Genomic DNA, 117,720 nt, shown 5'->3' on the forward strand with positions numbered 1-117,720 from the left:
TGGGTTCCCGCAGCTTCTCATTATTTCCACATGTCACAACCTCTGTGGGTTTGGTAAAAATCCCAGCCCAGACGAACGTTCTTCCCACAGTCTAAGTCTGCACAGGGCAATTACTTGCGCATCCGCACTAATAATAGGTCTTATGATTATAGTTTATTTGCTGCGATTTTAGTTAATAGACCGGATGGAATATTTGCATGTGGAAAGTTCCCCTGCTATTTCGGAGAGCTCCTAAATTCACCGCTCATGGGAGAAAAGGCTCTTGGTGCAGAAAGAGCCTCAAGTGCACGCAGGAGGCCTGGAGGCAAGCCCTTTACCTCCCTCAGTCTCCAGTTCTTCATCTGTAAAGTGGGGTGATAACACCTACCTCTCCAGGAAGGAGTCCATGAGCCAATCTCAACCCTCTGCCACCATGAACACTGTGCCCTTTGCACCAGTATCCATGTAATGGCTCACTTTAAGGTGATTTTTTTTTAACTTGGATGTTTTTGGTTGTTTGTTTTAATTTTTTTAACGTTTGTTTATTTTTGAGACAGAGAAAGACAGAGCATGAACAGGGGAGGGGCAGAGAGAGAGGGAGACACAGAGTAGCTCTCGCTACTCAGCACCTCCATATGCCACCCTGGTCCCGGCCTCCCTCTGAGCTCCGGATGACCGTAAGCCTCCCTGTTCCCCGGGTTGGCTCTCAATAGCCTATCTACAGAGAGCAGCCAGATTGTATTCTTGGGCTAAAAGTAAGCAAGGCACGTTGACTGCTCTGCTCAGCACCCTCCAGGGCTCCTGGCCCTTTCAAGGTAAAAGCTGAAGTCCTTGCAATGACCCACAAGGCCCTGAGTGATCCCCCTGACCTGTCTCCCACCCCTCTCCCCCTCATTCACTCTGCCCCAAGCGTAGGGTCTCTTCTTCCCTCCAGCCTGCCCAGCCCTCTCCTGCCCCAGAGCTTTTGCATGTGCTGTGGACTTTGCCCAGGGGAATATTAAAACAAGGGCACTGACCCTGAGCACTCAGAAACACCTCCTGCTCTGCTAAGTACTAACTCCTTTGTTGCAAGTCCTGGGGATGTGTGAAGGGGCCAATAGTGGGGCTGGACAGCACAGCAGCAGCATGGGGACGTTCTAGGGGCTCAGGCATGGTCTTCAACTCACTGGCATGAAAGTATTTTAATATTTTAACAAAGGTATGTACCTGCTGAACATCAGCCCTGCCTTGGCCTGGCCGCTCCTCTCCCAACTACCTGCTTGTATCTTTGTCTCCTTTGGGCCTTTGCTCAGGGCCCCATCCTCAGTGAGGCCCTGCTGTATGCCCTCCCCAGTCCACACTGCCAGACCCCATCCTTGCCTTTTCTCCTTAGCGCTTATCATCATCAAAACTCTCCCTAGCCCCAAAGTGGAAACAACTCAAACATCCATCAACAGGTGAATGGATAAAGAAACATGGCCTGTCCATGCGATGGAATATTATGTGGCCATAAAAAATGAAGGGCTGACATGTTACAATGTGGATGAACCTTGAAAACATTGTGCTTAGTGAAAGAAGTCACAGAAGACCATGTATACTTCTACTTATATGAAAGGTCTAGAATAAGTAAATCCATAGGGACAGAGTAGGTCAGTGACTGCCAGGAGCTTGGGGCCTGGGGAGGGTGAGGAGTGAGTTCATGGGTACAGGGTTTCTGTTTGGGGTGATGAGGATGTTCTAAAATTGATTGTGGTGATGGTCGTGCAACTCAGTGATTATGGTATAAACCATTGAGGGGCCCCTGGGTGGCTCAGTCAGTTGAGTGTCTGACTTCAGCTCAGGTCTGATCTCACTGTTCGTGAGTTCGAGCTCCACATCAGGCTCTGTGCTGTCAGCTCAGAGCCTGGAGCCTACTTCGGATTCTCTGTCTCCCTCTCGCTCTGCCCTTCCTCTGCTCACACTCTTTCTCTCTCTGTCTCTCTCTCAAAAATGAATAAACATTAAAAAAAAAATTTAAACCACTTAATTGTACACCTTAACAAAATTCATGTATTTTTAGTTATGGATTCTAGTGTCTGGCCTGTCCCCTCCTCCCATTACTGTGTCAACTCCACGCAGATAAGGTTTCTATCTGTTTTGTTGACTGCTATATTCCCAGTGGTCGCGACACAGTAGATGCTCAACAAAACACTGAATGAGCGAGTGGATGAAATTTGAGCTCACGGCACAGCTCCATGGTGGTCCCACCATTCAGGCACATCCCCCACATTGTCCCCCACATTGTCCTGCTCTGTGTCGGCATCTGCCTCCCCTGCTGGCTGTGAGCTCTCTCTGCAGGACACGCCCATGAGGCGAGGAGGGTGAGGCCACAGGCCTCTCGCAGGGTAGGTCCTGGCCCAGACCACAGGTCCTCCTCTGACCCACACCTCCTCCCCATACCACTGCAAGAGGCACCTTTGCTCAACACGCATCTCCTGGGCACCTGCTGGGAATTTGGCGATACAGGGCAGGACCTCACACCCAGAGACCAGGAGAGTCTCAATGGAGAGCTCGGATCTGGAACCCTGGGCCCACGAGGTTCACCTCCCCCCCCTCCCCATGCCACGCTTGCTTGGTTGATGACCCCCGGGGCAGAAGGGCTGGGACTATACCCACCATCCCCCTGGCTGCCTTGACCAAGAAGCCAGGCTGCAAGGGCAGCACGTGGACGATACTGTCCTTCCCCTTCTCACAGCCCAGGTTTCTATCTCCTGGGCCTGACGCCTACTGCCTTCCTCCCAGGTGGTTTTTATATAAGATTTAACTGAGGGGGTGTGGCAGGACAATGATCTGAATCAAGGGAGTTCCCTCCTGGCTGAGTGAATGACCCAGACGAGGACAACCTGGCGGGGACGGGGTGGGGGACCGCGGTCACCCACACCAGCCAGGAACCAACTGCGTTTCTGGAATCAAGCTTCAGCTATCACTTCCAGGGACTGCTGAGGGCTGGTCTGGATGACTTGGTGCAGTTTGCTCATGTTAGCTCTTTTCTTATTCTTTTTTTTTTTTTTTGTTAAAAAGGTTTTTTTTAACATTTATGTGTTTTTGAGAGCGAGCGAGCACAAGTGGGGGAGGGGCAGAGAGAGGGACACAGAGGATCCAAAGCAGGCTCAGCACTGTGAGCGCAGAGCCCAACATGGGGCTCGAACTCACGAACCAGGAGATCATGACCTGAGCCGAAACTGAGAGTCAGCCACTGGACCGACTGAGCCACCCAGGTGCCCCACATTTGCTCTCTAAAACTGCACTTGCATAGTGTATTTGCAGGATTCAAAACCACAAGATATGAAAGGTTTATACTGAAAAGTCTGGTCCCCACCTCTCCTCCTCCCTTCTCAGCTCTGTGACTCCTATTCATAAAAGCAACCACTTCTATTAAGTTTTCTGCAGGCTTCCTGTGCAGGAAGTCATTTTGTTTTCACAAACAAGCAAATACGGGGCAAAGACTCTGAACGGACATTTCTCCAAAGAGAGGTCCGAACGGCCAAGAGGCACACAAAAAGGTGCTCGGCTTCAGCCCTCGTTAGAAAAACGCAAATCTAAGCCACAATGAGAAGCTAGTTCACACCCACCAGGACAGCTCAAAGGAAAACTGGATGGCAACAAGTGTTGACGAGGAGGTGGAGAAGCAGGAGCCCTTGCACACTGCTGGTGGGAACGTGCACGGTGCAGCCACTGTGGCAGGCGGTCTGGCAGTTCCTCAAATTATGAAACATGGAGCTGTCACCGGACCCGTGACTCCACCCCTAGTGCGCACAAGAACCGGAGACGTGTGGACGGAGAAACCTGTGCACGGATGCTTGCAGCAACGTTACCCAGAATCGCCCAAAAGTGGGAAAGACCCAAATGTCCACCGACTGATGAGTGTATCAACAAACTGTGTCACATACATCCAATGGCACGTGACTTTGCCGCAAAAAGGAGTGAGAGGCTGACACATGTTACAAGGTGGACGAGCCTTGAAGACATGACGTTCAGCGAAAAGAAGCCGGTCACAGAAGGCCACAGATTGTAAGATGCCGTTTATGTGAAATGTCCAGAAGAGGCCAATCCATAGAGACCGAGAGTAGATCGGTGGTTGCCGGGGGCTGAGGGGAGAGCGGGGTGAGGGAGACGGCTAGCGGATATGGGGTTTCTTTTTTAAAATAAATTTATTGTTGGGGTGCTCAGTTGGTTAAACGTCCGACTTCGGCTCAGGTCATGATCTCACGATTCATGGGTTCGAGCCCTGCTTCAGCCTCTGTGCCGACAGCTCGGAGCCTGGAGCCTGCTTCGGATTCTGTGTCTCCCTCTCTCTCTGCCCCTTCCCTATTCACGCTCTTTCGCTCTCCAAAGTAAAGAAACATTAAAATTTTTTTTTAAAAATTATTATTGAAGTATAGTTGAGGTGCAATGTTCTGTTTGTTTCAGGTGTGCAACACAGTGATTTGACACTTCTATGCATTACACGATGCTCGCCATGATAAATGTAGTGACCATCTGTCGCCATACAACGTTAATTCAAGACTCGGACCATATCCCCAATGCCGCACTTTTCATCCCTGTGACTTATTCTATAACCGGAAGTCTGTACCTCTTAATGTCCTATTTCACACCCCCCACCTCCTCCCCTCTGGCCACCACCAGTTTGTTCTTCGTACTTAACATTTTCTCTTCTCCAGCTTACTTTATTGCAAGAATACAGTATAAAGTCCATATAACATACAAGATGTGTTAAATGCCTGTTTATGTTACCAGTAAGGCTTCTGGTCAACAGGAGGTGATTAGTAGTTAAGTGCTTGGGGAGTCAAGAGTTACATGTGGATTTCTGACGACACAGGGAGCCCTGGCCCTCAAGCTGTTCAAGGATCGACTGTGTACTTAGTACATTGCCCTGGATTTTCACCAGGCCCGTTCTTCTCAGCATGTAGGTGTCTTCTCACAGGGGCTTTTCCTGCCCACCTGTCCCCTGACATCATCCACCCCATCCCCCTCAAGCCACTATCTTTGGAGCACTTACCACTTTCTGAAAGCATCTCTTTGTTTGCTGACTGTTTCCCTCATTCAGGTATAGACTCCGTAAAGGGGAGGGGATTCTGCTTGTTTTACTCACTGGTATAGACTCAAGCCTCGGGACCGCGCCTGGCACATAGTAGGCACGCCTCACAGGTAGTGTGGGTTTGGCTCCAGGCCATGACGATAAAGCTGGTGTCGCAATAAAATCAAACGAATATTTTGGTTTGTGCGTATAACAGTGCATCTAAAAGTTACGTTTACATGCCATGGTTGACTCTCGAACAAGGTGGGCGTTAGGGGCTCTGACCCCCATGCAGTTCAAAATCTGCACCTACATTTTGACTCCCCCTAAACTTAACTGCTAATAGCCTACTGCGGACCAGAGCCTTACCGGTAACATAAACAGTCGGTTAACCCATACGTTGTGTGTTGTATCTATTATGTACTATATTCTTACAGCTATAGCTGTAGGCAGGCTATAGAAAAAAAAAACTTTATTAAGAAAATGATAAAGAAGGAACTAAATTAAAGCAAGCTATAGAAAAAACCTTTATTAAGAAAATGATAAAGAAGGGAAAATACACTTATAGTACTGTAAAAACTCCACACATACGTGGACCCACACAGTTCGAACACGTGTAGTTCAAGGATCAGTCACACTGTTGTCTATCGAGTGTGCAATTGCATTGTGTCCAAAAAAGCAATATATATACCTTAGCTTAAAAATACTTTGGGGGTGCCTGGGTGGCTCAGTTGGTTAAGCGTCCAACTTCGGCTCAGGTCATGATCTCGCGGTCCGTGAGTTTGAGCCCCGCATCAGGCTCTGTGCTGACAGCTCAGAGCCTGGAGCCTGCTTCGGATTCTGTTGTCTCCCTCTCTCTCTCTCTCTCTGCCCCTCCCCTGCTCACTCTCTCTCTCTCTCTCAAAAATAAAACATTAAGAAGAAATTTTTTAAAAAGTAGACAATAATGCATTGATTGAAGCTTCCTTTCACAAGCCATTTCTCTGTAGCCTGCAATGCTGTTCAAGAACATTTCACCCACAGGAGAACTTCGTTCAAAATTGAAATCAATCCTTGCAAACCCGGCCGCTGCTTTATCAATTAAGTTTATGTAATATTCTAAACCCTCGGTTGTCATTTCAACAATCTTCACGGCATCTCCACTAGGAGCTCATTCCATCTCAGGAAACCACTTTCTTGGCTCATCAGTCGGAAGCAACTTCTCATCTGTTCAAGATTGATCATGAGATTCCGGTAATTCAGTCCCATCTTCAGGCTCCACTTCTAATTCTGGTTCTCTTGCTCTTTCCACCCCAGCTGCAGCGACATCCTCCCCTCGAGTCCTGAACCCTTAAAGTCCTCTGTGAGGGTTGGACTCAACTTCTTCCAAATTCCTGTGAAGGTTGATATTTTTGCCCCTTCCCACGAATCATGAATGTTCTTAATGGCACCTAGAATGGGGGCGAATCCTTTCCAGAAGCTTTTCCATTTACTTTGCCCAGCGCCATCAAAGGAATCAGGACCTATGGCAGCTATAGCCTTATGAAATGTATTTCTTAAACAATAAGACTTGAAAGTTGAGGGGCACCTGGGTGGCTGAGTTGGTTGAGTGTCCCAACTCTTGATTTTGGCTCAGGTCACAATCTCGCGGTTCATGAGATCGAGCCCCACGTCAGGCTCTACACTGACAGAGCAGAGACTACTTGGGATTCTCTCTCTTTCTCTCTCTCTGCCCCTCCCCAACTAGTGCGTGTGCTGTCTCTCTCTCACAGTAAATAAATTAATTTAAAAAATTTGTAAATGTTTATTTATCTTTGAGAGAGGGAGGGAGAGAGAGAGAGAGAGCGTGAGCAAGTGGGGGAGGGGCAGAGAGGGAGAACCAGAATCCGAAGCAGGCTCCAGGCTCTGAGCGGTCAGCACAGAGCCCGACGTGGGGCTCGAACCCACAAACCGTGAGATCATGACCTGAGCTGAAGTTGGATGTTTAACCAACTGAGTCACCGAGGCACCCCAATAAATAAATTAATTAACACATATACACATATGTAGGGGCACCTGGGTGGCTTGGTCAGTTGGGCATCCAACTTCAGCTCAGGTCATGATCTCACGGTTTGTGGGTTCGAGCCCCGCGTTGGGCTCTGTGCTGACCGCTCAGAGTCTGGAGCCTGCTTCGGATTCTGGTTCTCTCTCTCTCTCTGCCCTTCCCTGCTCACGTTCTACCACACTCTCTCTCAAAAATCAATAAACATTACAAAAATACTTAAAAATATATAAAAGGAATCTTTTTGTCTGAGCAGCAGGTCTCAACAGTGGGCTTAAAATATTCGGTAATCCACGTTGTACACGGATGTGCTGTCATTCAGGCCTTGTTGTTGCACGTAGAGAGCATTGGCAGGGCAGATGAAGCGTAATTGTCAAGGGCCCCGGGATTTTCTGCATGGTAAGTGAGCACTGGCTTCAACTTAAAGTCACCAGCTGCATTAGCCCCTAACAAGAGAGGCAGCCTGTCCTTTGAAGCTTTGAAGCCAGGCATTGACTTTTCTTCTCTCGTTATGAAAATCCTAGACAGCACCTTCTTCCACCAGAAGGCTGTTTCATCTACACTGGAAATCTGGTTAGTGACTCCACCTTCATTCGTGATCTCAGCCTGACCTTCTGGATAACTCGCTGCGGGTTCTACATCAGCACTTGCTGCTTCACCTTGTACTCGTATGTTGGGGAGACAGCTTCTCTCCTTAAACCTCATGAACCAATCTCCGCTAGCTTCAGACCTTTCTTATGTGGCTTTCTCACCTCTCTCAGCCTTCACAGAATTGAAGAGAGTCAGGGCCTTGCTCTGGACTAGGCTTTGGCTTAAGAGAATGTTGCGGCTGGTTTGATCTCTTATCCAGACCACTAAAACCTTCTCCATATCTGCGTTCAGGCTGCGTGACTTTCTTACCGTTTTTGTGTTCACTGGCGGAGCACTTTGGATTTCCTTCCAGAACTTTTCCTTCGCATTCGCATCACAGCCACGTTCCTTGGCTATTTGTTGCACAAGGACTGGCTTGGGGCCTTTCTCAGTTTTTGACACCCTTGCATCGCTAAGCGGAATCACTTCTACCTTTTCACGTAAAGTGAGAGACGTGGGAGTCCTCATTTCACTCGAACGCGTAGAGGCCACTGTAGGCCTCTTCACTGGCCTGATTTCAATATTATTGTGTCTCGGGGAACAGGGAGGCCCGAGGAGAGGAAGGGGGGAAGGGGAGGGGCTAGTCGCTGGACACACACATCTTTCGATTAAATTCCCCATCTTTTATGGACGCGGTTCACGGCACCTCGAATCAGTTACAGCAGCAACATTCAACAATCTCTGATCACGGATCGCCAGAACAAATAGATTAACAACGAAAAAATTTGAAATACTGCGAGAATTACCAAGATGTGACACAGGGACGTGAAGCGAGCAAATGCTGCAGAAGAAAGGGTGCCGACCGACTTGCTTAAAGCAGGGTCACCACGAACCTTCGATTGGTAAAAAAAAAAAAAAAAAAAAAAAAAAAAAAAAAAAAAAAAATGCAGTATCTGCAAAGCGCAATAAGGTAAGGTGTGCTTGTACTCAAAAAATATTTGAGGAACGAGCAAATGAACGAGTCTGCTTACATGATGACGGATAAAGTCGCTGGGCTTTTTACTCAAGTGATCGGTCCTCTTCCTTCCACCACCAAGCCTGCCAACTTCCCCCTCCCCTCTCCTTTCTCCTTGGCCTCCCTGAGAATACCCTGAACTTGGGCGTGGAAGGTCCTGAGAGCCCCCTGTGGGGCCTGCCCATGATGCTCCAGAGAAGTCCCAGCTCCCGGCTGTGCTGCGGCCTCACCCTGGCTGGCCTCTCTGAGCCGGCCACTCACCCCTTTGTCCATATCCAGCCATTCCTCAACTCCTGGCCCATTGTCAGCCTCCCTTTGGATCCAGGGACACTGAGCATCTCTGGCATAGAAACAAAGACACAGGCACGTCTGGGAGATCTGCAGGGATTTTCCTGAGAAATCCTTACCCTCCAGGGGAGGGGGGGTGGTGCTCAGCTGTTTGGAGCTCCTGCCAGGTCTCTTTGGTCTGGAGCTCCCACATGGAAGATGAACAGGCATAAAGCAGCTTGTGTAGGGCTAGGGTGGGCAGGGCCTGGAGGAACTGGACAGCCCGGTCTGGACCAGAGCAGCCTGGTGGAGGGCAGCGTAGCACCCCCAGGCTCTACAGGCAGTCCTGAAACCCAGAGAGCAGAGATGACACCAGGAGGGAGCCAACTGCAACGCCTTCTGGGCCAAGCTGATCCACGCTGTGCAGGGTTGAAGCTGACTGCAAAAAGGAGTGAGCTCCCCGTCTCCGTGACTAAGAAAGCAAGGGTCTATCAGGGGCAGAAGAAGGCCTTGGGAGCCTCTGCAAGCCCTGAGGACTCTGGACCCCAGGGATGTCCCCATGAAGTTCTCAGGGAAGCCCTGGTGTTGCCCCAAGCCCAATGTCATGGGGTGTAATACTACGATGTCCCAGCAGAGGGCAGAATGTGGCTGCCACACAGTCCTGGAAAGAGTTGCTGGCAAAACCCCAAACCTCTGGGATTCAAGGAGGTCCAGAGAGGCCCAACAGACCTGGCTCCCTCCCAGGCCTGCCCATGAGACCACTCACCACCTCCACACCCACGCCAGTCTCTAGCATCTTGTTTCTAGATTCGATCCTTTTGGCAACATCTCTGTGCGTGGGATTGTTTTAGCCCCACCCAGGTCCAAAGTCACCCCTCAGTGGCCTCACCCATGCACTAAGTCAGACTTGAAGGTCCCACTCAGATACTGTCACTTCTCAGTGACCCACCCAGGTCCTAAGTCACACGGTGTCCCTCGGCAGTCTGCTCTGAGAGCCCAGGGAGGTGGGCCACGCTGTGCCTGGTCAGCTGCCATATCCTACCTTGAGGACACTAATTTCGCATTTATCAATTTCCACTGTCCGGTTTTCTTATGTATTTTAATCCAAGGCATTTTGAGTCCTGCCTCCCACAGCCCTGTGAGGAGCTTATAGGCCTGGCCCTGCCCTGCCTGTGCTCAGGAAGATCCTCACCCCGGCTCTGATACCAGGTTCAGGGTGAACACAGCCTGCACGCGGTCTCCCAGGAGGCCACGAGCCTCTAAAAGCAGCTTCCAGAGGAGGAGCGATGTCTCAGGGAAGGGACTGCACTGTGTGACCCTGAGGACTGCCTCACCCTGACCCTCAGGCTCCTCGTCTCTCAGGTTTGCCATAAGGAGGTGGTGGCAGAGAAGCAGCCACGTCCACTGATGGGGGGTTGAGCATGAGTGGTCACAGCAGCCTCTTTCTTCTCCTCAGGCCCATAGTGCAGAAGTAGAAACTGAGGACAGTGAAGCTCGGGGTCTGTCTCTCGCCACACGGCTGAGCAGAGGGGCCCAGGAGCCAAATCCAGGCCAACTGATTCCAGCAACCATGTGTTCGAGAGGGCCTTCTCTCAGTGAGTCCTGCACTTGCTAAGCTGTGTGACCTGGGGTAGAGTGCATGCCCTCTCTGGGCTTCTACTGGAAATTCAGGGAGGGTGGGAGTTCAGTTCAATCATTACCTCCCCAGAAAGCAGAGGGGCACATTCAGATTATTCACGGACAAAGACTTCACTGATGTCAAATCAGACCCTAAGCGAGGTAGGTGTTCTGTACTTGGTGCACGGTAGGGGTTCAGAGGGGCCACTGCTGCTGTTTCACCATGGTAGTGACCATGGTCATCAGTGAGCTGGCACCAGTCAGATCTTGCTCTCTGAGCACCCTCCCTCTTCCTCACCTTGCTCTAGGCTTACTGCACAGGTGAATGAGCCAGAGACTGCCACCATCCCTGTCCCTGGGTTCCCCTGGGCTGCGTGTGACCCGGTCCAGATGGTCACTGCCTTCCCCAGAGGCGAGCCCAGCTGGGCAGGGTCTCGCCCTTCCTGAAGCCTCCTCATGGTTCCCCTAACCAAAGCATCAAATGTCCACCCCAGGCTTCTTGAACCAGAACCCCGGGGCAGGTCCAGCCCTCGGGGTGTTAACAGCCTTCCCGCCGACATCCTTGCAGCCCTATTAGGGAGACACTACCCCTCAAGAGGCAGGAACACAGGCTTTGGCGGCCGATGGAGCAAAGGATATTGTAATGCATGCCCTGTACTTCCCAGAGGCCAAGCTCCCTTCCTGCTCCATCACCCCTCCCTCCCCAGCCATCTGGGGCTTTTTCTGCCACTCCAAGGCTCCAGGTAGGCCCCAATGGGGATGCTGAGGACACAATCACCAGCCTTTTAGGAACGCGTGTTTGTGAGTGAAGCCTGGACGTCTTCTTGCAGAGAATTCTGAGTGAGCCTTTTGGGGCTGGCAATTTGCAGAGCAGTCCAGATGTGGCAGGACAATGGGGGTCTGATTGGCAGGGGAGCAGGAAGGGCCAGCAGCGGCAGAGCAAGGAAAGGTAGGGTGAAGGAGGGGGGTGGCATGCAGGAAAATCTGAAGGGAGGTAGGAGTCCTGCGAAGGGATGGGGCGGGCCAGGTCTCATTCTACAGCCCCAAATAAAAGCGCTGACCCGGCTGTACCGGTGAAAGGCCTGGGCAGGAGGCAGAGGGACTGGCGTGAGAGAGGAAGGAGGCAGCAGACTTCTCCTGAGAACTATGGAATTCATTGATTTATCTGTGTACTCATTAAGTCACTCATGCGTGCATGAACGCCTTTGGAAGGCATCATCATGAAACGGCAACAGCTCTCAAGGGTCATTCAGACCCTGTGGTTTAAATTCTGGCTCCTGCACATATCTGGGTCCTTCTGCCGCAGTACCCACATCTGCACTATGAGCTTGGTATGACGCTAAGAAAGGGGTCATACAGGTAAAAACGCTCAGCACCACCCTTGCCTCTTAGTAGGTGCTCACTAAGCATGGGCTCAGCTTTCCCGTCTCCCCTTTTCCCTCTCGGTCATTCTGACACCTTTTGAGTAGCTAGTATGTATCAAGAACGGACCTGGCCAGTGGGAGACAGACAAAGCCAAGACCCCTAAACCAGGCTCTGGCTCTTGAGAAGTTCACAGTCATGGAGGCAAAGGATGGCGAGGGACAGGCCTCTAAGTGACATCAGGGAAGGGGTAAATGGCCATTCATTTATTTACTCATCCCTTTAGTTATTCATCCAATTAAAGGTATTATGTCACTGCCTATGAGGCGGCACAAAACAAGGCCCTTCCCACAAGGGATTCACAATCTAGCAAGAATCCAGTATGTTTGGAACACAGAAGTCAAGCAACTGACAGTACTGGCAAGGCAGCACAGAGGGGTTGCTGTATGAGCTAGGTTTTGAAGGATGTGTAAGAGTTCCCTAGGGGAAGGAGACAAGAAAGCACACTCCCAGAAAAGAAACAGGACAAGCAAAAACATAGCAGGCTTCTCGTACTTGGAAAGACTGTCCTAGCAGAGGGCAAACCTGCTTGGCTCTAGACTCAAAATACATCCTCATGCCCTCCGGAGACACAGAAGAAACACCAGCTGTGGTCTGTGACCAGTTCTGGGCCTTCAGAGATAGTTCTCACTTACTGAGCATCTATTCTCTGCCTAGTCTCCCAGGCCTTCGTATACGTGGCCTCCTTCCATGCTTGCAAACCTTTGAGAGTGGTCTGGTTTTCTCCTGGCTCAGGAGGAAGTTGAGGCTCCAAGACAGAAAGCGACTTACCCGCTAATACCACTGGTGGGGAGAAGAGCTGGGATTTGAATCCAGATCTGCCTAACTCCAAAGCAATGGTCTTCTCCTGCCCTGCACTTGGACCTAGATCCACTGCCTCTGGTCACTAAGTCCTCCACATGGGATCTTCGTTCTGTCTGCTGGCACCTTATGCAAGCTCCCCCCCCCGCTCCCCCCGCCCCCCCCCACCGCTCCTGGGCCTGGGGGCTCGAGCCTCTGGCCATGCTTCTGGGCTGGCATGAACCCTTCTGGATTTCACACCATCGCCCTTCACCTTTGAGGATCTGGCCTCAGCCCCTCCCTCTGTGAAATGGGGCCTGGCCCCTCAGCTCTGCCATTCCTGACACCCCTCTCCCCACCCTTTGCCTCCGCATCTGCAAAACCCTGATAAACCATCTCTGGGCCTTTAAGGGCTCCTTATTTCTCCAGTCACGCTTTTCTCTACATTTTAATAAGCTGCCTGCAAAATTGGTGATTGACGAGTAAGAATGAGGAGGATGCGGGGCTGAACATTTTTTTCCTCGGAATCGCTTCTGGCTGTGCACTCGACTTTAAATTGATTAATAACGTGCGGGTCCAACATTAATTATCAGCCATTTGTCACCGGGGAAGGCTGAGGCCTGAACCCTGCTTGCAGACCTTGTCCTCATGGCCAGCTCCATGGCACTGTGGGAGATGCCCAGCTGCCCTTCGTGGGCACCGAAGGCCCCGGACACTTAAGGCCCTTGCTGAGCTCGGCCCCTAGAACCCTGAGCACTGTGGCGGCATCTAGAGGCCGAAACTGAGCATCCCAGGGTGATAGAGCTCCTGATGCGTGCCTGCCCCCAGGTGGCTCATGGCCTCACCAGACCCGAGGCTGGCTCTGAATAAGGTTAAAAGGATCCTGGAAGACCCTGGAATTTCTTCATTCAACCAACACAGAGCAGCTATTACATGCAGCCATTTTCGGGGGGCACTGAGCAGTGAGACAAGGTCCCTGACTTTTGGGGAGGCTGATAACAGAATCTTAGGGAAGTGCAGCAATGTCGGGGAGGGGGGGGAAGCTAAGATCTCTGAAGAAAAGCAAAGCTGGTAAGGTTGGAAGGGCCAGGAAGAGGGCGAGAATTACCCATTTAAATAGGGGTTGGGGAAGCCCTTGCTGAGGAGGGGAGTGAAGGAAGGAGCCGCAGGGGTATCTGAGGAAGAACATTCACGGCAAAGGGAGCAGCAGTGCAAAGGCCCTGAGGTAGGGGGAAATGGATGATTAGAAATAACACTTTGCTCCATGAACGAAGTCGGTCACAAAAGACCACAGAGCGCATGGTCCCCCTTATAGGAATATCCAGGACAGGCGAGTCCACAGAGACAGGAAATGGGTAAGTGGTTGCCAGGGGCTTGGAAGATGGGAGTAATAACGGGGAATGACTATTAATGGGTATAGGTTTATGGGTGATGCAAACATCACAAAATTAGACAGTGGTGATGGTTGCACAACTCTGAATATGCTAAAACCGTTGCCTTGCATGCTTTAAGAGGGTGAGCTTTCTAGTATGTAAATTACCTACCGACGAAGCTGTTGCATAATGACTATGTCACATGTCAGGTAGCCAACAGTGCCCTGAAGGAGAAGGAACTGGGATAAGATGGGGAGAGGGGTTAGGAGGGGACACTTGAGCAGAGACCTGAGTGGAGTTTCAGGTCCAGGAATGGGTGCAGCTGGACTAGGCTGCCTGTGTCTGCCACCTGGGGAAGTTGATGCCAGAGTTGGGCACATGGGCGTGTCAGACTCCGGCCTGGGGGTGCTGGCAAGTACTCGGTGGGGTGGGAGGGGATGCCACTTCAGGTGTGCTGGATGGCATTTCATGAGAATCTGATGCTTTAAAACCACTAAGACTTGCATCCTCTCAGAGCTAGTGGGACAAATGCTTTTCAGGCTCAGGTCCCTCGGGTGGTCATGGAGGTCACTACTGTCCTCTGTTCAGAAAGAGCGGAGGCGGCACCAGGCAGGGCTTACGGGTAGTGGCCATTCTGTGCCTGAGTGCTGGTCCAGGCATCCGTAGCCCTTAGAGGCCCTGCTTAAGTCACGTCACTGGCAGAGCTCGATCTTTTGGGAAGCCAAAGTCAGTACTTACAGGAATGAAGCAGGCCAAGGTAAATGGGACTTCTCCCAGATCACCCTGGGGCTCCAGCTCTGGGAGGGCTTCTTGGCCCTAAGTTTTAGGAAAATAGCCATCAGTGTTCCCCAAAAGGTCTCCCTTGGGGCAGCTTTAGATACCAGGAAAGTCCCCTCAACCTCAACGTGCTCCCTGTTCGTGCCCAGCTCACCTTGTCTCCCTATAAAAGCAGAACCAGCAATGAAGGAGGTGGTTCTGGGCTGAGGGCTCAGCACGTGCAAAGGCCCTGAGTGAGGTAGGAGTGTGCCTGGTGTGTTCCAGGATCAGCGAGGAGGCCGCTGTGCTGGTGCAGAGGGAGTGATGGGGACAGTTGAGGAGGGGTGGTCAGAGGACTGGCTGGTGCAGGCTTTGGATGGCCTTGGCCTTTAAGGTGGGAGCCTTGGGAGGGCCCCTCTGGCTTTGTGCTGAGAACAGATAGCAGGGTGGCAAGGGCAGGAACAGGGAGGGCAGGGAGGAGGCTGGTACAAGGGGCTATGGGAGAAGACTTCCCCATGACCTTGAGGGAAGCTCCACCGACTCCTCCTTAGCATAGAGTGGTGGGGGAGATCCAATGAGGCAGATGGAGACCATAGTCCTCCTTCCAAAATGAGGTTTGGCTGGCTCTTTCCTCTTCTGTCTTAATACCAGGCTCTTCCTACATCCAGGCCTTTGCACACACTGTTCCCTCTGCCCAGGACACTCTTCCCTCTCTCCTCATCTGCCTGGTGAAACTTCATCCTCAGGTCCTAACCCCTTGGGTGCTGGGGTGGTTTCCTCTGCTGGGGTTGGCAGCCCAGGGTGAGGCATTTCCCCTCAACACACACAGAGGGCTTGGACTTTCCGTGCAGACCGGCCTCCAGGACATCCCCTTGAGGCCCGCCTTCCGAGCAGGGACAGAGCCAGGGGCTGAGGACACCACAGGGTTACCTATCCTCAGGTCAGCGGTTTGGGACCGGTGGAGGGGGTGGCGGGCAGACCCAGCACAATGCCACCAAGTGCGGGTAAATCCAGCAAAGCCCAGAATTCCGGGCCAAGTCAGGTTGTGCCTCTGGCTGAATTTTTGCAGAACCTCACACTCTGTTCATTGATTAATTGTACAAATGCTTACCGAACCCCGGCCTAGGCCCTGGGGATTGGGCGGTAAGTAGGAAAGACAGCTCCTGCTACCATGGGGGTAGGGATAGATGGGAAGCTTGTGCACAGGTGCACACTCAATACTTGGAGAGGGCATTACGCACTGCGAAGGTGTGTGGGGATGGTCCGGGAGTGTTTCCCAAGGAGGTGACCTGTGAGCTGACACTTGAAGAGTGTCTGAAGGGGAGTGCCCCTTCAGAGGAGGTAGAGGGGGAGGCAGGGCAGGTGTGATGGGGAGTCTAGATTTTGGGCAAAGTGCGAAGCATCGGGTGTTCCAAACCAGCAACATGATGTGGTTTGTGCTTATAAAAGCTCCCCCTGCTGAGACAGTAGAAAGGAAATGAGACCCAGGAGGCCCTTGGGTGGATGGGCAGTGTGATGCCTGAAGGGCCACTGGTGCTAAAAAGCCTGGAATTGGGGGGGGGGGAGGCGGTGGAGATATAGGCTGGAGAGATAAATTTAGAGGCCATCTTTCAGTTTTATTGTTTCAGAGATAAACCCTTATAAAGTCCAGCGATCAATAAGCAGACTAAAGCAGACTAACACTGGCCATCTTCCCCACCCAAATCCTGAGAGAGCACTTCACAAGTAAGTGCTTTCAAAATGACTCTGGTCTAGGGAGGGAAGGAGGGTAGCGGTGAGACAGGAGCCCAGGCACCAGCCAGAGCTTGATAAAGTCTGCCCACGCCTCAATGGCATCCACTCACCAGGGGCAGTGTGAACAGTCACCTGCCTACATTCTAGAGCAGCGCAGCCCAAGATGGGCCGGGGCTGGTGAGCCAGGCCCTGGGCCCAGCCCTGCTGTGATAGTGCGGGGACACCAAAGGAATACAGCCACGCCCGCTCCGTGAGCTGTGGCAAAGCACTGCACTGGAGGCTCGGTTTCCTAGCTGTGTGGTCTTCAGCCCTGGCCAAGCGTCTCTGAGCTTTACTTTGTTTATCTGTGTAATGCGCATAAAATTACGTGTATGCTGCAGGGACTCCGTGAAAAGGAAACGAGCAGATCCACATCACTGGTTCTCTGCAATGGTGCCGCAGTCCCCTGGAGGTGCGGGGATCTGAAATTTGGGGGGTATTTGTGGATTGCTACGGTGATGTCTATTCACATCACAGGCTACTGTGGCCAACTGCAGGCCACCGGGTCCTCCCCCCACAAGGCCTTTGCACAGGCAGTTCTCCCTGAAACTGCATCTGCTCCTTGTGTGTCACACCCACTAGAGTGTGAGCTCCAGGAGGGGCTGAGACGTGGGCCAGGGTATTTACTACCGTGTACCCAGCACTGAGGCTGGTATTTGTCACAACCCACTTAACCTGACAATAATACCAGGGGTCAGGAGTTTCCAGATGAGGAAACTGACGCAGGATAGGAGCTCCTCTCATGAGGACCCCAAGCAGAAATGCAGCGGGCTCCCCAGCTCTGAGCCAGAGTCAGTACCCCAGGGCCCCACTGGGAGGCTCTGGGCAACTCCTCGGCCCCTCCCCGACCAATGTTCCCAGTGCACCTGGGGCCGATGAGCTCAGGGAAGGGGCCACATCGATTCCTGCCACCTGCCTGAGCCGGAGCTGTCTGCACGCTTAGATACCATCGGCTTCCCATTAGGCAGATCGATAGCTTCCACTGGTTTCCAATTTGTGTTTCCAGAAATTCATCTCCCAGCCACCTTTTTAATTAACCCCCCTCCACCACACCTGGGGCACAGATAGATCACCCGCCCTGGGCCGCCTCTGCAGACCGCAGACCACGAGGCTCCATGAGCCACAGGGGAGCTGCAGGTGTGTTTAAAGCTGACCAGCTGCTTCCCGGTCACCGCAGGAGCTGACCCTGCTGGCTGGATGCCATCCACTCTGTCCCCTGCTCCTCGCTGAACCCCCGTGGAAGGGGCTGGGTCCTCCCTCACAGAAAGAAAGCAGGCGATGAGAGGCCAAGGCAGTGTCCTGAGGTCCCCCAGCTGGCAAGAGCTAGGACAAGTGCACCTTTGAGGCAGGCAATTGGCAAAGCGCTCCCCAGATGCCACAGGACAATGGGGTCTGGCTGGCAGGTGAGCAGGAGGGGCCAGCAGCTGTAGGTTCAGGGCAGGGAAAGGTGGAGGGAGTGTGTGCCCCAGGAGCCTCTGCTTTCCCACACCTGGGGTCTCCTGGGTATTCCGCACTGCTCACCTATCTACCCCTCCGGGGCGTACTGCTGCATCCCTGGTGCCTGGCACATAGTAGGTGCTCAGTAATGGCCGCTAAATGAGCAGTAAATACTTGCCGCACTTTGCCCTGGGCAGTGTTCCCAGAGCTTCTCTAAATGACCTTATTTCAATTTCACAACTGTCCTCGAGGCGGGCATCACTAGTGTATGCATTTTATAGGTGGGAAGACTGAGGCCCCAAGAGGTTAAGTGACTTCCCCAAGGTCACACGGTGAGTAAGTGGTAGAGCTGCGATCTGAACCTGACTCTGGAACTGCACTCCACGCTCCCTTACCTATTCCCGGTGGCCTCAGCTCTGAAGGGCAGGAACTGGGTCCTGTGCCCCATGGAACCTCCACCATATATACCATCATGTAAACGTGTTTGTTGAGTGAATAAATGAGTGAATTATGTACTCCTTGTCCTTTAAAACACAGTACAGTCAACCAGTCTGCTGGCACAAATCTGGAGTGTTTCTGGTCAGGGATGAAGGGGAGAGAGGAGTGAATCTCCTGGGGGACCCAGAGGTGACAAGCCTCTCAGTAGTTACAACTCGGGGGCCATTACTAGGGACCCTCTGATCTCACCCCACCTCCTTCCTCACCAATCTGTTATATTGGGGTTCTCTGTCATCTATACAGAGGGCACAGAGCCATGATTTGGTTTTATGTGGTGTCATAAGACTTTCCAGTGAGATAAGTGGATTACTGTTGACCCAACATCTGGGCAAAAAGGGCCTGCTATGCGTGGTCATCCAAGTCACCTTCTGGAGGTGGCCAAAGTGAGACATGAAGGGAAGGGGGCCATGATGGACCCTGCACCTGTGGCCAGTGAGAGCGGGTGAGTCTGGAGCCAGGGCAGAAGGGAGGATGGGGGGAGGGTGGGGTAGGGAGAGCTGGGGCATCCACTGGCTGAGGTCTGGTCCCCAGTGGCTGCACAGGAAAGAGAGGGTGATATCCAGAGTGTTTCCACCCAGCTCATTCCGTCCCCACCAGGTGGGCAGTCCCTGGAAGGGGACCTGGGGCTCCCACTGCCCACACCCCATTGTGACCCACCCCCGGGGCTCCCGCTGCCCATACCCCATTGTGACCCACCCCCCAGGGACCCCGCTGCCCAGACCCCATTGTGACCCACCCCCCAGGCTCCTGCTGCCCATACCCCATTGTGACCCACCCAGGGCTCCCGCTGCCCACACCCCATTGTGACCCACCCCTGGGGCTCCCGCTGCACACACCCCATTGTGACCCACCCAGGGCTCCCGCTGCCCACACCCCATTGTGACCCACCCCCGGGGCTCCCGCTGCACACACCCCATTGTGACCCACCCCCCGGGCTCCTGCTGCCCATACCCCATTGTGACCCACCCCCGGGGCTCCCACTGCCCACACCCCATTGTGACCCACCCCCCGGGCTCCCGTTGCCCACATGCCATTATGACAAATAATGACCAATCTACTTCATCTCAACCCCCGCAACATATATGCTGGCAATCATCCTCCATGCTTATGGCCTGCCCAGATCCATCTAAAGGGTCTCATGGCTGAGGTTTCATTAAACAGCAAGAAATGGTGTTTTCCTGGCAACAGCTAGCCCCTCAAGGTCCTGGAACCTTGAGTCCTAGAGTAAATCTCCAAGGAATTCTGTCTCTCCCCCTAACCCCCTCCCAACCTGAGGGTATATAATGAGCTACCCGTCACGACACCAGTGCAGCTCTCCCTGCCCATGGACCTGTCCCCGTGCTTTAATAACATCACCTTTTTGCACCAAAGACTTCTTCACGAATTCTTCCTTGGCCATCGGCTCCAGACCCACGAACCCCCCATCACTCCAAAACTTCACCACCTCCACCTTGTGCTTCCTACAACTCCAAATCCAGCAGGTCACTATCCCACCGACACTCCTCCAGCCTGTGAAGCTGTTCTGGATCTGGTCCCACCCGTCGCCCTGGCCAATCTCCTGTGCCATGTCCCCGGGCTTCCTGGAGCTCAGCATCGTTCCCTGCACTTAAAACGCAGGGACGGGGCTCCTGGGTGGGCCTCAGTGGCCCAAACGTCCCACTCTTGGTCTTGCTCAGGTCGCCATCTCAGTTTTGTGAACTGGAGCCTCGCGTCGGGCTCCGAGCTGATAGCACAGAGTAGACTTGGGATTCTCTCTCTGTCCCTCCCCCACTCGCACTGTCCCTTCTCTTTCAAAACAAACATTTAAGTTCCTTTAAAGTTAAAAAACAAAATAAAATAAAGGCACGGACACGTGGCTCGCTTATGGCTCTCATTTATTTGCATTTTTTTGGGGTTGTATTTTATTATTATTTTTAAATACATTTTTTAATTTATCAAGATGTTTGAGAACCTGATTTTTTGGCTCTAGGGACATCCTCCCTGGCTGCCTGTATTCACTGCTGGTGTCGGAGTTTGTGGCTGGCGAGTTGCATCTGGGCCCGCTAATCGTGGTCACTATGCGGGTCCCTTCGGGGGTCAGACTACTCCGCTTTGAGGACAGGCCTGTGCTGGAACAGGTTGCGATGGAGCTCCAGGAGCGGACTGTGCTTGGTGTGCTGATTGTGGGCTGGATAGTTGTCAACGTGTACCACATGTTTTCACTCTCCAGGGACATGAAAACCAAAGCACTGTGTTCCCTGTTTTCGATATTTCGTTCCGTGTCCCAGAAGACATCTCCCTCAAACGGCTCCAACCCGGTGGCCAAGCAGTACCAAACCACCCCCAGGCTCCAAGCTTTTGCAGAAGGGGTGTCCTCCCTTTGCTGCAGGAAGAGTCGTGGGGCAGAATAAGGGGGGCTGTCCCAGAAAGTGTTGAGTTTGTAGCCAGCAAACTGGATGCTCAGTCCAACACCCGTGCGTTTTACATTCAGCTCCTTGTCAAAAAGCAGTGTCTCTAGCTTCTGATACCTGCCGAGAATACCTTGTTGGTGGCAGTACTCCACAACTGATAACAGCCAGCAGAATTTGTCTGGAACCTCCTCCGTCACTTGGCCACGGTACGTAAAATCGTCACACAGGTTGTCTCTGCTTACATATTTTGAAAGGAGGACTAACATTTCCTTGGTGTTGATCACCTCGAGTGACTTGACAATATTTGGGTGACTTGAGGTCTTCATATTCTGGGCTTCACGACAAAGTCCCTGGAGGCCAGTGGGGTCCTTCTGGGTTTTCCTGATGAACTTCACATCAGACTGCTTCCTGGTTAGGATGTGCGGGGCCAGCTTCATCGTGGGGACGCTGCCCTCACTGGTGGTCTCAGGGATCTCATAAATACAGATGTCTTCCTCACCAGCGGTAATGGCCTTACGCCCCTGAAGCATGGTGACCTACTAACTATACTAACGCTAAATAATGCTAACTACACGGACTATGCTAACCAACAATACCAACCTACAAAATTTGCCACTACTAACAATACTATGCTTATGAACTATACTAACAATATGAACTACACTAACAATATGAACTGTATTAACAATATGAACTATACTAACAATATGAACTATACTAACTGTACTAAAACGCTAACACAAAAGAAACAAATGAAAAATACACACACGTGCACACACACACACACAAAGAAAATGAAGGGAGGAAATGGAAGAAAAATTGAGAAAAAGAAAAACTAAAAAAGGAGAAAAAAAGAAAAAAGTAAAAACAGAAAAAGGCAAAAAAAATTGGGAGAGAAAAGGAGTAGAGAAAAAAGAAAAATGAAAATAAAAAAATAAATAAACAAAATGAAAAAAAGAGAAGTCGAAAACAAACTAGCTAGGGTCAAAGGCCGACAGGTCACCAAAGCTTCCTGGGCTGTAACGACCAAACATCCAGCTGAGCCAGGGTCTTATATAGACAGGTCTTGCCATGACTTCACAATGGGGCTTTGTGAGGGCACAGCAAGAAATGGGCCAATTATGCAATCATGGCTGGGGATGTCTGAGACCACAGTGGTTTCCTCACTTTTTATTCCCAAAACCCCTTTACTCAATTAAAAAAAAAAAAAGACCCCCAATGGGCTTTTTGTTTGTTTGTGTGGGCTTTTCAAGATTGATATTTACTTTGTTAGAAATCAAAATCTATAAGATGGTTCAGTGGCCTTTTCACTTCAAGTTTAGAAAACTGTAATTTCGGCTTGTATAGCCCTCGTAATGTCTACACTTAAAATACTCAGTTCCTGGTCTCAAAATGGTGCTACAACGTATAAGGAAATGTTGTGTTGTGTAAAATACGATAAGGCTCATTATTAACATCTATAAAGCTCAGAGGAAGATTGCTTTTCATCATATTTTCACTGATAAGGTTGTGAGGAGATTTCCCATCAGAAACCTTGGAGGCTAGAAGGCATGGGTTGATGTGTTTAAAGCATTGAAGGAAAAAAGCTGTCAACCAAGAATCCTACATTTGGGAAAACTGTCCTTCAAAAATGAGGAAGAAATGAAGACATTCCCAGATCAACCAAAGCTGAAAGCCTTGCCCTGATGACTAGACTGGCCCTGCAGTGAAGGGGGCCCTTCAGGTTGAAATGAAAGGGCACTGAACAAGTAACTTGAAGCCTTCTGAAGAAATAGTCTCTGGTAAAAGTAAATAGACAATTATGAACGCTAGTACTGTTATGACTTTGGTCTGTAGCTCTACTTTTTGTTCTCTATGTTAAGAGACTGATATATTTAAAAATCTAATTATTCATCTATGCTTTTGGACACAAGATGCATAAAGATGTAATTTTGTGACATTAACAACTGAAAGAAGGTGGGGTCAGGGCTGTAAAGTAGCTGAGTTTTCATGTGTTATTGAGGTTAAGCTGGTATAAATTGACATTACAATGATGTAACTTTAGGATGTTAAAAGCAATCCCATGGTAACCACACACAACCACACACACACACACACACACACACACACGCCACAGAACATACACAAAAGGAAATGAGAAGGGAATTAAAATGTTTCACTACAAAAAAATCAACTAAATGCAAAAGAAGATAGTCATGCAGAAAATTTGAGACAGAAAGCAATTAAGGCATATAGAAAACAAAGAGCAAACCACAGAAGGAATTCCTTCCTTATCAGTAATGACTTTAAATGTAAGCAGATTAAACAGATTAGTGAAATGGATAAAAACATAGGATCCAACTATCTGTTACCTACAAGGGACTCAGATCCAAAGACACAAAAAAGTTGAACATGAAAGGAAGGAAAAAGATAATCCATGCAAATAGTAACCAAAAGAAAGGGTGGAGTGGCTGTAATAATACCAGACAAAACAGACGTTAAATCAGAAAATGTTACAAGAGACAAAGAAGGACATTTTATATGAATTAAGAGGTTCAGTACAGCAAGAAGAAAAAATGATAAACATTTACACACATAATGAGAGGCCATTATTGACAGAACTGAACGGAAAAATAGTTCTATAATAATCGTTGTAGCCTTCAATATCCCACTGTCAATAATGGACAGAACAACCAGACAGAAGGTAAGTAAGGACACAGATGATTTGAAGAACACGATAACCCAACCAGATCTAACAGACGGGCATGGGACCCCACCCAACAATAACGGCACGCGGGACCTTCTCTGAGACAGTCTTTGCATTAGGTCACGAGTTAAGTCTCAGTAGATTTTACAAGATAGATATCATACAAAGTATCTTTTCCAATCACAAGAAGATGAAGTCAGAAATCGGTAACAGAAGGAAGAGTAGAAAATTTAAAAATCTGTGAAAACTGAAAACACACTCTCAAAGAACCAATGTGTTGAAGAAGAAATCACAGTGGAATGCGAAAATACGTAGAGGTGAAGGGAAATGAAACAATACACATCAAAACTCCTGGAAAACAACAAAGCAGTGGTGAGGGGGAAATTTATAGCTGTAAACGCTCACAGTAAACATCAAGACAGATCTTAAATCAACACCATAGACGTGCAACTTAAGAAACTAGAAAAAGCCAAAGGTAGCAAAGGGAAGGAAATAATAAAGATTAGAGCAGAGATAAATGGAACAGAGGCTAGAAAAACGAAAGAGAAAATCAGTGGACCCAAGAGCTGGTCCTTTGAAAACACCAAACTGCTAGCCAGATTGCCGGTGGAGGCAGAGAAGACTCAATGACTGCATTGCCACTGACTCCTTACAGACGTAGAAAGGGTTAGAGTGCTATCAACAAATGTATTCCAACTAATTGGAGAATCCAGATACAATGGACAAATTTCTAGACCTAGAAAACCTACCAAGACTAAATCACAAAGAAAGAGAAAATCGGAAGAGATTCGTACACAACTAGGGAAGAGATTGAGGCTGTAATCAAAGACCACTTGACAAAAATAAGCCCCGGATCTGACAGCCTCACTGGTGAATTCTACCAAACATTGGAAGAATTGACACCAATCTTCTCAAACTCTTCCAAAAAATTCAGAAGAAAGGACACTTCCTAACTAATTCTATCAGGCTGGCATTGCTTTGATGCACCCTAAATATCTCTGGGCCACCTTCCAGACAGTCACCAGAGGAGTTTTCTAAAATATCCAGCCAGATTAGTTATTTTCTCAGTGACAAAAGAGACCTTTCTCTTGTCTGTGGAAAGAGAGGACCAGTAGTGTCTCCAGAATCAGGCTGAACATCTATGGACCTCTTCTGAGAGCCTCCGTCCACAACGGATGGGCCACACTGCAGACTGGACACAGCTGAAGCGGGGCAGGGGGTGGGGTGGGGAGGGGAAAATTCACGGAGGTAACCTGGGCTTCAATTGGTCTGTCAGCTGCTTTGACTGCTTTGGGCATCTTTGAATACAACAAGCCATGTCCTCGTTGGACACTGGGCAAGGACAATCTATCTGCACATCCAGCCCTATGGGCTGGAGTCTCCCAAACGAGGCCATCTTTTTTTTTTTTTTGTCAACTCTGCTCCACCACAATATTCATCAGACTCCTGAGAAAGACAACCGATGAAGGGATCCATAAATGGTAAGACCATCTTGCACTTAGCTGTGTTTTGTAAAAGGGAGATATTAGGAAACTGGGCCCTTAAGGTTTTGCTTGCACCCTGTTTGTGTAATGGTATGTGTGTCTATGTATGTTGTAAATGTGAGATAGTTTCTCTACCTCTGGGTGGTGTTTGTGAAAATTAATTTGTAAAAGTGCTCTACTTAGCTGGTTTGAAGGCAAGTGCTTGTAAGAACTGGGTGTTCTAGGGGCGCCTGGGTGGCTCAGTTGGTTAAGCGTCTGACTTCAGCTCAGGTCATGCTCTTGTGGTCTGTGGGTTCGTGCCCCACATAGGGCTCTGTGCTGAGGCCTCAGAGCCTGGAGCCTGCTTGAGATTCTGTGTCTCCCTCTCTCTGTAATCCTCCCTCATTCATGCTCTCTCTCTGTCTCTCTGTCTCTCTCTCAAAAGTAAATAAACATTAAAAAATTTAAAAGAAAAAAAAAGAACTGGGAATTCTAAAACTCAGAAAGATAGAAACTAACCCCAGTTGTCTTTCAAGTTCAAGTGATCTTGGAAAATATTTGGTATGAAAGCTAATGTAACGTTGTTTGTTTAGTTAAAATGGACATAAGTCTTTAGAATTGCCAACATTAAATATGGTAGTTTCACTCTGCTTGTGTTTACTATAAGTCAAACCAGCTGTTGGCGTTGTGACTGTCACAAAATGTGATGGAAAAGAAAACGACGTTAGAGCCCTGTCCAATGGCTTCTGAAGCTTTATGGGCAAGCGAAGGACAGACAGACAGATGTAAATAATTTTAATAAATGTAATTAAGGCTACTTGAAAAAATAAGGGAAAAATTCTGTATTTAATGAAAGTGTGACCGGTTATTCAAAGAGGGAAAACTTGGGGTACCTGGGTGGCTCAGTCTGTTGAGCATCCCACTCCTGACCTCTGCGCAAGTCATAATCCCAGAGTTGTGGGATTGAGCCCCGTGTCAGGCTCCAAGTGGAGCCTGCTTGAGATTCTCTCTCTGTGTGTCTCTCTCTATCCCCCTCTCCCACTTGTGCTCTCTCTCTCTCAAACAAAATTAAAAAAAAAATAAAGAGGGGAAAACGTAGGACAAAATCTGAAGGAATGCAAAAGGGAAAATTGCAGAAGGTTTGCGAGAAGGGAATCTTTCAAAAGAAATGCTATGCATGGTCAGGAACAAGATTCTGGAGTTTTGCATGTAAGAAACAAGTTTATGAGGGCAGGGATTGACCCCCGGGGAAGAGAAGGGGGAGGCAGAGAAAGATGCCAGGCAGAAGTTGAGCAGTGACACTTCAACAGAAGCCTTAGCTGACTCTCTGAGCAGTCCCGAAAGTTGGACTGCCCTTTGGAAGCATCCAAACTTAGGTGAAAGGGGCTGGCTTTTCGTAAGTGTCTTTGGATGTGACCACCTGGACAGTGGGCAATTCCTTGGCAAGGCCGCTGTCTACAGTCAAGGCGATCCCTGATGATGTCTGAGCGTTGAAGGCTGTAGGCAGCATTGCTATGGCTGGGAGACCTTGGTTCCTGCCGGAGATTCTGGTCAGCACATCCCAACACCCGTCACAAGAACTCAGACCCATGCAGCGTCCTGGATGTCCTTGTCCAAATAAGTATGTATGTATCAACGTGGGAGGTGACACGAAGGAAGAAAGAAGGGACTGCATATCTTTTTAAAAATTCATCTTGTTGCAACGAATGAGTTTTAATATCCAAAGTATAGTGCTATAAGACTGGAATTTGGGTTTTCTCACTGTTAATGTGACAGAGGCTTCTTAGATGATGGGTCTAAATTACCAACAGAGGTTTTTCTTTACCTTTAATCTGCCTAGAAAAACAAAGTTTCTATGTCTTGTCTTTGTTAGGTCTTTGCTTATTTAAGAAAGTTGAATCTGCTCAGTGTTAAGAGAGCTAAGGTTTGCTCACAGCTCCATTTACCTTGCTGTCTGCATTTACCTTGAGGATCTCTTCTTGCCATCCTGGCTAAATAAGTATCCTGTTTTGTAATGATCTGTAATCCTATTTAGGCACCTGTTTTGAAACCTGCTGGTATTTCACCAACTTCCAAAAACCCAGCTTGTGAATGGAAGTCTTTTTGACGAATTAGGCTTATTCCCTGGTGTGTCAAATGACATGGGAGGCATCATCAAATAAGTGATGAGGAACCTTCTTAGGCTTTGTTGTATGGGTGATTGCTCTAAGTGTCCTAGAGATTTTATAAGATTCCTAAGGTTTTGATATGTCCTGGTATAATGTCATCGCTTGTAATACTAACTACTGAAGTATCATGTGTCACAGAATCTCCTTGCCAGCTGCACTGCATTGACAAATACAGCTCTCTGATCCCTTCAGGATCATAAAGCTAAGCTTAGTAAGAATTCCCAGAACTAATGGGGAAACTGCTTTCAAACAGACACTTGTGTAAACATTGCTGGTCCTCTAATGTTTGCTCTTCTGAATTTAAGTCTGCCTATGACATTTGGTAGACGTTTGGTAAATAATTTCTTCATAAACAGATAGGAAACATTTATCCCTTTCTCCCTACCTGGTACCACCAGAATTCAAAACTCTCAGGGAGTATTCTTGTATTTTCACGGCAGTGTATTTATTTGCAGAAGTTCAATACGAATCCGTTCTCCTTGCAACAGGACGCCACTGGAAACATTGGTCATGTTGCCAAGGCTTTGACTGGAATGTCATAGTTGAGGGAGATATGCCTAGACTCAGCTACAATCAGAGAGCTTTAAGGAACTAATTAAGGTTGGCTTTGCCGAGCCAATGAAGCCCCTTGGAAAACTTGCCTGGTACCTTGCTTACAAAGTTCCCAGCAGCCTTACCAGGTGAATAAGGAGGGTTGTCACTTCCTGGCAGGTGCAGGAACCTCAGGGTATTTGGGGGATCTCGAGAAGAGAGGGAGCCACCCAAATCTATAGGTATGGCAGGCAAAGGCTGATGGCCAGTATTTGGCTTGGCTTCTTTAGCTTGACAAGGCTGTTAAAAGTTCAATCTGACATTCCTTACGAAAAGTTCCAGCAAAGCAGATTGAAAGAAACAAACAACTATATGACCAATCACCATTGTGATGGCACTTGTGTAAACAGGCCCAGCTTCAACTGGACAATTTTACAAACAAATGTGTCCTAATTTGGCTATCTTTGGTGGAAATGAGGGTGGTTTCAGAGAGGGAGATTTTTCCAGTAACACACCTGTGAAAATGTAAGATCATAGTTCCGATGAACCGTCTTTGAGTGTTCGTTGGTTGTCTATACACCTGGGCTGGGTCCTGAATTCTTCTGGTCTCCTTGAATGTCTGACCCTGACTCTCCAAACTAAGGTTTCCAGTTTTCTCCCACTGTGTTGACTGGAAGCACTGAGAACGAAAACTGCTTTTCCCTGAAGCCCCGCAAACCGAAGCCAGGCCACCCGAGGTACACGTGAGAGAAAAGTGGCCCGGTGATCTAAGGGCCACTCAGAAAGATCACCAGAGACACATGGATAGCTGAACAAGCTGATCACAGCTTTCCCGACTGGACAAGCTGCCATCGGAGCATCCAGACGTGGACGTGTTCACGGATGGGGACAGTTTCACGGGTCAAAGACAAGGAAGAGCTGGGTGCAGTGGTGACCCATCAGCTATCGTCCACTGCGGAAGACACCACAAAGTGGACCGACTGCCCAAGGGAACCATGCTGGCAGCCCGTCGAAGACTCCAAGACCCTCTGGAAGAGCTTTAGTGCCAAAGATAGACTTAACTACATATCAACCCCAACGTCCCTTGGAGGACCAAAGAGGAGTTAAGTAAGGAGTGGGGGTTTGGACACCGTGCTGGCATTGACATCGGCTGGAAATAGAATGAATCCTTACCCTAGAGCATCTGATGAAAGAAATAATTAGCCACATTCTTCGAAGCACCCTTTATGGGAAAGATGCCACTCTCCAGTGGATCCAGAAGTATACTGTGGGCTCCGATTTTCAGCGAAATGCTACAAAAGGCAACGCTTGTGCTACAAACAATCCTAAGACTGGGTGCCCACAAGTTCTCAAGGGTATACAACTGAGAGGCCCCAAACCTGGGGAAGACCGGCAGGCAGCCTTTCCCGGAATGCAAAGAACAATGGGTAATTCTCGGGGTTTGCTTGTATCTGTAGACACCTTTATCAACAGGGTTGAGGTTCCTCCCTGCTGTTCAGAGAAGGCCTCAGGAGTTGTCAAAATGCTTTTAAGCGAGATCATTTCTAGGTTTTGACTGCCACTAATAATTCAGAGTGACAATGGAGTGACAAGCACAGCGTCCAAGGCCTTGGGCATTCAGTGGAAATCACATGCTTCCTGGAGACACCGAGAGAGTGGGAAAAGGGAAAAAAATGAACTTTGGCAAAGCTCTGCCAAGAAACCCACTTCACTTGGGAACAACCCGTGCCATCTGCCCTGCTTTGGGAAAGAGTGGTCCCTAGAAGAGGGCTTGGTTTAAGCCCCTGTGGAATGTTATATGCAAGACTTTCTATGTTCTTTTCATGACCTAGGAGTTGCTGGTGGGGCTCCCACCAGCGATTTGGATAGTATCAGGTACATCCAGGGCCTGAATTTGCTTCCGGCAGGCTGATGTACCTCACAGATGTGTCTTCACGCTGCCTGAATCCCTTAGTGACATCAAAAGGTGTCACTAAAGATATCACTAAAGACCTGAAGAGCGGGAGCCCAGAGGACCAGCTCCAGCCTCACTGGACAGGTCAGACCCTGTGCGGTGCTGTTGACCCCCCACTCCTCCAAAACTACAGGGAATTGAGCCGTGGATTCACACTTGAATGACAAGAATCCATAGGTTCCCTACACCCTGTCAACAGGGAAGAGGTCGAAAGGGACCTGGCTCAGACCAGTGAGCCTCTGCCGGGCCTGAACCTCCGACTCGGGGGAACTGGTCCAAGGGAATCAAGCCATGAGTACAACATGCTACCTGTTGTTCTCTAGTACCCCTAAAACCCTAGACACAACATGGTACAGGAACTATTGACCAAAGTACAAAAATCCCGGTAATGCAGAACATTCCTTTCCACCCCAAAGTTTCCACTTGTCTAACCCCAGTCTTCACCCCACCTCAGCAGGAAGTAACGGCCGCGGCCGGTCGTGGTCCCAATACCCACAAGAATGAGGACGGATCAAAAGACCCTGGGGACTGAAAAGGGTAACCAAAGGGTTAGCAGCCACAACTTTGTACCCAGACCTTTTTCCTTTGCTGCTAAGTACCCCTGGCTCTCCTCCTCTAGGGAGGTGGATGTGAGGCTCGCGCTCCTGCCTCTGGAATAAACTTTTGCTTTGCTTTATACTCCATGTCTCAGTGATGGTCTTTATGCGCATAAGGCAGATGAACTTGGGTTCACTACATATGGCAGGCACTCAGTAAAGACCGCTGAACCCACGTGGACTCTGACGCTTGGAGAGTTAAGTGTCTTGTCCGTGGTGACACAGGGTAGGACGAGGAGAAGGGTTTGATTTCAGAACTGTAGTGCCTCTACTCCCATCCACAGTGCTAAGAAGTTTCTGCTCTCCTCCCAAGGCCACCTGCTCAGCCCTCGCTCGGCACAGCACCTCCGTGGCCCCAGCCCCCATCCCTGCTTTGGAGCCAGCTCCCCATTCCGACCTGGAGGTGACAGCTCAGCCCTGTTTACCCAGCTCCACCAACATCCCAGCCTCATCTGCCAACTTTGGCAATTTTCATACCACCTCGCACACAAAACAAATTGCATGCTCCCATTTTGGGTTTGGGGGGAGAAAAGGCCCAGTCAGTTAATTACAAAGGCTGCCTCGCCTTGGCGCGGAGTGGTGGGAGATGTTCACAGGAAAACGGATTAATTTGGACTCATTGCTTTCACTTCCACGTCCTTGTGCCAATTAAGACAACACTTGTAACCAAGCCCACCTTCTCCAGAAGCAGTCCCCACGCTCCCCAAACAAGCAGTCCTCAGGTTTCACTGGCTGGCTGCTCAGCGTCCCGAGAAGCTTGCTGGGACCTTTGGAAAATGCCAGTCAGGGTTTTAGGATTCTTCTGCCAGGGGTGGGGGGTGGGGGGACCTACGGGAACTGCTTGTTCGGTGTTTCTGAGCTCACACCGGTGAGCTGGGCACAGCCCAATACTGGACACCGGCCTGCTTGGACAGAGGCTAGGTGTCCAGGCTGCCTGCTGGGATCACGCGGGAAGGGGGCAAAATTCAGAGTCTCGGGCCCTGCCCCCCGACCCTACTGAGTCATACATGTCAAGGACAGGGCTTGGAAGTCTGTACCTTCCACAGGCACGAAGGACAGGACCTGGAAAGGCTTTGGGTGGGAAGTCTCAGATCTGCATTTGAAAGCCGTGGGGCGCACCATAACCCTCTTGAAAGGGTGGGGTTGGTTGCACAGGTGCGGTGAGGCCCCGACCCATGGCGAACACTCATCACGTGGCACTGATTCCTATCAGTGAACATGACTGAGTTCGTGTCAAGGGGTCGATGAGAAGCAAAAGGTGATGCTTTGGTGCTGCGGAAAGTCCTTGTGCCTTAACTACAGCATCAGCACTGGCCCCGGGCCCTCCATGCAGCTAATCATTCCTTCAGACTCCACACTCTGCATCACTCTTATTGTCCCACCTCCCCCCGCCACCCCCACCCCGAACCCCCTGAAACCAGTAAATCTATATCATTAGAAGGTTGAAAGTTGGGAGCCTCCACAGGCTCCTTCGGATTGGAGTGAAAACCAGACACACGCCCCCCGGGAACAAGGGAGCCAAGTCCTAGGTCCGCAACATGGTCAAAACCGAGTTGTTTCGTTTGTGGAAAATGAATACATCTGAGTTTGCACCTGTCTCGCCCGGGGGAAAAGTAGCGCGCGCCATCGCAAACGGGCGTCTCCCGGCAAAACCCGTCCCCTGCTGCTCCGGGAGGCTCAGACTGCCAGAAAGGCTGCGGCCTTCAAAACCTGTTTCATGCGGTTTGTCCATTTGTGGGGTGTTTCAGCTGTCCCATTCCGTTGGAAGCCTGGGTTTGAACATCAAATGGGTTTTGTTTCTCCAGCAAATTTCAAGGAACGCCAGGGGATCCTGGAACTGGATCCCACATTACAAGCAGATGCTCCCTTCACACCTGAATCTCCTCCCCATGACCCCAGAAAGTGTGGGTCACCCCTCTGCTTTCTGAATACAAAAACGGGGAGGGGGTTGGAGCTCTTTTTAGAGATAAGAAAATGACACGTGTTTCTCTTGATGTCAACATTGCCGTGGCCAATGAACTTGCAGTGCAGGGATAACACTTGGAATGTCTAACCAGATGGGCCCTTTAGCACCTGTTGTGACCAGAGGGCTGTGGCAATGGAGCAAAGGCTGGAAGAGCCATCCTAGCTGGCCAGCAGCCTTGCAACGGCCTCCCACTCTGTCCAGGCTGTTGCAAGCATGGATTCAGAACATGTACCCAGATGATGGAGCTGGAATTTGCAGGAAGCTAACTTCCTGTCAGTGTGAAATGTCTCAGGCAGCGATGAGCCCCCATCCCTGGGAAGGTGCAAGCAGGAGCTGATCCTCTAGCAGGGATGTAACAGGAGATGCTGAACTACACGGTGCGCTCTGCCTCTTCCATGTGGTACAGATCTCACGACCACGTGCTGGGAGTGAGAATCCCACTTCATGGACTCACAGACCCTTCTCCCTTCTGGAGTGCATTTCCACAGAAATGCCATGCCCAGACCGGCAGCACCTCCCTGCATTGTCCCCGTGGTCCTGGGTGGCTACCATCCACACCAGGCCTGGCACACACTGCTTCACTGAGGGGACTGGGCCATGCCTCACGCAGTCAGTTACATAACTGGCCGCTTCTGAGAAGGCGCTGTACCGAGTCACAAGGGTTAGCAAACTAGTTCAAGGTAATTTATGACTCTGGGATGCTCGGGTTTCTAAATACAACAGACCACTACAAACTGCAAAAGCTTGAAGCTCTCTCCCCAAGGGAGACTGCCCGGCCCAGCCCGGGGCAATGGTGCTGATGCCAGGTGGGCAGGACAAGCTGGCACACCAGCAGGCCTGGCTGGCTTAACTCATTATGAGCCCCAGGGAGGCACTCCTGGAGGCCTCGTGAAGACCGCCCCCCAACCAGCCTCCATTCTTCCCTCCCTTGTCTCTGGTATGCATGAGAAGGTGATGAAGATTTTTCTCCTGCACTGTGATGGCACCGAAACCACAGTGCATTCGGGGTTGCTACATCCTAGTTGGCTTGTTTCTCTTTTTCAATGCTAATAATATTGATTTTGGGTACAGTGGATCTCAGGGAAGGGAAACTCCAGTAAACAAAAGCTGACCATAGCCAAACGTGGCTGATGTTTCTTTTTTCCTCAGGATTGGCAGGCCCTGCCTGCCTTTCCATCTGCCCAGTGCTGGCCTTGAACACCCGGAGTGGCTTCTCTGCATGCTCTCCTGTGGGATGCCTTCCTGCTTTGGTGCTGGCGCCCAGAGCTTGAGACCCATTTCTGTCTGCAAGAGGACGGTGGTCTCTGCCCTTGCTCCGCTGAGCTCTGGCTGCCGCCTGCATCCAGCATCCATTCCCAGCACCCCCCGTCCCGGCTCCAGGCCAAGCTCATCTGGGGCCTGCTACCAGGTACAGTGACCCTCCCCTTCCCTTGCAGACATCAACTGTGAGTCAGCACTGAATGCATGTCCCCAGCATACCCATACCTTGCCAGCCTCATCCTCAGTGCACACTCCCAGCTAGGAGTAGGGATTCGGGGTGAGTGAGACACAGCCCCATCCTCAGGCCTTGGCTTTTCTGAATCAGGAGGCTGACACACGTGCACCAATGAGGGACACAAGTACACTGTCTTCTGTGACAGGGGTGGGGGGGGGTGAGCCTGGGAGAGCCCAGAAGAAGCCTGGAGGGTTTTCTGGAAGAGCTGGTGCCAAAGGTGTGTGATGTTCCATATGATCTGTGCAGTCCTTGGGTGTAAGCATCCCAGGGAAAGACACCTCCATGCGGACTGTTGAGTCTATCGCTACTGGCTAGGTGGCATTTGGTGACAAAGTAACAAATGGTCCGAGCTTCCTCTGCCTAGTCCTGGATTGTTGGGGGTCTGGTTTCTTCAGGGTGACAGAGACACAGCCATGACTGACTATTCTGGGGCCCTGGCTCCTGCCTTGCTCCTCTCTCAAGAAGATGGGACACTGCGGTTGACCCCTAAACAGCTCTGTTCCTCCACCCCCCTGTCTCCGTACCCTTTGCACTATGATGGGGCAGCTCTTCCCATCAGAGGTGGGGTCTAGATCCCCCTGCTTTGAATCTGCACTGGCTCCGTGACTTGCTCTGGCCGACAGAATGTGGTGGAAATGATGCCGTGCCAATTTCAGGCATAGGCCTCAAAGAGCCTCATGGCCTTGCGTGCCCACCCTCTCGGGACCCTGGCACCACCATGTGCAGAAGCCCAGACGGCTTCCTGGAAGAATGGGACACATGTAGCCCACTCACCACCACCCCTAGTCGCCCCGGCCAACAGCCAGCCAGCAATGAACCGATCCCTGCCATTGACCACACATGCTTGAGGGAGCCCAGAAGACCTGCCCGACCAGCTAGCTGCTCAGCTAAGTCAACAGTTGGTGCAAGCTGCTACATTTCGGGGTGGTTAATCTGCAGCAGAAACTAACTGATCCAGGCATCCCAGCATTCTGGGCAGGATGCACAAGCTGCAGGATTTATAGGCAGGGGCCTGGCTGCAGACAGATGGACTGGCTGGCCTCAGGACCTTCACCTGGCCCTCATGTTTGCTGTTACCTGGGCTCTGCTCTACAGCTAGGACCTACAGTCAGAACGGTCAGTACAGTCAGTACAGTCAGTTACGACCAAGGTATAGTTGGCCCGGTAGTGGCTGCGCCTAAGCCATCGGGCCTCCTCTATGGTTTCCTGGACCTACCCAGGGCCTTCCAGCAGCTTTCCATGACACTCCAGGTGAAACCCAAATGCCTCACCATCCCACACGATGCTCCCTACTCCCACCCTGCTCCCAGCTTTGCGCCTCTCACTGCACTCCAGACACACCTGCCTCCAACCCCTAAGACCCAACCTGACCTCCGGGCCTTTGCATGTGCAGCTCTCCTGACTAGCATGCTATTCCCGGATACCCGCATGGCTCCCCCCCATTTCCTTCAGGCTCTGACCCAGTAGGCTTTGTTAAACAAACCGGAGATCACAGATCATTCTTACCAAATGGCCTGTGTCACTCCCTGCACACTCCTCCTGCTTTATTTCTTTTCAGAGCAATTAGCATGACTGGGTGCAAAAGTGTCCACATTGTGAGACATCCAGCGGGAGCCAGCAAAGGTTAGGAAGGGAGGGTGGGATGCTGAGAAAGATGTCGGTGTTGGGACCTTCATAGCACACAGCCACTGACTGGGAGCTGATGTGTTCTGAAGCACCCTGGCACCCCCCCACTGCCAGACAAACCATCAGAGACACTGTTGGCAGTGCTTCAGCCACATGTAGGAGCCGGTATCACACTCAGCAGCACAAGCCCAGATTTATGGCCATGGCGTAACTGCTTACAAGTGTCATGCAGGTGACACATGTTTGTCAAAAACACCTCGTCTTGAGGTGGCCACAGAGAGCAGTTCCCTGGAACACAAGAGGCTTCACAAAGCAAGGCGTCCCTGGGGCTCCTGCCTTCTGGAACCCCTTAATTGAGGGCCCACCATTTAGGGCCCTTCTCAGAGTTTCTAGAGCTTACAAAAGAGAGAAGTCTATAACTGGAGCTGGGACTCCCCGGCCACAAACAGGAGCAACACCAGCTGGCCTGGCTCAGCCTTGGAAGCTGGGGAGGGCACCCTCCAGGGCCAAGGAGGCCCAGGGCAGGCCCAGACCCACCATGGATCCAGGGTTCAGTGACAAAGCTCTTCTGCACTCCGTGAGGGGCCCCATGGCAGACCCATCCCCGGGTCCTGGACCAGTCACCAGGAGGGAGAGCTAGGGCCTGGTCGGGGTCCAAAGGGACCATGCAGTCTCTTAGAAAAGAGCGTGGAGTCTAGAGCCAGACCGTCTGGGATCAAATCGCAGCTCACTCCATCACTGACCTGCTGAGTGACCCCAGGCAAGCCTCATAAGGGCTCTGAGGCTCCGCTTCCGCATCTATAAGATGAGTGTAAAAACAGTGTCTCCTCACAGGGTGGCGAGGACCCCACGGAATGCTCAGACCGGGCCCCGGCACATCACAAATGCTGCAGAAGTGAGTTGTCATCCACATCATCAGAGGTCATGACTGCATCACTCAGAGCAAGGGTGGAGTCTTCCCGGCAAGGATTCGACTCTGTTCCAGTTTGAGGGTGCTGGGGTACTGCTCCCAGGGCTCTCCCTCCCCTTACCGGGCAAGGAGCCGGTGGGGAGTGAGAGGCAAGAGTTAAACCTCAGCTGCTTCATCATCAAAAGGACAGCAGGAGGGATGAGGCAGGGGTGAGAAGCAGAGGTGGCAGGAGGTTTTCAGGCCCCCAGGAACAATGTGCCCAAATGGCTTTCACACCAGCTCAGGGGAGCCCATGGGATGGAAACGGAAAGGCAGGCTGTGATATCTGATCCCTCCACTGACAGCCCCAGGGTCCTGGGTCCCAACCCACCAGCCCTACTGTGCACAGCCAGACCAAGAGGAAGGAACACAGAACCCACCTTCAGAGAATCGGAGACAGACTCCACGTTGGGGTCACCCAACACGGTCGTTGTGTGGCCGTTACAAACTCAACCCTCCTCTGTGCTCCTGTTTCCTCATCCTCACAAAAACATCCATGGATGGGGCGCCTGGGTGACTCCATCGGTTAAGCGTCTGACTCTTGCTGTCAGCCCAGGTCACGATCTCACAGTCAGGGGACCGAGCCCCACATTGGGCTCTGCACTGACAGCATGGAGCCTGCTTAGGATTTTCTCTGTCTCTGCCCCTTCCCCACTCTCTCTCTCTCTCTCCTTCTCAAAAAATGATAAAGAAAGAAACATAGAAAAAAGAATCCATAGATGGCTACACAGGGCCTCCTGGGGCACCTGCACGTACCAGGGATTGCAATGGTAAAAAGAGGGAGAGGGGAGAACACGCGGATAGCAGCATGAATGACTGCAGGTGTGCTAGAAATGATCAGAGATCTGAAGAGCTCAATACTTAGGAGTTTTAAAAAGGCTTCTAGACATGTGACTGGAGAAAGGCGGCCCAGTTAGTAAACGGTGCTGAGATATCGGAACCAATTCCAGACACATTAAAAATCTATATTTGAAAGAGAGAAGTTGAAGAGGGGGATATTCTGGGGGAATATCTTTCCAAACTTGGCGTTGGGAACAATTTATTTAACAAGGTGTTAAAAGCTCAGTAAGCATAAAAAAAAAAACCGATAGGTTTGACTGCAGTAAAATGTAAATTTCCTTTCACCAAATGACGGGTGAAAAGACAAATCACTAAAAGCAGAAGGCCTCTGGCATATGTACAACTAGCAAAGGATCAGTACGCAGAATACATAAAGAAGTCCTAGAAATCCACAGGAAGAAGAGAGGCAATGAGAAAAAAGACCACAGCAGGCATGTCGTAGAGGAGGAAACGGAGTGCACAGATGAACACGGGAAAAGCCGCCCGATGTCACGAGGATGCAGGGAAGTGCAAGGTAAGGTCCCCGTGAGAGATTTCACATCCATCAGGCTCACAGTGAGGAAGACATGTGACATCTGACAGCACCGAGGGTCTGAGAGGATGTAGATCAGCTGGCACCCACGGTTGATGAGTGTGAAACCTGGTCTGGCCACACTGAAAACCACTTTGGCCTTTTCTTGTTAGGTTGACCAGTCCCATACCTTAGAACCCTGCAAATCCACTCCCAGGAGTCACAAAAGGCACACCCAAGAAGAGTTCGTCGCAGCAGTGTTAGCAAGAGGAGGGGAAGAAAGGAAATGACCCAGATACTCATTGACAGAGCAATGCAAAAATAAATTGTAGCACAGTCACACAATTTCTTTCCACACTGGTGACAGCAAACTCCAGCTACACAGCAGCACAGCTCAAGCTGAGAGAGAGGGAAGTGTTGAGAACAAAAATGCAAATTTTAGAGATCTACATACAGAGAGCAAGTTTTTAGAGCTTCAGAACAAAGAAGCAATCTAATGTTTAGGCTTATTCAGTCGGCCTGTGAGCAAGAGAATGGCAAACAAACAAACACCAAATTGCAGAGAGGGGTGACCTCCAGGCAAGGAGAAGATGGAAGTGACTGGGAATGTTCTAGTTCTGGAGTTGAGCTGCGGGCCCACGGATGTTCATTGTCCCACCATCCTTCATAATGCACGAAACACATGAAGTATTAAAACAGAACAGAGGCAAAGGAGAAAAACAAGAAGAGAAACATGGTGTGGGTCCAGACACATCCAGTATGATTTCCTTGTCACAACACATAGTTCACTGTTTTCACGTGGTGTCACGGGGGGGTACCAAGAGTCCCGTCGAGAGGCCAGACCGGGAAGTGAAAGGACAGAAAATTGGACGAGGGCATTCTTCCCTCTGGGCCTCAGTTTCTCCATATGCAAAATAAGGGGGTGTACCAGCAGTGGCAAATGGCTGGCGTGCATACCCCAGGTCTCCCCTTCCTCACCCGCTGCGGACACTACTCATGGATTGCAGCACTGTTTCACATGGAGCACAGACACACAGCGTTGGGCTCCACAGCTGGGCCCTGCAGGCTGCCAGGGATGCCAGTCTGAGAGGGCACACTAAGTGATACCTACGTGCTGATCCGGAGAGAGTCCCTCCAGCTGTGGCCTCGAAGGTTCTGAAGCCTCACCAGCAGGCTTTAGCTAGTCTGAGAGGCAGGGGCCCTAGGGAGGAGCCGACTGGCTTTGGAACTGACCCTAGCCGGACCCTGGCAGTGTGCAGCCTCAGCATCTACACTGCTCACGCCTGTGGCCTCCAGTCCACCGCGGGGGAGCCCCTGCCCCCCCATCATCTGACCAGAGCCCGTGCTCCCATCCGTCGGGTGGGCAGGCTCATGTCTACGCTCTGCGGGTGAGCTCTGCTGGACCTGAAAACGGCAAGACTGGCAGAGGGCCAGGCAGGAGCTCAGCATCACCCTCTAGCCCAGAGAGCCCTGGAAGCGGCCCCGTTGTGCCAGATTCAACCAGCTCTCTGAGGCAGGAGGATGGCATTCTTTGCACCACCGCCTAGGCCTGCCTGGGCCTGCAGGCCTTTGCTCCTCTGCTCCCCTCCCTACCTGCCCCCCCTGCCCCCGCCTGTCCCCTCTTCCTCCCCTTATGGTCCCAGCTCACAAGACTCTTCCTTGGTTGTGCTATTCCATCTACCTCCCACCCCCCACCCCCTCAGTAAGTGCTGACGTCCCTTCCTCTAGACAACCAGCACATAGAGGTCAGCTTTTCCGAGGAGAGCTTGTGTGCTGGGTCTGGTCCAGTTTCTGTGGGTGTCTGTCCCCTCCAGTATGGGGAGCCCAGCAGGGTCCACCTCACAACCGGCATGAAAATAATACCATCAAACAGCCACAATTCCTTGGAATCAATTGGCTTCTTCGAGAACTGTCAACCTACTGCCTAAGCCACACAGCCAGTGACGTTGGCAGTTGGGGAATGGTACCTCCCTCCCTATTCCAACAGCGAGAAACTCAAGGGCCACAGAGGGGGGTGACTTTTCCAGCATCACTACCCACCCTCCAACCTTCTGGGAGGCTGAGAAGCTTTTCTGTCATGTCCCATCAGGGCCCTCAAACCCCAGGAAACACCTCATTTCCCCACAGCAGGGGCCTACTGAGTGACCACAGCCCCTAATCATGGAGCATCTGGTTTCATCCTGGTCCCTGCGGATTCTTTTAATAACAAGATCATGTGGAGAGACATCATACCCAGGGACGTGATGCTTCGGCGATTCGTCTCTCTTTCATTTTGTTCACCTGATACACGTTTTAAATGACTACTGGGATGTGTACACAGGAAGCCTTGATTCACTAGAAAGAACCGTGGTGGGTTTTCTTAGAAGACAAAGTCATGAATTTAAGGCATCCAGACTTGTCCAATGAACAGAGTCGAGACAAAGATGTCTCTCCGGCTGTTGTGTCTGGGAACACAGCTGCCCACACATGCCCACCACACCCTCGGATCAGAGTCTGCCACTGATATCCACGGTGTGAAAGGGCTTGGAACCCACTGTCATCTTTATCACCATCCCTCGACCCCAAGAAGCAAACACCATGAGCTTGCAATGGCACTCCAACAGGAATGCTCACTTGTGTTCCCAGGAATACACACAGACGCCAGATATTTACTTCTGGTTCCAACTTCTCCTGGGTTCATCCTCTTTCAAGTCCTGGAAACTCTGGGCACCACTTCTTGCTCTGCAATCCCTCCATCAGATCCCCCCATCGCCCACTCTCCCAGGAAGCTCCCCCCACCTGGACACCTCCAAATCCTCCTCCAAGCCATCTCTGACTCCCCCTCTTCCAGGCAGTCTCCTTGCCTTCACGCTGGCCTCTTGACACGAATTTCCTGCTAGAACAATCATAATGGGTTCAAATGCTGCTACTTGCACACCTATCTCCCCCGTCATGGGGCAGGTTGTGGGAGCAGGGCACAGGGCTGATGTACCCCCGTTACCTCCAGCCCCTCAGCATGGGCCTGGGCACATTGGTGGGGGGTGGAGTAGGGCCTCAAAGAAGCATGATCTAAATCCCTGGGCTCCGTTTTCCTCAAACTTAGAGTGTAGTGAAAGAGCTCTAATGACAAAGAAGGTAAATTCTAGGTATTCTGAACAGAGACCAGGCAATCCTTTCCTGAGTACTTCACAGCGAAGCCAAGACCTCATTGGTGAGTAACTGTCAACTGCCCAACAGTGGGAGTGAAGAACTTTCCCAGGAGAGAGAGAGTCACAGACAAATGTTGTAAGGTGGGAGGGAGCAACTTGAGTAAGGACCGAAAGGCCAGTGCCTCAGCAAAGCAATGGGGCGATGGGCAAGAGTTCATGGATTATGCGTATCTGTTAGGTTAGGATGGGTTACGCTGCATAACACACAATTCTCTAAATCTCAGTGGCCTACAATAAAGTTTATTTATGTCTCAGACTATATGCACATGTGACTCCCCTTCGTCTTCTCTCCCTTCTGGGCTCAGGTTGACAGAGCAGTCTGTCTCTATCTGGAATATTGCCATTGTCATGGAAAAAGGAAAAGAAAAGTGGTAAATTACTCACTGGTTCTTAACGCGTGTGCTCACATCTGTTTTCACTGTTCACCAGCCCCTCTGCCGTGCCTGAGGACACGTATAATCCTCCAACCGAGCAGGGCACTTCGATACAGGGCACCGAATGTGGGGGAGTGGTAATCCAGTTCCACACCTTGCTTATGATTTTGACGTCTTTCCTAGGATCAGTGAAATCTGTTGAATAAACTGTTCATTTCTAAAAATCCCTCTGGCTGTAGTGAGAGACACAGATTGGAAATGGGCAAGGGTGGGATTCGGGAGAAAATTCAGGAGGCTGCCTCAGTTTCCCAGGCACAAAAAAAAGAATAGTACTTTACACTAGGGTCATGGCAGTGGAAATGGAGAGAAGCCAAGAGATTTAAAAGATGGAAGGGTCTAGTGATGTACAAAGAGGAGCAGAGGTGAGTGAATGTGTGACCCCAGAATGGCGAAAAGATACAGCAGGCTTGGCTTCTCATGTCTTAAAGAGTTGCTGGCTCCCATCTTTGGAGAGGACCAGCTACTCTATTCTCTGCTTGTCCTTGGGCTCTCTATGTTCTCCTAAGAAATCTCCCTTCTTGCTTGAAAAAAAAGGCTGAGCTAAATAAAGATGGGAACACATGGATGTGGTGAGCAGCCGAGTGAGCTGACAAATGAGTGACCAGTGACCAGGGGAATTAATTCATGTCTCCAAGTGTTCAAAGAGTGAAGAGAAACTAGATTCAACCGGAAGAAAAAGAAAGTCCTCCCACTGGGCATGCCTCAAAAGGATCCCTCGCCTCCCTAGTGACACATCAGGCATCTTTCTTCTTCCACGGGGCTATAACCAATTTCGGCTGTAACAGAGAAAGGGGAGTGGGTGACAGAAGAAGAAAGGAGGAACAGGGAGGCAGAGGAAGGATGGGCTCCATGGACATATAGCAACCTCTATAGAATCCTCTCCTCTCCTCCTTGTGGCCTCCCTCCCTATGCTTCCTTTTCAGAGTTCCAGACCTGACTTTCAGTGGTGGGAGGGCTTGGGATTCACAAACACCTCAAAAGAGAATTTCTGTAGCAGCAGCATTAGGCCACCTTACAGGAATTTAGAGCCTTGGGGTCCACACAGGCACAGAAAGCCGTGGTGTTTCCTCTACCCTGGGTGTTCTCATTAGCCAAGAAGTGGAAGGTTCAGACACAGAACTGCATGGTTGTGGACTCAGTTCAGCGCACCCACAGGGACAGCAACCACGATGCTGCCCGTGGCAGTAGAGGGGGTGTTGTGGTCACTGCCCATGTTGCTTACAGGCTGACTCAGCTGGAGAGGCTTGTTCCAAGACCCAGCCACACAGGATGTCAGAGCTGAGAGGGCTCCAGGATTTCAACTTTCCCAGTGCCTCATTTTGCAGATAAGAAAGCACAAGTCCAGAGAGGGGAAAGACTTCCTTCAGGGCCACACAGTGGGTGGCACCGAGGGACTGGAAGCTAGCCTCTAGATGCTTGCTCGACAAAACTAATTTCCTTGGAAGGCTCCTGGGATTTTCCCCCAGAAACCCAGAATAATTAGACCCTGAAAACTCACGGGAGCACATAGTAGGTACTCAGTGGACACTGGTTGACTGAATAAACGATTATACCGGCACGCAAAAAAACAAATCTTGAAGCTGGGCTTGGGCCCCGGATCCTAAATTCAAACAGGAAGTCGTGTTCCTTTTTGGTACGGGTGAAATGGTATGGAAGAAAGCAGTGGGGGAAGGGAAGAAGTGCTGCCGCGAAGACAGTGGGGTGGCGGGAAGAGGATAAGAGCAGGTGCAACCCAGGATATTAAGCACAGAGGAGGGCAGCAACTGGACACTAACCTCTGTTCTCTCAGGTTCACTCCCACCCTGGAAATCAGGTTGAACGGCTGAGGAGTTTCCTTAGGGAGGGTGGTCACACGACCTCAATCTGGCCATCCTCCCTGGCCACAATGATTGGCTCAGCACTGGGTATGTGCCAGTCAGGTCCCAGTGGGTCCAGACCTTAGGGCTGGAATCATAGGGAATGAGGGGTTCTTTTTCTGTTGGGAGGCTGAAGGTGACTGTTGGGGGCCATCTTGCTTTCCTAACAGAAAAGCCCAGCTGAGAGTGACACCAGCACAGAGGAAAGTAAGCAAGGCCAAGAGGTTGGGAAAGATGATTGCTACTGATGTCATCAAGCACCCAGGTACGGCCTTGCCTAAAACTGTCTGCCCTTAGCCTTCTTAGGTACGTAAATCATTCTCTCCTGCCTCGTTTGATTGCTTGTTTAGGCCGCTTTGGTTTTTCTGTCACTCAGTGGTTATCAAACAACAACAACAACAACAACAACAACAACTCCAATTGCTCCTTGAAGTTGTCTACATGGAGCATCCTGGAATTGTGACAGTATGGATTTAGGCTAGGTTCAAGTGGTACTTTGAGATAACAGTGAAAAACTCCACAGTCTAACCTGGAGATCCAAATGGATTCAAACCGTATCTGTTGGCGGCCTGCCATAGGCTGAGCCAGTCACATTACCCAAATTAATCCTCATAGGACCGACCTTATTAAGGTAGCAACGGATGACCCCATTTTAGAGGACGTGGTGGAGGCTCAGAGAAAGGAGGTGACAGGGCTATAGCTTAGAAGTGTGGAGCCCAGATTGCACACCCGGATTCTGCTGTGTGCAGCCTGAGAAGCCTCATGGTATGGCCTGTCCGTGTGTCAGGGCACCCGGCCCCACGCCTGGGATTCTGTGGGTGCTGAGACTTGGTAACTGTCACGTGCCTGTTACAAGACTCAAAAAAGCAATGTGCACTGAAGGCAGGCAGGGACCTCCTTTCCCCAGCACTAACACACCTTCCCAGTTCCCCGAGGACCAGAATCCCTCTCTTTCCCTTGCTTTCCTTGGCAGAGTCCTGCTCATGTGACCACAGGGCAGTCCCCCATTCACAGCTGGCATTGGGAGCTGCTACAAGGGAGGCCAAGAGCCTTCACCCTTCCACCATGCCTGGGGACATCTCTTTCCTTGGAGCCTTGGGGAACCTGACGCCCGACTTGCACACCCGAGGTCTTTTCCAGAACATGCAAGAGTCTCACTCGGTTTGGAATGGGATGTATCCATCACTGCACTTTCCATGTCTCACTCGTGCACTCCTTTCTGTGAACTGTGGCCTCCCGTGCCTGCCACAGGAGAGGCCGAGCTGACAAGAAATCAACAGCTTAGCACTTGAAGGGACACACGAGGCAAGAGCTGACAGCTGGAAAGCTCTATTTAGAAAAGACCTCACGCTTTACACTGAAGAGGCTGTCGAAGCCCTTGGGGTCTGGAAGCAGTGCTTGGGCCAAAGTGAACTGGAAGGCTTCATGATGGCTGGAGGCTCTGGCCATGATGGGAGAGGAGAGGGTGTGGTGAGGTCCTTGAGGTGACCCAAAGGCCCACTGTGTGCAGGCTCAGGTTGGCCAGAGAGGAAAAGGCAGAGGCTTGTCCCAGAGGTGTTCACAGACCAAACGTGAATGGGCCAACCAGACAGACAGCACTGTAGCTCATGGGTGTAGAGTACAGGGACAGGGGCAGAGATCCAAGTCTGTTGGGGAACTAGTTAAGAACAGAGAAATTTTAACTGACACTAGAAGGCTGTATCAGTTGGATGTGTTTGGCTGAAGTGACAGAAAACCCTACCAAGAGTGGCTTAAACTACGAAGGCATCTAACATTGAATGTTTAATGACGATGTGAGAGATGGGAGGTCCAGAGGTGGTCTGGTGGCCCACAAGGTCATCAGTGACCCAGGTGCCTCCTGCCTCTCCGTTCTACCCTTAACAGAATATTGGTGTCACTGGTTAATGGTTGCAGTGTGGCTGCCTCCACTCTGGCCGTCACATCTGCACAGTTAGCACTCAAGTCGGAAGCAAGGGGGCACCTTCTTGAACCTTGTCCACCTCTTCTCAGGAAGGAGAATCTCTCACAGAAGCCCCCAAAGACTTCCTCTAATACCTCATTGGCCAGAACTGAGTCCCGAACCCCTTCCCCAGCCAGTCACCAGCTGCAGGAAAAGTGGTTGCCGTGACTGGCTTGGACCAACCCTGATTCCTCCAAGTGGAACATCCACAGGAAGAAGGCAGGGCGGGCTGGACAAAGGCTACTATGTGAGCATCTGACACCATCCAGCTCTAAGGGACAAGTGGATAAGGGAGCTGAGGGCTCAAAGCACAGGGGATGGAGAGCAGAAGGAATGGCACAGAGGTGCAGAGGTGTGGGGACAGCTTGGGTGCTCGGGATTACTGCTGGTTCATTACCGTGGGAACACTGCACAGGTGGGAAAGGTGGGCAGGCCCTCATTTTCCAGTTTAGGCCTGGAGCGGGGCAGGCCTTAGGCTATGGGGAGCTCCTAGGAGACGCTGAGCATGAGAGTGAGTGCGGGAGCAGAGGGGAAATTGCAGTTTTGTACAGGAAATTTAGGAACAGAGTAGAGCCATTCTGTGACAGCCAATAATGTCACTAATAAAACTCTGGTGGCCTCTATTCAAACGGATGATTATAATTGACAAGAGAGAGCAAAAATGACCTTAACTCGTGCATTTGGTAGTGGCAGCTACCTGTTTCTGGATATTAGAACGCACACCCTCAGCCTGGTCCTTTAGACAGCTACTGTGTCACATCTGTGACCCTGTGGCCCCCACCGGTCCCACCTGCCCTCAGCCTGGCTTCCAGCCGGAGGCCCCAGGGGGCCTGAAATGACTCGGTGCCTGGTGTTGTCATGTACACGGGATGCCCCCAGCTTGAGGGTGGGGCTGACTGTGTCCCACTCTCCAGAAAAGACAGCAGAGGCTGCAAGTGAGTGGGGGCTTGCTGTGAGGTGTGGGGTAGGGTGTGACCCCAGAGCCTCTGCCTTTCCCCATCCACCGTGCTATGTATGACTTCAGGACTTCAGGAAGTTTGCTTATTGGCTAAACAAACCCAAGGGGGGCTCAGAACTCCTGCTGACTCCAGCGCTCCACCAGGGGGGTGCAGAGGATGGGAAGGGAGAGGACATGGGGAGGGGAGGGAGGAGGGCTCTACTCTGTGCCATGCTCACCCATGCAGAGGGGCACACATGTGACCCCATAAACGTGTCATCCATCCATTATGCCCTGGGGCCCTCTGAGCCGAGTGTGAAGAATGCCCTGCTCTTGCAGGGACCACACGGTCTGGGGGTGCCCAGGTGGGCAGGTGCACCGTGGGGGAGGCCCTCACGGTCCAGCCCGTGTCTGAGAGGGCAGCAGCCCTAATGAAGACCCTCTGTTCCAGAAAATCACATCCTGGGATGGACAGGTGCCCGGGTTGCCAGGTCAGCCAATTCTGGCCTTAAAGGGCAAGCTGATTTCTTCTGGGGCCACAGCTTCTGAGCTTCAAGTTGAGTCCCATTATGCACATCAATTCTGTTCCCTTCCTGTGTTGACTTTAGTGTTAAGAGGTCACCCCAATAAACTCCCCCTCGCACACAGGCCAGCAGGCCTCTTTTCATGCAGTTCTGTAAAACGTTGAGCTGAGGGTTTAGAATCACTAGGCTGGGAGGGGCCTGTCTGACCAAGCAGGGCGGGTGGGCCAGCGCTGAGGATTCACCCAGAAAACCTCAGCCAGGAAAGTGTCAGGCCGCCAGGAGAGCTGCCGCCAGGGATTGAGTGGATTTAGAGGAAATCGATTAAGTGGATTCATCCAGCTGCCTCCGGGACAGCAGGCCCTGGAGGGTGGATGTATGTGTGAAAGATGGAGTGTCCCAGCCGCCTGGACCCGCCCCTTCTCCAAACCAGGTGGCGAGACATGGCTTTGAAATAGGAACACCGGCATTCAAAGCTGGCTCCATCACTTAGTCATCAAAAGGAAAATGAGCCTCAGTTTTCCTATCTGTAAACTGGGACTCTTGAAAGCCCTCCCTCTTAGGGTGGGGTGGGGGGGATTAAGCGAGGTAACACCGGGTTAGCTCGGAAGCTGGTTGGGGCTGAGTGTGCTCCCAGACACGCTATCATTGCTGTCATGATCCCTGTCTTCCAGGGCAGGGTCGGAATGCTTTCTCCATAAAGCATTTTACTCCGCCTTTGTGTCTGCCACAACTCCTCGGCTCTGCTGTTCTGATGCAAAACAAACCTTAGCCATAGGTAGTCCGCACTCTCCAGCTCTGCTTTCTGGGTGACGGGGGTTCAGGCACCTGGGACCTGCCATGTGTCACAGTTGCATTTTCAGCAGTGGGCAGGGCTGTTTTCCCAACAAGTTTCACTTGGCCTTGGATTGCTAACCTTGTTCTAGGAGGCATGAGTCCCCTGGAGTCCCCTAAAGTCCTTGGTCAGAGGCTCATGTGCCCTGGAATCCATACCTCCCGGCCCCCAAGCAGTGGGGCAATTAGTAAATCGTGCCCCTGGGGGCCTTGCAGCTAAGACCCGAGTGAGTGGCGCTCTGTCCCTTATTCAAACGACCAGGAAACCCAGTCATGGGAGACGGGGGATTCGCCCAGGTCACACAAACTCAGTTCAGACTTCCTGGGGCACTGTGACCTGCTCTTCATCACTGTCAGTGACAAGGGAAAGGCCTCAGGTGGGAGGGGTGTGTGGACAGGAGGACCTGTTGGGTCACGCTAGCCTCGCCTGTCAAGGAGCAGCTCTGAGTGACACATGGCCCACGTGTGTCACCTTTCAGCTCGTAAGAGAAGGTCCCTTTGGAAGCACTGGCTTCTGTCCTTCAATGGAGAGCCAACTGCATGCCAAGCACAGCAACCCTATGAGTCAGGTTGGGAAAGCAGGGCACAGAGAGGTCAGGGCAGTTTCCAGGTCACACAGCAGGTAGGGGCAGAGCTGGGGTCTGATGCAGACCTGATGCCCAGGCCCACACTCTCTACTTCCCCAGGAGCCATCATGACAAATGCCAGTGTCCCTCGGAGAGGTACCAGCTATCAGCCCCGGGAGCCATCCCTGCCCAACAACCAGGCAGTCATAAAAGGGAGGAAGGACAGGGATGTTTCCAGGGTGCCAGGCTGGGTTTGAATCCTGGCTCTGTCTCCAGGTGAGTCACCAAGTCCTCCTGTCCCCATGGTGCTGAAATCAGCAACTAATTTTTTAAAAAAATTTCTAATTAACGTTTTTTATTTAGTTTTGAGAGAGAGAGAGAGACACAGAGCATGAGCGAGGGAATGGCCAGAGAGAGAGGGAGACATGGAATCCGAAGCCAGCTCCAGGCAGTGAGGCGGCTCTGCCAGTGAGGCAGAGACCTAGCGGCCTGCAGGCCACTGCACCCTGCCCAGGAGGCTGGTTTTGGGGTGGTGGTGGTGAAGGGGTGCCCCTGCATGTCCACAAGGAGGCCACCAGGTGGGGGCACAGGGGCTGCACATATCCTGAATCTGGACCCTGTCTCGGGGCTCCTGGCCCTCAGCCCATCTCTAGTCAAGCGACTTTAACCAAGGGCCAGGAACTAGGCCTCAGGGGCCAAATCCAGACTTTGAAAGAATTAATTTTCACATTCAACATTGGGAGAGTTCAGATGGAAACCCAGGTGTGGCGATTTTAGCGGTGGCTGTGTGATCTGACATGAGAAGATCTAGCTGGGTAAGAGCCAACATGGAGGGAGAGCGTGCAAGTTGTTTTTGCATCTTGCATCCACGAAATACAGACAGATCAACTCGAAACCATCCTGCACACCTAGAAAACTGATTTGAGTATTAACACAACAACATGCATAACCTGAACCACAGAACTCAGCAGGTACACAACACGGAGAGGTGAACTGGGGGAGAGAGAAGCCGCGGAGGGCAGGGAGCTGTTTTTGCATGTAGAGAGAGGATGGAGACGTGGGCGGGGGGGTGAGGTACGGGAAAAACACTCCCCCCCCAAAAGCATTTGGAGAGAAAGTGAAAAAGTGGAAACAGCCACAGTGACTGAACTAAAAAGGGAGAAAGGAGAAAGGAGAGGGCTTAAATTCCATTAAGATGCTATAAACAGGTGGAACACAGAGCCTGGAAGTCCGCAGCTCAATACCTGGCAGTGCTCTGGTGGGAAGGGCAAATCCCCAGGAGCAGAGTGAAGTCCAGTGGGTCTTCGAGCCACAGGGGAGAGGCGGTTCCCCTGCTGGGAGGACATCTGGTAGAGGCGGTGCGGCCCCCACAGAGGCACAGGTACCAGCAGACCCCGGAGAACAACCATATTCGCCGGTGCTGGAACAAGGTTGTCAAGGGTGAAGCCTGGCGCCAGAATTGTGTTGTGATTTTGCATAATCCCTGAAATGCTGCCGTTATATGATTGCGTGAACTTTTTCTGGGGCGGGCTGTCACCCGGTCGCAGTCTCTGCGCAGCAGCAGCAGCACGGTCCTGTGAACGTTCCTGCGTGTGGTTGGCACCTGGCCATTGCTCAGTGAGACTCTCCCATGGAAAGTCTCAGCGGGTCAAAGCCACAGACCCTCAGAAGTGAGGGGTCGGGAAACACCGCTGCATCTGAGATAAAACTCAGGAGGGAGGTGCCGCCTGGCAACCTGACGGCTTGGTCACGGACAGTGTAAAAGCAGGCAGTGAATGGAAGCTGGAGACAAAGGACAGGTGTGTGACTGCTGGTTGGGGAGAGCAGAGTTCCCATACTAGAGACTGGGTAGCCGGGAGTCACCATTTTCACCCCTCCTGCGCATGAGCATACATACCTATAAGCGCCACAACAATCCACCCCAGTAAGCTAAGCAGTGCCATCTAGTGGAGAATGGAGCTGTTACACTAAGCCCCACCCAACTGGGCCAACCTCGCTCTTCAGGAACACCACAAGTCTCTCTGCTTGCTTAGTTTATGGACTATAAAGTGCTTCATAGTTTGACTTCTAGGGAAAAAGGATGTAATTTCAACCATATTTCAGGCTGTTGGCTGGTCCATCTATTCCATTTTCTTTTTCTTTTTTGTTTCTTTTCTTTTTCTTGACTACAGGAAGAGAAAAAAATTATTTTTATTTTCAATTTTTATTAAAAATATTTTTCTTTAATTTTTATTTCTACTATACTTTTTACTTTTTTGTAAGTTTCCAAATTCTATTTTACTTCCATCATTTCATTTTATTCTATATTCATTTTTCATTCTATATTCATCTTTTTCAAATTTTCAAATGTTTTCCTTCTCCCCCCCTTTTTTCCCTCCAATCTATCAATCTCATTTCAAGAACCAGAACAAAACACACCTAGGATCTAGCATCATTTATTTGATTTTTGTGTGTGTGTGTTTAATTTTTAATTTTGTATTTTTTACATGATTAATTCTTCTTCTTCCTTGAAAATGACAAGACGAAGTTATTCACCCCAAAAGAAAGAGCAGGAAGAAACGACAGCCAGGGACTTTAACCAACACAGACCCAATCAAGATGTCTGAATCAGAATTTAGAAGCACGATAATAAGAATACTACCTGGAGTCGAAAATAGATTAGAACCCCTTTCTGCACAGATAACAGAAGTTAAATCTAGTGAGGATGAAATAAAAAATGCTATACTGAGCTGCAATCTTGAAAGGATGCCATGGTGGCAAGGATGGATGAGTCAGAGAAGTAATTCAGAGATACAGAGGACAAACTTATGGAGAATAATGAAGCAGAAAAATAGAGGGAAACCAAGGCAAAAGAGCACGATTTAAGAATTAGAGAAATCAGTGACTCATTAAAAAGGAACAACATCAGAATCATAGGGGTCTCAGGAGATGAAGGGGGGGGGGTTGAAGGTTTAAGTGAGCAAATCACAGAAGAAAAGTGTCCTAATCTGGAGAAAGACACAGACATCAAAATCCAGGAGTTACAGAGGACTCCCATTAGATTCAACAAAAACTGACCATCAACAAGGCATCTCATAGTCAAATTCACAAAATACTCAGGCGAGGAAAGAATCATGAAAGCAGCAAGGGAAACAAGTCCTTAACCTACAAGGGAAGACAGGTCAGGTTTTCAGCAGACCTATCACCAGAAACTTGGCAGGTCAGAAAGGAGTGGCAGAATATATTCAGTGTGCTGAATTGGAAAAATATGCAGCCAAAAATTCTTTATCCAGCAAGGCTGTCGTTCAAAATAGAAGGAGAGATTAAACGTTTCTTAGACAAACAAAAATTAAAGGAGTTTGTGACCACTAAACCAGTCCTGCAAGGAAGTTTAAGGGGGACTCTCTGAGGGGGGAAAGGATGAAAAAGAGAGAGAGAGAGAGAGACCAAAAGCAACAAAGACTAGAAAGGACAAGAGAACACCACCAGAAACTCCAACTCCACAAGAAACATAATGGCAATAAATTTATATCTTTCAGTACTCACTCTAAATGTCAATGGACTAAATGCTCCAACCAAAAGACATAGGGTAACAGAACGGATAAGAAGACAAGATCCATGTATATGCTGTTTACAAGAGATCCACTTTAGAACTAAAGATATCTTCAGATTGACAGTAAGGGGATGGAGTACCATCTATCATGCTAATGGCTGACAAAAGAAAGCCAGAGTAGCCATACTTATATCAGACCATCTAGACTTTAAAATAAAGACTGTAACAAGAGATGAAGAAGAGCATTATATCATAATGAAGGGTCTATCCACCAAGAAGACCTAACACTTGTAAATATTTATGCTCCAAATGTAGGAGGACCCAAATATATAAGTCAATTTATCACAAACAGAAAGAAACTCATTGATAATAATACCATCATAGTAGGGGACTTCAACACCCCACTTACAATGGACAGATCATCTAAACAGAAAATCAAGAAGTAAACAATGGCTTTGAATGACACACTGGACCAGATGGACTTAACAGATATATTCAGAAAATTAAATCCTAAAGCAACATGGGGTGCCTGGGTGGCTCAGTCAGTTATGCGTCTGACTTCGGCTCAGGTCATGATCTCGTTGTCCGTGAGTTCGAGCCCCACATCGGGATCTGTGCTGACACCTCAGAGCCTGGAGCCTGCTTCAGATTCTGTGTCTCCCTCTCTCTCTAATCCTCCCCCATTCATGCTCTGTCCCTCTCTGTCTCAAAAATAAAGAAACGTTAAAAAAATTTAATCCTAAAGCAACAGAATATACATTCTTCTCCAGTGTGCTCAGAATTTGCTCCAGAATAGATCATGTACTGGGACACAAATAAATCCTCAACAAACACAAAAAGATCGAGATCATAACATGGATAGTTTCAGACCACAATGCTGGGAAACTCAAAATCAACCACAAGAAAAAAAAATGTGGAAAGATAACAAATACTTGGAGACTAAAGAACATCCTACTAAAGAATGATTGGGCTAACCAAGAAGTTGAAGAGTAAATTTAAAAGTACATAGAAGCCAATGAAAATAACACCACAGCCCAAAACCTCTGGGACACAGCAAAGGCGGTCATAAGAGGGAAGGATATAGCAATCCAGGCCTTCTGACAGAAGGAGGAAAGGTCTCAGATACACAACCTAACCTTACACCTTAAAGAGCTGGAAAAAGGACAGAGAGGAAAACCCAACACCAGCAGAAGACAGGAAATAATAAAGATTAGAGCAGAAATCAATGCTATCGAAACCAAAAAACAAAACAGAACAAAACAAAAACCCAGTAGAACAGATCAATGAAACCAGAAGCTGGTTCTTTGAAAGCATTAACACAATTGATAAACCACTAGCCAGTTTGACCAAAAAGAAAAAGGAAAGGACCCAAATAAATAAAATCAGGAATGAAACGGGAGAGATCACAACCAACACAGCAGAAATAAAAACAAGAAGAGATTATTATGAACAATTATACGCCAATAAAATGGGCACTCTTGAAGAAACGGACAAATTCCCAGAAACATATAAATACCAAATCTGAAACAGGAAGAAATAGAAAATTTGAACAGACCCACAACCAGGAAAGAAATCTAAATATTAATCAAAAATCTCCCCCAAAACAAGAGTCCAGGGCCAGATGGCTTTCCAGAGGAATTCTACCAAACATTTAAGGAAGAGTTAACACTTATTCTCTTGAAGCTGTTCCAAAAAAATAGAGGAGTGGAAGGAAAACTTCCAAACCCTTTCTATGAGGCCAGCATTACCTGGATTCCAAAACCAGACAGAGACCCCACTAAAAAGGAGAACTATAGACCAATTTCCCTGCTGAACATGGGTGCAAAAGTCCTCAACAAGGTATTACCAACAGGACCCAACAATACGTTAAAAAAATTATTCGCCATGACCAAGTCGGATTTATATCTGGGATGCAGGGCTGGTTCAATATCTGCAAACAATAGATAGGATTCATCACCTCAATAAAAGAAAGGACAAGAACCACATGAACCTCTCAATAGATGCAGAGAAAGCATTTGACAGCATCCTTTCTTGATAAAAACCGTCAAGAGAGTAGGGATAGAAGGATCACACCTTGAGATCATAAAAGCCATATATGAAAGACCCAATGCTAATATCATCCTCAATGGGGAAAAACTGAGAGCTTTCCCCCTAAGGTCAGGAACACAGCAGGGATGTGCACTCTCACCATTGTTATTCAACATAGTATTGAGAGTCTTAGTCTCAGCAATCAGACCACACAATGAAATAAAATGTATCCAAATCAGCCAGGAGGAGGTCAAACTTTCACTCTTTGCAGGTGACATGATACTCTATATGGAAAACCCAAAAGATTCCATCAAAAAACTGCTAGAACTGACCCATGAGTTCAGCAAAGTCACAGGATATAAAATGAATGCACAGAAATCAGTTGCATTCCTATACACCAACAATGAAGCAACAGAAAGAGAAATCAAGGAATCGATCCCGTTTACAACTGCACCAAAAACCATGAAACACCTAGGGATAAATCTAACCAAGGAGGTGAAAAATCTATACACTGAAAACTATAGAAAGCTTGTGAAAGAATCTGAAGAAGACACAAAGAAATGGAAAAATATTCCATGGTCCTGGATAGGAAGAACAAATATTGCTAAAATGTCAATGCTATCCAAAGCAATCTACATAGTCAATGCAATCCCTATCAAAATAACACCAGCATTCTTCCTAGAGCTAGAACAAAGAATCTTAAAATTTGTATGGAACCACGAAAGACCCCGAAGAGCCAAAGCAATCTTGAAAAAGAAAACCAAAGCGGGAGGCATCACAATCCCAGACTTCAAACTTTATTACAAAGCTGTAATCATCAAGACAGTAGGTACTGGCACAAAAACAAACCCTCAGATCAATGGAACACAATAGAGAACCCAGAAATGGAGCCACAAATGTATGGTCAACTAATCTTTGACAAAGCAGGAACGAATACCCAATGGAATAAAGACGGTCCCTTCAGCAATTGGTGCTGTGAAAACTGGACAGCAACATGCAGAAAAATGAACCTGGCCCACATTCTTACACCATACACAAAACTAAACTCAAAGTGGATGAAAGACCTAAACATAAGACAGGAAGCCATCAAAATCCTCCAGGAGCAAGCAGGCAAAAATCTCTTTGATCTTGGCAACAGCAACTTTGTACTCAGCACGTCTCTGGAGGCAAGGAAACAAAAAGCAAAAATGAACTACTGGGGTCTCATCAAAAGGAAAATTCTGCACAGCGAAGGAAACAATCGGCAAGACTTAAAGGCAACCAACAGAATGGGAGAAGATATTTGCAAATGACATATCAGATAAGGGTTAGTATCCAAAAGCTATAAAGAACTTATCCAACTCAACACCCAAAAATCAAACAATCCAGTGAAGAAATGGGCAAAAGAGATGAATAGACACTTCTCCAAAGAAGACATCCAGATGGCCAACCGAAACATGATAAAATGCTCAACGTCACTCATCATCAGGGGAATACCAATCAAAACCACAATGAGAGAACACCTCATACCTGTCAGAATGGCTAACCTTAACAACTCAGGCAACAACAGATGTTGGGGAGGATGCAGAGAAAGAGGATCTCTTTTGCATTGTTGGTGGCAATGCAAGTTGCTGCAGCCACTCTGGAAAACAGTATGGAGGTTCCTCAAAAAAATAAAAATAGAACTACCCTACGACCCAGCCATTGCACTACTAGATATTTATCCAAGGGATACAGGTATGCTGTTCTGAAGGGACACATGCACGCCAATGTTTACAGCAGCACTGTCGCCATTAGCCAAAGTATGGAAAGAGCCCAAATGTCCATCTCTGGATGAATGGATAAAGATGTGGTATATACATACAATGCAGTACTACTCGGCAATCAAAAAGAATGAAATCTTGCCATTTGCAACTACGTGGATGGAACTAGAAGGTATCATGCTAAGTGAAGTTAGTCAGTCAGAGAAAGACAAATTCCTATAACTTCACTCCTATGAGGACTTTCAGATACAAAACAGAGGGAAGGGAAGCAAAATTAATATAAATACAGGGAGAGAGACAAAACATAAGAGACTCTTACACCTGGAGAACAAACAGAGGGTTACTGGAGGGGTTGTGGGAGGTGGGATGGGCTAAATGTGTAAGGGGCATTAAGGAATTTATATTGTTGCACTATATGCTAACTAACTTGCATATAAAGTCAAAAAAATTAATATAAACAGAAAAAGAAGATCCAGACGCTGGGGGGACATTCCCTCCAGGCCGCTCTCTTCTGGGGCTCAGATGGAGCCATCCTGTGGACAGAGCTTGTGTCCCCAGACCTCCACAGTCCCCACTGCTCCCTAAGCTCCCCCTGCCTCTCCATACTCGGCCCCTGGAGTCATCTGAGTTTGCTGTCCTCCCTGCTGCCTCATGGAGCTTCACTTCCTCATCTGGGCATGAGCCACAGCCATGTCAGCCTGCCCCAGTCCCTGGCCAGGGGTCTCAATGGGCTGAGAAGGTAGCCCTCAAGGCCGGCCCTGCAGAGGCAGCTGAGAAGGGGAGGAGGTGGGCCAGGAGTTGGGAACAAGGGCTCTGGGAAGTGTCCCCAAGGTATGCCAAGGCTTCTGACTTCCCAAGATCCACCCTAACAGTCCCTCATATGGCCCTCCATCAGGCATTTGCAGACCCCAGCCAGCGGGTGTCTGTGGTCCCAAGGTCAACACTGAGGGCACACAGCAGCAGACGCCCAGCCCAGTGCTCCAGTTCTGGCATGTATAGCTCATATATGGCACATGTGCTCATGTATAGCACAGCATCCTGTGAGGTGGCTGTGGCCAGGCCTACTTGCAGTGAGACAAGGGGCTTGCCCGAGGTCATGCACACTAATAGGGGTTAGAACCTCAGTCTGCCATTCTATAAAGCTGCCCCTCAAAAAGCAGACCATGTCCCCAGGAGACTGGTCATCAGGCAGTTACAATCAGGTGATTTGAGTATGGATGGGGTGAGTGTGTCAGGGTGGGGGGTGGGCAGTGGCCAGACAGGGTCAGAAGAGCAGAGTCCTGAAGGGGGAGGGGCTTTGCTAGGTGCTGAGGACCCAGCTTGTGCAAAGGCCCAGGGGTGGGATGCAATGGGGGCGACAGGGCTCGCATGCTAAGGCAGGAGCAGCAGGGTGGGACAGAAGGTGACGCTGGGCGCACTCGCCCCCATGTGTGGAAGCCCCCAGATTCCCCCCTCCTCCAGGCTCCACCCACGTCCTGGAAGCCCTGTCTCCACGTCTCCATCTGTCTCCTGCCCCGAGGCCCGGCACCCTAGCCGTCTCCTCAGCGTCCTGAGCTTCCACACTGTCCTGTCTTGGCTCAGACACAACAGATGGATTCCCGCCCTTGAAGTGATAATTAGTTTCTCATTACTGAGAGGTACCATCCTGACATGTCCTCAAAGTTTAAAATAAATTAAAATTGGAAAAAAAAATCCAGACTGTTAATGGTGTAAATGAGCACAGGAGTAAGAGAAGGTCCCTCGGCTCCTATTAATGATGGAGCCCTTCTGGTCCTAGAGAGAGGGAGGAGGTGGGCTTGACCCACAGGTGGCCTGTGTCTATTCAGTATTCTATCTATCATCACATTTTTCTCAGCCCGTTTCTGCATCTGGCCCAGAGCCCTTAGAGAGCTCACGGACTAGAGAGGAACCAGGGTGATCATAGCCCTGCACCGGAGGGGGTCTCGGTGAGGCCAGAGGGGGCTGTGGAAGGCAGTGGGAATCAAGAAGGGCTTCGAGCAGGAGGGTCTCCCAGGATGAGCCATCATCTGGCCACAGGGAAGCAATGGGAATACCTGATGAATGAGTAAGTGAATGAACGAATGAACGAATGAACAAATGGGTGCCCATCCAACAGAGAGCAAGGAGGAGCAGCCAGACCAGGCCTGGGTGGAAATGCGAGGCACCCTGAGTGGGAGGGCTGTAGTGTGATAACTGCCACACACCTGTCCTTATGGCCCTCTCGCTGCCGCACCTAACCTGAGCCGGCTGCATGGGAGCCCTGCTCTGTCCTCTGCTCCAGGACACTGCTCATCATTCCTAGCAATATCCCCCAGGGTGTCCTCAGTATCCCCACATGTACTTGTACCTGCCCCCTGGGGGTTGGCTGAGTTCAACAGATTGATAACGCAGACTCGGGTTAATTAGAAAGGTGAAACCAAGGAGTACCGAATGCACAAAATACAGACTCGAGGCAAAGCTAAGATTCCACACTAATAATTAAGACACGGGCATCCCACTGCAGCCTCAGGGCCTTTGCACTTATTCTTCTCGCAACCTGGAACTCTGCCTAGTGTATCACTTGTTCCCAAAACACCTTTAAGAACTGTGTCCAACATCCTTCCTGATTTTATTTTTCTCCACTCTGTACACCGCCACCTGACTTTGTGTACACGTCACTTCTTTTTTTTTCCGTCTCTCCCACTAGACCTTTGGCTACATCAGAATGGAGACCCCTGCTGGCTTGAGCCACCGCTGTGCCCTGGTGTCTGGAATCAGCCCAGCATGCGAGGGCCTCAGTGAACGTGCCCCGGGTGAGTGAATGTTGTAGACCACAAACCAGAATGTCCTGGGTAGTGCTGAGGGCTGTTTATTCACCCTTTATTGACCCCCTACGTGTGCCTGGCACCGACCTAGGCATAGAGGCAGCAATGAATGAGGCAAAACAAACAAACAAACAAACAAACAACAACTCCCAGATACCTCTGTGCCCTGCTCCTGAGGCAAAGACACTGTGGAGGGTAGACAGTGAGCACACTGTGTTAGAAGAGGCATGCACGGCAGAGGAAAGGCAGGAGTCAGGAGGCTCAGAAGTGCCAGGGTGGGGCTGGAAGAGGCTGGGGGCCAACCACGGCTGGGGCGTGGGGGAATAATCATGGGAGAAGAGATTGCATAGGACCTGGTGCCCTTGTGTATGAGGACTCTTCCTCCAGATGGGGGAGCCGTGCCTGGGTGCTCGAGCAGGGGTGGAGCCCTGAATGCCCCGAAGGGATGAAGTTGGTAATGGCAAGGGAGACTAGGGGTGGGGGACGCTGTGACTGGGGGTTGGGTAGGCGGGGATGGTTCCTCGGAGAAGGTGACACGTAAGATGAGGCCGGTGTGCATGCATCTGTCTGCCTGACAGGTCGCATGCTGAGTCACTTTGACTTGACCTCTCTGGCTTGTCACCACCCCCTCCCGCCCCCAGGAAGAATCCTCCTTCTAGGGGCCCACTCGCCAAATAGAAATGACCAACGCAGAGCCCACACCCCCCCCCACTTCCTTTCAGGCTGCCAGACTCTCCGACTCCGGGCCACTGTCTACCTGGGGTAATCACCCCTGGGCCAGGTACCAGATCATTCGGGACAGCCCCCACCCAGGCCCCACGGTCCTGAAATTATCCACACTAGCCAATCCTAAGTGTGTCACCTGCCTTGCTTGTTCCCTCCTGCAGAAACCACAAGTAAGGCGCCTGTCACAATTGTCCCTCCTCCTGGGGTTTCTTCACGTGGCCCTGCATGGTGTGGCGTGCCCCTTCCTCCTGGGAACCGTGAGGAACAAACTCTTCTCAAAGGCATCGACTCCTGATCTGTAGGCCTTACTGAACCTCAGATTTTCTCTAGATACACTTTATTTTAAAGCAGCACTACCAGACCCTTTGTAGACAATTAAGAGTAACAAACAAAGGGACTGTATACGTTGTCATGACATCTTCAGCAAAGTTAATGTTATTAGAAGTCCTTCCCCCCCATAAAATGGCAGGTTCCGTAAGAGCAGAGGGCGTATAGGAAATGACCCTGAGCAGACCAGGCACCTGCGAAGTCCTTGGTATCTGTCTATCCAGACTGAGAGCTCAGGCCCAGTCGTCCCCAAGTCCCAGGCTCCACCTTCCTACCGTGCTTGCTGTTTGGTCGGTTTGTCAAATTCAGCTTTTAAGCTTGTCAGCTTTGCAGGGAACTTGTCAGCTCCAAACTCATCTTTCGAGCAATAATCAAGTTACACCGTGCGCGATACGGCCTATTCCCAGAGTTATTTAATTAGAATCCGCAGCTATTAGCAGGGCGAGAGTCAGCACAGCCTATTTCAAAGCCAGCTACCTCTCTGGTGGAGGGTGGGAATGCACGGTGTTGGAGGGAAGAGGATGAAGTCCCTGAAGATACGAGGTGGACTCCTTACGTTGGGAGCATGGAGCCTCTTGCATTTCCAGGGAAGCCCCTGGAGAGGGGAGGACTAGAGCCGAACTTGGCTGTTCACCCCATGGAAGGAAGGGCTGAGAATTTCGGAGGGCTGTGGTTCTGGGAGCAGCCTGGCCCAAAGGAAGCACACGGAAAAGTCTGCCCCAAGACTGCTGTCCTGGTTACGACAAGGTTCAGCTGCTGTCACGGAGGTGCCCCGCAAGAGTTTGCATCTCTCTCTGGCTCAATCTACAGGCAGACGGTCCAGGGCTGGCCTGGCAGGGCGGCCCCAGGAAGCTCCTCTCCCCAAAGCCCTGTCATCCCAGAGGAGCCACCCTGGGGCCAGGGTGGGAGTTTGCGTTCCCAGCAGCAGGACAGGGAGAGAAACACAAAGGGCCTGGTTCTCTGCTAGGAGACATCCCAGAAGGACAAATCACTTCCCGTCCCATCCAGGGGGGAGAGTCTGGTCACTCAACCGGCCCTGCCGCAGAGGATGCCAGGAACCCTAGGGTCTTGGGCGGCCACACGGGCAGTTCAAAGTCCGGTGTCTGGTTACTCTGAGTAGTGGATAATGCCACCAGGAGCCACATGGACACGTCTGCCACATCTCCTTTAATGTCCTCTCTCGGCACTGACCACTCTCTACCCTGAGTTCATGTTTTACGTGAGACTGTTCATCACACAAGCTGCATGAAGTAATTTCATAATTCAGGAAGCAGGTGAGAACCCACCAGGGGTGTCAAATCGCTGAGGGACGCGATGACTGTCTCTGAAGCTCCCCACCCAGAGCCCACTGTGCACCTGCAGCCAAAGGTGTCTTGAGTCGTGGAAGTCGTCACGTTGGTCCCCACTCTTTAGAAAATGAAGACTGTCCCCGAGAACCCGCTTGGACTAAGGAGACCAGAGGCAGCCAGGGGCCCTGAGCTCACAGGAGAAAGTGTAATTGGTGGAGCATCCCATGCTCCCAGCAGACTGCTTCCCAGGCCCTGAGCTAGGGGACATTCAAGTTTGGGGATGCAGAGCAAAATGCACTAGTGGGCGTGGTCCTGGAAATAAAGGGTGCTGCTCCAAATGCCCACCCCTGCCTGCCTCCCCACCTCTGTCCTGTATGTGCACAGCTTCCTTTGGTGTGAAAACGCTCCAGGTTCCTGTGGTGGGGGGGGATCCCTCCCCATGCGGGACATGGAAAAGCTAGACTCCTGCATTACAGTGGAGACTCAGCTGCAACGTTTGGGACCCCTAAGCTACTTTGGGGGCCAACCCCCTCGCCATTTCCACTCCCACACAAGCTGGTTCTCAGGACTTTGTTACCCTGTTGTGAACTCTTGGTCATAAGCAACACAGGCCACAGGACCTAAATGTTCCCCTTGGCCCTTCTGAAAAAGTGGGGCAATGTTAGTGTAGGAAGGTAGGATACAATCTCTAATTGCTTTCTTTTTTTTTTTTTATTTTTTAATGTTTATTTTTGAGAGACAGAGAGAGACAGAGCATGAGCATGGGAGGGACAGAGAGAGGGGGAGAGACAGAATCCGAAGCAGGCTCCAGGGTCCGAGCTGTCAGCACAGACCCCGACACGGGGCTCGAACCCACAAACTGCAAAGTCACGACCTGAGCTAAATTGGGACACTTAAACAACTGAGCCACCCAGGTGCCCCACAATCTCTACATTTCTGTAAAAAAAATATTTGTTATAACATTTCTTTATTTTTGAGAGAGACAGAGACAGAGTGAGAGCTGGGGAGGGGCAGAGAGAGAGGGAGACACAGTATCTGAAGCAGGCTCCGGGCTCCGAGCCGTCAGTGCAGGGCCCGATGAGGAACTCGGACCCAGGAACTGCAAGATCATGACCTGAGCCGAAGTCGGCCACTCACCGACTGAGCCACCCAGGCGCCTCCACAGTCTGCATTTCTGCCCTGCAATACTCCCACGACAAGTCCCTTAGGTGATTTTTCTATTTAGTTGTTCTGGTGAATTCCCTAGGACTACATCACTCCACACTCCTCCGACCGGGACATGCACGGCCCCAATTCTGTGTGGCGAGGATGCAAACAGAGTATCTGTGATACACCTTTCTGCGGCATCGACTTCATTACAAGATTTGGAATAACGGCCTCCCTCCACCCCATACAAAAAACACAAGAGCAGGGGAGGAGAGAGATGCCTCAGGAAAAGCAGCCCAGTCTCTAAAGCTTCACCCAGCTGGGGACAGGACAGACCCGCAGCTAGGGTGGCCTCTCCTCTTGTAGGCCGCGGACATGAGATACCCTCTTGTTGGGAATCCACTGCAGAGAACTCTGAGGGGTGTGCACATTCCCGTTGTCCACGGGACCATATCTGCTTGCCCAGGCCACCATGTCCACACGGTGCACCCATGTTGCATCACACACACCTGCGTGGGTTTGGGTCCGATTCCTGGCCAGTGTCCTGCACCTGTCCCGGGGCTTCCTGGAGCTCAGCATCTTTCGCTGCACTTAAAATGCAGGGATGGGGAACCTGGGTGGGCCTCAGTCCCTCGGCATCCCACACGTGGTTTTGCTCAGGTCGTGATCTCACAGTTTTGTGAGTTGGAGCCCCATATCGGGCTCTGAGCTGATAGCACAGAGGCTGCTTGGGTTCTCTCTCTGCGCCTCCAGCACTTGCACTGTCCCTCTCTTTCAAAACAAGTATTTATTGAAGTTGCTTTAAACTTCGAAAATGAAACAAAACAAAACAAAATAAAATGGAGGCATGGAGCCGTGGCTCTCTCATTTGGGTTTTATTTTATTGTTTTGAAAAATCTTTTTTTTTCAATCTGTATGCAGTTTCTACACAGTGGTTTTCTGGCTCTAGGGACGTGCTCCCTGGCTCCAGCGTTCGCTGTGCGTGTCTGAGTCTGTGGTGAATGGGTCACACCTGGCCCTGCTAATGGTTCTCATGATGCTGGTTCCTACAGAAGTCAAAAGGCTCTGCTTTGAGAATATGCTGGAGCTGCAGAAGGCTGGAATGAGGCTCCAGGAGAGGGCTGGGCTCTAGGCTCGGTGGGAGACTGCCTGGACATTTTTCCTTCTGCTCTGTCATTACCTGAGGCAGCTGGGGGGTCCTCGGTGTCATGGCCTGGCTCCACATAAGGACTGAGTCCTTCCTCCTGCCCTATATTTTCCCATCGGTCCTTCATAATGGCTTTGAACTCTGCTCTCTTGCTTGGGTGGACGCTCATCAATTTCCTCCAAAGGTTTTCTCATTTGAGGGTCGCAAATACTAGAACATAGTTGCATTCCCCACTCGGTATTTGTCCTGGCGCCTCCCAGAAGACCCCCCTGCCCCAGATGGCTGGAACTTGGATTGGGGAAGGGCTGTGGCTCATGGAGTCATCAAAAAGGAAGGGCCTCACCATGATGGTGTGGCCCTCCACCTTGTGCTTCCTACAACTCCAAATCCAGCAGGTCACTATCCCACCGACACTCCTCCAGCCTGTGAAGCTGTTCTGGATCTGGTCCCACCCGTCGCCCTGGCCAATCTTCTGTGCCATGTCCCCAGGCTTCCTGGAGCTCAGCATCTTTCCCTCCACTTAAAACGCAGGCACGGGGCTCCTGGGTGGCCTCAGTGGCTCAAGCGTCCCACTCTTGGTCTTGCTCAGGTCTCTATCTCACAGTTTTGTGAGCTGGAGCCCCGCGTCGATCTCCGAGCTGATAGCACAGAGTAGACTTGGGATTCTCCCTCTGTCCCTCCCCCACTCGCACTGTCCCTCTCTAAGTAATTATTCATTTAAGTTTTTTGAAACGGTATCCCTTCCCACGTGCTATGTGTTCAGGGGTGTATATTTCTTCTCTTGACGTGGGCACTCGCCCAATGGGACAGGATCCCGTCCTTGGTGTTATCTCTGGGGCTCTTTTTTAGGAGTTGGGGGGAGAGGGGAGACCCAGGAAATAGGAATTGACCTAAGCAGGGGCTGGCATGGCTGGCTGCCCAGGCTTCTACCCAGATCCATTCCTGGCATTAGAACTTCTGTTCCCTCCTCTGCCCCGCCCCTGGGCCCCACTGTGCGACGCTGTGTCTGTATATTGTATACAAACGTACTTGTCTTTTCACTTTGTAAACTACAATGGGCATGGATTAAACCAATATAAACAGATAAAAAGAATAATCACATACAATAAAACCCAGGTAAAGTGAAAGAACAAAATAAAGACACGGACTGTGGCTCAGCTGCTTCCTTCGGTGCAGCTTCCTGTCTTCCTTCAGTGTAGGTTTCAAATGGTGTTATTTGATGATATTTATTAAGGTCAAAGGGGTATGATTTTATTCCCTTTTTTAGGTGTCACATAGCAAAACGCTGTTACTAAGAATCTGAATAACCTTCGTACCGGTCCCTTTTGGCTCGTGTTGCCAAATCGGGATCCTGGGGTCATTGTCCATGGCTCCCAGTATTCACTACTGGCGGTGGACCTTGTTCCCCATGACAGAGGCTGGGCCCCATTGGTTCCCTCTGGGGCTCAGCTTAGTGCTGGGGGTGTTGCTGCCGGATGATGTGCTCGAGCTCCAGTGGGGGGGGGGGGCGGGGCTGAACTGGAGCTCGAGGAGAAGGCTCCAGGGCTCCGCTAGGGGGCTGGGCTCCCTTTGGGGATCCTGGACTCTAGGCTGGCTGGGAGACTGTCTGGCATTTTTTCCTTGTGCTCTGTCTCCTGGTGCCCTTCGGGCCTCAGTTTCTCTTTGAAGAGTTCGGCAGGTATAGCGGGCTCACTGGCAGTCTTTTGTCCTGCCACTGACCTGTTGTACCTCCTGGTTTGGGGAAGGACTGTGGCTGTGGGAGTCGGCAAAACAGGAGGGCCTTACCATGATGGTGTGCCCTGTGATGAGGGAGCATAAGGTAGGCTGAGGGCAAAATACAGGCCGGTACTGCACCCCTCCTGCCCCCCTGGTTGGAATATGTTTGATAACCCCAGACAGTCCTGGCTACCCAAGAAGAAAGGAAAGGGGTTTAAGTGCTTGCCATGGTGATGTGTGGAAAGTAAGGCCAGTGGAAAATAAATCCCTTTACTGCCTACATCCCATTGACAAGTCCTTGAAACAGGCAGAGTGGCCTCCCTGTGGGAGCTCAGATGCCCCAAGGATGACATTTTGGTGGGGGACAAAAGAGAACCTTAGCTGTACATGATCCCAACCTCGAGGATCCTCGAGGATCCTTCCCTTGAGGAAGTCTGCTTCCTTTATCTCAAGTCCCCTAAGATAGAAGCTGGCAATCATCCTGCAAGCTTCTACTTTTCTCTTTTCCTCCTTTACTCTCATTTCAGGTGCTTTTTGGGGAGTGTGGTCTTACTGGAACACTCTCCTGTCGATTGAGCAGGCTGCTACCCTCTAGCCCCGGCCACTCTGTGGGGAGGAGAGCGCCTGCCCTTTGGCTGCAAGTTGGTACCCTGGCCGGGATGGTAATGAGATCCAGAAACTTGATGTCCTGTCTTCACTCCTGTCCTTAGACAACGTTGTTTGTGTAGGGCACGGGACAGCCACCTAAGCCACGAAGCCTAAGACTCCCAAGTGAGGTTTCCTCTTCAGGGGTCTAATGCGATCCCCTCCACAACTCTGGACTAGCCACCTCTGGCCGCAACCGCTTCACTGGGAGACAGCAGGAACCAGTACCTGAGTGAATTAAAACCCAACTGGGGACCATTCCCTAGGGGAGTTGCTTGTGAAGACTCTATGGGTGGGACTGTCACTTGGACCATGATGGATTTCCACCTGTGCTGCTTTCTGTCAATGTCCTCTACTAACTACTACTGAAATTACAAAACTGGGCAATTGATTCCCCCTTGTGAAACTTTTCTAGTGTTTTCCGTGGGTTACAAACGGCAGGTTCTTCAAGAACCTGGAGCCTGGCCTCTGTGGCATGCTCTTCAAAGACCAGGGAATCAGGACATGACCATCAGGGCCCTTTTCAGGCATGGCCTTCGGGGTAAGGTATTTCAGTCCATTCACCAGGCACCTGTCTGCAGTCTAGAATGCAATGGGGAAGTGGGGGGACGCTAGCATCCCTCCTTCAGGAGCCCTTAGTCGGCCAGTTGGTGGTCATGGAGATTTTATTCGAGGGACGCCTTGGGGCACGTTGACACCAGGAAGCTCTGACATACTGTGTGCATGGGGTGCCACCCAGGAGTCGGGGGCATGGTCAGCGGCAACGGAGCCTCTCTCTCTTTTCTTTCGACTTTTCTCTCTGGGAGGAGCATGGGGGCTTCTCCTCAGTCTCCAAAGATTCTCCCTTGGGATGCCTTTGTAACCCACTGGCAACAACTGGGCTTGCAAAATGCAGAAAGGACTGATCCTGTAACACTGTGTGGCCTTAGTAAACGGACAGAGGTACCCACCTCCAGGCCTTCATGGTTACCCGGACCCTGGGTCCCCTTGGGGAACGTGCTCAGGAACCAGGTCAGGAAACTCCCTCCTGATATATCGGATGATAATTGTCTCAACAGGCCTCCTTCCTCCTAAGAGAACCCAGGTTAAGGGAGGAAACACAGGCCATCCCTGACAAAGGGGATGCGGACTCTTTCTCTCTGTTCCTCCTCCTACTAGATGTGAGGGCTTCTCCCTCATTTATTTCCCGGCTTCACAGCTATGATTAGAGCCACGTGTGCTTAGTCTTCCTTGGGACGGGGACTTGAAGGAATATTCCCGAGCAGCTGCTAAAACTCCATTTGTTTCCCCTCTTCTCTGGCCTGACCCAGATCGCCCATTTCCACTTTGGGGGAACAGAAAACGGCATCTGTGCCTCTGACAGAGCTGATGAGGTTGGAACCAGGAAATTGTCCTTGTCTGCCTTCTGCTGGCACCTCACCTCTTCTGCCTTCCCCTCCCCCTCCTCCTGTTTCTGCACCACCTTGGGTGTGGCCTGAGTACCTGGTTCCTATCCCATCCTCAGTGCCTCGGGCACTGCTGGCTCCTTCTCCTACCCTCCAGGTCAAGGAGCCCAGAGCACCCCTGGGACCACCCGCCCCAGATCCCCACCCCCCCCCCCCACACTGGCATCCCAGGGGAACAAACGGATTTTCTTTTTTTAAGTGGATGCAGGTGAAACAATTCAGTGTTGAAACTCACCTAAGTTTGGCGGACCTGTCTTTAGACTTATCAGCATTAAATAGAAAACGTTTTTTCTACCAAGGTTTACCAAAGGTCAGAGAAGCTCATTTTATCTCGGTTGCAATTTGTTAGCACAAAGATGACTTAAAATAATGGTTAGTTGTGCCTGGTTCAAAGTTGTCACAGATTAAGATAGCTTTGAAAGTCTTTGGTAACATGAAACTTTAAGGTTTCGTTGTTGCTGTGTTTTTTTTTTTTAACATTTATGCATTTTTGAAAGAGAGCAAACGGGGGAGGGCTAGAGAGAGAGGGAGACACAGAATCCGAAGCAGGCTCCGGGCTCCGAGCTGTCAGCACAGAGCCTGACGTGAGGCTCGAACTCACGGACCAGGAGGTCATGCCCTGAGCCGAAGTCTGATGCTCAACCCACTGAGCCACCCAGGCGCCTCAGTAACCTGAAACTTTAAAGTTTTCTTTCAAGTCTACATGACAAAGGAGATGAAGTTCATTGGACATCTAGGTTTGTTGTTTTTTTTTTTTTTTTTCCAAATAGGACCGAGTGCTCAAGCATTGATTCCTAAACATAAGGTTTGTCTGCTTTGGAAACAAGGTTCTTTTTCTCAGTTGTCTGCCAGGAGAACCAAAGCTTTCTAAAGCTTTCTAAAGCTTTCTAAAGCTTTCTAAAGATCAGGTCTTTGATGACCTCAAGTGAAAACGTGTCCTTGGTAAAGGAGCTAGGCTTTGCTAACAGCTCTATGATGCTACACGTTTGCCTGTAGGATCTCTCATTGCCACCTTCAACCTTGGTTGAATAAATAAAGTTGTAAGGTTTGTAATGACCTGCAATCCTATTTGGGACAGGCTTCATAACCTTCTAAGGTTTTAGCAGACTTTCCCAAGATTTCAATTGTAAATGAAGTCTTTCTGACCAGGTAGGCCTTTTCATTTGGTATGTTATGTTACTCAGAAAAGCTCTATCAAATGATGGTAAACCTTGGGCTGTACTGCGCGGGTAAATGTTGCAACTACCCCCACTCTACACGCGATTCCTAAAGTGTTCAGTGTTTTGGCATAAGGTCCTCACTTGATATTCTGATTATTGAAGTGTTACGTGTCGCAGAAATAACTGAGTTTCTTCATCAGCTGCATCCTTAAGGACCTCTTGATTCGGAAAAAGGGCTCTGTGGACAAACACGGGTATTTGATGTCTTTAAGATGAACATGAAAACGGGTAAGAATGTCCAGAATTCAGAATTAAAAAGCTGCAATCAAACTGAACAAGAGTTGGGAACGTGGGACTGAACTAACTGAGGAAGATCAGAGTTTTGGGACTCTTGTCAGAGACTGCTGGTTCTCCGATGTTTGCTCTTTCTGGTGAAGGAAACTTCCTCTTAAGATAGCTATGATCTACGGAAATGTCATCAAGCATTCCTTTGTGAGCGGAAGTGTTTATCTTTTCTCTCTACCTAAACCCTCTGACATTCACACGCTCCCAGTGAGTATCCTTTCTCTCGTGACAATCGTACTCATTTGCGTAAGTCCTTGGAATGGGACACCATTGGAAATACTGGTTATTTTTACCAAGGCTTTGACTGGGACGTCCTATTTGAGACCCATGCACAGACTCAGAGGTGTGAGCATGTAGCTCCAAGGGACCAAGGTTGACTTTGGGAAACATGGAGCCATACAGCCCCTTGGAAATGTTGACCGATACCTTGCTTCCGGAGTTCCCAGTAGCCTCCCCAGGTGAGTCAAGAATGTCACTTCCTGGCAGGTGCAGGAACCTCAGGATATCTCGAAGACCTCGTGAAGAGGAATTCGCCCAATTCCACAGATATTGCAGGCCTGTCTGACAGAAGTAACTGGCTTGGCTTCTGGCCTGGAGAGGCTACAAAAAGTTCAGTCTGGAGATTCCAGATAAAAGGTTCCGGCAGAGCAGACTTGAAAAGATCCTTATGATCCATCGCTATTCTTGCTGAACTTATGGAAACAATTGGGCCAAGGTTGTTAAAGCTGGACTTGTCCTACGAGCGAATTAGTCTCGATTTGGCCATCTCTGGAAATGAGGGTTTTTACAGAGACAAACTATGTTTCAAGAACGCATCGTTAGGGATGGTAAATCCTAGTTTTGATTGTCTTTAAAAATTTGTTGTTTGCCTAAGCTAGACAACTGGAGGTAAACTTTGTCACAGTAGCACAGGTATGGACAATCTTCTTGCTTGTTATTCTGCGGGAATAATAACCCCATGGGTATATGATTTAAATGACTGGAAGATGGGATGGATTTACCTACCAATAGACAAAGAGGCTAGTGGTTTATTCATCCTTCACTTGAGGCTGGGTTAATTCATAAATCTCTAAGCATGCAAACATGTCCCTCCTAAACCTGATCTGACAGTTACTAGAAACCTACCCCATAGAAACCCAAAAGACCTGGTTTATTCAAAGGATGGAAAGTCAAATACAAGAGGGGATTTGACTCCAAAATGAAAGGGCTGCAGTCAAGTTACAGGGGCATTTTTCACAGGCTCCCGTATCTCAATGAAACCTGTACCCCCTTTCACAGGAAATCCATTAGCACACGAATGTGCCTTCTTCTTCCTGTGAACCTGTGGAACACTTGTTCACACCTCTTATGATGATGGCAACTTTCTTTTTCATTCTCTTTCCCCAAGTTCTACTAACAAGTCCTTCTTACAATGGGCCATTCAAAAGGACCACCACAGACATTTGAGGTACAAACCAGAAAGACCAACCTCATTCCTGCTGCCTCTTCCCACTCTCCTCTGAGGATGCTTCCCGCCCGACATCTAGCATCTCACTGGCAGCACTAGGAAACACTAAGTTTGTAATTTGCTCTAACCAGTCACCCCTGTTTTTCTCGGTTCCAGAAGAGTACCTCTGATTAATTAGCTGATTGCTTACTGCACCAAACAGAGTCTACAGGATGGCTGTGCATACATCACTTGTTACACAGTTAAGGCCTTAAATGACTCTCAACATACCATTATAGTGTTAAATATGAACATAACTCGAATGCAGAAAACAGTTCTACAAAATAGAATGGCATATGTGCTAACTGCTGCACAAGGTATAACTTACACTCTCATCAAAACAAAATGCTGTGTGTACATTCCAGATGACCACAGAAACATTTCTGGATTTCTCACTGACATGAGTACGACATGGGATGACAGTTCCCAAGAGGAGACGGGTCCTGTGCGGGACCTCGATGCAACCGCGGTTAGGCTAACGTGTGCCCCTTTGTGGGTAAGAAAGAGGCACACGCCCCCCCTCCCACCTGTCCCTTTCCACCACCCTCCACTTGGCACTGATCCATCTCGAAATCTGTTCCCAGGATTATTGTTGTTATTGGAGATACTTTACAAAATTCCTCAGTTTTCAGGCAGGAAGAGTGATGGTATTTTACAACAAAACCGTAAGATGCATGCTTACCCGTAGAGACCCAGCTTTGCAGGGAGTGCTGAGTCAACACCTAGGTTCGTGTTTACCTATCTGCTGTCTTTTCAGCTCATTTTAAAGACAAACAAGAGGCTTCTTCTGCATGCGTGCGTAACGGAAACATCTCTCTACACTGGGTGACTAAAGACATTTTTAAGCAAGATGTGCACATCATATTAGGATGAACTTTATTTTTACATTGTTGTACAATTCATTCATAAACTTAAAAAAAAAATACAAACACATGATTTAATTGTTGTCCCAGAAAAGATTTTTGTGGTGCTACCTGCCACTTCCTCTACTCCTGCTCATATCGGAAATGACCGTTTCACTGGAACAATTTGCACGACTTGAGAGAAAGGTCCCAAGTGTGTCCTGATGGTGGGGAAGGAGGACACAAACGTCCTGCTCGGCGTCCTGCTGCCTATCCCCAGGGTGGGAGGTGGATGGCAGGCCCCCACAGCGCTGACCCTGTGGCAGGCTGGGGTCTAGAAAGAACAGTCCCACGAGAGCGCCACCCAGGGGGTGGGGGTGGGACACGGGAAAGCAATCTGTCGGCAGTTTTTGCTTCCCAAACGAAATTCCGGGCAGTGTGGCTCCAGCCTCCTTGGAAACACTCCCTGGAGACGCTTCCCACGGTAAGCGTGTAAATCAAAGAATGATGAAGCCTCGCTGACCTGAGCCCAACACACTATACAAAGTTGGACACATGGGGAGAAAGGGAATTGGTTCGAGAAGCCCCCTTTCGCTAGATTCGGCCGTGTGGCCACCAAACCATGCGTCAGGACACACGGACGGCAGTTTTGGAAGTAAGTGTTCTGAGTGGCCCGTGGTGCACGAAGGACGGCGATGGAGACAGCGCCCCCCAACCCGACCCCCTAGGCTTTGCTGTCCACCCTTTTTCATCAGTGGTCACCCCTTCAGAAAGGGCAACCTTGTGCTAAACACCCTGCATCTTTTCTGGAACAACCTCGAGTTTACAGGTAGACTCTACTATCGGTACAGAGGGTGAAGAAAGGCCGACATATTTAATATGTTATCACTTTACTTCAACTATTTGTCAACAGTAACACTGATATAGTTTGCAAATACACAATACATAGAGTGTGGCCTCACACGACTGACGCCAGATGGCATGCAGTACAATTCGACTTCTCCTGGTCAGAACAACAACCTTTAAACCGCAAGACAGAGAACGCCTTGGGGAGCCTGATTCTGCAGGAAAACCAAGGAATCTAGGAGCCGGTGGAAGCGGGGAGCCTCCCACCAGCCTGGCCTGGACCAGATCAGATGCACCCGTGCTTTGTACACGTCCCTCCTTCCGAGAAGGTGCCCGGGAGAGAAACACGACACAATGGGAAGATAAAAGGTGGGCAGGTTAAAGTCACACTTCTTCCAAAAAAAAAAAAAAAAAAAAGGCTAAACTCTAGATTGCTGTATTTGCTCTCTGTGGAGATTAACAAAGTGCTTGGTTTGCAGATTTGCTGGTATGGTGGCCTCGATGATATGACAAAGGGGCGGGTGGGGAGGGAAATGGGCGGGGCCCCCGGCCGGCCAGCCAGGTGGGCTCCCCTCGGTCATCTTGCCGTCTGGCCAGGGCGCACCACGCCGCCCATGGCGTGCGGAGCCTGTGGCCCGCGGAGTCCAGCACTAGCTTCACCCTTTCTGAAAGGGCTCTCTGCCGGGGCAGGGACCTCGGGGCAGTCCTCTGGTCCCACTGCTTAGGAGCACAGCACTGGCGGCTGCAGTGGCTCGAAAGGCTGAAACTACAAAGTACTGCCCGTGGGTGACTCAGTCACAGAACCGGACGCATGCGGCACCCGGCCTCAGGGGAGCGGATAGTGTCACCACAACACAGAAGCGACAAGAGCACAGCTGAGAGTCATGTGATGCCCTGGCAGCTAACTGGACCATGAGAAGGCAGCGGGGGCTTCGCTGGCAAGGGCCGGCACTCGTACGCCGGGGGTGGGGGTCAGATGGGCCACGGTGAGGACACAGGGGTTGTGCTAGCACATGGCCACATGGAATCACGATGATCGCGGGCTACCACTCAGAAAACAAAATGGGAAACACACACACCGCCCTGGGTTGCTACATGCTAGAATCAGCCTTCGGGTTTGGAGCGGTTCCCGGTGGAAACTCACTGGGGTGGGGTGGGGGTGGGGGTGGAGGTGGTGCCTGTGGCAGCTGGAGACAGGATGAGTTAGTTATGGTGTTGGGGAGGCGAGTATGGGAGCTGGCCGCCCTCATGTTGGAGATGAACACTTCTGCCGTGGATGGGTGCCCCCCTGAGAGGACTCTGAATGAGTGTGCATTAAATCATATGCATATAAAAGAAATACGGATCATGGAAATTCACAGTTATCGCAGCCATTAAAGTGTCTAAGAATCTGTGGAACCAATATCCTCAGACAACCAGTTCCTAACCAGTTGTCCTGAGTTGTTATTGTAGAGTTTCCTGCATTGGTATCTATTTGCTTACCTGAAATAACAGGGCAGTTTATAATACTGATTACTTATGATAGTTTTCTGTTAATAAAATAAGGATTTATACAAAGCAATATTGGACTTTTTAAACAGTTAGATGCTATGTTACTTGGCACAGTTAGTAATGATTGCGTAAAGATTTTAGCCAGTCCCTGGAGGGACTTCTCCTCTTTTTTTATGAAAATATGGAAGTATCTGAATTTGTTCCTAGCGTTTACGTTTTTGGTTTACTCTCTCACATTCATGTAAGATACTGTCTTCCTAGCGGGTAAGTGGAGCTCCTTGGAAAGTCTATATTGCTAATTTTGTGGACTGAGACATTTGCTTTCACACACAAATACTACCTATACAGTATATATATATATATATGTATATTTATATATATATTTATATATTTATATTATATAAAGTTTACTTACGTATTTTCATCAACCATATCAGGTCTACTTAATTTTTTGCCCATTGTCAATAAAAGAGCAATAAATGCAGCAAGTTTGGTTTGTTTTTGTTTTTGTTTTGTTTTGTTTTGTTCTATCTCTGGTTTTTGTGTCTCATTTCTTCTTTTCCTAGGCTGGGTTTTCATATGTGTGTACAGTTGGGGAGCAGAGCTGAGGGCTGCTTTGGGGTGGGGGACAGCTCAACATCTACATGGCCGGTGGCACCGTTTTCAAGGCTGATGGTGGCCGAGGCCCACCCCTTGGGTCCAAGTAGATGGAACCCAGGACACCAATGCTAAGTGAGATTGTGAACTTTGTTTCCTGCAACACAAGCCCCATGGGCTCAGAGGGCTCCATCCAGGCCTCAGGGAGCAGAGGGGAGAGGTGGAAACAGAGGTGCCCTGGGTCTGGTCTGAGGCCAGCTGCCCTCGGGCATGGCTCTGTGTGGTGTGCAGGTGTTCCGGGGCAGTCTGGGACCCTGCCCAGGCTGTCTACACAATTGTGCTGATGCCGCTGGGTTTGGCCTTGCTGCTGGTGGGGGGCGGCGGGGCGGGGGGCTGCCCGTGGTGGTGCGCTGCATGGCCGTGGCCCGTGTGGCCCTGGGTGGCCGTCATGGGTCGAGGGCAGTGGTGGGTTGGCTGTGCACGTGGGCCACGTAGGGTGGGTGCCCCCCGTGGGGGCCTTGGTGGTGCTGGTGTGCGTGCTGGATGTGCTGGGGGGGTGGTAGTGGTGGTGGTGGTGGTAGGGGGGCAGATTCTGCTGCACGTGGCAGTACTGGGCGTGGTGCCCGTGCACCTGGGCCTGCGGCAGGCCTTCAGCAGGCCCCTGGTGGTGGCTGGCCCCAGAGTGCTGCGCGTGGGGCAGGCCCAGTGGGTGGGGGGGGTGGCTGGGGAGGGGCTGAGGGCGGGTGGGCCTGGGGAGGGGGCTTCCCTTTCTTACTCCCAAATAAGGAGCCCGGGAGGGAGGATGAGTTAGGCATAGTCTGGTGTGGGCGAGATGGACACTCTCGTGTTGATGTAGCTCTCCGGCGCATGTGAGGACTGCTAATGATGGACCCCTAAAAAGGAAATTCATAGAAATCAAAATTAAAAGACCTTACAGCACTTATGTCAGAATGATTTTTTTTTTTTTTGATGTAAAAAGTTCACCCACTGACTGCTAAGCCTTAGTTAACTCTCTGGCTGCAGAGGGTGGGGCTGGGTAAGGCTGGGTCAGTGCCACCTCCGCTCATGTGACTGGGGGCCACAGGGACCCAGGGTGGCCTTCCACTGAGAGGAGTGGGGATGGGGTAGGGGATGAGGGACGCTCCTGTCTGGTCAAAGCAGCAGCAGCAGCAGCAGCAGCAGCACAAGTGTGACTTCTGCTGTTGTCCTGATATGGAAGGCGGCCTGAGCTTTCGGATCAGAACAACCAGCCCGGGGGTGCCTGTGAGCGCCATGTGCTGCGTGGAGTAGGCTGGGCTGACGTGCATGAAGAAGAACCCCGTTCCTGCTGAAACTGCGCCATCTGCTCTGCCTGTGTGGGCCCCGAGCTTTCTGGGAAGCTGGTGGTAGGGACCGGGCGGGGGGCTCGGGGAACCTTGTCCTTGTTGGAGGGGTGGGGGGGCTGCCTAGGCATTTCACTGCAGCTACCTACTGCAAACCAAACAAGGAAAAAGAAGGAAACAAAAAGGTCTGCAAGCTGAGGTTACGATGTGAACAGGAATATAGAAATGGTTGGCAGATGAATGAAATCTCATGAAATCCACACGGAATTTTTTCTTCCTCTCATGGCTTTCCTCCCCCGAGCTAGCTAAGCAATTCCATGATGTCCTGACTGGAGACACACAGCAATCGGAACTCCAGGAAGGAAGCGATGGGGATGGCGGAGCATGGAAGTCAAGAGATGGGGAAAACCCACCCTCCTGCCCCCCGCAGTGCGGGTGGAGGGTGCACAGATGCCTGGCGGGCGGTGTTTCCCACCCAGGAGCAGTGTCCGCAGGCGGGGGCCCCAGGGTGGGGGTGGGGGAGTGCCAGGAAGCCGGGATGTTAACCATGCTTGGGGGGCCACAGGGGACGGGGTTAAGCGGGAACTAAAACACAGAATCCAGAACCACCCCCACCTCCCATGGGTCCAGCCCAAACAAGCGGTGAGAGTCATGGGCGATTCTAGGAAGGGGGAAGCTGGCATGCCCTGGGGCTGAGGCAGGCATGGGCGTGTCTGCGCCTCTGTGCAGTAGGGGGAAGGAAGAGCAAAACGGAAAAAAAAAAGACTACAGATATAAACCAAGGATCGGGGAGGCAACACACGACAGCCAGCTGGACGTAGGCGCTTCCTACTTACTTCCACATTGCTCTCGAGTGATCCCGCACTGCTGCGACGCCCTCGCCTCCTTGCCCAGAACATGCAATACCAGAGGTTAGACACGGACACAAGGCCGGGCCGCCGCCTGCCTGGCCCTGGGTCACCACTGCCGCAGGCGGGGGGGAGGGTCGGAGGACTGGCTCCGTAGGGAAGCCCGTGGGAGGGCAGTAATGACTTTCAAAAGAAAAAAAAAAAAGGAGGGGGAGTTCAAAGAAAAAAATTTGTTTTCAACCAGCCCCAACTTGATACCCCTTCTCCTGGACTGGCAGTCTGTTGGTGGGAGGGGTGGGGGGGGTGGGGGGGATGCCTCCAGGAGGGCTGGGGCGCGTGCACGGCGGGGGCCAGATGCCCTGTGCTCCAGCCACCTGCCAACAGGGGATGGGACAGGGGCAGCTTCTCCAATGGCTCAAAACAAACAAGATGTGGTCCTGTGCGGCCCTGACTGCGTGGATTTCATATACATATGTATATGCATATTCACACATACATATACATCTCCCCCCTTGCAGACAGGGTGGGGTTGATGGTTAGGAGGAAACTGAACTTGGTGTCCTGTCTTTTCCTTCTGGGGAGCTCAAATGTGCTGGTGCCTCTGGAGCCAACTGTTTGGTTTGTGCAGTGCCCTGGCCAGGGGCAGGAGGCAGGGTCAGGGTCTGCTGGGAGAGCCCAGAGTCCTGCTTCCCTTCTGCGGGTACTGCTTGCTCTTCCAGATGCCACAAGTGCTCCCTCAGCTGTGAGCGCTGCCTGCCCATGGCTTTCTACTACCTCCCAGCACATGGCATATAGTAGGCACTCAATATATGTTGGCTGTGTTACAGGAAGGCTGTGTCTTCTTGGTTCTGGAGGCCTAAGGCTCAGCCTGGCCTCCAGGGTCCTTTTGGAGGCCCTCTCCATGGATTCCTGCAGGACACTGAGGCTGGCAAAAATGGTGGGTGCCCAAGCTTCGGGGTCCGGTCTCTGTCCAGCCCTCAGGAAAGCAGATAGGAAGAGGGGACAGAGAAGGGGCCGCCCACTTGATGTTCTGGAGGCTTCCACCTGTGCAGCCCTGGCCACGAGCCGAACACATTTGTTCTTGGTCAAGCCCCGCAGCAATGCAGTACAGGTGTCCCTTTGTGCCAAGGAGGAGGAGGAGGTGGAGGCTGAGGCTCATGGACCGACTGTCCAATTCCACAGTGAGCGAGCAGGACTCACACCCAGGTCTGCCTGTCCATCTCTGGGGCTGGGAAGCTTGGCCATGCTGCCTTCTGAGCGGAATGCAGGCTGAGTGAGCCCAGGAGCCTGAAAGATGGAAAGGCTGCTACGTGCCTCTCTGTGGCCAAGAAGGTGACCCTGTGTGGGGTAGAGAGTGGGTCTGTGGGTCCTTCAGGCCTCACCGTGGCATCTGAGTGTACTGGGACGGAGCCTTGATCTTGGGCATACAACAGTGGACTCGGGGGACATTCGGTCCCTTTGCTTGGCCTGCCAACCCCCAAACCTGAGTCCCAGCTGGGAACTTTGCTTGACCCTGGCATGTGTGAGAGGGCTTCAGAGCTCGCTCAGGACAGGGCCACACAGAAGATTAGGGCAAGAGTGTTTTCCACCAGTTGCTGAGGACCAGGGAGAACCACGTAGGACCTGGCCCTTATTCCCAGCTGGAAGAAAGATGAGGGTCATCACATATCCTCATCTTTCAGCTCGTATGAGAAGAGAGGCTGGCCATCTTCCCTTCCTGCTTTTTGTCCCAACACAGTGGTCCAGGGACATAGAGCAGAACGAGGCTCTTTGGCTGAAGAGGTAACCCCACCTGGCACTCCTTTGATTCTTTAGCACAGTTTCTGCATCTGTGAAATGGGTACGCGCCTTCCTCTGAGTAGGGTAGACGTGAGCATCAGATACTTGGGATCTTGTGGCACCATGCAGAAATGCTGAAGTCAGATCTCTGCTGTCTCTGCGGTTTTAAAATCAGCTCTCTGGCCCCTCGAAGCCTAGAGGGCTCCCCTAACTGAAAACCAGGGACACAGTAAGGCCAGCCCGCCCCACCAGTGCCCAGCAATGTCTTCTGACTGATGTGCTTCTCTCAAGGGGACTTAGGCCAGGCCTGGAGCTAGGTTTAGGGGCTCTGTGTGGTATCTGACCTGAAGTACAACAAAACCCTCCTCCTCCTGCCCCCAAGTGGGCCAAGACTTAGGACAGTTTTAACTTGGATGTCTTTGAGTGATGCTAAGTTTCTCAGAATCCATCTTTTCAACTTCACAAATAAGCATGAGATGTGAGGTATCCCTACCTCACTGCTGTCTGCAGTCAAGCCCCTAGTCATGGGCACACCCCACAGACACCTGCTCACTATAGACCTGTGTCCGGGTGTGTGCAAACAGGTGCACATCATGTGCTAATGGAGGTGAAGCATGCTGGGAAAGTGGCTCTCACCCATGCACCCACACTATCCCTCACCTGCACTCTATCTCCTGCTACACTCCCTCTCTCTTGGTGGGGGAAGGGGTCCTGCACCAGCCACAGGTGAGCCCTGCCCCGCCCAGTGCCTCTCCCAGAACCTGATCAGGCCCTGCCAGGCCAACTGTGGCCAGGATCAGTAACCACGTCTGGAAGGAGTTCCCAGCATGGCTCTTCACAGCCTTCTCCTGCTTCTTGGTATCGGCACAGAATGCAGCAAGAGCTCTCAACCCAGGGTCCTACCCTGTGGTCCTTAATAATGCTGGAGGCTGAGCAGGTGCTGCTTTGGACACTGGCCACCAGGAGCCACCAAATCTCCCCTGAGAGGGCTTCCCGGGTTCCCTGGGGCAGAACATGGCAGGTCTCTGGCTAGGCCCCGGAGCAATGACAGGGGCGAGCAGGTCCCATGGCCTCTGGGAGACATCCTCTCTCTGGAGACTGATGTTGGGCAGCTTCGCTGGGAGGGGCAGGAGGACCCTGGGGGCTTGGGGATAGTGTCCATCATGACTTGACTGATCTGGGCCAGGGGTTAAGGCCGCAGTCACACCTGTGTCCCCGGTCCACGCAGGCCCTTGATCGCAGGCCGACAGGGCTCTGGTGCCACTGAAATGAGCATGGATCCCGGACGAAGGAAGACCATGTGGAGAGTCACCCGGAATGACATGTGATTGCAGGTCCAGGGCAGACGCCCCCAGAGCAGTGACGTGCCAACAACTGAGCGCTAGCTTTCCTGAAGGGAGAGAGTATCCCCGAGGCCTTGCCTCTTCTCCAGCAGCCCTCTTAGTGAGGGCCACGGTGGGGAGAGTGACGTTGCCTCCGGAGAGCTTCACTCTGACCCAGTCCGGGGCACGTCTTTGGGTGCTGAGCCCAGCATCTTTCTGGATGGCTGCTGACATTGGCCGGTCTCCCTCTGGAGACTGCACGTGGAGGGCTCCCAGTCTGGGGCCTTGGCAGCTGCCAGGACTCAAACACACCCTCCAGGCTTCCTGGGGACAGGGGGCTGCCTTCCCGGGGGATTCTTCACATGGTCTCCTGGGAAGACTCAATCCCTAGAGTTTTCCTTAGTTCGGAATGTCCAAACGACAATGGCAACGGCGACGATAGAAGGAAAGCAGCTGAACCTCAGCTCTCTGTCCCTCACACAGGCCTGGGGGTGCAGCTCTATCTGACCCCCAGGAGCTGGAGTCCTAGGTGTGGCTGGCCACGCTGGGAGCCTCGGTTTCAACAGAGCCACTGTTACCTGAGGGACTGGGCGGGACCCATCCGCCCTCCAGGTGCTGCATCAGGGAACAGAGAGGCCAGGCCTAACGCCACTGCACAAACCCAAACAGAGGTCCTGGCTCCCAGCCTGCAGAGGCCCAGAGCTGTCCAATTACGTTTAGCTGGGTTTAACAAGCCATAGGGAAAACCAGTGGTTCTCAACCCGTGGCACTTTGCCAACTAGGGGTGATTTTTGCCCCCCCCAGAGGACCCCTGGAAATTTCTGGAGACATTATTGTCTGTTATGACTGGGGGGTGGGGATACTCTTGGCATCTCGTAAGTAGAGGCCCGGGATGCTGGTAAATATCCTGCAGTGCACAGGACAGCACCCTCCAACAGCACGGAATTATCTGGCACAAAACGTCAATGGTGCTGGGGTTGAGAAACCCTGGGTAAACCCTCATGCTGGCAATGGATTTCTGATTTTTACTATGAAAAAAAAAAATGGCAGGACAAAATAAGGACAAAAAAATTCCAACTCAAAAAAAGAAAAAAAAGAAAAAAAATTTCTGGGAAATGAGTAAGCTGGAGGGAGGCAGTGCGGCCGGTGGGGCAGGTGTGGGATGGAGTCATGATTGGGCTCTTTTAGTAGCGGGGCCCAGGGCTGGCCACAAGGTAATGTCCAAGGCAGGGTGGGGCGGGTGAGGCCCCGAGAAGGGGAGGGGGCTGCCGGGCCCCTGGAGAGGAGGCGGCTGATCTTGGCCCGAGAGGGTCTTTTCCAACAACCCAGGGCCTGCAATCAGGCTCCTAGAGCCGGGACACCCGGAGCCGCGTGCCCTCTGTGGGACAACGTCCTGTAACCTCTGCTCCTTTGTAGCTGGAACCTCCTCCCAGGAGAAGCTGCCTGTTGAGACGTGACTGGGGGGCTTCAGGGGCTGTCCCTCCACAGCTTCTCTGACAGCACTGCAGGCAAAGCAGGCTGAACAACACTCACGGGCGGCTGGCCCAGGGGACCCGGCCGGGTGAGCTGCCCCCAAAAGCTCCCTGACACTCTAGACACACCTCCTCCCCTGGGAAATCTGGGAGGCTCTAGGGGTGCTACTTGCTTAGGGGTTAAGAGGCTGGCAGCAAATAAACACACACAGAAACAAAGAAACAGTAACAAAAACCACGGTTGTGCCAGGGCTCCCCCCGTCTCCCCACCGCCCCGACATCCAGGGGGCAGCTGCGGCCACTGCCTCTGGGCCGGATGGGGGCCCGGGTTTCCCAGGAAGGGAGACCTCCGTGAGGGAAATTAGACCAGGGACAGTGGGAGAGGGGGTTCTCCAAACACAGTTTCGAGGGCTTTACTCCATTTCATTCATCAGCATAAAACACAGGGACGCGGCAGCACAGAGGGCAAGGGACACATCCATCAGTGGGGCCTGGCTCACTCTGTGTGAGAGCAGTTTCTGGAAAATAAATAAAAGAATAAATAAAACCCCTAGAAGAAGAAAGGGAGAATAGGGGTAACCTCCTGGCTGTTCTGCCTTGACAACCGGATCCTGTTTCCTCTGGCCTTTTTGGGACGCCCTCTCTGTGTGGTCAGATGCTACTACGGTCTGGGGACAGTCACGGGAAACCCAACGGCATTCCGTCCGAGCCCTGCCGCCACCAGCCGCCACCGCGGTCCTTTCCCGGCACGCAACGTGTGCCCCAGCTGCCCGGTCTGAATCCTGCGTGTGCTGGGCTAGGAAGGGGGTCCTGGCCTGCTCTTACCCACGTAGGAACAGTCCCGCAAGGAGCTGCTGAGGGCGCTGCGCTTGAGGCCCTCACCGCTGGCGTGGCTGTCATCCAGGCAGGCTCGGCTCAGCGTCCCTTGCCGGACTCCGCTTTGAGGCTGGAGCACTGGGACATGCTGGGCCACACGACGCCTTTCTGCTTCTCGAGCTCCACTGAAACAGAGGGGGCGAGGGACCAGTGAGAAAACAAAGCCTTGAGGGGGAGGCCCTGGGCCCTCTGTGTAGGCTTGGCATCGCGCCCAGCTGCCATCTGTTTGGCCTGAGGAAAAGTCAGGGCCCACGGCTGTCTTGGGAAAGAAAGAGAAGGTGTGAACGCTGCCTTTGACAAAAGGGAGCCAGGAGGAAACTCTGAAAGGGAGGCTGGAGAGGCACGGGCCTTGGGCTCTGCAGGAAAGACTGTCACTTTGCAGGCTTGAGGGCTGGCAAGGAGACTGGCTGGCCTGGGTCTGCGGATGAGCAAGGGGTAACCCAACCTTGCCGTGGGTGGGGCCCAAAGGTGGGGGTAGTTGTGTGTCTCCAGGGAGTGAGGCTTGGAGCCAGGAGAGAAAAGATGATAATCAGGTCTGATGAAACCCACAGGATGGGCTTGGTGGTGACTTCCCTGACATGGAAGACGAAAGAAGAATAAGCACACCAAGGGGCAACGAGATCAGCTCCGGATCTCCAGGAAATCTCGTCTCGTGGGGCGACGGGGAAACCAGGCTCTCTCAGGGCATGCCAGGTGGTCCCACAGGCGGGATGGGCCTGGGCCGCAGAAGCCCCCACTCTCACGTGGAGGCCTCTGCTGCCCTCCCCACGCCACCTCCTCCGGCCCGGGTACGGGGGCTGCCCTGTCATAGGGCTGTGGGAAGGCCAGGTGAGACCAGGGCACCTCACTTTTGTGGGCCCCCAGAGTCCCTGGCACCAGATGGGAGCCAACGGCCGCATCCAGCAAGTCCCATGAGATGCCGGGGCTGCTGGCTCTTCCTCTCCAGGGGGCCTGGGACTTACACTGTATCCTGTGCTTCTCCATCTCCTGCACTTCCATGATGGACTCCCGCAGGTAGTCGGTGAACTTCTTCCGGTCTTGAGGATTGGGAGCGTTAAAGTTTATTAACACTTTGATGTCTGCTCCGGGGACAGCAGATGTGAGCCGGATGCCATTGGGGTAGTCTACAAAGGAGAAGGGGAGGAGAAGAACCCATGGATCCCTGGGTGCTCTCTGCACTCTCTCTGCTGGTCAAGGAAATGCTAAGTCTAAGGGTCCAGGCTCTCAGCAGACACGTCTAACCAGGGAGGAAAGGCATCCACAGGGAAGACCAGAGAGACTGCCAGGAAATCCCCATCTCCTGACTTGGGTCTGTGTTGTTCTATGCAGAAGTCTGGGGCAGATTTGGCCAATCTGAACAGAGGTCAGGGCCCCCATCCTTCCTCAACCTGAAGGTCATGGAGCCTAGACCCTTCAAGTCAAGGTCCTTGGTCATTGCCTGAAGCTTGAGAATGGCCAGGGGTGGAGTCTGGGAGTCACAGTCAGTGTCCTGTGCTGGGGGGGAGTCTTATCTGGTCTCCCTGGGCAATTCTGAGTGCACACTGAGCTCTGTTCTCTCACAAGTGGCCTCCAGACCCTCAGTTCCCTTGGGTGCTTCATGGGCACCCCATACCCAATGCACTCTATGCTGAGTGCTCGGTCTTTCTGGCCTGTGACCTGCCTGGTGCCACCTCCAAGCTCACAGAGTCTCTGTGGCTCTGGTCCCCTGGTAGCGCCTCTCTCCTCAGCGGGAATCAAGCATCAGCTACTGGATGTTTGGAGGTTCTTGGTCCAAACACCAATCCCACTTTTGCTCAGACCTAGGTCAAGGCTGGGAACTCAAATGCCTAGTGTGTTCCAATAAATGTAGGAAGTAAACCACATGAGACTGAGCAACAGAGTGAGTGGGGGGGGGAGGGGCGTGCAGCCCATGACAGCCACATGACGTGGGAATGTGGGCCTAGCAAAAACCTTCTCGGTTTTCAAGAAAACTCAAAAATATCTAAAATTTTAGTTATTTTGTTTTTTAATTAATTTTTTTAATGTTTATTTTTGAGAGAGACAGAGAGAGAGAGAGGCAGAGTGTGAGGGGGGAGGGGGCAAAGAGAGAGAGAGGGAGACAGAATCCAAAGCAGGTTCCAGGCTCTGAGCCATCACCACAGAGCCGGATGCAGGGCTCAAACTCACGAACTGTGAGATTATGACCTGAGATGAAGTTGGATGCTTAACGGACTGAGCCACCCAGGTGCCCCCAATTTTAGTAATTTTAGATATTAAGTATCAGCTCAACAAATTTTTTAAAATGTTTAAACCAAATACATAACTGGGCTGTGACTGACCCACAGCTACCACTTTGAGATCCCTGCTACGAAGGCATGTCCCATAGAAATGTCAGTGTTGACTCTTGGGCTTATGCCAGGACTGTGGGTTCAGGGCTGAGGGCTGAGCTCTGGGAATGTAAAAACGAGGAGGGCACAGCCTCTGCCTGCGGATTCAGTCTGGTCGGGCCCACTGCTGGGAGCATCACAACCACCGCCACCCCTTTGGAAAGAGGGCCTGCCGGTCAGGACAATGTGGGGTGGCACCATGCTCCCTGAGGCCACCTTCCACCCTGGTAGAAACCAAGGCAAGGCAGGGATGGCCCAGGCACAGGTCCCTGGTTCTTTTTCAACCTGCAGATTGAAAGCGGATCAGACGGTAGCTTGGCAACCTGTCTGAGAGGATGAGGGCTTCCCTGCTGCTGGAGATATCATGATGCTCAACTGGAACGGTCCTCCCCTGGGGCCGGTGCAAAATGGGCAGGGCAACAGGACCTCCCCCTCACCCCCCATCTCAGGAGGCCTGGCTCAGCCTACAGCTCAGGGACCTCCAACAGGGACGGGACAAAGAGGGAGAAAGGTAAAGGGAAGGGCTTGGGTATCAGAGAAAGACCAGGTCAACAGAGAAAAGTCAGTGGGGGTGTCAGCTCCTCCCCCAAGTCCTCAGGCCCCATGGCCCACTCATACCCAGAGAAGACTCCAATAACACCTAAGAATAAATCCTGCTCTAAGCACTTCATGTATGGACTCACCTAAGTCCCTGAGGTAAAGTCACCCCACTTTACAGACAAAGGGAATGTGGCCCGGGGACCGCTAGGTCCTGACGCATTTGCACCCGGGCTCTCTGCTCAGGACCGGGCTCCTGTCCTACAGCCCCCCAGGCCTTGCCTGCGCCTGTTTGTTTGCCTGTGTTTGCACATCACCTGTGCCATTTACTTGGTGTCTTCCGGGCAACACTTTATTGGCATAAATCCACTCCGCCCTGAACTAAAAACAACCTTAACCACACGGTAAGAAGACGTAGGGGCAAAAGCAAAGGCGATCACCACCATGTACAATGTTATCAAATTCTCCCCAGGTACTGTCGCTCGTCAGACCCCTGGCCTGCAACCTTCTCTCTGCTGGCAAAGCAGGAATACGGAACACACGTGGGAGAGCTGGGGGAGATCCCCAGGGGGAGATCCTTGGGGAGCACAGCACTTCGTGACTACAAGGTGGGAGTTGTGACACCGTTTCCGCCACGTGGCACACGGCCACGTGTGGACGAGTGCTCCAGCACGCACACTCGCGGCTGGGCCACGGCAGGCCCCCAGCACGGACTTACACTGGTCCTCGAAGAGCTGAACCTGCATGTCGTACAGGGAGAAGGACTGTCGGAAGCTGTACATCACCGAGTTCTTCTTTTTCTGGAAGATCTTGGTCACCTGGGGGCCGCCAGAGACAGAGGCTGAGTCGTATCGCCTGCACCGCTCAGGGGCAACTCTGGGCGCTCGGGATTCTGACCGAGACTAACGTCAAAACCCTCTCGGGAGTGCAGAGGTCGGGAGGCCTCTGGGGCAGGGCAGGCCTGTGTGTCCAGGCACATCCTGACATGGATGCTGGCTTCCGCTCCCATGAATCCCAGCTGTCGTCCTGGCTGGCGACGAAGCCCCTCAGCAGAGAGGTGGCAGGCGCCACGCTGCACGTGACCCCGAAGGCGCCAGGCCGGGCTCGGACACCCAGGACCCCACCTGAGCTCTATGACTGCCTGAGAGATTTTGGAGGCGGAAATGGAGGCTCAGGAATTTGAAGTCACTCGCTTGAGGTCAGGGACCCTTGACAAAGACTTGAAACCCACAGGTCCAGATTCCAACTTCAGCAGTCAGAGAGAAGTGGCTGGTCCTCAGGCAGGTAGGGGTCAGGGACAAGGGCCTCTAGCAAGAAAGCCCGGGGCATGCAGGAGAGACAAAGAACCAAGGGACAGTCTCCCCCCGTTGTCTCCAGGGGCATCTTTATCCCCGGGGATAAAGCCCAGCATCCATGCCACCTTTTTTTGGGCAAGACCTCTGCAGTTTCCCTTTGGGGAACCCCCTCTTTGCCACCTGGCACTCCTGGGGGTGAGCAGTGACCCAGGTTTAGCCAATGAGACAGCACTGCACCTGCCTGGCCCCTGTGAGCGGCTCAAGCATGGGCATGGGAACCAGTGAGACCTCTGCCCGGACTCTTCCCAAGAAAATCCCCCTGGTGGCCGGGGATGCAGGGAGGGGGCAGGATTAAGCCTGCAACTGCCGAGACTGACTTTCTCTTTGTGGACAGAGCTCCTGAGAAGGGAGCCCACGCAGCTGAGAGACAGAGAGCCTAATAAAGGAGTCCCACTGACGCTGTGTAAGCTTCTATAAATAGTTGGGGCTGAAGACCCACACCCCCCTCTGGGCTTTTACATAAGCTGACGAAGCCCCGTTTTCGTCAGCCGCACTGTGAGTTAGATTCTGCCTCTTGTAACCCAAGACCGTGGGGCTGACTCCATCCCCTTCACCTCCACCCCACGCACGTGGGTGCCTTTCCCCAAGCACAGGCACACAAGGCCAGATGGGAGACCGGAGCTGCAGTTTAAGGCCGCCCCAAGCCACGGGTCCCAGCCATGACACACTCTGGGGAACCACATACCACCAGGAGGTCATTAAACAGGAAGATTTCTCACTGGTGCAGCCCGAGCTTCTGGGGCTTGTTTGGGTCTGGACCCTGGAAGAGCCGGCAGTAGCAGACCAGCCGCTGGTGGGGCAGAGAGAGCACCTGTATGGGGAGGAAGTGCTGCGTCAGCCCCTAGCCCCTCCGCTGCAGTCCCTGTGCACTGGGAACCCAGCCTGTAGGCCTGGCCTTCGAAAACGCCTTCTCCCACCAACCGCACACAGCAGACATGTCTGGACTCCTTGCAACTTTCCCTGCTCTTCCTCAGGAGCTCTCCTGAAGGGCCATGGAAAGCGTCCCTGCCTCTCGCGACACCTCCTTTCCTTTCCTTTCCTTCAGGCAGGTCCCAGACATCTTAGAGCATCACGTGCACACCGGAGACCCCACAGTGAGGAATTTGTGATTTCTCAGTCCCCATAAAGTGCCCATCACACACACAAGCCTGTTAGTCCCGGCGAGGATTTCTCCAGAGTGTCTACTTGAGATGAGGACACTGAGGCACAGAGAGGTTGAGCAACTTGCCTCAGCCACACAACTGGGAAGGTGCAGAGAGGAGAGAGGATTCCAGGCCCCTCCTAAAGAATCCCGACGCTTCTGATGGTTCCCTGCCCCAACTCCTCGGCTGGCAGCCACACCACCCCATGGGGCCTGGCCTGGGCCTCCACGCGGAGCACGCCTGCCATGAGTTCATGTGAGCCCCCACTCTGCTGAAGTCCGAGCCACTCGCAAGGCCAGGTACAACCTGTATGGTGCCTAAGGGCTGTGAGGACAAGTCACTGGGGAGGCCCAGTGGTGGCTCTGAGAGCACCCAGGCTCACGCAGGACACAGCGGGTTAGTAAAGGGATGTGATGGCAGGGAGGGTTCACTCTTCAACGGGTGCCCTGGTGGTGGGAGGCCCGAGCTCAGTGCATCAGGAAGATGGGAGGAAGGGCTTGGCCCAGGCTGGCGTGCTCAGGGAGGGGCATCGTTTGGAATAAAAGCGTGAAGGGGAGAGGATGGCGGGAGGCGGGGCTGGAGAGGTGGGTGAGGGCTGGCCACGGCAGCGTCTATTGGTTTGTCTTTAGGCCAAGGTGGGAAGAGGGGGGAGCAGACAGGTTTGTGATGCTGACTCTTGCAGTGCAGGTGCCCGGTGAAGGGTAAAGACGGACACATAAGGAAAGTGCCACGTGACTGCAAGGCTAGCCTTGCTGCTCCTGGGGTGAGCAGGTAGGCAGACCTGCTCAAGGTGGTGACAGTGGAGTGTGGGCGGCAGAGGGCGGGTTGGGTGGGCAGGCCTGCAATGGCCCATCAGCCTCATCTGTTTTGGGCACAGTGCCTCGGGTCGGAGGCAAGCCTTGGCCTCTGTGCTCAACCGGGCCGGGTGAGAGGGAGGGACACCATCTGCCTTGGCCTGACGGTACACAACCCTCCCCAGGTGGCTGCAGTCTGGGCCTGCAGAGGTTCGAGGCTGGGAGAACTATGAAAATCAAATTTCTTATCACTCCGGAAAGGAACTCAAGCAGCCAGAATTGTGGATCTGGGAACCAGGGGATGCAGGGAGGTGAACACAGAACATGGTGGACCTCCCTGCTCCCACCCCAACCCCAACCCGGGGCGGGATATCAGCCAGGATGTAAAAGCAGAGGGATACTCACACAGCCAAGCCCGTGATGCAGGGATCCAATCTATATGGGAAACATTAAACAAACAAGAAAAGATATTAATGATCCAAAGCATGCACCTGGGACCTGAGAGAGCTAATGGGATGACATCCGAGTAGGTAAGCACCCCTCCAGAGGCACGTTCCCATAGCCTTTGTCCAGACATGCCACACACAGCTCAGGAGACCTCCTCGCTGCCAGAACTTGGAAAGGCCGATAAGAGCATTCCCAGGCCACCAAGGGACCACTGCGCAACTTGGGCTGGTTTCTTTTTTTTTTTTTTAATTTTTTTTCAACGTTTATTTATTTTTTTGGGACAGAGAGAGACAGAGCAGAGAGAGAGGGAGACACAGAATCAGAAACAGGCTCCAGGCTCTGAGCCATCAGCCCAGAGCCTGACGCGGGGCTCGAACTCACGGACCGCGACATCGTGACCTGGCTGAAGTCGGATGCTTAACCAACTGCGCCACCCAGGCACCCCTGGGCTGGTTTCTTAAGAGCCTCAGGCTCTCTTTAAATATAACCCAGGGCCAATGGTTATTATTCCCCAATATTGGGCAGGAGCCACCCTAAACCTAAAGGAACCGCCCCCCCCAACTATGCGCCGAAGAAGCCAGGTTCCAAATGGCATCAGGGCCCCTGTCCAAAGCTAATGCCAGTGGGGCAGGCCTGGGGTCGCATGGAGGGGGGGTGGGTGGGAGTGAGGGAGCCAGGGATGCAGGGCCACCACATACCGGCTTTTTCCCCACAATGAGCTTTTCCACCTTCTGCACCTGGGACACGTGGTCTTCGTTGGTTTTCAGTTCCCGCTTGCGAATGCGCTCCTAGATCCCAATTAGCATCTCCCGGGGAATGTCCTCACCATCGTCCACACCTGGGCAGGAGACAGTAGCCAGGCATCAGGGCAGGCCAGGGTCTGGGTGGCTGTGGCACCACTCAGCTTCGGGGCCCCAGGCTCACCCCTGATTTACCAAGTTTCTAAACCCAATCAGAATATCAATCCCTTTCATCAATCCTCAGCAGAACCAAAGACCTTCCAGACCCACAGCCACTGAACACCTTCAGTCAATTATGAAATGCCCTAGGATCCTTCCACCAGGACAAGGCCAGCATAGCCACCCAGATCAGCACACAGAGGGCTGTGCCAGCTTCCAGCCATGCTCCAAGGGCTTTGTAAACATCAGCTTGCTAATCCTGACCATGGCCCCGCTGGGTGGGTGTGACCGTCTCCATTCCGCAGCTGGGAAAGCAAGGCTCAGGGAAGGGTCCGGGGTTGGGGGTGGCTGTGAAGCTGGTGTTTGTGGCTTTCGGCTCCCACAGGCGTGGGCCTAAGTTCTTGCTTTGCCCCTCACGAGCTGTGGGACCGAGTCTCTGCGCTGGGGGTCCTCGGTGAAGTGGGCCACCAAGAGCACGTGTGACTTCACGGAGGTCTCGTGAAGAAGACAGAGCAGCGGTGTTGCATTCCCAGAAAGTGAGAACTCTGTGCACCTGAGCAGCGCCACCAGCTGTTGTCCCACATCACGTGCGCAGAAGCTGGGGTCTGGCCTTGAAGCCAGGTTGTTTTGACGACAGGCATGCACCCTTTCCGCTATACCCTGAAAAACTGCTGCGAGGAAAACTCGGCCCCACTCAAGAGAGAAATGCAACCCCACGCCAGTCCTCAGACCACAGACTGGCAGAGGTCCAGAGGTTTGGTAACCTGCGCAGTTGGCGAGGCTGTGGGAAGGGGCCTCCCAGCCACTGATGGTGGGAGGGTCACAAATATACACTCAAAGCCCCTCTGGGCCACTGGTTGAGTCCGGGGGAAATTTATCCCATGGGCCATGATGCACAGACCAGGGCACTCATGGCAGCATGGTTTCCAAAGAGCAGAAGACTGGGATTCACCCATTTACCCATTAATAGGGGACTGGTTAAGTCATCCCTGCACGGGTGCAATGGAATACCACACAGCTTCCAGGAAAATGAGGATGACCACAGGGAACCGACACGGAACAGTAAGGGGGAGGGTGTGGCCTTGGGCACACAGGTAGGGGTGGGAGGGGCTCTGCTACTGACCGTTCATACTTTTTTTTTTAATTTTACAGAGAGAGTGTGAGAGCGGGGAGAGTGGCAGAGGGAAGAGGGGGGGACAGAGAGAGAGGGAGAGAATCCTAAGCAGAGCCCAACACAGGGCTCAATCCCATGACCCTGGGATCATGACCTGAGCTGAAATCAAGAGTCGGACGCTCAACTGACTGAGCCACCCAGGCACCCCACACATTTTTTAAAACCAGACTATTTTTTAGAACTGTGTTTTAGAGCAATTAAGTTCACAGCAAAATTCAGGGGAAAGCCCAGAGATTTCCCTGTAACACCGGCCCCCACCCACTACCAACTTCCCACACCGGAGTCATATATTTATTAGAACCAGTGAACTCACACTGACACACTATCACCCGAAATCCATAATTTACATTGGGATTCACTCTTGGTGTTGTGCGTTCGATAATAAACGTTTACCGACACGTCTCCACCACCACGGAGTCAGGTGGAATAGTTTCACTGCCCGAAAACTCCCCCGAGCTCTACCTCCTCCACCCCTCCTCCCTCCAACCCCTGGTGACCACTGATCTCTTATGTCTCCATAGTTTTGCCTTTTCCAGAAGGTCATATGGCTGGCCTCCTATGGTATGCAACCATTTAAGACTGGCTTCCTTCACTTGGTGGTATGCATTTTTAAGGTTCCTCCCTGTTTTCTCATGGCTTCTTTTCTTTTTAGTGCTGAATAATATTCCATTGTCTGCATGGACTACCGTTTATGTATCCGTTCCCCCACCGAACAACATCTCTTGACTGCTGCCAAGTTTTGGCAACTATGAATAAAACTGCTATAAACATCCTATGCAGGATTTTGTGTGGATGTACGGGGTTTTCAATTCCTTTGGGTAAATACCAAAGAATTTGATTGCTAGCTTGTCTTACTTTGTGGTTTTTTTTTTTTTGAAACTATGTGAGGATAATAGTCATTAAAAAGAAATCAATCTAGAAAACTTAAAAACAAACATCAATAAAAGAAAATCATTGCTTGTCTGGCTGCCATGCTGGTGAGCGATTCCTCCCCCGCTTACCCTCCAACCCCCCAAAGGCACTCCTGCTGAGAGTCTCCCCGGGGGAACCAGAGTGAGGAATTCCAGAGAAAATGTGCCCAGTGTGTGCAGGGGGAAAGGTCTCTTCTACAAACACCAAGCTGGACGTCTGCCTGGTGTGGAGCACCAGCCAGGCTGTGGGAGACCAGAGTCCTGCCCCCATGGACGTGACCTTGGGCAGATCCCTTCCCTCTGCCTTGGCTACCCTTCTGAACACAAGGAAGACTGAAGAGAACACTCCTGAGTTCCTGGCTTGAAAAGATGGGATTTGGAGGGAACGGTCCAGGCTTGGGAGACAGCCGACAGCTCAATCTCCTGAGAAGTGGGATGATAACTCCCCCAGACTGCTGGGATGGTCGGGTGCAAGGCTGGATACAAACGACAAAGCCACTGATGTGAGGGTGGCCGACTGGCAATCTGACTGAGCAACCCTTCCCTCCCCGGGACTTCTCTCCTCTGGGCTAATCATTTCAGGCTGCTCCTGTTGTTCCCCATACAGGGGAGTCCCAATTATGTGGGTGAGGTCTAAAGGCAGAAAAAAAAATCAGAGTCAAATCGCAAAGACCTTTAAACTGCAGCGCATGGGGTCACCAACAGCGTGCAGCACACAGCCTGCTCTCTGGGCAGCGAGGGAGCACAGGGCTACACGCTAAGGCCACGGGGGACCCTGTGAAGACCAGAATCAGGCTCAGCCCTGTGAGGAGAGACAGCCCCTGTCCCATCAAAGCATCTGCTGGTTGCACTCTCGTGCTCTGGTGCTGAATTGCCATTAAGAAATTTCCCAGACTCCTTAGCTTCCTGGGAACTGTAGCTAAGACCTGAACTCCTTGGGGTCCACAGCACCCCTGAGATCTAGCAGAGGGCCACACACCATGAGTGCTCTGGGCAGGGGATGGCCGTCTGGTTGGTCTGAACCAAGCCCTGCCCCTTGGCTTCCCTGACTGATCAGGGCCTGGAGCCCAGCTGGGAAAAGCGGGCAGCTTGGCACTCTTCTGGATGGGCACCCCATTAGCTGGCCTGTTGCAGGGTACCCACCACCAGGGGGCGCACCAGGACAGTTCAAACCCCGGTGGGCCTTCCTGCCCCAGGAAAGGGGACGACAGAGCGGTGGTTTTATAGGAAATTTAAATGGCGCAACAAAGATCAAAAAACTTAAAGTTTTGTCATCAGTTCAGAAGACTTAAAGAACTGGATAGGAAAAAAAAATAGCTCAACAAGCTGACAAAGTTGGACCTGATTCAGACCAACTTTTTTCCTTTTTTTAAAAAAATATGACACCCTAAGGGGATCTCAGCCTGCTGCAGTTTGGTGTTTCCCAAGGAAAGGGACATAATCCCTCCTCCTCCTTGCAGGGACTCCAGGTAAACGAGGACATGCTGTCAGCTAACATGGTGCCACTTGGGAGACAGCCATCTACTTTTCAATTCCTTTCCTCTGCAACGACACCAGGAAGGCCTTCCTTCCTGCTGCCCACCGTAAGCACCTGTCTAACATGGGCCACTCGCCCCGGCCTGGTGTTCTCGTCCACTGAATTCATTTTTACAATGGCTGCCTACGTGTGGCAAATGATACGGTCTTCCTGTTTACAGTGTGCTTATATAAGGTTCCTCTTAAAAATACACACAAGGGGCGCCTGGGTGGCTCAGTCAGTTAAGCGTCCGACTTCCGCTCAGGTCATGATCTCACTGCCCATGAGTTCGAGCCCCTTGTTGGGCTCTGTGCTGACAGCTCAGAGCCTGGAGCCTGTTTCAGATTCTGTGTCTCCCTCTCTCTCTGACTCTCCCGCGTTCATGCTCTGTCTCTCCCTGTCTCAAAAATAAATAAAAAACGTTAAAAAATTAAAAAAAAATACACACAAAAGGCAAGTCAGGGGATGCCTGGGTGGCTCAGTCAGTCGTGTCCAACTTCGGCTCAGGTCATGATCTCACGATTCGTGGGTTCGAGCCCCATGTCAGGCTCTGTGCTGACAACTCGGGATCCTGGAGCCTGCTTTAGATTGTGTGTGTGTGTGTGTGTGTGTGTGTGTGTGTGTGTCTCTCTCTCTCTCTCTCTCTCTCTCTCCCTCTCCTGCTCTCACTCTGTCCCTCTCTCTCTCAAAAATAAAATAAACATAAAAAAAGTCAAGTCAGTTTCATGAGGAACACGGAGTGTAGGAGAGGGCACGGCAGGGATGGTGGCACAGACTCTCTGCCCGGCCCCTCCCCTGCCTGGCTTCCCCCCTCCTTCCCTGTTCCTGACTGTGCTCCCTCACATCACCCCATCCGCCTCTGTGGACCATGTCTGGCCTGGCCCTCCTGAGCTGGGCTGAGCTTGCCCACCTGTCAAATCCCTGTGCATCTTTGCGAAACAAGCTAAAACCATCACAGCACAAGACCCGGGTGTGGGTCACTCCGTCCATGCTCCCAGTGTGTGTCACGGAGCGTGACAGGAGTCTGCCCTCTTCAGGATGACTTGTCTGTGGAGCCGGTGCTTGCCCAAGGCCCCTGTGTGCGATGGCTGGGTGTGCTGGAGCCCAGCTCCCTTGCGCTGCCCTGTGCCCAGCGCACTCACGTCCTGGCCCCATGCCCAGCCGGGTGTGTGTGCAGAGTGTGGGACGGCTGTATGCCACAGCCAGGGTCCCGGGGCTGCTCACCTCACAGGTTCTTGACGAAGTCCTCCAGCTTCATCTTCTCAGGTTTGACGTTGGGGCTGTACATGTCTGTGCTGAGCAGGATGATGGCAAAGGCCAGGATGAAAATGGTATCTGGGTTCCGGAACTGCCGAACCACCCCAGGGTTGCAGATGCAGTACCGCTGGCTGGGGGCCGGGAGAGGGAGCAGGGTCAGGACCACTTCAGTCAGGGCAGGGAGTGGGTCTAGCCCTCACGCACGGCAGCCACGATCACTTGGGCCCTGGCACCTAATGGCTGAGGCTGGGTGCTGCCTTACAAGCCTCAGTTTCTGCATCTGGTAAACGGGGGTAAATAACACCTGCCAGGCAGAGTGCCGCTCTATCCACTCTCTCCTTCTCACACTGGTTACATCTCCTACCTGTATTTAGGCTGGCAATGCCTTCTTAGGACGAGGACTGCATGCTCCAGTCTCCCTCGGGATTGGATGCAGCCCAGAAGGTGATTAAGTTCTGGCCAATGGGATAAGAGCAGATGGGATGTGGGCATCTTAGAGGCTGTACCTTAAAAGGCAGAGCCCACTCCTCTCCCCTGTGGTGATGGGTGTTGGCCCTGCTCCCTGGGACCCTGAGATGAAGGGAGCCCGGCTTGGGCCTCCTTCATGCCAGCTCAGAGGGAGATGCACTTCCATCTTGTTTCAGCCACGGCTGCTGGAGCATCTTTGTTACAGCAGCTGAAGCAACAGCCTCACTAATGTATTCTGCTTATTGTTCTCATTGCCTCAAATGTGCACCCCTGCCCCAAACTCCAAGAGGCCCCCATCCACTGGGGACTTCAGGGGGAGCTGGGTGAGGGGGGCAGATCAGAGAAGAAGAACCATGGGGTGCCAGGACTAAGGCAGTGGCTATCACAGCTCAGATGACGTGGGCTTCAATCCTGCCTTTTCCATTAGTGCCGCCACCTCCAAGAAGCCCTCCTGGAAGGAAGTGCCTGAACAACCCCCCGCTCAGGGCCCCAGAGTTGTCCTCCTATTGTGTCCTCATTCCCTACCTTGGCCCCACCAGTGGTGCTGAGCCTGGAGGGCTGGGTCAGTGGCTGACTCGTGTGTCCCATACCCAGCAAGGGCACAGAGGATCCCACCCAGTCACTGTGCACACAGTCCCAGGATGAATGACTGTAGGGTCGTAGCTGCCCTTGACTGTGGGCTCTGTCATGCTAGGCATGGGCTAAGCGTGCCCACACGTCCAAAGGGGTTCAGTCCTTCCACTCTGTCCAGGGTAGGTGCTTTCGTTATCCCCACTCTATAGGCAAGGACGGGAGGCACAGAGAGATGAAGTCACTAGGGCAAAGTCACACAGCTAGTAAGTGGTGGAGTGGGTGCTACAGCCAGGCTGTGTGGCTCTGCAGCTTGTGCTCTGGGTCACTGTGTGAGACTCGCTGCCCTCTGTGAATGGGCAGACGATGGGGACACGGGCTCACGAGTGAGTGACGCTCATGAGGACCTGGAGGAAGGCGGACTGTCCAAAAGTCTGCTTCTGGCAATAACCAGCACAGCCCCTGGCATGCAGAAGGGGCCACTGCCTCATCTCCCCAGGCAAGGGCAAGGTCACCTGACCCTGCTTAGGGGAGGGGGTGAAGGGGGATTTGGGCCCCGGCCCTGGGCCTCACGACCAGCAACCTTCCTCTTGCCCACACCCACCCACGCCTTGCCTCGCCCGCGACCTGAACGCCTCGATGAGCCGCTCCACCTTCTGAGCCTCCCCTTGGACCCGGATGTGTGCCTGGAACTTCCGGAGAGCTTTGTCCAGCTCCATGGCAGAGAAATCCATCTTGTCTACCACGCAGCTGGAAAGAGACACCAAGGCCACGTCAGCGCCTGCTGCCCGCAGGGCCTCTGCCGGACTTCCTGCTGGGGGCGGAGCGCAAAGGGAGTCAGTGCAGGGGCAGGTGCTGAGCTGCCTGGAGCCGGGACGGCCGGCCGCCTCTTGTCCAGGCGGGTCCTCCGCCGGCTTCCTCCAATCAGCAAACACTTCAGATTATGTAGCCCAAAGACCCCCATGCTTCTGGGATGTCTACAGACCCCCCTGAAACTATGGGAATACATTAGTGCTTATATCTATGTGTGTAATTTTTTCTTTTTTCTAAAAATTATTTGAGAGAGACAGAGACAGCGTGAGTGGGGGAGGGGCAGAGAGCAACGGAGAGAGAGAATTGCAAGCAGGCTCCCTGCTGCCAGCGCAGAGCCCGACGTGGGGCTTGAAGTCACACAACTGCAAGATCATGACCCGAGATGAAATCAAGGGCCAGACACTTAACCAACTGCGCCACCCGGGCACCTCGTACGTGTGTGATTTTCTACAGAGGAGCCAGACAGAGCCTATGGCTGCTCCTGATAAAGGCCGCCGGAGCACAAACAATCGGCTCTTTGGTCCACAGGGCACAAAGCGAGACGTCCACAGGGCACAAAGTGAGACGTTACTGCTCCGGTCTGCTCGGGCTGTCTGCGAGGGATGCCAGGAGCACGTGCCCATCTTCTCCAGGAGGAAGCGGAGGCCCAGGGTGCTAACTCGCCGGGCAGTGACTCTGCCCTGAGCCGGTCCTCCCACGTGGAGGGTTTGGGGCGAGGTGCCTGGGTTTTGCCGGGGATTTTCGAGAGGCATCTTGGAGAACCTCTGCCATCCTCATCTGCCAATCCGCCGAGTGGAGGCGGAGCTGACAGAAGGCACTGGTAACCGGGTTTTGGTTCATTCCACTCATCCCAGCTCTGCCCCCCAGCACAGCATGCTCCGTTTCCTGAACAGAGAAGGCGGGGTCTGCACCAGGGACCCACTCAGCAGGCTCTGGTATCTAGTGTATCCATTTGCAACAAAGCCACGGCCACCTCAGGTGTGGCTGCAGAGGCCTCAGCCATGGGGGGCCTAGTCCTCACTTCCAGGGCCGCCCTCCTTCTGTTGGGTGCCATGGGCTTGGGCATAAACTGTGCTGCCCCCAACTTCTCTGAGTGCTCACGGCTCTCGGGGCAGCATCCTCAGAGGCTGGGGCAGAGCAGGTGGGGTAGGGGGAGGGGGTCACATGGAGTAATTTTGCTGACTAGCATCTGAGCTGGACGCCTGGTGTGGGGGGTGGGGGTGGGGGGTTGGGGGGTGGGGTTAGGATTGCTACTTCTTCAGGCTGCTGCTATTTTCTGATGGGGAAGAACAATGCCTGGATTTCCTACCACCAGCAGCCAGCTTGGGGTGTGTGTGGGGGAACGCAGGAACGGGGGCAGGGGATGGGGGGTGCTGGCCCAAGACAGCCTAAGGCCCAATTCTCTAAGGACCTCATCTGCTTTCCCCTGGACTGTTTCCTGAGGCTGGGTTAAAGGGAGAGAGGGGCACTAGCCACACTAACAATGCAGCAGGCTTTTCCTGATGGGGGAACACAAATGCCAAGCAGGGAGAAAGCAGCCCAGGTGGGCATGCCCGGTGCCAGGCACAGCCAGCTGCCACCAAAGGCCTGGCTCACTGCATCCTGTGTGCCTGCACATCTACCTGTGTGTACAAGTGGGTGTCCGTGTGCCCAAATGAGGACAAACGTGTGTATGTGAGTCTGGGTGTGTGTGTGGGGATGGGGGGAAGCACCGAGGCCAGCCCCTCCCTGAGCCAAAAAAGAGGCCCCAGGCAGATGCCCGCCTCCTCCCAGGGAAGTGTAGAGATGGCGGGAACACGCATGGCCAGGCTCTTCCTTATTGCAGAGGCACCTTGCCCCAGCAGGCCTGAGCCCGCCCCCCTTGCTTTGTTCGTTCATCCCATGGGGCAAAGCTGGACGGATGGAGGGCGCTGCCCTTGTTACTAACAGTCCGCTCTTTACCCTGCTCTGATTTCTGCTCCTGGCCTACATCTCTGTGCAGCTGCCTGGTCAGGAAAATCCTCAACGGGCTGGAGGTGCTCCCCCAGGCCCTGAGCCACCCTGTGCCATGCTATTCTGCAGCTTTGGCTCCTCTTCTGAGAGAGGGAGTTAGGGAGACCCGGCATCCCCCGACCCCTGCTTGTGAGGGGAAGACACAGGGCTTGTGCACAGTAACTGCACTACAACAGACCCAAGGGTCCAAGCGCAGGGTGCTTGTCTACTCAGGGTAGTCTCAAGGAGGAATGGAGAGATTTGGGGTCCGAGGTTTTCAAACTGTTGGCAGTTTCCAGGGAGTTGGAAACCCGGCTTTCTGCAGAGTTCCATTTAGCTGGGAGGGCTCTGGCCATCAGCCATGGTTGGACTCTCACCCTGAGATCTCCCAGCCAGGAGAGGCAGGAAAGAGGCAGGGGAGGGAGGCACCGGGGGTCTCTCTGGGCTCCCCACCCCTCGCCCTGAGGGCGTTTTGGGACAGCTGGCAGCCAGGCTGGGGAAGGGAGCCCAGAACTCCAACCCCCCAGCCCTGCAGTGGCTCGGCTCTGCTGGAGAGGGATGGAGGTGCTGAGGGTGTGTGCCAGGGGGCCCGTGGGGTCCATGTGTGACAGACGGTGCCCGAGGGTGCAAGCACGCATGTATGCGGTAGGGTGTGATGTACGAACCCGCGGGGGGCGTCCGTCTGTGTCTCAGAGCAATAAAGAGATAAGGGGAGGATTGGGTGTATGCTCCAGCAAGCAGGCGAATCTGACGCTGCTTGCGGCGCAGGTCCCTGCCCCCGCCCCCCCAGCCGTGGAACTCACTCCAGCACATCTCTGTTGAACTGTTTCTGTCGGTTGCCCAGGAACTCGCCGATCATCTGCCTGCTGAGGCCCTTGCGCTGCAGCAGGAAGTGGGCCACCCCCACTGGCGTGTCAGGCACAAAGCCACGTTCGATGAGGTACTGGACACCCTTCTCAGGCTTCCTGGGGATGGGACGAGACAAAGGCTTAGCCCTGGCTGTCCCAGCCCCTCCTGGCTTGCCTCTCTCCTCCCTGGGTACCCTAAGTGCCCTATCCTGTTCCGCCTGGAGCCCGCAATATGGGGGAACCCGGGAGTGCCCAGACTGTGCAACGGGCGTGGGCTGGGACTGGGCCACTGGCAGGAGTGTGGGCACGGGTGCTGGAGCAGGGACCCTCCCCGCCCCCCCACCACTCTGCACTGCCTGTACTTCACAGCCAGGCAGACTGGAACCCCCTGCCCAGCATATGCTGGCCTGCCCTCCACCCACCGAGAGTAAACAGTCTCTAATAGGCGCTGAGCACTTACTCTGAGCACCAATGTCCAAGCACCTACACATATTAACTTACTTCTCACACTCCCCCTGCCGGTTGGTACTCTTGTAACCTGGGCTGTTTAGGAGCCTGACAGCCCCGTCACCTCACCAGGGGCCTCAATCACCCTTGTAAGGACTTCCTGAGTTTGAACAGAGTCAGGTGCCTGGAATGATCTGTGCGGTAAGCACCGTGGAAGGTTCTCGTGACTAGCTCCAACTTATGGGAGAGGAAGCAAAGGTGCAGCATTGACCCCTCCTGGGCAAAGGGAGTTTCCGGGAAGGGCTGGGCTGGCCCTGCAGGGCTGAGTGTGTCCACCTGCACTGGGAGCCATGGGGCCCTGGTGGGCTGTGGTGGAGGGAGCCCCCTCAGGGGCTGGGCAGGAGGCCCAGGACAGGCTTGGCTGACCTCACAGGGTGGTGTGACGGGGCCGCATGTGTGACCCTTGGAAAGCAGGTGTCCTCTGACAACCCCCGAGCCTCAGATGGGCCCGAGGAGCTGTGGAACCGCTGTGGTGTACCTGGCACCGTGCAGGGGTGAGGTCAGCAGGGCTACCCGCTAACTGGGAGCCGCCCCCTCCCTTGCTCCAGCAGGTAGAGATCTGTGTACTGCTGTCCCCCAGGAGCCTGGAAGGTGAGAGCCAGTGTCCACCTGTCCCTGTAAACCACGCAGCTCCTGGCTGACAGCAGCATCCAGCAGATACTGTATTTCCACCTGCCAGTGAAAGCAAACTTCCTGCTGCAAGGTGACCTTGCTATTTTTACCCCAGGATGACCACACACCCTAACATCACCTTCAGGAGTTTTGGCAGGGAGCAACTGCTGGCCAGCTGGGCCCAGCACAGAAGTGGTGACAGAGTAGCATTGCTCCCCCACCCCTGGTGGGACCCCACCTCCACCCCCTGCCACATACCCCATTCCTCCCCATGACTCTGGTGTATCCAACCTAGAACTGCTCCCGTCCCAGGCCTCCCCAGCCACTCAGCTGCTCATGCTGTGGTCAGGGCAGGCCATGCTCCCTCACAGCCCTGCTCCACGCCAGCCCCTACAGGACCCCAGCCCTGTGGCAAGGGGTCACCGTGGCAAGCCCACAGATGGGCTTTCTTTAGCTCATGCGACATTAGCGGAAAGAATTCTAGTTAGTCGCCAGCATTTAGAAATTGGGAGAGCTCAACACAGAATCCAGATTTCTGGCTTCTCTTGAAAAATCAGGCCGTCTGGCACCCCTGGGCCTGTGCTCCCGTGTGGCAATGACTGGAGAGCTGGCCTGGACCTCCTCGCTCAGGCACCCTGCATCAGCCACCCACCCTGGGGCCTGCCTGGTCCCTCCCCTGAGTCCCCAATATGGGGCCCAGATCCAGGCCCAGCCTGCCAACATCACACAGCATGTCAGACTTCCAAGATTGGGGCTCCTCTACCCGGGGAGGAGCAGAATGCAGAGGGAAAGTGGAATGCACTTTGGAGGGAGAGTCTTACAAGGGGCCATGGGAATGCGGATTCTTCAAAGATTAAGGACAGAGAGTCTACTTTTCACTAGGCCCAGCTCAGGATGATAGCAGTGAACAGGGCTGGTCATGAACGAATGCCTAGCACAAAGGCAGGCTCTAACCCTTGGTCTCAAGGACAAAGGGACAGAATGATGGCAGGAGGGTGTAGGGAAGGTCTCCTGCGGGTGAAACAGAGGACATCTCTGAGCAGGTGACATTGGGCACCTAAGTTATTAAGGAGCTTCCTAGGTGGAGGCAACAGTGCATGCAAAAGCCCTGAGGCAGCCATGGGTTTTGTAGAATTGAGGACCAGGAAGCTGCTTGAGGGTGGCTGAGAGTGGGGTCGTGAGGGGAGGGGCAGAAGATCAGCAGGGAGGGTGGGCCAGACCCCACAGCACTGTGGAGACCACAGGGGGAATATGGTTTTCCTCTGAATGGGCCCTGAACCCAGAGTAGGCTTGATTTGTTGTTGGGTAAACCATGCATTAAATCCAAATGGATACGAGACTCAGGGCAGATGGAGTTTCAGGACAGGACCATGGTAGGGGGTGGGGAGTAAAGCCACAGCTCTGAAAGGCCCAGGACCACATATATGGGGCACATTTCAGACTCCGGGTTCCTCAGACAGACATCAAGTAGGCACTGCCCATGGGCACCTACCAGCCCATGCTCCTTAGGGCAACAGGTGAGGTGTGGTGGTCACTGGTATCCTCGTGTCCCACTTTGGGCTCTGTGCCCAACCTCCGGCTTCTGCATCCTGAGCGACTTCAGCCTTCTGTATGGACTGCTCTGCATAATGGCTCACTTAGGCCACTGGTTCAGGGGCAGAAGTGCTTGCCAGGTACGTCACCCCCAGGGCACCCTGAACCTCTGTGTGGCTGGCCTTGGGGGATGCAGGAATTACTTCTGCCCAAAATTCTGCAGGAGCAGATGGTGACCATACAGGACACAACCTCTTTGCTTTGCAGGTGGATTTGGAGGCTGTAAGGGAAGTTCTTCCAGCCAGGATGGCTGTGAGAATACTGAAGACACAGCATGAGGTTGGAGAAGTCTCTGTCTCCAGACAAGACAGCCCAGGAGCAGGCATGTCCCCATGCCTCAGGCATTCAGCTTCCCTCAACACAAGCCACTGAGCATAAAAAGAGCTTGGGATAAAAGTGGGCGGAACGGTAGGTTAACTGGCTTCTCACCTCTTTAAATCAACAGGTACCTATTTTAACTACTCCAGTGCCTTTTTTTATACAAGTTGAATTTCCCCTCCCTGTCCCCATATCTGCTCCTACATCTCTTCAACCAAGTGATCATTTAAGAAATGTCTTGGATGCCCTGTGGCTCTGCAGCCTCAGTGGGGCTGCGACCAGGCAACTATGCAGCTGTAAGTGAGGAGTTTCTGTGGCGGGGCAGCCTGCTCACATACTAAGATGTGCACTGTAGCCTCTGGCTCCTGCTGTCCTCTTCTAGAAGAAAGGGATTGTGGCAGCACTGAGCCAAAATAAGAGGCTCACACGCCTAGAACCAGGTTTGTCCTTTACCCCTCATCACTCCTCCACCTACAGCACCCCCTAATACACCCAGAACGGTCCTTGGGGAATTTACAGCACAGTCAGCATCAGCACCAGGACCTGGACTCCTTGCCCTCAGTGCAGTCAGTGAGGGGCCAAAGGAAATCTCAGGAAATAGGATTTGGAGATGGGGTGTGGTGACAGCTATCGACCTGTCCACCAGCATGGAGACTCCATTCTCAGGATGAAAGATATTTGGCTATGACCAGGGCTCCAGGGAACCCATGGCTTCCTCAGGGCTCTAACAGTTCTGAGATTTCAGAACCGTAATCCCACCACGGCCAAGCATGCATGAGGAGAAGGATCATGGAGGAGCATCATGAATTTAGGACCTTAGCTTTCAGCCTTGTCTCTTCCTCACACTCAACCGTGCACTGCTGGCACAAGGCACAAGGTGTCCTTGGACTGAGGTCCCCAGAATTAACTGCTAAATGAAAACCCAGTCCCTTTCTCCTGACACCTTGAAGAGCAAACATGTCACCTGGGGTTATGGTGCAGGCACAGTGGGCAGAGGGAGCAGGTGGCTTGCTGCTGAGTCAGAGTTAGCTTGATTTTTTGTTCCTGATTTCCTTTCCCACTGTTGTCTCTGAAAATTACTGATTTTGTGCCTGTGGCTTCCATTGAGTTTTCCAGAAAAAAGGAGTTATTAACGTAAACAATCTTGGCCACAGCAACAAAATGTCCTGAAGTGTTGAATTGTCATTTTATCAGCAGGGCCCAACCTTTGCTTTCAGTAAAAGAAAAGAAGATGCACTTTTTCTTGAGGAAAAAAAGAAGTAATTGTATCCTAAAGTAATGTTGATTATTTAGTGAGAGAAAACTTAGGGTTGCCTGGGGCGCTCAGTGCATTGGGCATTCGACTTCACCTCAGATCATGATCTCGTGGTTTATAGGTTTGAGCCTCGCATTGGGCTCTCTGCTGTCAGCACAGAGCCCACATAGGGTCCTATATCTTCCTCTCTCTCTGCCCCACCCCCACTGGTTCTCTCTCTCTCTTCATAATAAATAAAGAAAGTAAAAAAAGAAAGAAAGAAAGAAAAAATGAGGAGGGAAAATTTAGGACAAGAGAGAACTCCAGACTCAAATTCTGTGACAGATCGTGACCCTGACGTGACTAGAAGTCAACGTGATTAGAAATGAACATGGCCAGAAGCTGACACAACTCAAGGACAGCAGAACTCTGCAGAATGACTAAAGATCTCTACAAAAAAATGCGTCAGACCTCAATCTTTCCCTGACGAGGTCAGAGAAAAGTGAAACTATATTAGGATTTGCTGTCATGGGACTTTTGAGAGAATTTTTATGGGAGAATTCCTATCCCCAGAGCAGAAATAATAACATTCATATTTTACAATCATTGGGATAGGTTCACCACTGTACTCAATCAGAAAGCACTCCTTAAGTTATAAATGATTAACAAGCAACAATGCACTTGGTTCCCCAAACAAGGAACTTATGATCTGGATATCTGGGAACGAGTACAGAAAACATTAAAAGCTCAACATTCTGAGGGAGCTAAAGCCCTCAACCCCGAGGTAATCCTCACTCAGTCCCTTGTCCATTCTGCCCTTGTCCCCTTGAGTTCAGACGATGTATATGAAGATGTAGAATTACCCAATAGAGGGGGGAAATAAACTAAGCTTTTATAGTCAGCCTGTGCCTTTGGTGCCTTTACAGCCAAAAGATACTCCTCCCCCAACTCAAAAGGGTTAGAAGATATTGAACGTCCAGAAACCTCACCGACTAGTTCTGATAAAGCCCTCACCCCAATGCAAAAGTACATTAAGGATGCCCATAAGGCCGGTGACTTCCAGCCATTTCACACTGTCAGGCAAAATGGGCAATATGTCCATGAAGTCCTGATCTGCCAAATAGAAAAAGAATTGCAGAAATCAGTTCAGTTGAATGGTCTCCACAGCCCTTTTAAAATCATCAGTTTATTTGTAGCAACGTGGATGGAACTGGAGAGTGTGATGCTAAGTGAAAGAAGCCATACAGAGAAAGACAGATACCATATGGTTTCACTCTTATGTGGATCCTGAGAAACTTAACAGGAACCCATGGGGGAGGGGAAGGAAAAAAAAAAGAGGTTAGAGTGGGAGACAGCCAAAGCATAAGAGACTGTTAAAAACTGAGAACAAACTGAGGGTTGATGGGGGGTGGGAGGGAGGAGAGGGTGGGTGATGGGTATTGAGGAGGGCACCTTTTGGGATGAGCACTGGGTGTTGTATGGAAACCAATTTGACAATAAATTTCATATATAAAAAAAAAGTCTCTAAGAGCAAAAAAAAAAATTAAAATTAAAAAAAATAAATAAAATCATCAGTTTAGAACCTATTTGTGGCACTTATTCCATGTCTGCCTGTGATGGGGGCTCTCATGAAAATCATTTTGACCCCAGCCATCTATGCTGTGTATGCCCAAGAGTTTTATATGCTTGCTTGTGTGACTCATGCCATGCATAACGTTGATGCTGCTATTCTGGTGTCTTTTGAACAATTTTCTGGCCAAGGACACTATTCCCAACTAAGGCAGCTAGCCCAGCTTCAAATAATTGTCAAACAACAATTCACTAAAATAGTGTGTCATATTCTACACAGGCCATCCCTATTGAAGGGGACTCTAACTGTCTATCCCCGTTTCTCCCAATATCTAACTTTCTGTGGGAGCTTCTCTCTCATTCATTTCCTGGGCCAATGACTATAATGAATAGAGCCAATTGTCTCTGATTAGTGTACTTCGGGATGGAGACTTTAAGGAATATTCCCTAGCAGCTGCTGAAACTCCTTTTGCTTTGCGGAATGTCCCTGTCTTCTCTGGCCTGACATGGACTGCCTAATCCACTAGTGCAAAACCAAACCAAACAAAACAAAAATCTGTACCTGCTCATCTATCTGAGCTGACAGGCTTTGGGACCATGAGAACTCTTTCTCTACCCTCTGTGCCTTTGTCTGCCTCCAGGCTACTTGGTGGCACCTCACTTTTTCTGCCTTCCCTTCCCCCTCTTACAATTTCTGCACCACCTGGGGTGAGGTCTGCATATCTGGCTCTTCAGTGTCTCAAGCAACATTACCTACTACCTCCACATTGTCAAAGAGCAAAAAATTTCCCCCTTAGACTTTCACCACCCACTTCAGATTTCCTCACTGGTTCCACAGGAAAAAAATGACAATGGTAAACTTTTAAGAGGACACAAATGAAATAAAATTAGGATAGACATGCATTTTATTTATTTTAATATAATTTATTGACAAATTGATTTGCAGACAACACCCAGGGCTCATTTCTTTTAAATGATCAGAATTGAATAATAAATATTCATTCATTCTACTAAGGTTTACTGAAGGTCAAATTAGCTCATGTTATCTGTGTTCCAATTTGCTAGCAAAAAGATAACTTAAAGCAATCGTTAACTTTGTCTATCTCTACTTTTCATGGGTAATTGTTTAAATGCCCTTCAGGGACTTTGGTATCCTTACACTTTAGTTTTTATTTAAATGATAAATTAAGTTAAATCCATTGGACATTGACGTCTCTTCCACAACAAATAGAATGCTGAAGCATTGCTTAGTAAATATAGATTTGTGTTATGGGTTTCTATGGCAAAAAAAAAAACTAAGGTTACTAAAATCTATTAAAAATATAACTTGTGCTTAATAAGTCTGCCACCTACAAAATTTCTGATATAGCAGAGTTCACAAATGTTACTACTAAGTTTTCACTAGAGACTTAGGTCTCTAAGCTTTAAAATTCTGCTAAATGTAATTAGGCTAATGTAAATAAAGAAAGTCATTCTGTGTATAAAAGAGTAAGAGATATGGAAAAGTAGATATGAAAATAAAAACATATTTTTGTTAAAGATATAAATAAATAAAAACACAATCTTAACAAATAGGGTTTAAAAAAACAGAATAGCATGACCTTTTGAGTTGTTTACTTAAGGCTTGGTCAGAATTATGCATTCCTTTTAATCTATAAGGCGAAGCCATTGTAAAATGAGCACATAATAAGCTCAAATATATGTCAGAAAAGGGGGGGGGTATACCTTGGCTGTCTGCATAACAACCTCAGCTCCTTTTTGTGCTGTGATTATTCTTAACTTCTAAAATCTTAATCCTCAAGGACTAACCACAGCTATGCCACATTCTTCAAAATCATATAAACCTTCTCATTCTATGGTGCTATACAAAACCCCTGGAGGGGGGCCCACACAGACTGGGCCCACTAAACTTCCACCTGGGTTGAGGATATGCTTGTGTTCTTTTAGGATTTTGTTCTTTCTTGGACTTCTGTGGGTTCCCTCTCAGTTGGTAAAGCTGTACCATGGCATGGTGGAGACCACCATGATATCTTCCAAATGACCAGGACTTCCAGAGAATGAGTCTCAATGGGCATCCACGCCCCCCTTTTTGGAAGAACCCTCTTCAGTGACTCTTCACCCTGAAGCCACTTCGCAAATGCAAGTCTTTGTCCCTGATATAACATTGGGAAGCCTCAGATATCTGTCTAACCAGGCAAGCATCCTCTTACAACACAATGGTATTGCATATACTTCTGAAACGCATCTGATAGCCATGATCTCAATCACTGACAGGAATTCAATACAGGTAACCCTGATTCTCCTCCTTGCTTTCATTTGTCCAGGCCAAGCTCAATATTTATATTATGCTCATCTACATAACACACCTATATGTGACAAGCTTAACACTCCTAGATGGGGATATACCTATTAGCAATAATGACATGGAGATCATGGGAGGAGCCAATCTTAACCCACCCTTCCAAGCTGAACAAGAGCACTGGCTTTATATGACCAGACCACAATTGTGGCTTACTTCAGAACCTCCTTAGGTGTGTTACTAAACTTAGTAACTTATGTGCTTGTCTCAAATGAAGAATCAACTGGCATTTACATGTACAGCCCAAAACCTCTACAAGGCCAAACAATTTAAAATTTTTCTCAGCCACAAATTTTGATATACCTCAAAAACAAACTTATCTCACACTCCTAAACTTCTAGCTTGTTCTAGTCTCAAGTATTCATACCACTGCTGGAATAATATTCCTTGGACAACCTGGTATGGAGAGACTGAGCATAATATTCGCTAGGTCACTTGGACTTTAATTGACTGGGGTCCCAGAGACCACCTTGTAACAAAATATTCAAATAAGACCATATCCTTCGACCAACCTAGGAAGAATAATATATTTTTTTTTTGGAAAGACAGAGGTTGGTATGGCCCTATATTTCTACTCATAAAGGAAAATGTAAAATGGTTGTTAATCTTTGAGACCTAGGCCTTCCCTTCTTGACGCATAGTGTTAGCCATGATGGAATTTATATAAATAAACATATTAACAAAACATGGGACTCCCTGACCCATTTGCATTGGCTACTATTTGCATTCCTTCTACTTACATTCTCTTTATTACCTCCAATTTGCAAACCCAACCAATAGAAAATAAGTATAACATTTCTACCACCATGGGTGTGTTTATGTCCTGAGTAAATAAATATAACATCTACCAATTAAATTTCTCCTCTTTATTAGTTCTTAGTGTGTCTCAGCCTGGGTTCCTATTAATAGCTCTGATCCCTATATGCATCCATCAGGATGAGGCTCACTTTCCAAGCTTGTTAAACACTGGTATTCAGCTTTAAGGCAAAAATGATTTGTTGGCCGTTTAATCATGGGCACCTTAGCAGCAGTAAGCATTATCCCCTCTGCCAGTGTCACTGGAATCGGCCTGCATCAAACAGCCCATGTCCTCGTTAAATTTGTGGTCAATACTACCAAAAAATTAATAAACCAAATTTCTATTTATAGACAAGCTTTGGCCTGCCTTGAAGCTTTTGAAGCTGCAGTGGAATTTATTGGAAAAAGACCTTGTTCTTCCACTGTAAACTGCCCCGTGACCTTAACGACCAGCATATTTGCATAACTGCCATTCCTTATAGTCACTCCCAAGCCTGGGATGCTTTCCAGACACACCTTTACAGTGTTTTTTTTTTTTTTTCCTTTCTATGCCTCTAACATTATAGGAAATTTGGTTGTGACATTGAGCCAACAGCTACAATATACAGAAGACCAAATTAGAAATGAATGGCCTGATTCGTGGACAATGTGGCATGACTTAAATCTTTTCTCACTTACAGTCAGCACACATGTGAAATTCTGGATAACTCTGGGAAGCAGAATACTTACACTGTGTCTCTTTTTATATCTTTGCAGAGTCACCCGCCAAGCCACCCAAAAACAAAAGAAGGACCAGGAACTTGTCATGACGGTCTGTGAACAAAAAACTAGAGAAAACCAAGAAAAAAAAAGGTGGGACTGTGGGAATTGAGTATAGGAATCCCTGAGCTTGTACCAATGGGTTAACAAGGCTAAGCATGAAAGCATCCAAGTTTAGGTAAGCAGGGCAAAAGCGTCCTGAGCATGGAAAAAGACAGAGGAATAGGAAGTCGCAGGATGAAAGCATCCAGAAGAGGTAAACAGGGCGAAAGCACCCCCAGCATAGAACAAAGACACAGGAATAGGAAGACACAGAGTGAAAGCATCCAAGATTAAGTAAACAGGGCGGAAGCACCCCCAGCATAGTATAAAAGCAGAAAGCTGCTTTCAGAAGATGGAAGCTCCAGAATAGGTATACATGTAAAGAGGGATAAAGACAGCCTCAACAGGGTGAAATCACCTGGAGCAGAGCTAACCAGCAACAGAAACCTGCCTTCTTAACTCTGAGGTAGCATTCTCTGTCTTATCCATAGGCAAATTAAGATAAACAGACAATGTGTCTCATGCCTGTCATGAACAGCCATCTGCTGGATGCCAGGATTTTTTTTTATATTGACCCAAACCCTAACACCACGTAACATAAAAAGCTCCTTTCTCTCACACACATAGGTTAATAATCACCCTTTTATTCTTTCTATACATCCATCATGTTGGTAAGCCTTCTGATGCTAAAAATACAGAGCAAGGACCCTTACTCAGGGATCTTTTCTCCTTCCTGACAGTAGCCACTCTTTTATTCAGTTCTGCATCCACTCTATTTCTAGACAAGAGAAACACTGAGAATCCAAATCTGCACAAGGGCAGGATCCTCCATGTTCCTTGTTTATAATCTTATCACACAGAAGAAGGACCCCACCTCCCCAAGTCGGGACAGAACATGATCAAATGCAAAGAGAGCAGGCTGCAAGCAGGGACACAGGATGGGGATTGTCACTTTGACAGCACAAGGGTATATGGCAGGTGCTGTTAGGGTATTGGCCCTGGATTTGGGAAACTGAAGCTGGCAATGCATTAGGACAGCACTGCAGTCCTGCTGATGACACCTCATGCCCCCAGAGTCCACCTGCCCCTGCAGAAGAGTCGCATCTGTGAGCCTGAAATCTACCAGAGGATTCGGTCCTTCACCACAGTCACAGGCACATCCTCTCCTGGCAGCCTGGGAGCACAGATATCCTGAGGATCTCAAGCCCTGGGGACAGAGCTGGTCAGGGGGACATGGTCACCCAGCAGACTTGAGCTTCGTCAAAGGAGGCAGAGTGCAGGAAGGCGCAGACACTGCAAAGGAAGATGCCTCATGTGGTGACCCCTTGGGGTCATGCTCATGGATGGAGTCAGTGTGCTGGGCACATGGCAGGGACCAGAGATCACCTGCTTAATGAGGAAGAAGTGAGTGAATGAGGGAGTGAATGAGAGAGGGAGTGAAGAAGTGAATGATGGAGGTCAAGTCCACACAGCAGGGGAATTTTTTGGGGCTGAGGTCAGAGGGTGTAACAGCCTGGGTCCTAGAAGGTGGCACAGGCTGTGTCCTGCTTTCCTCCTATGGCTGGCCTTCCTTCGTGTAGCACCTGCTGACATCCGGGATCATCTCCATCTCCTCAGACAATGCTGAATGTTCCCAGGAGTGGGAACCAGGCAGAGACCTGAGCAGGGTCTTCCAGGAGTGCCCTGCCCTAGAGGATCATGTGGCATCCTGCCAAGTGGCTCTTTATGTCTTGTAGGCACCAGGCAATGATTCCACCACATCTCTCAGAGAATCCAACAGACAACCCATCAAGAAGGCCAAGTTATGTCCTCCAGTCACAGATGTGGAAACTAAAGCTAACATCACAGCCTGGGTTCACTAGTAAAACAAGCTAGGTGAGCATCCCAGTACCCTTGATTTCGATTGTCATAACATCAGGCCTGTATCTCAGCATTCTGGAACTCAGATCCCACCTCCTGGAGCACCCCACTCTCCTGCCATGAGGCCCCTCTGAACTCAGGGGAGCAGAGCTGAGCCATCAGCCTGGGACCAGACATGGTGGCTGGGAAAGGGAGGACCCTGGGCACTGTAGGCTCTCCCAGTACGGGACCACCAGGGCTCTGTGGTCTCTCTTGATACCAGATGAGTTGGGCTCCATGAACTCTCCTGGTACTGAACAGCTGCTCCCCTTCAGGTCAGGATTTCTCACTGTGAATCTCCTGGGGCTTGGTTTCCTTATGTTGTCAATGGACCTGCTGCTCCCCAGACCATAAACCACCATCTGAGGGCGATCAGCACTGCCCCATAGGGTTTAATTTGCCTGAATTCCTTCCAGGAAAGTCCCACATCTCTGACAACTGCTCCCCGTGGAGGTCGCCTCCCCTTGGACCTGCATGTGTTTGCTCTTCATCCCAGGAACACATGGACTTTGGAGTATTTTGGGAACAGAGGCTTGGGAAACGTTTCTCTGGAGTTGGGTTGTGAGTAACACTTTTCCCCTATGTGGTGCCACTGTCCAGCTTTCTGCATTTCCTTCTTTAAGTTTTCACCAAAGGGGCAACAACCATATCTTCTCTGGCATCAGGCTATGGTGTCACAGAAGGAACAGGAGCCTCTACCCCAAGGTAATGACCGATTTTACCAAAGGGGTCTAATTTTTTCACATCCAACATTTAATTCTTCAGGGATTTCAATATCAAATGAGAAAAATTCTCTTTCAAATAAACACAAAATACAGAAATTAATCTGTTGCATCTTAGAATGTGTGGGCAGACACAAAGGCATCTATTGTGAGGTTCCAATTATAGGAAAAGATACAAAGTAGCTGAGACCTTCCCTCATCTGGGGAAGGAAACAGGCATCCAAGTCCTGGCAGCACAGAGAATTCCCTTCCAAATCAACAAAACCAGGTCAACACCACGACATGTCAAAGCGAAACTGGAAAAATACAAAGATAAAGAGAGAATTCTGAAAGCATCTAGGGACAAACAGGTCTTAATCGACAAGGGAAGACACAAAAGGGTAGCAGCAGACCTATCCAATGAAACTTGGCAGGGCAGAAGGGAGGGGTAGGAAAGATTCAATGAGATAAATGGGAACATATGCAGCGAAGAATCCTTTCCCCAGCAAGGCTGTCATTTAGAATAGAAAATGACAGAAAGGCTTTCCAAGACAAACACAACCTAATGGAGTTCATGAACACTAAACCATCCCTGCAGGAGACCCTAAGGGGCGAGTATGTGAGTGGAAAGCAGCAGAAACTACAAAGGACCAGAGGCCTCACCAAAAGCATGAAACCTTCAGATAATACAATGACACTAAATCCATATCTTTAACTAATCACTCTGAGTGTGAATGGACTCAATGCCCCAATCAAAAGACACAGGGAATCAGAATGGATAAAACACAAAACCAAACCAAAGAACAAGATCCATCTATATGCTGTCAACAAGACACTGATTTTACACACCAGGACACCTCCAGATTCAAAGTGAAGGTATGGGCAACCACCTATCATGCTACTAGAAGTCAAAAGAAAGCTGAAGTCACCATACTTCCATCAGACAGACCAGATTTTAAACCAAAGACTGTAGTAACAGATTCAGAAGGGCATTATATCAAAATTAAGGGGTCTATCCATCAAGAGGAGCTAACAGTTGCAAATGGTTATGGCCCCAAAGTGAAAGGCCCACATATATGAATCGATTAATCACAAACATGAATAAATGTATACATACAAATACCATGATTGTAGACGACTTTAAGACTCCACTCATGGCAATAGGCGCATCATCAAGGCAGAAAATCAGTAAGGAAACACAGATCCAATATGTCATTGGACCAGATGTATTCAGATATACATAGATATATATTGGCCTTAATATATACATTTATATACATGGATATCAACACCGATATATTGAGATCTTTTCATCCAACAACAGTAGAATGCACATTCTTCTTAAGTACACATAGAACATTCTCCAATATAGATCACATCCTGGGTCACAAAACAGCCCTCCACAAATATAAAAGGACTGAGATCATACCATGCATATTTTCAGATCACAACGCTCAGACACTTGGAATCAACCACAAGAACAAAAATTGAAAACCTCCAAATGCATGGATGTTAAGAACTTCCTACTCAAGAAAGAATGGGTCCACCAGGCGATTAAGGAAGAAATTAAAAACCATATGGAAGCAAATGAAAATGAAAACACGCAAACCAAACCCTTTGGGATGCAGCAAAGGCAGTCCTTAGAGGAAAATACATTGTAATCCAGGCCCATCTCCAGAAGCAAGGATGGTCCCAAATACAGAAACTAACTTCACTCCTAAATGAACTAGAAACACAGCAGCAAAGAAAGCCCAACGTCAGGAGAAGAAGAGAACCAAAAAAGAGTCGGGCAGAAATAAATCCTATGGAATCCAAAAACAAGGTTGCACACATCAATGAATCTAAGAGATGTGTTTTTTTTAAATAAACAAAATTGATAACACCCTAGCCACACTTCTCAAAAGGAAGAAAGAGAGGCCCAAACAGATAAAATCACAAATGAAAGACGAGAGATCACAACCAATACCACAGAAATACAACAAGAATCCGAGGATACTATGAAAAAGTATATGCCAACAACCTGGACAACCTGGAAGACATGGACAAATTCCTAGACACCCACACACTACCAAAAGCCAAACGGGAAGAAATAGAAAACGTGAACAGACCCATAACCCGTGAAGACATTCAATCAGTTATTAAAAATCTCCCAACAAATAAGAGTCCTGGGCAGGATGGCTTCCCAGGGGAATCCTACCAGACATTTGAAGCAGAGTTTATCCTTCTTCTTCTTCTCAACAAGATACTAGCAAACATAATGCAACAGTATATTAAGAGAATGATTCACCAGGATCAAGGGCGATTCATTCCTGGGCGGCAGGGCTGGTTCAATATTCAGAAATCAATCAACATGACACATCCCATGAAGAGAAGAAAGGATAAGAACCATACGATCCTGTCAATAGATGCAGAAAAAGCATTTGACAAAATACAGCACCCTTTCTTAATACAACCCTCAAGAAAGTCAGATAGAAGGAATAGACCTTCAAACCCTAAAAGCCACATATGAACGGCCCACAGCTAATAGCCTCCTCCATGGAGAAACACTGAGAGCTTTTCCCCTGAGATCAGGAACATGAAGGGATTTCTACTCTCTCCACTGTTGTTTAACATGATGTTGGAAGTCCTAGAATCAGACATGACACAACAAAATGGAATAAAAGGCATCCAAGTTGGCAAAGAAGAGGTCAAACTTTCACAGTTTGCAGATGACACGATACTCTATGTGGACATCCTGAAAGCCTCCACCAAAAAACTGCTAGAACTGATACGTGCTTTGCTGAATAGCAAAGCTGCAGGATAAAAAATCCATGCACCCAAATAGGTTGCATGTCTACACACCAATCATGAAGCATTAGAAAGAGATATCAAGGAATCGATCCCATTTACCACTGCACCAAACCATAAAATACCTAGCATTAAAGCTAACCAAAGAGGTAAAAGATCTGTATGCTGAAAACTATAGACAACTTATGAAAGAAACTGAAGAACACACAAAGAACCTGGAAAATATTCCATGCTCATGGGTTGCAAGAACAATCATTGTTAAAATGTCAATACTACCCAAAGCAATCTGTACACTCAATGCAATCCCAATCAAAATAACAGCAGCATTCTTCACAGAACTAGAACAAACAATCCTAAACTTTGGAAAGAACCACAAAAGACCGAGAACAACCAAAGTAAGGTTGAAAAAGAAAACCAGAGTGGGGGAGGCATCACAATCCCGGACTTTAGCCTGAACTACAAAGCTGGACTCCTCAAACGCACGGTATTAGCTCCAAACAAGCACAGAGGCCAATGGAATAGAATAGAGAACCCAGAAATGGGCCCACCGATGTGTGGCCAACTAAGCTCCAACAAAGCAGGAAAGAGTAGCCAATGCAAAAAAGACAGTCTCTTTAGCTAATGGTGCTGGGAGAACTGGACAGCAACATGCACAAGAGTGAACCTGGACCACTTTCTTACACCTTACACAAACATAAACTCCAATGCATGAAAAAGCTAACAGTGAGACAGGAAACCATCAAAATCTTAGAGGAGAAAACAGGCAACAACCTCTCTGACTTCTGCTGCAGCAATTACTTAGTTGAGACAAAGGCTCAAATTACTTACTTTCAGAGGCAAGGGAAATAAAAGCAAAAATGAACTTTTGGTACCTCATCAAGATACTAAGCTGCCACATAGCAAAGGCAACAATCAACAAACCTTAAAGGCAACCAATGGAATGGGAGAAGATATGTATTTGCAAATGGCATATCACATAAAGGGTTAGGATAAAAAAGTCTATAAAGAACTTGCCAAACTCAACACCTGAAAACCAAGTAAGCGAAGAAAGGGGAAGAGGACATGGATAGACACTTTCCCAAAGGAGACATCCAGATGGCCAACGGACACATGCAAAGATGCTCAACATCACGCATCATCCAGGACATACAAATCAAACCCCACTGGGATACCACCTCAATCAGTCAGAGTGTGGTGGTGACATTCACAACTCCGGAAATAACAGATGTTGGCGAGGATGTGGTGAAACGGGAACCCTCTTGCCACGTTGGTGGCAATGCAAACTGGTGCAGCCACTCTGGAAAACAGTGTGGAGGTTCCTCAAAAAATTTAAAATAGAATTACCCTACAACCCAGCAACAGCACTATTAGGCATTTATCCAAAGGATACAGGAGTGCTGATTTGTAAGGGCACATGTACCCCAGGGTTGATAGCAGTTCTATCAACAGTTGCCACATTATGGAAAGAGCCTAAATGTCCATCAACTCATGAATGGCTAAAGAAGAGGTGGTGGTCTATATACAATGGAATAATACGACTTGGCGATGAATAAGAATGGAATCTTAGCATTTGCAACACTGTGGAAGCAACTGGAAGGTATGATGCTAAGTGAAATAAGTCGGTCAAGAGAAAGATATCGTATGTTTTCACTCATATGTGGAATTTGAAAACTTCACACAAGACAATAGGGGAAGGGAAAGAAAAAATAGTTACAAATACCTAGAGGGAGGCAAACCATACGATGCTCTTAAAAGACAGAGAACAAGCTGAGGGTTGATGGGGATGGGGAGTTAAAGGGGTGGAAAAAAGGGATGGTGGGCATTGAGGAGGGCACATGTTGGAATGAGCCCTGGGGTTATCCGGAAGTGATGAATCACGGGAATCTACTCCTGAATCCAAAACTACACTGTACACACTATATATTCCCTAACTGGACACTAAATTGTAAAATAATAAAAATAAAGAATAAACAAAGAATAATAATGAAAACAGGGGAGGGGCGCCTGGGTGGCTCAGTCAGTTAAGTCTCCGAATTTGGCTCACGTCATGAGCTCTTGGTTCATGAGTTCGAGCTCCACATCAGGCTCTCCGCTGTCAGCACAGAACCTGCTTGGGATCCTCTGTCTCCCTCTCCCTACCCTTCCCCTTCTCCCTCACTTTCTCTCTCTCAAAAATAAACAAACACTAAAAATATTTTTAAAGAGTAAAAATAATACAATGCCTAAAGCAGGGGGGAAAAAACCATGAGATTCAAGATTTCAACTCTGTATTTCAACATTAGTTTTAAGGATGTAAAATATGCTTTTACTAATATAGACAAATAGTCATTTCTGTAATGAATGGCATTAAGAGTCATAAAATGTTTTAACTGGGGCGCCTGGGTGGCGCAGTCGGTTAAGCGTCCGACTTCAGCCAGGTCACGATCTCGCAGTCTGGGAGTTCGAGCCCCGCATCAGGCTCTGGGCTGATGGCTCAGAGCCTGGAGCCTGTTTGATTCTGTGTCTCCCTCTCTCTCTGCCCCTCCCCTGTTCATGCTCTGTCTCTCTCTGTCCCAAAAATAAATAAACGTTGAAAAAAAATTAAAAAAAAATAAAATGTTTTAACTGTGAAACACTAATTCAGGATTTTATATGAATACTGCTTTTAAAAATTAATCTTGGGACACCTAGGTGTCTCAGTCAGTTGGGCATCCAACTCTTAGTTTCAGCTCGAGTCATGATCCCAAGGCCGTGGGATCAAGCCCTGCACGAGGTCCACACGAAGCATGGAGTTGGCTTGCAATTCATATGCTCCCTCACTCTCTCTCAAGAATCAACATTAAAAAAAATAGTAAAACAAACAAAAATATTAATCTTAAGGCACAAGATTTAAAGTATAGAAGAGAAATACAGGATTACAGAATTTTGAGCCATTTTCCAGAACTACCATGAAGTCTAATAAAAATATAAAAACCGATTTAAAATTTCATATAGTTTTATTATTCCACTGGGAACAGCATATGAAGAGCTCTAATTTCCTATCTACACCATATTGGAAGGTAGTTAAGGACCCGAGAAGGAATCTAGCATTAAGCAACTAATATGTTTATGATCATCCAATTCGAAGATTTTAAAGTCTTCAAATACATGTGTGATTATCAAGCAGGACTGAACATTCCCAGGAGGAAAGAAGAAAGGGACTAAAAAAAAATCAACTCAGCAGTTTTTCTCAGTTTTAGACATGAAAGAATTTACATGCTAAATTGAACAACTATGAATACTAAAGTTTCCCCTGAATAATATAAAATGTATCTTGGGGTGCCTGGGGGACTCAGTCGGCTAAGCATCTGACTTCAGCTCAGGTCTTGATCTCATGGTTCCTGAGCTCGAGCCCCGCGTGTCAGGCTGTGTGCTGACAGCTCAGCCTGAAGCCTGCTTCAGATTCTGTGTCTCCCTCTCTCTCTGCCCTTCCCCCGCTCATGCTCCATCTCTCTCAAAAATAAATAAATATTCTTTTAAAAATGTATCTATTGTCAGAAATCTTCAAAAAAGTAAAAATCATCTCCTACAAAGAATTTTGCATACTCTCTTGGAAACTTTCCTGCCTTATGATTCTGTCATGACAAAGAGTTCATATTAGACAAAAATTTATACATGTTGAGTTCATTCATTTGGTATGTGTGCATGTGCCTATTCTATGCAGATACTATTAAAAAAAGAGTGGCACCTGGGTGGCTCAGCTGGTTAGGCGTCCAACTTAATTTTGGCTCAGGTTATTCAAGCTCTGTGTCAGGTTTGACACCAGCAGCACAGAGCCTGCTTAGGATTCTCTCTCTCTCTCTCTCTCTCTCTGTTTCTGCCTCTCTCTCTCTCTCTGCCTCTGCTCACTCTCTCTCTCTCTCTGCCTCTGTCTCAATCTCACTCTCTCTCTCTCTCTCTCAAAATACATAAACAGTTGAAAACTTAAAATTTAAAAAAGATAATTCAGAATGCAGAAAACATATTTTATATATATATATTTTTTCAGAGTGTGGCAGCTTAAGTGGCACCTGGGTGGCTCAGGCAGTTAAGCATCTTGATTTGGGCTCAGGTCATCATCTCGCAAACCGGTTTGTGAGTCTGAGCTATGCGTCGAGCTCTGTGCTGACAATGAAGAGCCTGTCTGGGGTTCTCTATGTCTCTCCCCTTTCTCCCTGTCCCTACCCTGCTTGCTCTCTCTCTCAAAATAAATAAATAAGCTAAAAAACAAAAAAAACAAATTCAGTGTTGCAGCTTAAAATTTAGTTTTTCATTTCACGGATAAAGAACCTTATTTACATCACCAGAAATTTTACTTAATGAAAAGAATAAATGTTTATTTCCTCTCTTTCTACTCAAAAAGACCTAAAATATACTAAGATTATACCACACTGTAAGTTACCTTAGAAGCCCCCAAAAAACAATAGCCAAAAATTGAAAATTCGCAATCAACCTGGTATGGCCTAAAACAGATTTCACTTTGCATTCCTTAGAAACAGGTTTTGCTAAACTAAATCTAGGATATCACCTT

At 50.6% G+C, this 117,720-nt stretch overlaps 1 long non-coding RNA gene and 1 pseudogene across 2 annotated transcripts; one reads left to right on the forward strand and one right to left on the reverse strand.

Moving 5' to 3' along the window:
- The first annotated feature begins 43,359 nt into the window (after positions 1-43,359).
- LOC125159877 (uncharacterized) lies at positions 43,360-70,346 on the forward strand. 2 transcript variants are annotated; one of them, XR_007149961.1, is made up of 3 exons: positions 43,360-43,460; positions 58,002-58,107; positions 70,309-70,346. It is a non-coding gene; the product is annotated as an uncharacterized LOC125159877 (long non-coding RNA). The 2 variants fall into 2 exon arrangements; XR_007149960.1 differs by lacking the exon at positions 70,309-70,346 and adding an exon at positions 64,998-65,635.
- Positions 70,347-73,604: 3,258 nt separating this feature from the next.
- LOC125159874 (IQ motif and SEC7 domain-containing protein 1-like) lies at positions 73,605-100,633 on the reverse strand (annotated as a pseudogene).
- Between the last annotated feature and the right edge of the window lie 17,087 nt (positions 100,634-117,720).

Source organism: Prionailurus viverrinus, unplaced genomic scaffold (assembly GCF_022837055.1).
Source record: "Prionailurus viverrinus isolate Anna unplaced genomic scaffold, UM_Priviv_1.0 scaffold_76, whole genome shotgun sequence".
Classification (NCBI taxonomy): Eukaryota; Metazoa; Chordata; class Mammalia; order Carnivora; family Felidae; genus Prionailurus; species Prionailurus viverrinus.